Source organism: Vombatus ursinus, unplaced genomic scaffold (genome assembly GCF_900497805.2).
Source record: "Vombatus ursinus unplaced genomic scaffold, bare-nosed wombat genome assembly UNPS02010219.1, whole genome shotgun sequence".
In the NCBI taxonomy this organism is placed as follows: Eukaryota; Metazoa; Chordata; class Mammalia; order Diprotodontia; family Vombatidae; genus Vombatus; species Vombatus ursinus.
Window position 1 is genome coordinate 8,758,444 of NW_020949997.1, and position 101,582 is coordinate 8,860,025.

The window sequence follows — 101,582 nt, forward strand, 5'->3', positions numbered from 1 at the left end:
TATCTATCTATCTATCTATCTATCTATCTATCTATCTATCTATCTATCTATCTGTCTGTCTGTCTATCTGTCTTTCCTTTGTTCTCTATTTGTCCTGGGTACCTTCACTGCTTCCAATATTCCAAGGGATCTAGGATCTCATTAATGTGGGTTCTTCTTCCCTAGCATTGTGCTTATTTATTGTGTTATCTTCCCCAATAGAATGTAAGCTCTTTGAGATCAGGGTCTATTTGATTTTTGTATTTCTAACCCTAGTATTGATTTCTGCAGGTGCTGAATGCTTAACAAATTGAGTTGAAGTTTGATTATTCACCAGATCCTACTTACTAAAATGGGAAAATGGTTTTCTGGGTGACCCTCAACTGGGTAAGTCCCTGCTTATTCAAGGTTTTATTACACCTTTCTGATTTAAAAGGACACTGCTTTTAAAGCCATACATGCCCATTCCTAGTTATCATAACTTCTTGAGCACTGACAATATGCTCTATTAATCACTCTACAAAAAGGATCAGACTTGGATCCTAGTCAGATGCTTTTGGAAAACATTTGTCTAATTAAAGAATACTATATTTCCAAAAGAAAGACAGAGTGAAACAGGAGCTTTTTACATCCCTCACCACCCCAGAAAGAGCACTATTTGGGTTTTTTTTTTTCAAAATCAACAGAAAATTACATTCTTCTGCTTTCTTTATTAATGAATGCAATTGTGCCCTACAGTCCAGACTACCCTGTAAATCTGCAATAACTTATTCTTTCTTTAGAGAGGACAGGAGAACTTCTGATTGTCATTGTCTTTAGAATATCCCTTCAATTATTTTATTGCCCTAGAGTGGGGCAGCTAAGTGGCACAATGGATGGAGAACCAGACTTGGAGTCAAGAAGACTCATCTCCCTGAGTTCAAATCTGGTTTCAGAGACTTTCTAGCTGTGTAACCCTGGGCAAGTCACTTAACCCTCTTTGCCTCAGTTTCTTCATCTGTAAAATGAGCTGGAGAAGGAAATGGCAAACCACTCTAGTATCTTTGCCAAAAAAACCCAAAAAAACAAAAAAAACAAAAACAAAAACCCAAATGGGGTCACAATGAGTTGGACATGACTGAAATGACTGGAAAACAAAAAAAATAGAGTGGCTCCTGGGTGCTATACTCAATGAGTTGAGACCAACCCCATGCCTCTAAGAACTTGTTATTCAACGCAGGAAAAAAAAAAGATCATTTCAATAGATATTTTATTCAGCACCTACTAAGCGCAAGGTTGGGGGTGTGACAAATAAAGAGCCAATCTTGTTTTTCCAAAGATTTGGGTTCAAGTTCTGTCTGTGATATACTAATTGTGTAACCTTGGGCAAAGTACTTAACTTCTTTTGGATGTGACGACATCATAGTTCCTAAATGTTCAAGGCATTGTACTGTGTAGGGGATATAAATACAAATTAGTCCCTGCAAGGTCTAAAAGAGAATATAATCCAACTTCATTTAAAAGATTTGGAATTTTCATCTTTTATAGAATAATAAAAAAAAGAAGAGTAAGTCAATTGTAGCTTGGTGTAATCAAAAAAGCACAAGATTCGGTATCAAAGGTCCTGGGTTTGGATCCTGGTTCTGCCTTTTAATGCTGATGTGACCTAAGGCCAATTGATTCACCTCTGAGTCACAGTTCCCTCATCTATTAAAATAGAGGGGTTGGACTAATTCAGGGGTGGGGAACCTGTGGCCTCGAGGCCACAAAGTTTGGATTCAGTTAAAGGACCAAACTTGAGGACCTAGAGGGTCACAAGTGACCTTGAGACCAAATGTTCCCCACACTGGACTCATTGATCTCTAAGGCCACTGACAGCTCAAAAACCCCTATGAAATCAATCCTGGGGCTTGGAGCTCTGTAGAAGAACTACAGTTATTTAGCCTTTTTCTCTTGGGTGCTAATTTTCAACTCTAATCATCTTCATGGTTCTTTCTACATCCCCAAAGAAATCACCAACTGCCGTGGCTTTAACAGCCAAGAAGGACATGTGTCCCAGTCTCCCCTGAGAGATTTCTATCATCTCTTTTTTATCAGATGCCTAAAGAATGTGCTGGTTGCTCTCAGAGGCATTCTTTGCAGGAGCAGCCCTTCACTTTTGGAAGAGACAAAGACGGAAGGAGCTTTTCAGCTCCTTTTGAAGCCAGTGCAGGCTGCAATAAGGTCCCATTTGCACTTCCCCCCTCTCCCCTTCCCTCCCCTCCCCATCAAGGAAAGGGCCTGGGGACTCAGCCAGCAATTTGGCAGGCAGAGGCACATGCTGGTGCTGTCCTCTCCACCCCTTCTTCCTCACTGGATTACAACTAGAGGACTGGCATAGGCTTTGCTGGGTATTTGAGTGGGAGGGATGGAATCAGAGCCAAACCAAGCCACTTAGGTGTTAGCTCATAAGCCCTCAGAGCAGCAGCAGCAGCAGCAGCAGCAGCAGCAGCAGCAGCAGCAGCCTCTCTCTGCATCTGGGACAGAACAGCTGGAGCAGCAGCAGCAGCAGCAGCAGAAGCAGCGGTACCACAGCCACAACCACAACCACAGAGCTGGGTGGACAGAAGAGAACTTGCAAGAACAAGGGCAGCCTGATGACTCCTAGCCTTCAAAGTCATTAACAAGCAGTTTGACTTCTCAGAGGCACCCCAAGTTAGCACACCGCTGGATTCTAATCACTGTCAGGGCTTTTGACACTTTTAAGGCAATCCTGAGGGAGGGTAGGGAAAAAAGAAGCGGTTTTCTTCCCTGAAAAGAAACTCACAAATTAGCAAGATGATTTCAGGATCTCAGTGTGCCTTGTTCTTTTTCTTGTCCTTCGTTGCCTGTCAAGGATCCCCGGTGTCTCAGGTAAGGTAGTTTTCCACGGACTGTACCACTGGAGGATTTCATGGCCAGGAGTCTGGTGTCCACTTACCTTTCACAGGTGGAAGATGCTAGCTCCAGATGCATGATCCTTGGGCTTTTTTTTTTTTTTTCATGATTCCATGTTGGTGCTTTGGTGGGGGGCTAAGGGGATGGGGCAGGTTAGAAAAATAATTTAGACTTTGTGTCTTTAAAAAAAGCATATTTCATTAGCTTTTTTAAGTATATGTCTGATTCTCCTCATGTAACACAGAAGTCTTGCCTAAAGGTGGGTACAACTATTTGCCAACTAGTAATTGATCAAACCTATGAAGAAAGTGATTTGAAAAATGCTCTCACAAGAATAGAAAAGTGCCCGAAGATACGATAATTTCTGGGAGAGTTATAATTCTTTGTCCTTTGCAGTGTTTCATCAGGAATCCTGTCCTCTTCTTAAACTTGAAATATTCCCTACCCTGGACAGATGCTTGTTTCCTACTGAAAATATTATCATAAATACTTTTTCTCCCTCTTGTGAGAGGCAGTATGGTATAGTGGATAGAATTGGCCTTGAACAAGGTCATGAAGATCTGTGTTCAAATCCCACTTCTAATACTTACTGGCTATGTGACCCTGGGTAAGTCACTTAAATTCCCAGTGCTTCAGGAAAATTTCTAAGACTATAAACTTCGGAGAAAGTGCTGACTTGTGCTGATAGAAGGAATTTCCCTATGGAGGAGATCCCTGTACCAAGGAAAACACTGATCTAGTTCCTATTGCCTCCCCAAAGTAACATCTTGTCTCTGTGTTTGTATCACTTCCAGGAGAATCAGAGAGAGGTGACTAACATTTTCTATGGGGCCATTTGGAGTTTGGGTTTGTATTTTATTTCACATAGGGAAAAGGACAACTTGCCTTTTTGATTTTCCAATCTGGCTACTCTTGATCATTGAAAGAATTCCAAATGATTATGCCATATTTAAAAAGAAAAGTTTTCTTTTCTTTTCTTTCTTTTTTTTCTTTTTTACTGACTCTCGATCTGACAGTTGTGTTAGGGGGTTTCCCAGTTGGGATAAGATTGGAACTTCCTTGGATGCACCTGAGCTGTCAAATACAGGGACAGGAGGAAGAAAGGTTAGGACAATTCTGGGAAACTAAAGAACTTTGCATATAAGCTCTGTGAACATTAGTGAACTTGGCGGACTGGTAGCTATTGCTGAGCAAATGTGCTGGTTATAATACTAAGGATATCAGTGTCTCATCTGTCATTACTTCGGCAAAATTTTCTATATATTGGACTGAATCTCCCAAGTAAGTGATTTGCTGGCCAAGACTAAGCACATTGTTTTGAAAGATACATCAACATCTTTGAAACACTAAAGGATGATGAGTGCCTAAAAGAGGGGCAGGTTACTAAAATCCCTGTTTTTCCCAAGGAATTACTCAACAAGATCTTAGAATTTCAGAGTTGGAAAGGACCTCAGTGGTCTGACCTCATTTGTCTGTTTAATCTCTCTTTGAGCTCTTTCTCCCATTTTATAGGAAGTAAAAAAAGTTAAGTCAGCAAACATTTATTAAATGTCTACTATGTGCCATGCACTACAAAGAAAACTAGTATATGGGCAGCTAGGTGCCACAGTGGATGAAGCATTGGTCCTGGAGTCAGGAGAACCTGAGTTCAAATCCGGTCTCAGACACTTGACACTAGCTGTGTTACCCTAGGCAAGTCACTTAACCCCAATTACCTCACCAAAAACAAACAAACAAAGAAACAAAATTAGTATAATGGGGAAAAATGTCTTGGAGCAGCAGCTAGGACTTGGACCCAGGGTAATTGGTTGCCAATCCTGAATCTGTTACTTGCTAGCTGTATGACCCTGGATAAGTCGCTTCCTATCTATAAAAGGAGAATGATAGCATATGCACTACCTATCTCAAAGAATTGACATGTGGAAAGTACTTTGGAAATGCTAGAGAAATGTGAGTCATTATTAGATAAAAAAGGAGAGTTTAACCAGACTTTGCTGCTTGGCTCCAAATCCTAGGTATACTTTATCAGATCATACTGGCAAGATGATTTGAGAAATTCCCAGAGAATCCTGGTTTCTCACCCCAGATTACAAGAAGGTTGAGAAGAGCTCCAGAAAAGATCAGTCTTCAAGTGGCTGTTTATTTAACCCAATAGAATGTAAGCTCCTTGAAGGCAAAGGGTTGATTTGTTTTTGTCTTTGAGAAGGTATAGGAGTCTAGAGGCTAGAGAACCAGCCTTGCAGCTAAGAAGACCTGGGTTCAAGTCCTTCCTCTGACATGCACTGGTTATGTGATCCTGGGCTAAGACACAACCCCTCAATGCTCTAGGTGATTCTCAAAATTGCAGAAAAGGTACTGACCTGTATTGATAGAAGGAGTTCCATCCCCTGGGAATTTTCTAGATTAATTAAATCATAGTTTCAGGCTTTATCCCTTCTTCATGCCCAGTGTGTGGCTCATAGTAAGCACTTAATAAATGCTTATTGACTGAGTTCTTAGAATTAATGAGGCATATAGGGGGCATAAAAAGAGCAAAAGGTTGCTTCAGTGGTCCTAGACATTCTCCACAAAAGAAAATTAGGTAATTATAGTGAATGGATGAAGGAGGAGGAGGAGAAGGAAGACTGCCAACTTTGATGGCAGCAGTCTGGATAATTAATTTTATATTGCTTAATATTATATATCACCATCTATTGGCCATGAATTATAGACATGTGTCAATTAAGTCATCTCCTAGAATTAAATGCATCTAGTAAAAATGAAGAGGTTGAGTGATGGCTAGGAGGACCTTTTCTTTCTAACAGTAGAGTTTTGTTGGTTTGAATAGGATTTAGGGTAATATTAAGGAAAAGGAATGGTAATTGATTAAAAAAAATAAAAAGACTGGAAAATTTCACCCACCTCCTCCCATCCCCACCACCCTTTTCTAATTGTGTTTAGATTTGAAAATATTTCCAAGTTGGTCTGGGTCTGGGCAAAATTAAATAATTAAGTTGTACAGATGCTGTTTGCCTGAGAAGAGATAACGGTCTGGAGAAGTGACTTCAGAAAGGTTGAAGTGACTTGTCTGTGTTAGCAGTAGGATTTGAACTCAGTGCTTCCAAACTACGTAGCATTTCACCAGGCTATTCTCCATTGCCCTATGGGTAACCTACAATTTTTATTCTTATTCTTAAGAGATTGTAATACTTCATTTTTGTAGCCATATAGCATCACTGGGAAAATACTGATATTAGAAAATATGATTTTTGGAAAAGGTGGCAGCTTGGGATGGTAGAAAGCCCTGTGAAATTTCCTAAATGCAACTCAGCCTGCTCTCTTCCTCCAATTCCATTTTGGGATTAGGTCATTGTCCAACTACAGCACCCATTCAATATATATGCATTGATAGATTAACTTAATGAATTGGCAAATGATAATAACACTAATAGCTAGCATTTATATAGCACCTAGTATGTGTCTGATCCTGTGCTAAGCATTTTACAAATATCTCATTTGATCTTTACAACAACCTGGGAAGTAGGTGCTATTATTGTCCTCATTTTACAGATGAGGAAACTGAGGTAGAGGTTGAATGACTTGCCCAAGATCACACAGCTAGCAAATATTTGCAACTGGATTTGTACTCAGGTCTTCCTAAGTCCAGACTCAGTGCTCTATCCATTGTGTCACCTAGATGCCTAACATTTAGTTGCTCACATACGTGTTCATAGTCTGGACAACAGGTGCTGTTCATCCATTTGATTTTTCCTGTGTGAATGGTTAGGCTGTCTTTTTTTGAGTGACCATAGATTTAATTGAGGAGGCCTGGAGCTTGATGCACAGTGAACTTCCTCATCAATAAAGATACTTTGCCCATTTGTAGTCTACACAAAAAATGCTTCATGCCAGTGAAAAACACCTTTTGTGAGCATGTATCTCCCTGTCCTGTGCTGTGCTTGGTATTGACAATCAGAGGATCACAAAGTTATTATACCTACAGTTGCTTCTCTCAAAGACTTTGAAATTATCCTAATGGGCATGCATGGAATCAGGATGGCCTGCCTTATTTTGTCACATTTCAAGAGAGGCTGGCATCACTATAAATGCCTGTGACCAGACCAAATATTGCTCACATGAAGAAACTATAGGAAAATGTATTCTCATAGGAAAGAAAACTGTCTCTAAGCAGGGCAATGGGAAGCACCTACTCAATTTTCAATACTTGTTTCTAGAATGTTCTGATTATGCTTTGGTCAGTGTCCCTCTATACTTATTTTCCTCACCCCCATCCATCTTTCAATTATCAATCACTCTCTATCTATTTTTCATCTCTTTGGCCCAGATATAAAGCGATAAGTTAACCCGTTGTACCCAAGTTGATTGAAGCACATGGCTGTGAGATCTGCTTGTCTGTCCATGGTCCAATCCTCCTCATGAGTACACAAGTAATAACAATGCTTTAGTGAAATAAAAAAAATGCAGAGGACTGAATATTTTCTTTAACACATGGGAGACATCTTGTTGAAGGAGAACCCTCAAAGCCACATTTTGTGCTGTCAAGTTAAATGCTTTTTAATTTTTTTAAACAATCAAAGACTAAACAAGGTGGGAATCTTTTATTCTTTTCACTTTTCAATCAGTTGTTTGACTGTAAAAATGTGTGATGTCTATTAGAATTTCCTGTCTCTATGTTCCTTTCTCAAACTCTCATCAATGATTTGTTCAATATATGTGTAGATCATTCTTATATTTTGTCTAATGAGAAAGTAGGTCACTTGTGAACAGCTTTATGAACAGTTCTAAAGGTTATTGACACTGTCTATGATTTTTTTCAGTCATTTGGTAAGTCTCTTTCTTCAGAAATTTTGAGATCCATATTTCATTGGTACTTTAAAAATTGTATCAGTTCCTGGAGAATTTCTTCTGTTAGCATTTGATCTGGTCCAGCTGTTCATCTTTACTTCATCTTCGTTGTTATGGGTACAGAGACATCAGTGATGAAAACAGATTGTTATAGAAACATTACTCTTTTAAAAATGCATTTATTATTTTTCTTTTTCATCTCTGAGTGCTCTTGGGGTGATCTAGCTTAGTTGAATTTCATTCCAAACTTTATATAAACTCATTTCTAACCCTACTACCCCATTGATTCACTCGTTCGTGAGGTGATACTCCTCATAATTCTCTCTTGAAACAGTTCACAAATGAGTTTACCTTCTAAAGTTATTTGCTATCTTTTTTTTTTTTTTGCTTGGAAAGATCAAATGTTTGCTGGTTCAAGTATTTTCTGAGCTATTTTTGCCTCGTGGTGACAATTGCTTTACATTGGCTAAACTTCTGTAAGAAACACAATCAAAGACAACTGTCTTTTACTTTATTAATTTCTAATTAGTCAACATCAGTAACTTGCTTTCCTCATGCTATAGTAAAAACAGTTTGTGCCTTTGAGTTGACTTTGGGGCTGATGAGAAGAGGGATGTAGTAAAGGGGGAATGTAATGAATTTTGTGAATTTGATATTCTGAAGGAGGAATCCCCATTGGTTCTCAATTGGTAGTAGCAGCAAATTACCCAAGAGAGCAATTGTGAGAATTCCCTCAGAGGCTGTCTGTTTGGGAGCTGACTTCAGTTTGTTTCGTAACAATGGTGACAAGCGGAAATAATAATTAAGATCACTTTTCTTTTCGTCCAAATTGAGAAATTGCTTATATTAGGGAGCTGAGATTGATTATCTTTGCAGGACTTCATAAACTCTTCCATTGCTCACTCATCTACCTATGTATTCCTTATCTCAGAGCTGTAACTGGAAATTTTTGTGCTTGGGTCAAGAAGGAAGATGGTTCTTGAGTGGGAGTGTACGCTGGGGGCCAGGGTTTCTGGGAGGGTGAAGCAGATTAGGAAATGTGCCCCAAAAAGGTTTTGTCAGCCCTCTGTTATGGCTTTCTCATCTTTATCTCAATCCTCTTTTTTCATAATGCCAGCTGAAAGAAAAAGAAGCTGAGTGTAAAGAAGGGGGGAGAGATGAGTGTCCTTAAATGAGTAATCTCAGGGATCCTCTCTATTCTAGCCCTTCTGAGTCACTGCTTCCTAACCAATGGGGAAAGTCATGGATGAATCAGGGTGAGAGACTTGAGGCAGAGGCTGATTTAGAGTCAGGGATCTAGGTTGCTGTTGAGGACTTTTTTTTAAAGATATAATCAGGGTTCAGTGACTGGTCCAAGGTCACACAGCTAGTAAGTGTCTGAGCCCAGATTTGAACTCCAGGTCCTCCTGGCTCCAGAGCTGGTGCTCTATCCATTGCACCACCCAGCTGCCCTGCTGTTGAGGACTTTTAAAGTCTAGGGGGAAATATTCCAGTGGCTTTCAGTAACTTGGGCAAAGAACAAGTCCCAGAGGTCACTTACTGAGCTGCAAGAGAAAGTTTTAGATTCTAACTTATGATGTGAATAATCATAATTACAACTGACATTAGGTAGTGCTCTACAGTATACAAAGTGGATCTGGCATATCTTCTGATTATCAGTTTTTAAAAATAGATGTTATTGATATATTTTATTTTTACATCACCTATGTTTTTCCCATTTGTCTCCCTCTGCCTCCCAGAGGGCTATCTCTTATGACAAAAGACCAAAAAAAAAAAAGAAAGAAAGAAAGAAAAAAAAGAGGGAGAAGAGAAAACAGGAAGGAATCATTTTAAATTGATAACACTTTAGGATGAAGGAGTTTGTCAGATGACTTTCCTTTGTGACATAAGAGGAAGCCAGGTAATGTCAGAACACTGAAGATGTGTGTATGGAAGACTGACGTGGTGGTAGGGGGAGCAAAGATGGTAGAATTATAGGCTAAATTTTTGCCTGATTTACAATTGTGCATAGGTTCAACCTCTCACCTTTCTGGATCTCTTCTTTTCTAGCTCCCCAGCTCTCTGAATATTTTGAGGTTACATTCAAGGAGTTGTTCTTGCTGATCCACCCTGGCTTCTTTCTTTCTACCAGGTCGGATTAGCAAATTGGATGCTTTCCACTTTCATAAGAAAATGATCAATTAAAGTTCCCTGTGGTTGAACTTCCTCAGCCCTCTTTAGATCAGAGGGAAATTCTTAGTGATGGATAGAAAGAAACACAGAGAGGGACAGACACAGAGACAGAGAGAGAGACAGAGACACACACAGAAACAGGGAGGACAGAGACAGGGATGAGAGAGAGAGAGAGAGAAGGATAGCATTTATTAATCACCTACTCTGTGCTAGGCACTGTGCTAAGGACTAGGGATACAAATAACAAGCAAAAAAAGGTGGTCTGGGTTACTCACAAGCTAGAAGACGGGGCTGCAAGGTGGAGGTAAGAGGTGGAAAGGTCTGAAGAATGGGCGGAGCCAAAAAGATCAAGTGAAGTGAAATAATCTGCCCACAGTTGCCTTGGTGGTACAGAGCAGAGATGGGATGTGAACCAAATTCTGTATTCTTTCTACCACAGCACCAAGCCTGTCAAGGGGACACATACTTGGTCCTTACAGAGCCCCTTTCTAGAACTTGATCTAACCCTTAACCATAAAGATAAATCCTGACTTTTGCAGCAGCCTCTCATCCTAGTTGTTGTTAGTGGAGTCTCAGTGAAAGTTCTCTGAGCAAAACTTAGTCCTCTAACAAAGAGCTTACTATAGAAAAAACTACATTCCAGGAGTTAGAAATCTTTGCAATCCGGCAGAGACTGTACACCCCACCCCCCACCAGGTGCTGCATGCCATAAGAGGGGTTGTCTCTAATGAAAACTTATCAAACGGGCAGAGAAGCAATTAAAATCTAAAAAAAAAAAAAAATTAAAAGGTCAAATTGCAATGGAAGAGGATTTCTAAACTCAGGACCAGGATTCTGGAACCCATATAAGCAGCTCTTGAAAACCAGGTATTTGAAAATGAAAGGCTATTCTTGATAAACAAATACAAGTCCAGGAAGGGGGGATGATATTTGGGTTGATGTAGGTTGTTAGCAGTCAATAGCCACAAGTCAGGGAGAACTTGAGGAAGGAAGAAGTGGGGGTGCCTTGGGCATCTGTGCCTGAAATGGAGTGGGAGGTTCCCCCTTTACTAGGCAGGACACCCCTTCTCTAGGGGTCCAACTGCCATCTTGGCTTTTGCCCAGACTCACCCAGGGTTCCTGGGATCAGCAACAGCATCATTAAGGTGCTAGTAATGAACACTGGCCACAGGGTACTCTAGGATCTCTTCCTTCCACCAACCACCTGTGCCAGAATTTTCAGTTATGGCACTGATGCCCAGTGCCCTCATTATCTTGACCACCAGTATAAACTTATATGAATCATTACTACTAATATCTAGCATAGGTACAGTGCCACTTAGGCAGTTAAGTGTGGATGGAGTGCTGGTCCTGGAGTCAGGAAGACCTGAATTCAAATCTAGCCTCAGACACTTACTAGCCACGTGACCCTGGGCAAGTCACTTAACCTCTTTCTGCCTCATCTATAAAACAGGGATAATAATGGCACCCAACTCCTGGGTCTTTGTGAGGATAAAATGAGATAATATTCATAAAGCACTTTGCACAGTGTATGGAACATATGTAATAGGCACTTAACAAAATTTTCCTTCCTTCCTTCCTTCCTTCCTTCTTTCCTTCCTTCCTTCCTTCCTTCCTTTAAATAAGACATTGGATGTGAAGGTTCTTTGAGAAAATGGTACTTTTCACAACTCAGAGAGTGGCAGGACAGGGCAAGTAATATGATGCCCATTTTTCAACAAGGGAAGTAGTCTCAGAGAGGGGAAGTGACTTGGCCTAAGCCATTTGGTTAGTTTGTGACAGAACCTAACTCCTCTCTTTGGAGTCTCATCTATTACTCTTCCCTTTTCCTCCCTACCCCACCTTGGTGTTGTGGAAAGACTAAGACGTGTGGAGTCAGGATGGGCCTGGGTTTGGATTCCACCTCTGACATTTACTAGCTGTGTGACCATGGGCAAGTTACAGCCTTTCTGAGTCCCAGCACCCTGATCTATAAAAATAAGGGAGAATAACACCTGAAGTCCTTATCTCAGAGGCTTGTTAAGGGGAGCAAATGAGACAATCAATCCACAACACGTTTATTAATTGTCTACTCTAAGTCAGGCACAGTGTTAGGTTCTGGAGACACAGACAAGAATAAAACAGTCCCTGCCCTCAAGATGTTTTTCTCTCATGTAGGAGGTGCAGTTGGAATGGAGCTTTGAAGGAAGTCAAGGCTTGTAAGAGGAAAAGGTAAGTAGAGGCAGAAGTCCAGGCCCTAGGGGCAGGATGTACAAAGGCACAGTACATATGAGATGTTTACAAACCTGTAAGTGGGTATGTGCACATGTGTACATACACACATATGTATATACATATTAGCAGTTATTGTTTCTAGCTATTATTATACCACACCTCTGCTTTTATTAATCATTGTGCTAACTACCCTCAGAGACATTTGAATTATATCAAGAAAAGCTCAAGGTGGAGGAAATAACAATAGAAAGTTTACATTTATATAGCATTTTACAAAGCATTTGATGAGCTTCATGAGAGCTCAATGAGCAGAGAAAGAACTCTGGAGTCTGAATGCAGATGGAAACATACTATTTGCTCTCCTTTTCTCTTTCTTTTTTTTTCTTAAGGCAGTTGGGGTTAAATGACTTGCCCAGGGTCACACAGCTAGTAAGTGTCAAGTGTTTGGTCTGAGGTCGGATTTGAACTCAGGTCCTCTTGACTCCAGGGCCAGTGCTCTATCCACTGTGTTATCTAGTTGTCGCTTTGCTCTCCTTTTCTTTTGTTGTTTTATTTTATTTCTTCTTTCTCGTGGTTCCTCCTGTTAGTTGTAATTCTTCTATACATCATTAGAATGTGAAAATATGCTTAATATAAATGTATAAGTAGAGCTTGTATCAGATTGCACACCATCTTGGGGAGGGGGAGGAGAGGAAAGGGGAGAAAATTTAAAACTCAAAATCTTATGGAAGTGAATGTTGAAAACTAAAAATAAATAAATAAATTTTTTTTTAAAAAAAAGAGCTCAATGAGGTAGATAGTGTAAATGTTATTTCCATTTTATAGATGAGGAAACTGAGGCTCAGAGGGGTAAGTGACTTGCCCAGCATCAACCAAACAGTGCAGTGCATGCTAGAAACCAGGTTTCTGATTCCAAATCTAGTACTTTTTCCCTGAATGACATTTACCTCCCAGCATTGTGGGACTTCAGGTATCAGCTCCCTAGAGAAGACGGCATGTGTGTGTATGTGTGTGCAATGGGAGGCAGGAAGGGACTGGACTTCCACAATCCCCTGAAATGCCTGAAATTCCATGCTGGTAAACTCTGTGGATGAGGGTGAAGGAACTGGAAGTTCTGCAACTGGGAGAGGAAGACCCCAGATAAATGAAGAGGCAGCTAAATGTCATAGAGAGGGGGTGGTAAAGAACAGGGTTCATTGGCCTAATAACATGAAATGTCAGCATGGCTCTGGTCACTTGCCTTTCCATTGTATACATGGAAAAGCTAAAAACTTCCATAGCTGAATAAACTTATATATAGTGCTTAAAGGCACATGGCACACTTTCTATGTGTTATTTACATGCCTAAATTAATTAATGCTCATTATCTTTAATTCCAAACCTACATCTCTTCCCAGCTTCCTTATTTCTGTCCAGGGTACCCCACTCCCTCTATTTTGCCCATGTTGACAAGGTCACCCTACATATCCAATCAGTGGCCAAATCTTTTCATTCAGCCTCCCTGACATCTATCTCCTGTCCATGTCTCCTCTTCACGCCCACAGGCACCATGCTTCTTCATCACCTCTCACCTGGACTATTGCAGCAGCCTTTTAACTCATCTCCCAGACTCAAGTATCTACCCTTCTTTGGTCCAATCTCCACACAGCTGTTCAAGTGATTTTCTTAAACCTCAGCTTTTGGTCCCTTCCTCAATAAATTCCAGTGGCTCCTTAACTCTACAATTAAATAGAAACTCCTCTGATTGACATTTTAACCCTTCACACCCTGGCCCAATCTATCTCTCCAGCATTATTCCACATTACTCCCCTTAACTGAATCTATGGTCCAACGAAACTATCTTACTTTTCCTCATGCATGGCATTGCCCCTCTTGCCTCTCTTATACAGAATATCTGGGACATCATCATTTCAATATCTTTGTCTCCCTAGATTCCTTTAGGATTTAACTCAAGAGCCATGTGCTGCTAGGGCCTCCTCCAATCCTCACCTCCCTGAAATTACCATGTACTGGGGCAGCTAGGTGGCACAGTGGATAGAGCACCAGCCCTGGAGTCAGGAGAACCTGAGTTCAAATCTGGCCTCAGACACATATACTTAATAGCTGTGTGACTGGGCAAGTCACTTAACCCCAATTGCCTCGCAAGAAAAAAAAAATTACCGTGTACCTATTGACCTATGTTTTCTCCTTTGAGGGCAGGAACTGTCTCACTTTTTTTTTGTGTGTGTTCTCAGCAACTTCCTCATATATCTGTTTTTCATATTTAAATGTTTCCTTTGGTTTCCTGTGCCTGCCTGTGTCCTTGGCACACAGTAGGTACTTAATAAATTACTGTTGATTACCTCATTTGAGTCTCACAATAGTCCTTTGAGTTATACTAATATCCCCATTTTACATATAAGGAAACCAAGACGCAGAAAAGCTAAGTAAGCTTAATCTTAGTCAGAAATGAGATTTGAACCCAGGCCATCCTGACATCCGGGACTAGCACCCTGTCTTCCATGCTGCCTCTCCCAAAGTCACTCAGAAATTCAGCAAAGATGAAAAGTCAAAATTCCTGCTTGTTGCTAAGGCGTTTCATGATTACAGTTATTTCCAGTACTTAATCAGTCACAGATGATCCATAAGACCCCCCACCTACCCATTGAGGTCTGGAGAATGTGACTCCCTTTACTTGAGCCCCCATATCAATGTCTTAAGAAATTAATTATATCATGATAAGTTACTTACATAATATTCCATCAAAAGAAAAACCATAGCATCTTCAAGCTGGAAAGGGATGTTAGAAGTTATCTAGCCTGTCCTCCCACCCATCTAAAGCATCCCTGACAGAGTAATTTATTGGACTTCCAGGATCATTAAATCAATCTCCCAGAAGTGGAAAGCTTAATGAAAACCATATATCAGTTCCCCAAAACCCAGCCAACAAGAACTCTGAACCCCACTCCCATTTGATGCATTGCCAGTAGACAGCCCTATTTCCTTCCGTCCTTTGGCCTGACTCTTTTCTATGACTTCTTTCTAACCATCTTTTTTTCCAAGTACGACTTCATGAAGACACTGAATCATACATATTTGGATGCTAAAGAAGAGAAAGACTGCTTGTTTCTATTCTTTCCAACAAGGGAGAGATTTACCTTATATCAACTCTATTCTGAAAAATTGTATAATTCCTTTTCTGTTGTTCAAATATTTCTGGCAAAATCTGTTCTTTAGAAACAGCTGTTGTCATTCATATCCCCATTATGATCTGGTTCTTGTCTTTGTTTTTTCCAAATTCTTACCCAAATTCTGACCACATTCTGATCTTTGGTAGAGTTTTTCCCACTGGTGTTGAGTTGTGGCAAACAAATAATACTCTTTGCTAATGTGGAAAGACAAGATTAAAAAGCAGCTATTACAGCTGTTTGCATGGTGGAATGATCTTGCCCGGGTGCTAGTGAAGAGAACATCTTAGAGTAGTTTGAGGAAAAGCCAGACTTTAAACTTAATCCTTCTAACCTGCATTTGACATCAAGACACCACCATGATAAAAAATCATACATAACTCTCCATTACCTACAGAACAAAATCTTAAAAATCCTTAGCTCAGCCAGCAAATCTTTCCATGATCTAGCTTCAGTTTTATCTTTTGGTACTCCCTTTCATGCACCTTACAATCTGTATTTCTCCCAGTTCTTCCAGTACGTCCTGTGCTTTACCACCATGAGCTCCAGAGGGCTCAGTGAAAAGATTGGCAGGATCCCTTAGTGTAGAATTCTTCAAGAATTCTAGAGCCAGAACAGGAAGGTTGGGAAGCTGGAGGGAAGATCAAATTCAGAAGGCACAAAGAAGAATAATTCCATTGGGCAGGAAATGAGGGAGTTGTCTAAAGAGGCTAATGTGGATGCACAGGGAACCTATTGATCAGCTTAGATTTTTAAGGATGTGCTGGCGATAGAAGCAAAGATGGGTAATGGAAGAAGAGCACAAAGTATTCTTACCATCTTCTGAGAAGAGCGTCAGAAACACCAAAGTTCAGGATCAGCTGAGGTTATAAAGGAAAACTAAGGATAAAAAAAGGGGAAAGGAGGAGGAAGGATAAAGAAAAACACAGAACAAGGGGTAGATGGGGTAATAATGCCTAAAGATTGAGAGAAGACAGAGTTACTTAAAAAAAAATTTTTATATTCATCTTCTCTGCCAAGGAGAGAAATCTTAAAAGGTGGAGAGGACAGATAAAATATGGCTAATTGGGATTCAGTCAGCCAAGGAGCATCTATTAAGCTCTTACTGAGTGCCAGGTATTCTAAGTGCTGGAGATATGAAGAAAGGCAAAAACATGATCCCTGACCTCAGTGAATTTTACATATTGATGGAGTTGATACCAAAGATAAGTGGGATGGGGTTGGAAGAGATAAACAAGCTGCCCTTGGTGAATTTAATGCTTCTGAGTCAGATGAACTCCATCCCAAGGCACTAAAAGAAGCAACAGATGTGACTGCAGAGCCCTTTGAGGATCATGGCAAAATGGGGCAGCACCCCAGAATTAGAGGATGAATGATATTCCAATTTACTTTTTTATAATAACTGACATTTTTGTAGGCTCTAAAGTTTTCAAAGCACTGTACATGCGTAGCACATCTCACATGAGGTAGGTAAATACATGTACTGTTATTCCCATTTTACTGATGAGGAAATAGACTCAGAGGGGTTAAAAGACTGACTAAAATCATGCAGCTAGTAATCATCAGAGGCAGATTTTGAACCCAAGTCTTATCTTATTCTAAGTCCAGCACTCTACTCTATAGTGTATTGCCTCTCTGTTATCCTAATTTTCTCAAAGAGGAGAATATAGTTTGCAAGCTAGTGAATTTGACTTAGGGTTGTTGGAAACATTCTAGAATTAAAGGGATGATTCATGAACATCTAAAAAAAGGAGGTAATGTTTACAAGAATCCCGTATGGCTTCCTCAAGAATAGGAAGACCTATTCTTTTTGTTGTTGTTGAGGCAATTGGGGTTAAGTGACTTGCCCAGGGTCACACAGCTGGTACATGTCTGAGGCTGGATTTGAACTCAGGTCCTCCTGACTCCAGGGCCAGTGCTGTGAGGAAGACCTATTCCTGACAGACTACACCCATTGCCCTGTTGGACTGGGTTTCTAGAGTGGAAGACCAGGGGAAGACTGAAGATATAGTAAATTTAGATTTTAGCATAGTATTTGGCATAGTTTCTAATGCTATTGTTGTGGACAAGATTCAGAAATATGTGCTCAATGAATAGTTGGATTCAGAACTTACCAAAGGAGCAAAAATTAAATTTGACTTCATCATGGTCAGTGGAGTGCCTCAGGGTCTGTACTTGGCCTCATCTTTGTCAGTGAGTAGAACAAAGCCATTGATTGCTTATCACAATTTTGGACGTCATAGAGGGGTGTGTGTGTGTGTGTGTGTGTGTGTGTGTGTGTGTGTCTGTGTGTGTCTGTGTGTGTGTGTGTGTGATAACTAGGATACTAGGTGAAAAGTTTAAAAAAATATTGACAGACCAGAAAATTGGACCAAATCTAAGAGATTTAAAATTTAATAAAGATATTTATCAAGTCTTACACTTGAATTGAAAACATCAACTTTGCAAATATAATAGAAGGGGGAAATATACAGGTAGCAGTTTTTCTGAAAAAAAAAAAAAAACAAACTAGAGATTTTAATGAATTTCAATATGAGTCCATAGCAGGATGTGGCAGTTGGAAGAGTTAATGTGATCTTGGGCTGCAGTAAAAGTTACACAGAATGTCCAGGATTAGGGAGGTGAGCACTCTGTCTTATAGCATCCTGGTCAGACCTCAACTAGAGTGTTGTGCCCACTTCTAGGTTCATTTCTAGGAAGGACATTGATAGGCTGGAGAGAGCTCAGAAGAAGGCAGTCAGGGTACGGGTTGGAGACTTGAAAATAGCTATTATGTACCCTGCCCAAATCTTCTTCTCTCCAACTTAGATATCCCCAGGTCCTTCAAATGAACCCTATAAAACATGATTCCAAGGCTCTTCTGATATCATTCTCAGGTGTGATGGGCTTCCCCCCTTCAGCATTTCGTTAGAGAGCATAATCTACATTGTGGTGATCAGATCAAGAAGTCCCTCCTTGGATTTGTCAAGGTAGTCCTCTGATAACTTTAGAGACTTATTTTTCCCTTTGAGAACTTTTGTTTATTAAGAAGGATTAAAGGATAGTTATCTTGCCAGAGGAAACAGGGACCTAGTGACAGGTACACTAGATCTGGGCCTATGTTCAAAAGTGGATTTTGCTACTTGCTATCTGTGACTTAGAATCACAGAATTTAATAGCTGAGACTTAGGTGGTTGTCTTGTTCAACCCATACCACAGAAGCTTCCCCTGTACAATATACTCACCCTGTGGTCCTCCAGCTTCTGTTTGCAAACTTCGAAGGTCCCAGGCCAAGCCCTACTTGGTCATTGTTTGGGCCCTGATTGACTCAGAGTGAAAGTAAATAAGAATTGTTTCTGTTTTGGCAAGAAACCCTGAGGTTCTTTTTGTGACTCATTTTTTTTTACCAGCCTTAGTGGCTGAATGGGCATTGCCTCAGTCAAACTGAGACCTGCCAAAGACCTTAGCTTTAAAAGGCCAATGTCTTCCACAGCATCTGGGGCCATCTCCAGTCTTCCTGATGCGTATCTGGCCGCTGGATCCAGATGGCTGCAGAGGAGAAAGTGAGGCTGGTGACTTTGCACATCCCTCCCTCACTGAAATCTAATTCACTTGAAAGTCATGGTATCACCTCCATGATGTCAAGGTCCTCTTTCAGAACTAAGAGCAAACAATAACAGCAAACTTCCAAGAGGGAGGGTTCCACTCCCTCCCTGGGCCACTCATTCTACTTTGGGACATCTCTAATTATTAGGAAGGTTTTTCAGTTTATTTATTTTTGTTCATTTGTTTTTGTGTGTTTTTCTGACATGGAACCAAACTTTGTTCATTTGAAATTTCCACCTATTGCTTCTAGTTCTGTCTTCTGGGGCCAAACAGTACAATTCTAATCCCTCTTACACATGACAACCCTCCAAATACTTGAATATAGTTATCCTGTGCCTCCTCAATCTTCTTTTCTCTCATCTAAACATCCCAAGTTAGTTCCCACACTCCTCGTATGACATTGCCTCAAATCCTATCACTATCCTAGACATCTCTCCTCTAGACACTTCCCAGCTTATCACTTGAGTCTGACCATACAGACTACAGAGGGACTAATAATCAATCAACCAACAAGCATATCCTAAGTGCCTACTGTGTGCCGGGTGCTTGTGCTAAGTGCTGGTGGTACAAAGAAAAAGCAAAAGCAGTCCCTACAAAAGTGCTCTAATAGAGGACTTACATTTGATTCAACCAATCCATCGATCAAGCAACCAACAGCATTTACTGAGTGCACCTGTGCTAGGTAGTATGGCTTCAAATACAAAGAATGAAATAATCTCTCTATGCTCGAAGAGATCACATTCCAACAATCACCTTCTTATTCCTGAAAGCTCCGCCTTCCAATGCTGCCACAGTTTGCATTCCCTTTCTTAGCTGCCTCACCACTCTGCTGACTCATTACCTTTGACTTCACTTAACCCCCTAGATCTTTTTTCAGACTAAGTGCTGCCTAACCAAGCCTTCCCATCCTATACTTGTCAAGACACAGATAAATAAGACACATATTGTATACTTGAACCCAAGTGTAAGACTTTACATTTATCTCTATTGAATTTCATCTGATTGTGTTCTAACCAGAGCTGCAACCTGTTAAGATCATTTTGGAACTTGACTTTGTTATCTAATCTGTTAACTATCCTTCCCTGCTTTGTGTCACCTGCAAATTTTATAAACGTGTCGTCCATACCTCCATCCCAGGCATTGAAAAATATATTAAACGGCATAGGACGGAGTGCAGATTCCTGGGACCATAGTTCCACTAACTTCACCTCAAGTCACTTCAACCTCTCTCTCTGGGCTTCAGGCACTATACTTTCTTTTTAAAAAAAATTTTAAATTTCTATTTATTCCATTTTTAATTTATGAAATAAAACAAGCATTTCTATAACATAGCATAATAAAAAGATGATTACACATGAAACTGCAAATGTATTATGTACAACTTGCTATTCCTTTTAAATATATAATAAAGTTATCATGTAAATTTCTTTTTTTTCTCCCCCCCACCCCTGGCCCTAGAGATGGCTACCATTAGACCATTATACTTTCCAACTCTAAAGTCAATGGTCTCCTATGAACAGTGATACAGAGGAGAGTATAGTAAGCATAGAGGGGAAGGTCATACTAAAAAGGTTAAGTGTTTGTCTGCATCATGCCTCATGAGGTAATAGTTGCTCTGAGTTAGTAAAATTCACTCTCTGGATCTTTGACCCTCTTTACCAGCCCTGGTCTTTGCCTCAAGTCAGTGTTTCTTAAAGCTCACAGCACTCTACTTTTTTTTTTTAAACCCCAAACATAGCCTGTTGGTCAAGACACAAGAAGTCATTATGAGCATTGTAGCTGGATTTCAAACTTGAATCCCTGGCTTGTTTATTATAACCCAGTATGTGAAAAAAAATCACAGCACAGCCTAGGGAAGGAGGTTTGAATCTTAGCATTGAGCAGAGTGAAGTGTCCCCGGAGACTTAATGGCATTTCTCACATAGGAATTGCCTTAGAAGTAAGTTAAACTTTAGGAAAACTTGTCCTTTTCTTCCTCTTTACTTCCCCCAATGTCAGCACTGGAAATGACAATCAACGCCAGTTTTTACCCAACCAGAACCCTTAATAAATAGCAAATTAGGGGAAGCTCTTTGAAAGCCCTTCTGAATGTAATGGAAAATGTTAGAGCTAAGTTAGTGCCTGGCAATTTGGAGCAGTGGAAAGGACAATGCATTTGGAGACAGAGGAGGACCTAGGTTTAAATTCTGGCTCTGTTCCTGGTCACATTATTTAACTTCTATTATATCAGGTCTGGGTTTCCTCCTATGTAAAATTAAGGGGGTAGAATAAATAATCTCTTTGGTCCTAGAAGACCAAAGCTCTGGCTAATGTATCCATCACAGGGAAGACCCCAGTGCTAAGCCTGTCATGTTATCATTGGTTAAGCTTGCTGGCTCTATGGTTTAGGTAACTAAGGTGAGTGGTCTGCTGGTATTTACAGTTTTTTGACTGACTTTCTCCCCTACCCCTGCAAAAGTACTCTGGATAGTAAAATTTAATTATTAACATTGTCTTCATCACTTTCTTAAGTCTGGACAATCAACATCATAATAAATCTAGCTTGATCTGTAGCCGCTGAAAATTTAATAATCAGGTCTTTCTCTTGGAGCTGGCTCCACACATCCCTGGTTTTTCTTTGGAGACAACAAGGCTTGACCCAGGCAGAGTGAACATAAGTTGCTCCTCTAAATTTCTTCAAGGGTCGGTGGTGCCTCAGAGGGTCCTGAACATATTTCCTGTACTTCTAGCCTGAGTGATGCTCAAAAATGGTGTTCTTCTCGCTACCTTTTCTATAGTGAGGGATATTTAACCTGAAGATTATGGTCTTGGTTTAAAAATTTTTTCTAGGTGGGGCATCTATATTTCAATATAATTGATTTCCTTTGTAATTCTATGTATTTTATGCATTTGAACACATCATTCTGAGAAAGGGTTCATAGGCTTCGCCATATTGACATGACAAAGGGGTCCATGAGTCTTAGGTTAAAAACTCCTGTTCTAGTGTGGAAAGTATTGGACTCAGAGTCGGATCATTTGCCTTCAAGTTCTATCCCTAGACCTCATCAGCTGGGCAACCTTGGGCTATTCATTTGACCTCTTGGACATCTGGTCCTCACCTGAAAAAGTGAATAAACATTGGTGGACTCTCAAGGTTATGGTGAGAGTCACATGAGGCAGTATATGTATAGCTCTTTGTATGTAAATTGTAACACACCACATGGGAATTCCTTCCCAGTGCCTCATATAAGCTGAAATGGTATACACACTCTGCCCTATAGACTTGGAACAGAGAGTCTACTTGCTTCTTACTACTTGGCATGTCAAATACTTATTAGTTTTGGGGTAGCAGATCTATCTATTTTCTCTTCTACTCCCAGTTAATAATTAGGTTTGGATTAACAAAGGAGCATCCTCTGTTTTACATTGTCACTTTGTTTAACCAGGATTCAGAGGGTAGAGCTTGGAGTTTATAGGCTGCCTGAAAAATACCTTCCATTTCAACTTCCAAAAATCAGTACCTTCTTTGATGTAGGCTCTCCCTCCATCTGTGTAGAGCACAAGACACCTGAGGAGAGAGCTGCATGAATTTCTGTGGTTGAAAAAAAAATAAAGGTCATTACTTCTTTGTCAACCTTCTGCTGATGGCTCACCCTTCAACAATAAACACAAAAACTATTGCAGGCAGAGCTTTAACTAGGGTGGGATGGCTAGAGCTTTGACCATAGGTACTGAATTTAGAGCTTGCAAAAAGCATTTGCAGTATTTCAGCATCATAGAAGCAACAGCACTTAACATTCACTATCTAGGAAGAAAAATTAGTTAAAATGGGAAGTTACCAGATGGCAGCTGAGGTGATCTCCCCTGCTCTCTGCACTATGACCTTCCTACCAGCTGGTTGCAGTAGTCTGTGTCTTCCTTCTGCCAGAAGATAACATCTTGTCCCCACTAGTACCTTTGCTCCTGTCCTCCCACTCAGCAGAGTACTCATGTCCATACTTCTTGCCTTGGGGTCATCTGCGTTATTTGCTGAGTTGCAAGGACTCTGATTGCTGGACAGTGCTAAGAACCTTTCCAGATTTGTAGGATGGCCAAAACTTCTGTTCTGTTGTGTTCTGTTGGCACAGTCTTTAAAGGTCACCTCTGTGCCAATACTCCAAAAGAGTATTATTCTTTTTTGTTTCTTTTGTTTTTTGAAAATGAAATTCCCTATCTGACTCAGACTGGAAGTCCAGTAAGTGGTTAGTCCTTACTGAGCCTAATCCCACTGCCAGTTTGCACAGAAGCTTTGACTTGCTCCATTTTCGTTTTTTTTTAATCTTTTTTTCTAGTTCCCCTAATCTGCCCTCCCTTCTATCTCACCCCTCCCTTCTCTTATCCCCTTCCCCTTCAATTTTCCTGTAGGGCAGGATGGATTTCCATACCCCATTTCCTATATATCTTATTTCCCAGTTACATGTAAAAACAAAAGTTTTTTAAATTTTTGTTTTTAAAACTTTGGGCTCCAGATTTGCTCCATTTTCAACTTAGGCCAGTTCACCCCTCCTTAGACAGCCTGGTTCCCACTCCCTCCCTGCGTTGGTGCCTAGTGGACACCCTATAGGCTTTAGCCTCATTACAACTCAAAATTCCTGATCTCAAGTGATCCACTAGCTTCAGTCTTGCCATGAGCAGAGATCAAGGCATGCACCACTATGTCCAGCATATTTTATTGTACCTAATGTTAACACAGTGCTGGGCATACAGCAGGCACATTTTAAATGCTTGTTGAGGGACAGCTAGGTAGAGCATCACCCCCAGATTCAGGAGGACCTGAGTTCAAATCTGGCCTCAGACACATAACACTTACTAGCTGTGTGACCCTAGGGAAGTTGCTTAACTCCATTGCCTAGCAAAAAAAATGCTTGTTGACTAATTGATTAGGAGATGAGGGAGGAATATTTGTACTGCAAATCCAAACCAGGATCCCCACCTTTTAGTTCCAAACTGCTGAGTGAATCTCCCACTATATTTTAATACTTCTACTGACATAAAATCCTGTTTGGTATTGAAAGCTCTTCATAACCCAGCCCTTTTCTACCGTCCCAGCTTTCTTATGCCTTGATTTCTTTCATGATTGTATAATTCATTTACATTGGCTTCTTGGTGGTTTCTTGAGCATGATATTCCATTTTACCTCTTGTTGCCTTTACATTGACTTTCTCCCATGCCTCGGATGCTCTTTCTCCTATGCCTCTTTGCTTCCCGGGCTTCCTTTAAGGATCAGATCAATCCCACTCTCTGTAGACTTTTCCTGGTCTCCTTAACTGCTAATGCCTTCTCTTGTAAGGTCAGCTTCATCAATGTTGTCTCCCCCGTTAGAATGCACACTCCTTGAGAGCAAGACTTTTTCCCCCCTTACTTTGTATCCTTAGCACATGGTTAGTGCTTATTTACTGAATAACTAACTTACTTTGTCCCTTCTTTACTTCTCTTCAGGTGTCTCATGAGCCCTCATAATCTCCTGTGACATCCTGCTTTTCCCTACATCACCCGCTAGGCTTCAAAGTCATCCTTGCACTCTGACCTCTCCTCGCCAATCAACACTCCCATTCCTCATCCTCTGACTGATGTCAGATTTGAATAGTTCATAGGCTTAACCCTCAGAGGACTTTAAAAGGGGAGCTTGTTAATTGGTAGAATGCATAACGGAGATAGTTTTGAGCAGTGACTTCTTTCTGGTTCCCCTTATGAAGAAAAGGAGCCAGATACTAGGTTCTCACTTCTGAGAGCCAGCCCTGGCTTTATGGGTCAGGGAACTTTTCTAGAAAGCTTTGTGAACCTTAGTGTCCTTGTGTCCTTTTAAGTTTCTTCCTTTTCTTCTCGTGACTATTTCTGACTCAGACAGATGCTGGTGGGTAAAGGATGAAGGGATGAAACCCAGACAGACTGGTTAAGGGAAAGTAAAATATAGATCAGGCTGATTCTCATGCTAACCACAAAAAAAATTTTTTTTGGATTACCTCAAACCAGAAACCCAGTCCTGTCTTGAATATCCTCACCCCTAAAAAATCCTTATTGGGCATCAGCTTTGATTCATAAGCAAAAGCAACCCTTGGCAAAGTTGTAAAGTAGGAAGTATCCCTATTTTTAGAATGTTTTAAACTTTGTGAAGCACTTTCCACAAAACTACCCCATAAAAGAGATATTTGTGTCCATTTTGTAAATAAGCAAATTGAGGCTTAGAGAGGTCAGATGATTTGCCCAGGGTCACATTGAGACAGGATAATTTAGTAGATAGAAGGCTGGCCTTGGAACCAGGAGTATGAGCCTGGACCAATCACTTAGCCTCCTGGGAATCTGGTCTAGGCAACTTTCCATTAAGTAGAAGAGAAGGTGCTGATCTATATTGGTTAGGGAGCTTCCTCACCTACGAGTTCCCTAGGCCAATGAAATCACAAATCCAATTCTCATCCCTACATTATAGCTAGTACCACGGAAGGACTCTGAACTGGGATTTCCTGACTCCAAGTCCAGTAAATCTCATTGTCTCTTATAAATGGAATATATTCTCAACTTCTCCCTTAGGTATTGGTTAATGACAACATCCAATTTCCCATTTGGATCTGATCTCTCCACCTTCATGCTCCCACTCTTTCCTGCCTCATTTCCTCTTTCCCCACTCAAAACTTAATTGCCTTGTACCATATTCTTTCTGGGCTCTGCCCTCTGTAACACTGGCCTAACTAAATAAATTCATGATTGACTGTAATGTGTATATTATATTACTGTATAATATATGAAATAATCCTTAGGCTAGCATATGTTTCATTCAAGTACAGGTAGCTCTAGGGTAACCTTGGAGCATAGATTTAGAACTAGAAGGGATCTTGCTGGTTTTCTAGTCCAAATTACTCATTTTATTAGATGAAAAAACTGAGACCTAGGGAGGAACCTCTGAGATTCTATGATTCTATGATATTAATCAGACAGTTGGACATGACTGAAATGACTTGAGCAACAAAAAATCATATTGATGGTTGGCAGTAAATTAATATCCCCTCCCCAAATAACATCTTTTCATTTTATTCAAAAAAATTAATTGATAAATTTTGGTTTTATATAATCTTTATTTCCCACCCCTTCCCAGTGAGCCATCCTTTATGACAAAGAATAAAGAGAAGTAAAAAAAACAATTCAACAACACTGTTCAATATATCAACATAGTCCAACAAATTTTCATTTTAATAGGACTTTCTAGAGATAAGACTTTCCTAAAATTAATTTTAGGTACTACAAGAGAGATGGTCTTGAGTTGATAGGTCTTTCTGTACTCCTCTCATTACCTGAAACTGAATACTTATTCCTACCAAGGCCTACAGAGAGGGCCAAAACCATAAATAGAGATTCTTGTGCTTGGGGAAAATTCAGTTTTGTAGTGTTTTTTTTTGGGGGGGGGGTGAATGGCAGCAGTGAAGAAAGCTGTCCAACAATGGGTGTAATTGTGTTAGAAGAGGAAGCTGTCTGTCCCCCATCATCCTAACGACCCTTTGGGAATTGGACCAAAGGCAGGCCCTCTCTGCTTGAGACAGGGAGCCAGGGCCCCTAAGAGTGGTGGCCTAGGGGGAGGAGGGAAGAATGTCCTATTATAAGCTGTTGTTGGCTGGCTGAGGCCCATGAAGTCCTCATGTTGTAACAGTGGTTGCTACAGGACAGAAGTGCTGCTCCTTCCCCACTTGTATAACCTGGCAAAACTCCACTTGCCCTGTGTTAGTTATGGCTCTGGTTTGGACTCAGGATTCTTTTGCATGACCTGTCAAATAGATGGAAATACATCCTTTCATGATTAGGATTCACATTCCTCTTACAGATTCACAGATGTTTGGGGCAATAGATGTACACTGTTACGAGGACAGACTTGGGTATTAGGTTAATCAAAACCTTTTGATGATGCTCATTAAAAATGCCTGGAGGTAAGAGTATTCACTGACTACAAAGTGAAGAATAATGATGGTTATATATTTCATACTTAGTGCTGACAAAAGCGTGTTTTACAAAACATTTAAAAGAGGAAGCAGGTTAGGTGGAACATAAAATAGTCTTTCCCAACATAAGTCTTAGCGTCCTAGGCAGGAGCAGGATTAAGTAAATAGAGGAGCAAAAGAAAAATACCAAACTGGAAAACTGAGACAGTGCTTGCAAAGTGAGCAATGAAATCTCATTAGCTCATCATCAGTATCTGGGGAATTAGCCATTCTCCTGCCTCTGATATTCTTTTCTCCTTCTTTGAATAGTGAGTAACTACCCGACTCCATCTAAATAAACACATTTTTATTAAAAACAACCCATGGTTTGGCAGGAACCAAATGTATCCATTTCCAAGTAAGTAAAATCTGCATCCCAAGAAATTAATCTTTTTTTCCTTGAGTGCACTCAGCCTAGTGTGTGGGAAAATATGTACCCATCTGGTTGGATACAGATAGATCCGATTTTTCCATTCTTGAGATGAAGTCATCCTTAGATCCTTTACAGAGGGGTACTTGGTGAGCTGAGGTTTGGAAAGACTTTGGGGTTGAGTGACTTGGAAGAGAGGGATCCACTTTTTTGGGAAGCAATTTAGCACCTCATTTCTTGCTTTTCAGGGGAGTGGAAGCAAAGATGGGGGTCTGGGCCATATGAGATATCATGTGGTCAGGATATCAGACCTCTGAACTGGTAAAAAGAAATGAGATTCAAGGGTGTTCTGGCCTAGCATAAAGTGCTGTATGAAGGAAAAATGATGCTGTTGTCATAGTGGGCCCATGAAATTTTTGAAGACCCTGAAGTCTACTCCCTCTCCCCACCCCATACATACTCTTGCCCTTTTTCTCCCTTCAGGACTCCCCCCACAAAATATATCAAATATTAAAAACATTTTTAAGCATTTAAAACTATGGCAAACTATGCTAGCATACTGAGGGAGATAAAAGTTTAGTTAAGACCTAGTTCCTGTCAATTCCATTCAATTCACTAATTTATTAAGCACCTACTATATGTGAAGCACTGTGCTATGCACTGGGAATTTTTTTTTAAAAATCCCTATCCTCAAGGAATTTATATTTGACCTCAAGTAGCTTGTGTGTTTTTCTTTCTGTCTGTGCCTTCCTTTTTTGAAACACACTCTCTAGACAGCATGTAAAATGTCCTCCTTACCATGATTGGTTAACTATCTGATAATGAATCCTTCCCCAAGTACTGTATACAAAAAGAGTACTGGCTTCGGACTCATAAGGCCTGTTTTTGAATTCTAGTTTCTTACTGACTGTATGACCTTGGCCAAGTCACTTTCTGGGCTTTAGTTTTCTCAGAAGTAAGATGAAGGGGCTGGACACATGATATCAAAGATATTTTTCTAAATCCAGAATCTTCTGATCATATGAAATCAGACCAGGTTTACATTATGGCCTCCTGTCTCTTACAGCTGCAGATGAGGCCAACTCAGGTCATTCTGGGGATCATAGGATCCATTTAGATCTGGAAAGACCTGAAACATGGAGTAAAAGCCTTTTTTTTTTTTTTTTTTTTTTTTTTTTTACAAATAATGGGGGCCAAGAAAGATGAAGCAACTTGACTGACGTCACATACATAATAACCTGGATTGAAAACCAGGTACTTTGACTCAGAGTCTAACACCATTTATTCATTTTATTTATGTCCTTTCTTGCCCAGTCTGCCAGTCATCACTTAGTTCCTTTTCCTCTTCCTCCTCCTTGACCTTGTCCTTTTCCTCTTCTCCCTGCCCCTTATAAAAGAATAGCACACTTTTTCTCTCAAAGGTTCATTTACACTTATCACTTAGGAACATGGACTCATAGATTTAGAGCTGGAAGGGACCTCAGGGGTCACCTTTGTCTTCTTACAGGGGAAGAAGTTGAGGCCCAGAGAGAGTATGACTTGCCCAAGACCACACAGATAGCCTGTAGCCAAGCTGGAATTTGACCCCAGTTCCTCTCACTCCAAATCCAATGTTTTCCTTATTATGCCTTGCTGCCTCAGTTATCCTTCATGCAAATGAATTATTTGTATAACAAAAAAGTACTTGTGAAACCAAGGGAAGCAAGTTCTAGTCATTTAAAATGGTGATATTTATAAGTGCAAAAAAACACAAACTGCTGAAATGTCCCACAAATGGGGACTAGCTGAGCAAAACAGTACTGTTAATAGAATGTCATTAATAATGACAAATATGAGGCTTTTTTTTTAAAAAAGGAAGCGCAATACCAAACTGTGCAAAGTAAAGAAAGCTAAAGCTGAGGGTTAGCATATATGCTGCCTATATAACAGGCATATAGAGATGTAAATGCTCTACAAAGATGATGGAGAGGGCCACGACAACAACAAAGGTGTTGAATAAGCAAGGCCCTAAATATTGACAAATTCACTGTGTTCACTGTTGTTGTTGTTGTTTGGTCATTTCAGACTTGTCCCACTCTTCGTGAGGGGTTTTCTTGGCAAAGATACTGGAGTGGTTTGCCATTTCATTCTCCAGCTCATTTTACAGATGAGGAAACTGAGGCAAACAGGGTTAAGTGATTTGCCCAGGGTCACACAGCTAGTACATGTCTGAGGCCAGATTTGAACTCAAGTCTTCCTGACTCCAGGCCCTGGGTTCACTTGTCTCCAAAGGTAAGGTTTTTTACTGCTGTTGTTTTTTGGTTGTCCCTTTTAAATAAATGTAGAAGGAAGAGACCTAAGTCACCTGTGTTTAGGAAGCCTAGCAAAACAGATGAACATACCTCAAAGAGATTCTATGGGGTCTAAAATCCAAATTGACTTAGAAGGCTTAGTTTGGTTCGTTTATCTCTTTAGAAGTTCAAGAGAAAGGAAGGAGGTTCTTGGGATAAGATGAATTGAGAGGTTTTCATGTTTATAAAATCGTAGAATGTCGGGACCTAGAAGGATTCCTATTGATTATTTGAGGCAGCTAAGTGCTGTAGGCTGTGGATAGAATATTGGATATTGATTGAAGAAGGCCTCAGTTCAAATCCTTCCTCAGATATTTACTAGCTGTTTGACCCTGCACATGTACTTAATCTCTCTGTGCCTCGGTCTCCTCATCTGTAAAATGGGGGCAATACTAGTACCTACCTCCTAGGCTGTTGTAAGAAACAAATGTTAATAGAAGAGGAAACAGAGATCATACAATTGGTAAATATTGGAGCTTGAAATGGTCCCAGAGCTTCTCATTCCAGGTGCTTTTTATATTACACCGAAGCGCCAATTCTAATATCCAGGTGTCCCCAGCCTTTTAATAGAGGTAGGATTGTGCTGTGGACAGAATACTATGCTGGAACAAGGAGACCTGGGTTCCATACACACTGCTACATTGACTAGAGCTGTTAGATATTTAAATCACCTCCCCTCTGTGGGGCCTCAGTTTCCTCCCTCATAAAAGGAGGGATGGAGGGAGTTGAGGTTGCACTAAGTGATTCCTAATACCTCTTCTGGCTCTAGTATTTTGAGATTCAGCCCCTCCCCACCTTTTCTGACAATCTTAGGCACAAATAAATAAGACCTGAAGTGATCATCCTTAGGAAAAAGGATAAGTGATACTGATCAGAGTTGGGTTAGTTTAAGGAGATTGGAGAGTGCCCAGCTTTATATTGGCCATGGATAGGGAGAAAGGGATGAGGCTTCACAGGTTGGAGTAAAGTCTAGGTAGGAAAAAGTAGGGGCATGCTAATGGAGTTGCTTTGATTGGAGAGTGATGCAATGGAGAGCTGGATTTGATTAGCAAGTCCCAGGTTCAAATCTCATCCTTGACATTGTGTTACCTTGTCATAGAGGAGTGAGTCCCTTAAACTTTTCTGGCCCTCAGTTTCTTTATCTGTAAAATTAGGGGAGTTGATTAGATGCCCTCAAAGGTCCTTTCCAGCTCTAAATCTATGATCCAGTGTATAACTTCCAAGTTATTACAGAATTTAATTCAATTCAACAGGCATTTATTAAATGATTAGTACTAGTCAAGTATTGTGCTTAGCTTGGGAATACGGAGACAAAAATGAAAGAGTCTTCGCCCTCAGGGAGCTTCCATTCTATTGGAGAGAGATATGATACACAGATAAGTTAAAAACAACAGAAACAATAACAACCCCCAAAGTTATACAAAGTATTCTCAAGAGGAAAGAAGCCATAATGACTAGAAAGATCAGCTAAGACCTTTTGTGAGAGATACCAAGAGGTAGAGGTAAGGAGTGACTGCATACCAGAAATGGGGTGCTGCTCATGCAAAGAGCTAGGAGATAGATGTCACATACCAGGAACAGCTACCAGGCCAGTTTGGCTGGAATGAGTGAAGTCAGGTAGGTGTTACAGATCAGGGATTGTTTTCCTTGAGTTGTTCCTTTCCAGCCTAATTAAGTTTCTTGAGGGTAGGGACCACATTTTAATAATTGTAATTATCTCTCCCATTCTCAATCAATATTTGTAGTATTCTCAATCAACGTGTAACAGGGGCATTGAACAATCAGTTTTTTTTCCAATGAGGAGAGCCTTATGCAAATAAACTCAAGTCCTGGTTACATTTTGTCTGATGAATGTCAAAACTCCCTATCTCTACTTCCTCACCCACCTACTACTCAATCTCCTAAATTTGTTTTAAGTCCCCACTGGGCAGTTAATATTCTTTCTAAGGTCAGCAATGACTCTTTAATTAATCAATCCAATGGCCTTTTCTCAGCTCTTATTTTCTTTGGCTTTTGTGTAGTATTTGACCTTTTCTATTCACCTTACTCCTACACCCTTTCTTTCTTAGCTCCTATTTGCTCCCAAATGCCCCTTTCCAGTCTCACTAGGCCCTAAACATCTATCCTGAAGTCCTCTTCACTTTTCTCTCTTCAATCTCTTAGTTACCAAACTCATCCATTTTACTTCTTTGGGCCCAAATGCTAGTGGAATAGAGTTAGATTGAGTAAACCTCCATACTTTCATACCACTAACTGGTTCTGTTGTGAGAGAAAATGATACAAAACAGGCCTGGAGTAGACTGAGTTAACTTTGCCCCAAGGCAGACTGATCTGGGACCCTTCTGTGGGTCTTTTGGGGAAGGAGCATCTAATGATAGCTTCAGAATTTTGTTGGGAGCTCCTTGGACCCAAGGGAACTTCCTTGTGGACTGTGTTTTATTTCTTTGAAAAGTGACTTTTATTTCTTTGTGGATTGCTTTACCTGGAGGTTACTGAATTTGCTCTTATTAAAGGAATCACGTATTTGAACCCTTAGGCTTGAAGTGGTACATTGTACCAAATACGGAACCTTCATGTAAATCTATATTTTCAGCCCCCATTAAGCAACAGTCCTGTGTTTCCAACTACTACTATAATAATATTAGACACCTACTTGTGCTTCATGCACTTTATAAAACCAGTTGATCCTCATAACAACACTGTGAAGTAAGTACTACAATGGGCATTATCACCCCATCTTACAGATTTGGAAAATGAGGCATGGGAAGTTTAAACGATTTGTCTATAGTCACAGAACTAGTAAATGTCAAAGAAAGGATTCAAATTGTGGCTTTACACACATATACACACACATATACATATTTGTTCCTGATGATAGCCATCTCTAGTGTAGGAGGGAGAAAAAAGGAAAAAAATTACATGATAACTTTATTGTATATTTAAATGTAATAGCAAGTTGTACATAATAGATTTGCAGTTTCATGTACAGCCATCTTTTTTTTTCTATTCTACTATGTTGTGGAAAGACTTGTTTTATTTCTTAAGTTCCAAATAAAAGAGATAAAATTTAAAAACAAAGAAACAAACACATGCCTCCCCTGACTCCAAATCCACTACCCTGTGCTTCATCTATTCACTCCCATTTGGGTGTTACTTTAGCTCCTCAAGATCAACATGTCCAAAGTGGGACTTATTCTCACCATAAAACCTGGTGCTCCTCTTGAATTCACTGTTTCTGTGATACTGCCACCATTCTTCTAGTCACCTGGGCTCAGAACCTCCACCATATCTGACTGTTCTCCTCTCTGTCCACATCCATCAGTCACCAAGCCTATTCTGTTTCGCTCCACAGTTTCCCTCCTCTCTGTCCTCTCTACTCTCAACCTCCAGTCTCTTTCCCTTTCCAATCCATCATCCCAAAGCTACCAGATTAATCTTACTAATACAAAGGTCTAATCTTATATCTCTCCTTCCCTCCCCCCTCCCATTCCCATCCTTCAATATCATCCTATCAACCATAGAATCAAATACAAATTCCCTAGCCTAGTATTTAAGTTTCTCTATGACATGGGTCTTACCAACTTTTCTAACCTTCTTTCACTCCATCCTCCTCCACATAATCTCCATTCTAGTCAAACTGGACTATATAGTAATAAAAGCAGAATCATGTAATAGAAAGGACCCCAAATGTTGAATCCAAGCATTTTGGGTCTGAATTCTAGCTCTTCTACTTATTAGAGTGGTAGCATGGGATAGTTGGGAAGACTTGAATACAAATCCTGGTGGAAGGAGTGGTGGAAGGAGTTTCCTCATCATGGAGTTCTCTATACTCATGAAATCATTGGTCCAGTCTCCATATTTCTACTATTTACTACCGGCATCCTTGGTCAAGTCACTATACTCTTTGGATCTGTTTCCTCTGTTTCTGTAAAATAAAGGAGTTGGATTATGTGACTTTTAGTCTTCTGGTTGGTCTCTCTGACTTAAGTCTCTCCTGCCTTCAGTCTGTCTTCTACTCAGCTGCTACCTAAAACACACGTCTGATTGTATCACACCCTTACTCAATAAACTTCAGTGACTTCCTGTCCCCTCCAGGATCAAATATAAAAATCCTTTGTATGTCTTTAAAGTCTTTCACAATCTGGCCCTTTTTTCTACCTTTCTAATCTTCTTATACTTTACTCCCCTTCACATACTCTATGATCCAGCAATGCTGGCCATCTTGCTGTTGCTTATACGTGACACTCCATCTCCCAATTTTCACTGACTCCCCGAGACCTGGAATCCTCTCCCTTCCCACTTCCACCCATGCCTCTTGGTTTCCCTGGCTTCCTTCACTATTCAGTTCAAATCCTATGTTCTGGAAGAGGCCTTTCCTGATTATAACACTCCACTCCTTCCCATTCAGTGCCGATCTCCTCTCATTTACTCTCTCTCTCTCCTTCTCAGTATGTATCTATATATACGTATATGTATACATATATGTAGATATAGATGTTTGTATATGTATGTGTATAGATGTGTGTTTGTATATGTATATATACATAAATGTACAGATGTGTGTATATAAGTATGTATACACAAATAAAATATATACATACTATCTATGTGCATGTATGTACATATGTGGGTATGCGCTCCCTTTCTAATGGAGAGATAGCATGCAAGCAACTATGTACATACTATATATGTATACACATATACTACATATATGTACATACTATATATACACACATATAATACTTTACATATATACAGTATAAATGGAGGTGATCTATCTATCTATCTATCTGTCTGTCTCCAGTATAAATGAGAAGTAATCTATCTGATCATCTCTCTCTCCAAATATGGTATGTATATGGTTGCTTGTTTGCTATCTCTCCCATTAGAAAGGGAGTTTCTTGGGAGCAGAGACTGTGTTTTTCCTTTCTTAGTGTTCTCCAGTGCTTAGCATGATGCCTGGCATATAGTAAGTGATTAATTAATGCTTGTTAACTGATTGATTGACTGACTTTACAACTATAAATCTGTGATCCTAAATATTCTTGAATTGAACCTTTCCAGTGACACTACCCAACAAAAACAAAAACAAACTGATAGAAAACAAAAATAGCTCAGTGCCTTGTCTTTGCTATCCTAGGATTCCAGTTGCTCTTGGTTAAAGAGAAATGATAGCATGATTTTAAAAATGATTTACTCATTACTGAGCACACATTTACCAGCTTAACGTTAGCAGCTACATTTGAGGATCTGTACTCTATACATGTGGGGATTCCTTCTGCTGATGTGGACAACACTCCAGCTATAGCACTGCAGACAAGTCTTAGTGATGGCTTCTACCAAATAAACAGAGAAGGGTAAAAGACAAAAGGCACAGGAGTCCCAGCTCTCCAGGGGCTTGAAATGTAGAGAGGATAGAGAGTGGAAGAGAAGAAGGAGCATGGGTCTGGTCAGCTATGTTAGAGGGGCAGAGGTGGCTGGTTTGCAATGTATATATGCTGCCAAATACATTACTAATTGTTTAGAAGGAACTTAGATGCTGATGATAATGATGTTGCTGCTAATGGCATTCCTGAGGATCTGGCACAAGACTTGCAGCAACAAGAAATAAAAAAAAAAACCCCAACAAACTGAGTAAATACTAAGTTGAAAAGTAGATGCTGATGAACAGATAGATGAAAGAGATGTTCTAGGCTAACATTTACCTCCTTAATTCATTCAACAAATATTAACCAATTGTACATTACTCAAGATGTGCTCTGATTGGGGTAGAATACAGTGGGACTGTCATTTCCCTTATTCAGGACACTATAGCTTTTGGTTTTTTTTTTGCTTAGGCAATTGGGGTTAAGTGACTTGCCCAGGGTCACACAGTTAGTAAATGTCAAGTGTCTGAGGCCAGATTTGAACTCAGGTCGTTCTGACTCCACGGCCAGCGCTCTGTCCACTGTACCACCTAGCTGCCCCTATTATAGCTTTCTTGATCATGGGACTTGGGTCAGGAAGACTTGGGTTCAAATCCTGCCTCAGATACTAGCTGTGTCATTCTGGTCAAGTCACCTAACCTCTCTATATCTCAGTTCCCTCATCTGTGGGATGAGGGGGTACACTCAGTGGTCTCTCAGGTCCCTCCCAGTTCTAAATCTATGTTCCTATGAATGGAGTATAAGATTAACTCTCCCATTTCCATGACTTTGGTGGCACAGCAGATAAAGTGTTGGAGCTGGAGTCAGGAAAACCTGAATTAAAATCCTGCATCTCATTTCCTAGCTGTGTGACCTTGAGCAAGTCACTTAACCCCTGTCTGCTTCACTTTTCTCATCTGTAAAATGGGGATAACAATAGAATCTACCTCCCAGAGTTATTGTGAGGAGTATTTGTAAAGCATTTTGCAAACCTTTAAGTGCTATATAGATGCTATCTATGATGGCAGTGATAATGATGATGATAATAATGTTTTCCCTCTCCCACTCTTGGGGTGTCCTTTTCCTTCCTAAGTAGAGAATTGAAACAATCACCCACGGAATTCAGATCTATAGCATTCTGAAGATAACCAGAAGGGTGAGAGGAAAGTCCTTTCTTGGCTTGAATTAACCAAACAATTTTCTCAGTTCTCCACTTTAAGTTTATGGTGTAGAGAAACATCCTCACCTATCCTAGCCTATCCTAGCCTATCCTATCCTAGCCTGTTTTTGAAACCTAGACCTCTCAGACAATGAAGCCCAATTGTTTTCTATTGGTTGATATGAAGGGTTTGGAGAGCTGGGGAGCCCAGTTAATGGTGTCTATATGGTCTCTTAGTCATCGATAGGGAATTCTTTCCTTCTGTAAAAGATATAGAGGTATTTATTTTCAGGTCAGGATCATAGATTTAGAGCTGGAAGGGACCTTAGAGGTCATTTATTTCAGTCCCCTTTATTTGAAGATAAGGAAATTGAGGTCCAGAGAAGGATATGACTTGCTGAGGTCATACCAGTAATAAGTGACAAAGCTGAGATTTGAACTCAAACCCATATGATCTCCTTTAATAACCGTGTACATTGGGAAGAATTCCCTCATCAGGACTTTCTTATACTTGTGAAATCAGGTCCAGAATGAAAAATATAATAAAATAGAAACAAAACAAAACAACTACATGTGAGGCCTTAGGTTTGGGAGGTCCTCAGTGGTGGGAGGAAAAAAAAAGTTTAGATCCCCAATGTAGCCCATCTGTAAACCTCTGGTATTTTTCTTTTTTAAGGTAAGATGCCCAAAGTAACCAATCTCTAAATCTTTGGTATTTTTCTTCTTTTAAATATGAAATTGGATGTATGAAGTTTGTTTTATAACAGTTTGTTATTGTCTTGGAGATGAGCTTGAAATATAGCCCAGAAACTTTTTCATTCAATAAAAAAATGATACTTTTTATTTCATCACAGTCACTTCCAATGTAAGTCCCCAACCCCCTACAGAAATTTTCTTTGTAACAAGTAAGTACAGTAAAGCCAAACAAATCAACATATTGTCCATGTCTGAAAACGGATGGCTCATTCTGCATCTGTATTCTGCCCTCTCTTCTGAGACCCAGGCTTCATACTTCATTATCAATCTTCTGAAATCACATTTGGACAATATATTGACTAAAGTTCTGATGTATCCAGAAATATTTTCTGTGCCACCATCACACATTATTTTTAAATAGCATTTTATTTTTTCCCAATTACACATAGACATTAAAAAATTTTTTTAGTTCCAAATTTTCTCCCTCTCTCCACCTCCCCTCTCTCTGAGATGGTAAACAATTTTATATAGCTTATATATATATGCAATTATGCAAAACATATTTCCATATTAGTTCATGTCATCACATATTCTTGAGGATTTTCTTGTCTACCTTCTTCATCTTATAGATGAGGAAACAAGATGTGAACTGTTGTTTTCTGATTTCAAATCTAGTGCCCTTTCCACTTTACCTCATTTCCTCTCTATTTCTGGGCTTCAGAATCTTCATAGATTAAAAAAAAAAGGCGGAGGGATGGAAGTCATTCTCATGAAAGTATTGTAAGAAAGAGATAATAGAAATGAAGAGAAACTTGTGGAATAAACACACAAGTTTTGTCAGACAACGTATCAGTTGTATGCTTTTCACCAAGATTGAAACAGGAAATGGTGTCACCTAGGCAACAGTCTGCTATCCAGGACCAGTGGTAACCAGGACCCCCAGGCAAAGAGTGAACACTTCAGTCAACCCATTGAGAACAAGTCATTCTTTCCCTTTTCAGAGAATGGTCTGTTTTTCTGTTTCTTTTGGGTGGGGGATTGGGAAGGAGTTCTGTGGATTCTGGAAATCAAAAGGAAAAGGGAGATGTCTGTGTTATAACACTCCTCTGGTTTAGCAGTTCAAAATAGAAAGAAAGAAAGAAGAAGGGAAAAAAGGAAAGAAGAAAGAAAGAAAGAAAAAGAAAGGAAGGAAGGAAGAAAAGAAAAAGAAAGAACAAAAGAAAGAAAGAAAGGAAGGAAGGAAGGAAGGAAGAAAGAAAGAGAAAGGAAGGAAGGAAGGAAGAAAGGAAGAAAGAAACAGACTTCTGCTAGGGAAAAGATGTACAATTCCTACATGACTCAGACTCCAAAGTCTTTAAACTCTTAGCTTCAAGGTAGACATTTTGTAGTGTGTTTGGCACTTTAAAAGAATACCTAAGGTATCAAAACATCTGTTTTCCCATTTTTTTTTAAATGCTGAAATGAAATATAGTTCTGACTTGGAAAAAGGCTAGCATGAGTTGTGGGCTCTGATCTACAAACTCATGCTACAAAAGAGCTGCAAAGTGATTACAACTCTTGCCTATAGTCTCTGAGGTAGGATTACTCTTTCACAAAGAAATGAAAGAAATCTATGGGAAATCATTCTTGCATGAGGAGGTTCATTATTTTAGACCTGTTGGCTAGGTCATGTGAAAAACCCAATATGTACTAAAATCTTGGGAAGCTTCAGAAGCCTGGTGAATTAGTCCCTTGGTGACTTTATAAAAGCTTTGTACTGTTAGATGATCATCTCAGAGTTCACATTCTGGACAGTAAATGTGAGTCCTGTGATTTCCACAAAATAAGCTTTCTCTCCTTTATAAATTTTTTTTTTTTTTGAGACTGGGTCTTCCTAAATCTCCCCAGGCTGGAAGTTTAGCTGCCACTCATGGACCTGATCCCAATACTGATAAGCTGGGAAGATTTTTTCCTGAATGTTTGCCTAGTGGCCCCCTCCTGTATTTCCTTCCTCCCCAAGGGGATCATGTACTTAGTGCAGACACTCGTTCACTATCAGCCTGACAGCTGTTCAAAATGATTGAACTCAATAGATCCACCAGCCCCGGCACTCCCATAGGAGGGATTACAGGTGTGGGCTACCACGGTGCAAGCTTCCTTTCCTGAATCACGTTTGTCTATTTCTGCTGCAACAGGAAGTGTATATAGACAGTAAAGGAGGGGGATATTAAACAGCAAAGGTAATCTGGAAGGAAAGAAAAGCTGTTCCTGGGTCCCACTGGTCACTGAAATATTACTTCTTTCTCTGTGAAAGGTGTGTGTGTGTGTGTGTGTGTTAGTGTTATAAATAACTTTTAGCTCACAGAAAATCCTATTCAATGGAAACCACCTGGAACCCTCCCCAAAGCAAAGAGTATTTCCTGGCTTAGAAAAGGGAACACAAAATTCCAATGGAAGCCATTTAAGCATATTTGGATGGTAGGTGGATGAAATGGCCTCATACTTCTCCTACCTCTAACATTCTCCTCACACCAGCATTACCCAACATTCTTAAATTTATTATGAATGGAGGCTAAAGGCCTTGATAATGATCATGCCAGATCTTCCACTCCTGGATCGGGTAGCAGAGAAGAATATGAAGGGGCCAGCAGAAGCCATTTTCTATGGTGGTTGACCACCCTCAAATTAATGCTTGCTTGTTGAGAGAATCCTCATGCCTAGGGAACTCACTCCAGACTCTGATTTAGAGACAAGCTACAGAAACACCTTCGTGAGGTTAGTTTGTGAAGAGATCATATTTCTAAATCAGGTACTGTAATAGGAGTCAAGTCTGACTTCCCAACTAGGCTGATGTATGGTAAGGAGAAGCCTCTGGCCTTTTGATTTGGGTTCTCTTTCCACCCATGTAGACCATAAGATACTTGAAGATATAAACAGTAAAAGTAATCTGGAGTTAACATAATCAACAGCAACCAGGCTAGAAAGAGGGAAGGAAAAGCTGTTCCTGGGTCCCAGTGGTTACTGATAGAAATACCAACTAGCCAAGAACTGAACCAAATAGAAGTCCATGACTTTCCATACATTCTCCATAGAGAATTCATCCATTGTACTGGATATCTACTTCTGGTCATAATAATTTGTGTACACCAATGCAGTATTCATATTACATGCTATTCACCTGTTCTACTTCACTCTTGCTACGTAATTGGATTACCATTTCCATAGCTCTCCTCTACTTTTCCCGATAATACATGCCCTGATCATGTTTTTTTTTTTTAAAACCTTTTTGTGCCACAGTCTGGTAGCTGGGTGGCTCAATGGATAGAACACTAGACTTGGAGTCAGGAAGACATGAATTCAAATCCAGCCTCAGACACTTCTAAGCTGTGTGACCCTAGCTCAGTTTCCTCATTTATAATATCAAGACAATAATAGCACCTGCTTCACAGGGTTGTGAGAATAAAATATCTATTATTATAAAGCTCTTTGCAAACCTTAAAATGCTGTATAAATACTGGCTATCATGATTATTATCTACAATTCATCATGATCTCTGGAGGTTTCCCATTCTACTTTGGTACAGATTTAAATGGTCAGGGAGCTTTGTCCCATATTGATTCTAAATCAGCCTTTGTGCAAATTCCACAGATTGCTCCTAGTTAACCTCTATGGGGTTAGGCAAAAACAAATCCAACCCCTCATACACATTACAACTCTCTGTAATGAAAGATGGTTATAATGTCTTTTTCAGATGAACTGTTGTCTAGTCCCATCTTCCTTATACTATACTGGAACAATTGGTTTTCTGAACCCAGGTATAGGATTTTATATTTATCCCTATTAAATTTCTTCTTAGACTCGTCCTATTGATACAGCCTGTCAAAGCATTTACAAAATGAACCAAACTTACCCATTACACATATGCACTAAACTCAAAGCATGTTGGACATTGAATTTGTGAAAGACTCAATTAAAATGACTGTTCTTACTAAAGAGAAGCTGCCATAAGTGCACATCTCCTGACTTTCCTGTTGGGTTTCCATGTTAAATGTTTGGGGTGACGTGATTCTTCACAGCAAAGATTACTGTGCCATGAGAAAAGTACATTTAAAAACAACTGATCTAGTGTAATTCCATCATTTATAAATGAGGAAAACCAAGGCTCAGAGATATGAATTGTCTTATTAAGATGACACAGTGAATCAGTGGAAGAACTGGGATTTGCACTCAGGTCTTCAAAGGCCAACTCTCATGCTCTTTCCATTGTACCAATATGGTACAAGGCCCCATATCTCAGAAAGCATGTTGGTATCCAAACCTCACCACCTAGTTCTTGATAAAAGAATCAAGTCATTGTAATATAAGCTTGATTTTTTAGTTTCTTTCCAAAAGACTCTAGCTTCCAGATACATTGGTAGAGGTTTATGCCCATCAAATTATTTTCTTTCAAGTTATGTGGCAACTTGCCCAAGCCTTTTCTATTCTCACTAAGCTCTCTGGGCTCAAGGAGTAACAAGTCTCACAGCAGCTGCTGCCAATAATCATCCCACAAGAGAGCTGGAAATTCCTCATTGGAAACCCCCACATCCTTCTCATTTCCCTGGCAGCCTCACCCTGACAACTGGCACCCCCCCCACCCTGCTCAGGGCTCTGCAGAGCTGACTTGCACCCTTAGTTTATTCTGTAAACAACCATTCTGCATGGTTCATTCATGGAACCAGGGCTATCCTTGTTCAGAGAGATGGGAACAGAACTTTTGCACCCCCTGACCTTGTTAGCAACGTATTTCTCTAACCTTTCCCTGGCTATTATTGTGCCTCTCTTTCTCAATGGGAATCATAGGATTTGACTTGAATTCAAAATTCTTTCATTAACTCTCTGATGTATACTCTCAGGATCATGGCATCTCAAATATAATATATAAACCAAGAAACTACATAAAGAAATAGTCTCTAGCTCTGAAAATAGAAGTTAATAATTTCTTAACTTGTCTTAGTGATAATTTCATCCTTTATAGGTAAAGGAACCAGCAAGGATAACTTCTATTCTGGACCAGATTCTCCAGAGGCAGCATGGTTTAGTGGATAGAATATTGGCCTTGAATTCAGGAAGATCTGTGTTTGAATCCCACTGTAGATACTTACTAGCTTTGTGACCCTTGGCAAATCATTTGAGTTTTCTGTGCCTTAGTTTCCAGACTTTATGGCTTCTAAGACCTCTTCCATCTCTAAATCAATGATCAATTTAAACCAGGAAAAAAAAATGGTTACTATGATAGAAATGATGGGAATCTTCAGAGGAAGAGGACATTATCTCTTAAGAGTTTTTGATAACAAAGGAGAGGAAAGTTGGGCATGGTATGACATGCACCATAGATTTGGGGAGAGCAGAATTAAATAGTTCGAGGAAGACAACTCAAGAGGAATGGGAAGTTTTTAAGAATGAATTTATGTAGATATAAAAGAAGCAGTTTTCATGATGAAGGAAAAATGGAGATATCTAAAGAAAGGTGTAAATATAGAGAGAATGAATCAGCCAACTTTTATTTTTAAGAAATGTAAAAAAAATGGGTTTAACTTGAACTCATCAAGGGCAGCTAATATTATCTCCTTAATAATCTTCACTATCAACTCCTCATTCCCCATTTTAAACATTCCATATGTGTACATATGCACACACATATATAATTTCTTTTACTTTTATTCTGAATTTGCCAGATAGAATAAAATGAGCATTTTTCTATATAGTATAGAACAGAAGGATAGGATTGTATATGAAACTGTGGATTTCTTATGGAGAGTTTATTTTTCTTTTAAGCATGATAAATTCAACATGTAGATTTTCAAAGCTATCCTGCTTGTCTATAATTCCTTCTCCCAAGTTTTTGTATCATTCATACCTGCCCTTGATGAATTCAAGTCACCAGGCTCAGATAAGCTTCATCTCAGGGCGCTAAAAGAATTAGCAGTTGTGATAGCTGAGCTGTTTACAGCTAGCAAGGCAGCATAGTGTAGGGGAGAGGGCACTGGAGTGGGAGTCAGCAAAGCCTGAATTCTAATAGCACTTCAGATACTTACTAGCTGTCACTTAACTTATCTGTACCTCAGTTTCCTCATCTGTAAAATGAAAGGGATTGGACTTGATGGCCTTTAAGGTCCCCTCCAACTAAATCTGACCTTATGATCTTTGCAAGATTGTGGAGAGATGTGACAGGAGTGGAGAAAGGCAAATATTGTCCTGATTTTCATGAAAAGAAGTCTGAGCACTATAAGCCAGTGACTTTGTCAATATCTGGCAAAATTCTAGAATTATTATGTGAATAGTTAGTAAACATCTGGAAGGGGAAATGGTGATCACAAAGAGGTAGCCTGGCTTCATCAAGAGTTGGTCAAGCCAGACTCACTTCATTTCCTTTTTTTGACAGAATTACTAGTTCAGGGGAATGCTTACAGATGTGATTTACCTGGATTTTAGCAAAACACTTAAGAAAGTGTGTTATGCTGCTCTTTTAGGACAAGATAGAGAAATGGGGAATAGATGACATTAGTTAGGTGGTTCTGGAAACATGTTGAATGGTCAGATCCAAAGATTTGTTATTAATGGCTTCAATGCCAACTTAGAAGGAAGTCTAAAGCTGAGAATAGCAAAGATCTGTGATTATTGACCTGGTGCTGGTCAACATCCATATCAATTATTTGGATAGGGGTATAGGTAGTATCCTTATTAAACCTGCAGGTGACAATGAGCTAGGAAGGAGAGCCAACACACTGGGTAAGAGAATCAAGCTCCAAAAAAGATCATAGCAAACTAGAAACCATCTAATCCAATTCCTTTATTTCATGAATGATGTAACTGAGGCCTAGAGAGGTTAAATAATTTGCCAAGGTCAAATTTCTAGTGAAGTGGCAGACATGAGATTTGAATCCAGGTCTTCTGATTGTAAATTCAATATATCATGATGCCTCCTGTAAATCTAAAAGGATGAAATTGAATAGAAATAGATAGAAAATCAATTCAACAAGTACTTATTAAGTGCTTGTTATATACCTAGCACTAAGTGCTAGGGATACAAAAAGAAGACAAAATTAGTCCCTGCCCTCCTTCATTTACCTTTGGTCCCATCTTCTCCAGTCTTCTTCAGCAGATTGCCCCCTCTCTCATCCCCACTCTCTCTTATCTTCACTCTTTCCCTACTGCCGATAAGCTTGCCTATATCCCTTCCATCCTTAAAAAGCCTTTTCTCCCTGCAAGACATTGTCCTCTATCTCTCCTCTTTGTGACTAAACAACTTGAGAAATCCATCTACACTTGGTGCTTCCTCTTCCTCTCCTCTCACTCTTTTCTAAACCCTCTTTGACCTGGCTTCCAACCTCATCGGTCAATTGAAACTGCTCTCTCCGAAGTTACCAGTGGCTTCTTAGTAGCCAAATATAATGGCTTTTTTCTCAGTCCTCATTCTTCTTGACCTCTCTGCAGCCAATGACAGTACTGATCACCTGCTTCTCCTGGATACTCTCTCTTCTCTAGAGTTTTTGTGACACTTTCTCTTGGTTCTCCTATCTGTCTGACAGGTCTCTTTCAGTCTTCTTTGCTGGTTCCTTTTCCATGTTCTGCTCATTAACTATGGGTATCCCCCTATGCTCTGTCCTGAGTTTTCTTCCCCTTTCTCTATTATCTCACTTGGTAATTTCGTCAGTTCCCATTGGTTCAACTATCATTCCTCTAAATATGCCTCACAGATGTATGAATCCTGAGCTGTAGTCTTGCATAACACCTTTTCGGCACTTTGAACCAATGTTTTATAGGCATCTCAAATTTAACATATCTGAAACAGATCTTAATGGCTTTCCCTCCCAACCTGCTCCTAATTCTGAACTTCTCTATTATGATTGAGAGCACTGCTATACTCCCAAGTCACTCCAGCTCACAGTCTCTGGGTTATTCTCAATTCACAATGAAGTCACACCACATATCCAATCTCTGGCCAAATCTTGAAATTTCTACCTTAATAAAATCACTTCTTTATTCCTTTATTAATGTTCTTAAAGCTGTCACCCTAGTTCAGGCCCTTGCCTATACTACTGTAAGAGCATTCTAGCTCGTCTCCTGACTTCAAGTCTCTCCTCAGGCCAATCCATCCTTCACTCACCTGTCAAGGCGATTTTTCTTAAAGAAAAAAAAATAGATCTATCTATATCACTCCCTTGATCAATGAGCTCCAGGTGTTCCCTATTACTGGAAAGATCAAGTATAAAATCCTCTTAAGTCATTTAAAGTCTTTGTAACCTGACCCCTTCCTACTTTCTCAATCTTCTTACACTTTATTGCACTCTGTACTCCATGATTCTGCTGTGCTGGCCACTTGCTAATCCTCAAACATGATACTCTGCCTCGTGGCTGTTCCCCATTCCTAGAATTCATTCCCTCTTCACCTCTACCTTTTCATTTCCTTGGCTTCCCTCAACACTCAGCTACAATCCTACTTCTTCTAGCCCGCCTTGCTACTACTGCCTTCTCCCATATTATCATCCATCTCTGTACCTGATTACTTACCTATTGTATCTGCCTTTAGAATATGAACTCCTTGAGGGTAGGGGCTACTTTTTTTTACCTTTCTTTGTATCCCCAGCATTTAACACACTGCCTGGAAAATAAGAAGTGCTTAATAAATACTTGTTGACTGACTGAATAACTAATGGAGGAGACAACATGTAAATAACTAGGTGCATGTAAGATCTCACTTTTTTCCTCTCTCTCTCCTTCCCTCTCTATCCCTCTTCCTCCTTGTCTCTGTCTCTTTGTCCCTCTCCCTCTCTCTCTCTCTTTCCCTCTCTTCCGTCCCCCCACCTTAGCTCTCTCCCCTGCCATCGTTCTCCTTCCTCTTTCTTTCAGAGCTTGTCCCCTTAGTGATTTCAAAATTATGTTACCGCTAGTACAGAATTCTTCCATATTCCAATCTAGCTACTCTTCATCAAAGAGGCGTCATGCTATATAGGATAGTGTGCTCTTTAAAGTCAGGAGGACATAGACTTAAATCCCACACTAGACATTCTCTCTATATTGGACAGGTCATATGATCACACTGAGCCTCCATATTCTTATCCATTAAAATGGGGTCAATAATAACACCCACCTCCCAAGGCTGCTGTGAAGATCAAACGAGCTCATGTATATAAAGTGTTTTGCAGGCCTTAAAGCGTTATGTAAAATTGAGCTACTATTACAGTCTTCATCTTCTTAAGTGTTATTTCTACTTACTTTTATAGTCCTTCAAGCACAAATAATATCTTCAAAGATGAGAATAGTTTGCTGTGAACATATGGACAAATCGCTTACATTTTCTGTTCATTCGTGGACTTCCTTACAGTTTTTTAAATTGGTTTGAAATGGTTTAACTGAGCTTCATGTCAAGTTTGGGGTAGGCTCATCCTTTGTACCCCTAATGATTTTTATTGTTTTGTGAGGTGACACTGAGTGTTAAACATAAAGGATAATAGTAGGATGGTGACTTGTCCCTGGACCATTTCTATTTTTATTCCATTGAGTATAACTTGGAAAGAGAAAAGGATAATAATGATTATGATGATAAATAATAATAATAATAAATAATAGTAATTCAGCAAATTCAATCTGACCCCTTTAAATAAGCTATTGATAATGAATAATGGGAAAATCTATAAATGTAAAGATGTTTACTTTAACATAATTTTTTACAGATTAAGTAGCAGAAATAGTCACTGCCATGAGGAAGATATAAGAAACCATTTTAGTAAAGAAACATTTATGAAGTACCTACTGTTCCAGGCACTGTGCTAAGTGCTGGGTAAGGAAGTACTTATTCTATTTGCCCAGTGGAGAAATATGGCAGTCAAGGACAATGCTCACTTAGAATAAATTTGTAAAATATGATTGAGGATGGTCTAAAATTATGCTCGATATTAAGACTATTTTAAGGTGAGGATCCTGGACTAATGAGCCTACCAATATAATACAATATAACAAATAAGGTAAGTATAATACAACAAACATTTATTAAACAACTACTGTGTGTAGAGCATTGACCTTAGATCTGGGAAAGATCCAATATTTATTTATGTGGAATGGGACTGTGGAGCTTATAGTCTAGGAGACTGTCTTGATGCTAGGGCTTTGGCTTTGGGAAAATCACCAGCTAAATCAAGTTTGTGACAGGAATGTGCTGGAGCCAGTTCATTCTAACTCCCTAGAGCTGATTGTTAAATGTTCAGTGTAAGAATTTACACTTTGGAAATTGGATAAGACTTGATTTAATGTTTTGTTGATTGTTTAGACTTAAGAAAGTGACAGAGAAAATGCGATTATTGCAGATTAAACTTAGACATATGTCCTGCATACTTTACTCCCCCACCAGTCCATTGTTAATTATTTGCCAGTACATCAATACTTTTGGGTGATATGCTTTAAGGCAATGCCAAATTGCTACCTGGCAGGCTGGGTTGGCCATAAGCACCTCATCTTCTCTCCATCCCACTTTAGGGCAAACAGAAAAAAAAAATCTACCATTTTATATATCCAGAATGAAAAGAAAGAAAAAGCTCATCTGAAGTCCAGTTTTCAGAGTATTAGGGTAGGCTGAAAGAAAGAATGTGGTGTCATTGACATGTGAAAGTTTGATTACCTTTGATCCAAAAAGATTCCCAATTACCAAATAACATTGTATGACCAGCTTTGTTTATTTCCTTTCCCAAGATGGGTAATTTTTTTTTCTTGGAAAGATTAATTGGAGGTGAGACATTTACACAAAGTATGATGGTTTAGTGACCTGTTCTGACAGACACTGGAACCAGCAGAAGCAGTGTGAAGGGAAGACAGGTGCATGTAAGTATCATTAAACCTCCAGGAGCTATGGCCAATGGAGTTTGGGTTTATACTGGCTACAAATATGTATGTGTGTGTATATATGTATTGGCTGGATCATTGAGAGGATACTCACAAACAGAAACATATCATATGGCTATTGGACTGACCCAAATGCTTGGTTTTTTTTCTTCTGCAGAACTGTCTCAATAAACAGCAGCTCCTATCTGCTATCCGTCAAATGCAGCAGTTGTTAAAGGGCCAAGAGACTCGCTTTACAGAAGGGATTCGCAACATGAAGAACCGGCTGACCATGCTCCAGAATTCTGTGAACAAAGCTGTTCCAGATGTTCCAGCAGGTAAGATGGCAAACCAGCAACCAGGTGCTACAAAGCAGTGATGCTAGCATCTGTGGCTTTTTCTAAGTACTATGGTAACTTTAAATTTGTTTTTCTTTCCCAAGGCAACCTATGTGGTTCTTGATTACATTGACCCAATTTTTAAGATGTTGCCAAATAGCTCTGGTGTAGTAGAAAGATCGATGGATCTTAATATAGAAAGACCTGGGTTCAAATCCAGGCTTTACTCTTTTCTAGCTAGGTGATATTTATTGAAAGAAAAAAAAATCTGTGCCTCAGTTTCCCTATCTGTAAAATAGGCACAATATAAGATCCATTTTGCTTGTTTTTCAGGGATGTTATGAGAAAAAGTGCTTTGTAAACCTTAAATTACTATGCCAATATGTTACAATGATTATTGTTGTTATTATATTTTCATAGACTTTTAACTCTTTAAGAAGAAATAATATAATAAAGAAAACACTTGGGTTTAAATTTTGGCTCTCTTACTACTTGTGTTCCTTTCAGCATGTCACTTAACTTCTGTTGACCTCAGTTTTCTTATCTGTAAAATGAGACAAAATATGACACAATAAATACAATAAAAGTTTATTTTAAAAGGTAAAAACTATTCTTAGATCATGGACTGTACAAAAAGAGGTGGCAGGATAGATTTGGCCCTTGAATTTACCAACTTCTGATCTAGATTCTTGGCTGATATAGCAAATACAAGTGAATAAGATGTAGGAAATAGGAAAGGAAAAAACTCTGGCATCTGGAAGTGTCCTGTTTCTATTATCACAGATTCCATGCCATAGACAGCATGGTATAGCGGAAAAGTCAAAAGTCCTGGTTTTAAATTCTTGGTCTGCCAATTACTAACTTACCCTCTCTGGACCTTATTATCTCTATCCATATATGGCGGTTGGACTAGATGATCTCCAATCCTTTGACACTTACTGGCTATGTGACCATAGTCAAGTCATTTAACCTCTGTTTGTCTCAGTTTCCTTAACTGTAAAATGGGGATAATAATAGCAGCTATCTCCCAGAGTTGTGGTGAGGGTCAAGTGAAATAATATTTATAAAGAAATTAGCACAGTGCCTGGCACATAGTAGGTACTATATAAATGTTACCTGTTATTGTTAATGTTATATTATTATGTTATATTGTTAATGTTAGAATATTAATATTATATTATTATAGATTTTATATTAATATATTATATTATATTGGTATAATAATAATAATACCTTGGAACTGTGGAAGTCCCCTGCACATAATTATACTACAAAGGTCTTCACCTTGTTGTTGGAACTCCCTCCAACTCAGAGATCACAAGCTCTCCATGTTCATGAAATGACATGGCTGAAAAAAGATCATCTCCCTTAGGCTAGACTTCCCATGATCAGCCTCTGTGCACTTAACTAGAGCTGGTCCTTGTATAGCAGGCATGTAAGAGCAATGTACTTCACTTTATACATAGCAGGGTTAAATAGGATCTGGGGTATGACCATACTCAACCTCATCCTGCCACTTGACTCATAATTATATAGTTTAATTTATCTTCTCAAGTCCCCTAATTGGTGTCTGTTGTGAGAATTAATTTCTTCTTAGTAATCTTACAATTTTTTTTCTTTCATCAGTTAATCAGCTCAACTAATTAAATATTAGTTATTTAATAAAATGAAGAAAATTTCTTTCCCAATGCTTGTCTATAATTGAATAAATATTGCAATGACTGAATATAGAAAATTTATAAATGGGTAAAAGCAATAACAAGCATAAAGGAATATATAACTATTTGCAGTTTTTGGTGATGACCAATGTCACAGTCAGAGTCATGCCTTCAATATAACAGTAGTGGACGTATCTGGAAATTTAGTTTAATTTCATTCATTAACTGACGCTAATAAAAGTCTCTAAAGAATCTCAGTATTTCTATTAAAGATCAGTCTTTTTTTCCCTTCATCTTCTCTTCAGTAATCATAGAAAATAATCTTTTAAAATGTGTTGTATTTGTCACTTCCTCAGAGTCTTCATAGACTCCTCTTTATAATTTTTTAATAATACCAGTTAAAATAGTTTCAATAAGAAGGACATTTCTCCTCACCTCCTTCCTGTCTGTCTCCTTCACAGATACCTCACAGATCCTCATGCATCACAGATCAAACACAACTTTCTCCTTGATTCCATTGAGTTATCTACTCACCTGTCACTTTGAGACCATGAGCACAAACTACTTTTCTTGCAATGATTCACATGACTTCAATACTCCTAAAGAGACAGTAATTGAATCTCTAATCTCGGTGAGATAAGCATTCAAAACAGGAATTATACTTGTGTGACAATATAGTCTGTCCCCAGGGCTGAGTTTCCTAACAGAAGGCCTGTTTGGACCTTCTAGAGCTTGAGCTCTGTTGGTATAGCTGACAGAATCTTAGGGTCCCCACACCATGTTGAGACTCTAGAGGAGGATTTTAGTGTAGGCCTTGACATAGTGGGTGCTTTGAAAAATCATGATAATCTGTAAAATGGGAGGCATCTAGATGAAATGATCTTGAAGGTCTCTTGTAGTTCTAATTCCTATTATCTGATGATCCAATGGTCCTGTGACTAATGGACTAACTTCCCATTTTAGTAATTCCTTTGAACTCAATCACCTGTTGTCATGATGACAGCATCATGGGCTATGGCCAAGGATGGGAATAATCCTGGGAAGAGATGACCCTTTGGATATGAGGATGGCACCATTTTCCAAGTTCCTTTTTTCCCCAGTATTGTGGTTGAATTGTCACAGCTCCATTCCCACCCTTCCCCTTGGCCCTTTGTGAGCAGTGATACATTGTGGAGTCTGTGCCCATAGCATAGACAAGCCAACAGGACACTTTTTCCTTTGGCACAATTATGAGCAGGTGCTGGTACATTATGCTGCATTTTCCCCTCTGAGGAATTGACTCATCCCTGTGATGAGCTTTTAAAATCAATTAATTTTTTTTTTAAACAGGCTTTTTTCCCTAAACTGAAAAAAGTTATCTTACTGATGTCATAGTGACCGGAGAGAGGCAAGTGATCTGAGCTTTAGAGACCTTGACAAGACTAAGTTCTTTTCCTTTCAAAAACAGAAATGTTGGAGAATAGAGCTATTGTGTGCCCTCATAATTGTGTGATTGGCAAAGGTGAAATTGACTCTTGGCTCTAATTGTAAGCAAATATAAGCAAAGTCCCCTGAGCAGGTACTTTTGTCTTTGGGTATCATGAAAAATACAATGAAGCCCCCAAATGGCTACAAGTGTGAATGTTCAGAAGCTGTGGAACTGGTATCTGTTTGCTCTGGCATTCCAACATTGGAATCTCTAAAACATCATGGGAAAATGTGTTCATGTTGTCCAACCTCATGGAATCAAGGATTTTTTGTTGTTGTTGTTATTTTTCTGGATGTACACTGCACAGTTCAAACATGGCGGTCTTTACTGTCCATTCCAGTCATGGATTTTATGACTGAGATGGGGCTAGACTCAGAGCCAAAACTTTTGACAAGATAGAATGATGAGCTGGTGAACTGGAGCTATGCAGACCAGCCAATTGGATTGTCTAGGTCAAAAATACAACCATTTGAATGGGCTTAGTAATTCAGTCAATCAATAGACATATATTAAGTGCTTACTATGTAGCAGGAACTGTATTAAGAGCTGGGGACAAAAAGAAAGGCCAAAGGATGGTCCCTGGACTCAGGGAGTTCACATTCTAACAGGGGAGACAACATGCGAACTATATGCATATAAGGAATAGACAGAGCAGATGGAAAATAATCTCACAGAAGCTGACCGATATACTGACTGAATTCTTTGCCTCAGTCTTTACTGAAGAGATTAGAAATTCCCCATACCCAAATTATCTCTGGGATTGTCCAGATTACACGGATCAGCTTTCAGCTCTCTGCTTTGCTGTCGGCCACAGAATGCCAGAGGGGATCCACTCTCGATGATGCTATATTTTAAAATGTATGTCAATGTTTCATTTGCTGTTTTTCCCTTTGGGGAAAAGAAAGTAATTTCTAGTGTCCTAGTGGTTTTTCAACTTCTATCACTCAGATCACTCCTTCACTCCTCCAGAGTTCAATTATCAAATAACAGAGTATTAACTGTGCACTTATGAAGCTAGGAATCTTTCAGAAATAAGTGAAATTTGGGGCAGCTAGATGGTGCAGTGGCTAGAGCACTGGCCCTGGAATCAGGAGGACCTGAGTTCAAATCCAGCCTGTAGGTACTTACTAGCAGTGTGACCCTGGGCAAGTCACTTGACTCTGCTTCTACCTCCCGTCCAAACAAAAAAGGAAGAAGTGAAATTTTATTGAAAAAATCATCCTTGGGGCCTCTTTTCCAAGATAATGGCCAACTGAGAGGTAAAATGGAGACAATGTCTGATATAAATGTAGACGAAAGCAGAATTTCTCTAGAAGATGTTCCCAAAGATAACAGCAAGGGGCACTTATTACTTGTGTTATGACTTAGGCAGTACTATACAAATTAAGGATTTGAGAAGCCAAATAACTAGTAATAGGCAGGAAAGTCCAGTATAATAAAAATCTCCCTCATCCCAACTATACAAGCTTTGAAAGAGAGCATGCCATTGAAGGCCAGAGATTATGCTATATTTGTGCTTTTTCCAGTGCCAAATAACAAGTGCATCTGTAGAAAATCCACGTTAGCCTCCCTGTTAGAGCAACAGGGAAAAGTGCTAGAAGAAAGCCTTGCAAGCAGAGATAGCAAATACACGGCCTGAAGGCTACCTGTGGCCCACAGCACTTCCAAGTAAGGCCTGAGCCAGATTAAAATGTAATTGGGAAATATTTAACAATATGAATAAAAAATACAATCAAACAGAGATAATATTACATTTTAAAACTAAGTCAATATTTGGCCTGCAGGGATACTTATGCATGGTTTAGTGTCCCCCCATTTCTATTTGAGTTTGATACCACTGCTCTAAAGTATCCCACAGAGTACTACAGCTAATCAGGGAAAATGAAGTGTTCCTGAAAAGAATAGAAGTCACAGTACAGAAAGAGGAAAGCAAGAAGACTAAAGAATCCAAGGATCACAGGGTAATCTAGACCTACACGAGGAGGTCAGAAGGCAGAAAAATGGAACACAAGACTATGGTCATCCATTAGGGAATGGCTGAACAAGCTGTAGTATATGAATGTAATGGAATGCTATTGTTCCATAAGAAATGATGAGCAGGCTGACTTCAGAAAAGCCTGGACTTGAATCAACTGATACTGAGTGAAGTGAGCAGAACCAGGAGAACATTGTACATGGTAACAGCAACACTAAGTGACGACCAGCTCTGATAGACTTAGCTCTTCTTAGCATTGTCTTCTAAGACAATTCCAAATGACACATGATGGAAAAATCTATTCACATGCAGAGAAAGAACTATGGAGTCTGACTGTAGATTGAAGTATACTATTTTCTCTCTCTTCTTTTGTTTTTTCTTTCTTGTGGTTTTTCACTTTTGTTTTGATTCTGCTTTCACAACATGACTAATAAGGAAATATGTTTAATATGAATATACATGTACAGCCTATGTCAGATTGCATGCTGTCTTGAAGAGGGGAGAAGGGAGGGAGGTGGAAAATTTGGAACTCAAAATCTTATAAAAGTGAATGTTGAAAACTAAAAATTAATTAATTAATTAAAATTTAAAAAAAAAGAAAAATGGGACACAGAAAAAAAGGAAAGGCCACCAAACCATCAGAACTATAGAATTGTCTGGATCATCCCCAAAGAGAATGGATATAGATTTTCTAATAAGGAAGCATTTTCCCTTGCTCCACAAAATGATGAGGATTATGCACAGGTTCATCTTGGAGACAGTATCTTCCACTGGTCAAAGGAAAAAGAGATAAGTCATGATGGTTGGTAACTCCTTGCTAAGGGCTGTTGACATTGTCATATGACATGAGCAATGAGGAGAGGTACATTTCCTGGGATCTGTTTCTATGTTATAATGAAAACCTTCCCAAGACTTTGTATGTGACCTTGGGCAAGTCACTTAGCTGCCACAATCCTCAGTTTCTTCATTTATAGAATGAAGGGGTTTTTACCAACTGACTTCTGAAGTTTCTTTCATTTCTAGATATGTGATCTTGTGAGCCTACTGCATGATTGCCAAATTTGAGTATTAATACTCACTTTTGGGGATTTTCCCAGGGCAAGTGATACTAGCAGAAAGGAACCAGCTGATTGGCCCCAGTAGTCTTCTCTGTCAGCTCAACTAGGATCTCTAGAGAATATAAAATCCTGGGCAAAAAACTGAAGACCTTTGGAATGTAGGTGATGTTTACGATGGGGCTGCCAGTTTGAAGGTACTATAGGAGTCTCAAAAGATAAAGGGATGTGGGAAAGGAAGACAATTGTTAAAAAGATTGCATGTGAGAAAAGGGTTTAGATTCCTGGGCCAGATACAGTAGTGATGGACTCTTGGCTAGGGATAAGGTAAAGGCTAGGAAGAATATATTTACCCAGTGACATGATTCTGATCAAAAAGGCTTTAAATTAAAAATAGAAGGGGAAGGAGAAAACTATTCACATAAATCTGCAATGCCAGATATCAGAGAGTGTAGGAAATAAGATAGGAAAAATATCAGTGGAGAAGACCCAATAATTCACAGGAGACACCTGTTCACCAATGTACAGCATATAAGTAATTAACAAACTGAACTAGATGTCTCCACTCAAGAAAACAAATTCCACCTCTGAAGTATTACTGAGACTCAGTGAGATGTGATTCACCAACGAGGATACATTTTATTTAAAAGGAACTGATTAGACAAAGGAGAAGGCAGAATAACATTTACTGTAGAAGGCGAAAGAGAAATTTCAATCACCCAGGTGCACCTCTATGCTAATCTGTGGAAAAGGAGACAGCATGCTCCAGTGGGAAGAATTCTGGTTCCAGAGTCAGAAATCTCAAGTTTAATCTTCCTTCTGACGCTTAATTCCTGGGTGGTCTTTGACAAGTCACTTACCCTTTGTGAGCCTCAGCTGAGGTTGCTGGCCTCGGTGGCCTCTTTGTCCACTTGGCTGTCAAAGAGCACTTCCTAAGGGCAGGTCTGACCATGTGACCCCTCCTTCCTACTCCCTACTCAATAAACTCCAATGATTCTCTATCACCTCCGGGATCAAATGTAAAGTCCTCCACTTGGTGTTCAAAGTCTAACCTGCTACTCTTCTTATACCTTACGTGCTCCCCACCCCCATGTACTCTGTGATCCAGTGACATTGGTCCCCTGGCTGTTTCTTGAATGAGATACTTTTACTGGCTTCCTACCATGCTTAAAATCCTCTCTGTCCTCATCTCAGACTGTGGGCTTCCCTGGCTCCCTTCAGGTCTCACCTAAAATCTCACCTTTCTCCAGTGAGAGGTGGGAAAGGTGAGATTTTTAGCTGGGACTTCTTAATTTAGAAAGGCCATAAAAGCATTTTGCCTGATTAACTTGGAAATCAATTTCCCCAGATTTGCAGAGAGGACTCCACCTTCCCATTCCTTCTTTGAATCTATAGAACTAATTTCAGGTCTGCTCTTATCTCACGTTCTCTTGAGGCATAGATCATCACTGAAGTAATTTCATTTCTGTTCCTTTTGTAGTCTCCTGCCCTGCGTTGGAAGCTCCACCCAACGGGAGGAAGTTTGGCAGCAAGTACTTAGTGGAACACGAGGTCCATTTCACCTGTAATCCTGGCTTCCAGCTGATTGGCCCCAGTAGTCTTCTCTGTCAGCCCAATGGCAATTGGACAGGAGACAAACCGGAGTGCAAAGGTATTTATTGCTCTCTATCTTCTCATGGGTAGGGTGTTTCTGTGGGCCTGGATTACCTTCTCCCAAGCTCATACATGACTTTAGAAAAGGAAGTTGTGTAGTGACTATCCTACTATTATAAGGTAGTAATCAATAGTAATTGGGGTGCTAGTAATAGACTTCCTTGCTTTATTTGATTTTCCAACCTCCCACTGAAAAACTGCAGCACTTTATATAGGTTGCAGACAGAATGAGAAAAAGGCATATGCTTCTTTGCTCTTTTTTTCTTTCCTTACCTTCCTTTCCATCCTACCCCTCAAGGAGAATCTATAAGAGACTTTCCACATGGCTAATGTGCTCTTGTGAGTTCCAGTTTGTGAAAGAAAGAATGAATAATAAATTTGTTAAGCACCTACTATGTGCTATGCACTGTCCCAAGTTCTGGGGATATAAATTTAAAAAAAAAATACAGTCATGCTCTAAAGGAGGTCATACTAAAAAGAAAAAACATAAAAGAAAGTTTAGCTGTCTGTGGTCATTATCCCTGGGATTGGAGGGATGGTTCCTGAGGCCCTGTGATGCCAATTTGCTACATGTCTTTTAGGTAGGCAAATCCCGGCAGAGAACCTAGGACTCCAGCAGAGTATATGAAAGCTGGCATGGAAAAAGTTTCTTCCTTCTTTTCCCTCTGCTCAAAGGAAACAGAACACTCTTTTCTGAGTGTGCTAGGGAGAATCTGCCTTCAGAATGGGAGTGTCCATTTTGGATGGACCTTCTGTTTAGTTTTCAAAGGACCAGCAATTAGGTCTGCCAATATTATCACCAAGAAAAATTTACAGAGAATTTTCTTCCATGGGGACTGTTTGGTATGACAAACATAGTTTTACATAGTTCTGGTTTGTTTGATATGATCTCAGCAGAGAAAGAACTGATAAATAGAAGTATGTATAGAATAATTTTACACACACATACCTTTTTGTGTCTAATGATAGCCGTCTGGGGGGGAGAAAAAAAAAGAAATTTGCAAGATAATTTTGTTGTATATTTGAAAGGAATAGCAAGTTGTACATAGTAGATTTACAGTTTCATACACAATCATCTTTTTATTGTACTGTATTATGGAAATGCTTGTTTTATTCCATAAATTAAAAATAATTTTTTTAAAAAGCAGCTGACAAATGTAGTAGAGTGAGATGATAGGTACATAGGTGTTATAAATAACTGTTGATTACATTAAATAATTCATAAATAACTTAGAATATGTAAATAAATTGAATACATATTGATATATTTAAACTTAAGGCAGGAGTTGGATTAGATATCCTACAAGTTCCCTTCCAAATTTTAAATTCTTAGGTCATACCTGTATGTATGGCACAGCTAAAGACAAGAGCTAACCAGTTAATACCAGCTACAAGGAATAACAATGAGTAAATTTGTGAATTAAGGTTCTATTTATCCTTCTTTTGGGAAGGATAATAATTTGTCAGTTGAGTACAGGTACCATCTACAAACATGTTAGCTGAGTTGAGTTAGTCTTTTCAAAAGTCAAATAGTTGTAATTCAATTGTGTGGAAATTTAAACAAATTTTAATTTATTCATGGTCGCAATCAAAGCTAAATATCTACTTAAAATGAAGGATTTACATTTAAATATAGGAATAATCAGAAGCCCCTAATTTAGAAATTATATGTATATGTATAATATGTACATATACATATTTTATATATATATATATATATATATATGTACACACACACACACACACACACACACACACACACACACACACATATATTTGTCCTGTCCAGACTTTAGTTTTTGTTGCATCTAAATCAATGGTTCTTAAGCTGGAGTCCGAAGACCCTCTGAAGGGATTTTTAAACTTGAGGAAAAAATGTATCTTTATTTTTTCTAACTTCTAACTTAAATTTAGCATTTCTTTCAATTCTTTAAAAACATGATTCTGAAAAGTGATCCATACTGCCAAGGGAGTACAGGACAAACATACAATGATTATAGATCATTACATATAGGTCATATAGATGATACACAGAAGTTAGCATCACATGGTTGCAATGGAATGGTGTGGGTTAGTAGGTGGGTTTGTATTAAGGAAATGCCTTCTTCCCTGAATGTGATTAAGAGCAGAGACAAGAAGCCTCAGAACTGCACTCTTAGATATTATTTGAAATCTTCTAGTCTAAGGTCAATACTCATCAGCAGTTACTAAGTTAGCAAGCTCTTAGGACTCTTCCTTCCTGCTCACTCACAGATCATCAGGACTCCCACCTAGGATCTATTTCTCACCTGGGAACAAGTGGGCAGAATGTGATGGCTTGGGCCAGTTCCAAATGCAGCACACAAATTGATGTCCAAGATCAGAAAGGGGTGGTATCCCATAACACAGAAAGCAGAAGATTCCTGAATGTCATAGCCCTGCTTAAGCTTCCCACATGTGAAAACACTCAGGGTTTTTGTTATAATAACTTGTCTCTTTGTAGTTGTGGGGAGTTTTTGTTTGATTCCTTCTTCTGTCTTTGAAGAAAGCAGCAATATTTGACTACCTATCATTCTCCTGATAGTGTTTATGTTTATAATTTAATTCTTAAGGCTTAAGGTTGGGGGTAGAAGGATGAGGGGAAAGGTTTCACTGCTAAGCAGCCTCTAGGAAAGGGGCCCTAGAATCCAAAAAACAACTATTGCATTAATTTCATTATCTATATTGAATTAATCCTAAATACTGTGCTCCGAAACTTCAGGAGGCAAGCAAAGCGATTTTGAATCAATTAATTTTGAAATTAATCAAAATTAATTCCATAACCTGTAATGTCAACATAATTGAAGAAACTGACAAGACACACAAACACTAACCTGTCATCCTCTCACCCTGCCCTCAGATACCTATTTGGAAAGATGCCTCTCTGTCAGCATATGACTGATCCAACTTGGCAGGGAAGAAAATTACATATAATTACACCCTGTTAAAAATAATTTAGTGGGCAGAAGTTGGCTCCATGATGGAGAACAGCCATTTGGCATCTTAAATGTCCAACAGATTTTTCCCTCTTGTTCTTCTGAAAGCGATGTTTGTAAAATTTAGGGCCTGCCTAAAACTGGTATATGATAGCCCTAGCTCTTGTCCCCCTGAAAACATGACAAACCAAGATACCCAAAAGAAATACAGGTTGACCCTCATAACACTGCTTCATTCCATTTAAAAATTCAGCACTGGTCCCAGACCCAACCCAAGCTTCTTTTGTTTTCTCTTTCCCAGGATGCCTTTCCTTCTTTGAACATTAACTCAGCAAATGTTTATTATGTAGCTACTTTATTATTGTTATGAGAAAGGATATGTATTAAAAACCTACTGTGTGCCAGGTACTCTACTGGGTTCTGGAGAAACAAATACAAAAGTGAGATAATCCCTGCTTTCAGTGAACACATATTCTAATAGAGGAGAATGACATAAATATAAAGCTGTCGGGTGGCCAAGGAAGGAAGTTTTTGACTGAGAAGTCACAGGGACAATGAGTGGAGCCATGGCACAATCCATAGTCATTCCCTTTCCAGAGGCAATGGTAGGCGGGATGGTTTGATAACTGTTCTCAAAACAAGAGATAGAAAATGGGAGAGGGAAAGGGGTACACAGAGGCATATCCTGCAGAGGCAGGACATCTGGGTTAGACTGTTAAATGGATCACTAGCTAGCTAGCTAGACAGATAAAGTATTTAAGTGCTTATTGCCAGGCACTATTCTAAGTGCTGGGAGTAGGAATACAAGCAAAAGAAAGGCAGTTCCTTCCCTCAGGGAGCGTACACTCTAATGGAGGAAGTCAGTACATAAAAGGGAGCCGAAAAGGGAGGTATAAAGATCCTGGGGAGAGGAAATGTACCCACATTTGCATGTTAGTGTGAATTTAAGTAAATATGTTTCTCCCTTGGATATTTCTTTTTTAAGCACAGCTGCAAAAAAAGCAGCAATATGGAAAGCAGTTCCTGAAATTTTCTGTTAGAGGAATTTCAGACCTCAAGGAGAAGATGGAGAAAGTGAGCGTTTTGTTTTTTTTTTGCTGGGGGAGGAGTGGGTTCAATGGTACCTCTGAACTTGCAGTATATATAGGTTGTCTCCTTCTCTACTTATGAATGAAGGTGGGCCTGCTAAGGATGCTTCAATCAATCAATCAATCAACAAACATTTATTAAGCATTTACTATGTTCCCAGTACTAAGCACTGGGTTCATGTAAAATTGTAAGGGAGATCTTATTCTGGAGGAATGGATCAGAAAGTCTCAGCTCTTTACAGAAGGCTGATTTGGGACCCTTGGCTTGGCAGGGAAAAAGGAAGATAGGAAGAGAATGAGGGCAGGGAATAGGAACATGAAAGCAGTTGAAAGCAATGTGTGTGGACTAGTAATTTCAACTTCTAAGGAGATTTAAGTTCATCTTGTTATGTCTCAAATCCAAACCCAGTTAACTCTAACGGTAGCTGAATGTTTTATCAGTTGGCACAAGGAAGTGAATCTTTGCCTATTACTACTGGGACCAAGAGGTTCTTGGAATTGGACTGGTAGCATTTTTCTGGGTATCAGAATAAAAAAGCAGGAACACCAGTAACGTCTGTTTATTACTGATAGATGATTTCCTAGACTTTTCGCTGACTTGGAAAGTCTCCCCTCCATTATCTCTTCTTACTTTCTCCTTTCCCCAATTATCAATGATGGACAGGAAAATTCTTTTTTTCTAGGTAGATAACTAGGTGGCCCAGTGGATAGAAAGCTAGGGAGCCAGAAGGCTTGAATTCAAATCTGGCCTCAGGCTCTTGTGACCCTGGGCAAATCACTTTTCTAGGGTAACACTAAGGCATGACTGAGGCAGAAACTCAGTTTCCTCATCGATAAAATAGAGACAATAATAGCACTTACTTCCCAGGGTTATTGTGAGGATCAAATAAGATAACATTTGTAAAGCTCTTTGAATCCCTTAAAGCACTATTTAAATGTTAGTTACAGTCAACCCTCAACTTTCACGGGAATGATGTTCCTAGAAAAAGGAGCAAAAGTCAAAAATACAAATGTTGATACATTGAAATTATGGAAAATAGGGAGTTAGATTCCTGTAACCACCAAAAACTGTAATCTTTCATTAGAGATTGCTGAAAATATACTTTTCTGCATATAATTCTTTATAACAAAACATTAATTCTGATAATATGCACTTTTCTTAACAGTAACTGTGAAATAACCAATAAAATGCAATACACAAGATAAAATTGGTAACATGCAAAACATTTTTTCTTACTAGTAATTCTCTAGAATTCTATGACCTCTTGTAGTAACATTCTCAATTTAAAAAAAAAACATTGATTTCAGACAATATTCACTTTTTATAACACATGAAATCTACAGTACCATAACTGCTGTATAGCAAATAAAGTTCTTAAAACAAAAATATTTTTAACCTGAATCTTACCTTCCACTGTGTCAGATGGCAGGGTGAGGGTATTGTTACTATGCTGCTGTAAACCTCTCTACAATGGCAACTCTCTGAAGACCAAGGGAGAGGTGTCTGGGACTCTAGTCTCTACTGTCAGAAGCTGGCAAGACTGGTGAGGTCTTGACATCATCTCTAAGATCTTCTAGGCTGGTGGATGGCACTGGAGACTGTAAGGGACTCATCAACTTGAAATAATCCATCAGTGAATTTAGGGTTGAACCCTGATTTTAAATCCAACATTGTTTCCCTTATAAACCCCAGGACTTTTCATTTCCAAATAGGTTGTCTGCTTTGTGCCCCATTTGAGATCCTTAAGGGTCTCCTGGCTCACAGTGGTTGCAGACATTTCTACACAAAGTTTATCTTATATCTTGATTTTCTCACTAAGTCACATTACTGACTTTGCACACATGGGCTTAGAGCCCAAAGGACTTACACTATGCTTTGGGGCCATAATTGCACACAAAACTTGAGTTTCAAAGGCAAACAAAGAAGCAAATGCATAACTGCTCCTCAGACTTGCTCTCTTCTTTCCTTTCATTTTTTTCTCTGTCGGGCATAGCTGCAAACCCATATAGTTGCCCACACAAAAATGAGGTTACTAATAAAATCACGTGGATGCTTGAAGTCACGAAAGTTAAACATGTCAATGTTGAGAACCAACTATTTTATTAAATGTGATAACTGATGCCTCATACCCAATATTAACTTTGCTCTTGTAGAGGTAGCCAGGTGCCACAGTGAATAGAGCCCTGGGCCTAGAATTAGGAAGACCTGAGTTCAAATCCAATCTTCAATGCTAACTGTATGACTCTGGGCAAGTCACTTAACTGCTGTATGCCTCAGTTTCCTCAACTGTAAAATGAGGATAATAATAGCACTTAACTCACAGTATTGTTGTGAGGATCAAATGAGATAAGATTTATAAAATTTATAAATTTTAGCATGGTACCTGGCATATCATAGGCACTTAATAAATGCTTATTCCCTCCTTCCCTCCTGTCTTTCTTTTTTTGATCCTCCTTAATTTTAGTTCCTTCCCTCTGAGATTATTCCCAATTTATCCTGTATATGTCTTGTTTGTATATAGTTATTTGCGTGTTGTCTCCCCCAGTGGGTTAAATACTTCTTGAGAGAAGTGACTTTGTTTCTTCACCTTTCTTTCTATCCCTAGCACTTAAATAGTGCTCAGCACATAGTAGTTGCTTAATAAATGCTTATTGACTTGTGGACTTTGTTTATCCTCTCCCTTCATCTCTTCTCTTCTCTTGGCTCACCTTTGAGATGGAATAGTTACTATTTGACAAGAGCATGATAGGTCATTGCCTGGAGACAATATACTTGAATTGGTGAAAAGAGAGTTACAGTAAGAGGTAGGGGGATGAGGAGCTCTGGGGCTATATTAGCAGGTGCTTAATAAGTGGTTGTTCGAACAAATGAATGAAACAATGTTGGTAAAACTATAGACATCCTTGGCTAAGTCAACCATTTAAATTCCTGTAAGATAATGTTGACAGGATGAGAGAATCAGAGATTTAGAACTAGAATGGACCTTAGAGGTCACATAGACCAACTTTCTCATTTTACAAATGAGGAAATTGAGGCTCAAAAGAAGTTAAATGACCTTCTCAAGGTCACATAAGTAGTACGTGGCAGTCAAGATTTGAACCCTGGTCCTTGTGATTCTAAATCCAGCACTGTTTCCCTTACATGGTGTCAATATGGTATAAAGCCCCAGGACTCCTCATTCCCAAACTTATTCTGACTTCTTTGTGACTCTCTTTCCATTCATTCAAGTATATTCCTTCCAGTTGATGATACATCATGCTCCCTCCAATAATTACTATTTTAACTTTATAGTGAACAAAGAGTGGAGGAAGGATGGAATCAGGAAGGATTTGTGTTTAAATCCTGCAAGTCACATAATAACTAATTTACAGAAAGATTCTTGATCTGCCTTGGTGAATGGATTTTCCTTACTCTAATAAAATCATGGAGCTAGAACTGCTGCCCTCCCCCAAAGTGAGAATTTTTAAAAATAATATTTTTTTCTAATTACACATAAAAACAAATTTTAACATTCATTTAAAAAAAATCTTTGAGTTCCAAATTTTCTCCCTCCCTCCCTTCTCTTTCTTCTCCCTCCCTTCCCTTTCCCTTTTCTCCCTCCCTTTTCTTCTCCCTAATATGATATGTGTTATATATGTGCAATCATGTAAAACAGATTTTTGTATTAGTTATATTGTGAAAGAAACAGATAAAAAACATAAAAAATAAGGAAAATGAAAATAATATACTTTGATCTGCATTGACTCCATAGTTCCTTCTCTGGAGGTGGATAGCACTTTCCATTTTGAGTCCTTTGGAATTATCTTAGATCATTGTATTACTGAGAAGAGCTAAGTTATTTATAGTCAATCATCACATAATGTTGCTGCTACTGTGTAGAATGTTTTCCTGGTTCTGCTCACTTCCTTCAGTATTAGTTCATGTGAGTCAAAGTGAAAATGTTAAGAAAACTTTCTAATGTATCTCAAAGTCCTTTGATTGAAGATACTTCAGTCACTAATGTAGCTATGTGTGTATTAGGTATTTAAGTACCTACTATTTACTAGGCACTGTAATAAAAGATGGGTCATACAAAGAAAAGACAAAAACACAACCGCACAGTCCCTGCTTTCAAGGAGCTCACAGTCTAGCAGGGAAGGCAATATGAAAAGAGCTATGTCCAAACAGGATATGGGCGGTGGGGGCGGGGGTGGAGAGCAAAAGGAGCAATCTGCTTAAAATATGAGAAAAACATTAGCAGCAGGGAAACATCACTGTGTCTCCTTCAATATTTCAAGGAGCTGTGATTTCACCGGTGTGAATACTCCCTCTATAGCTGCAGATTGCAACCCCTTCATACCTTTATACATAATTTAATATTGAATTTCTGTTCCTCTGTCTCACCTCAAAAAAAAATCATAGTCTGATGGCCAGTCTTCCGGTGCCAAGCCTTTCCAAACTCAGCTAGACTGGTCTTCTGACAGAAGACAGTCTATTCTCAAGCCTGTGTTTGACGCCCTCTCAGCTATGTAAGACCTGCCACAGCTTGTATTCCGTGGGCATAGCCTTAACAAAAAAAAAAAAAAAAAAACAAATCTAGGGCAACCCAGCATTGGAGAACCTGGGCAATGGAATGCAAAAGATGCAATAAACAAAATAATTCAATAAAGTCAAACATGCCACCAGACCACCTGCTGCTTTGCCCTTCTACCTCCTAAGCTTAGTACTTAGTAACCTGTCAAATGCCTGTGCTGTTAACATTCATCTGTCCATCCAGAGAATAAGGAGTTCCTTGGGATCTCTGAAACTGCTCAGCATTTTGCCACATTCCACAGTCTTGTCTTGTCTGACACAGTAATGAGATAGTTTAGCCTAGCTGCAGGGACCTGGGACTTCCTAGAGCTGCTAGAGGGGAGTAGGGAGTGGGGAGGGTAAGAAACACAAAAGGATTATATCACATCTACTAGAAAAGCCAGAAGCTAAGAGGGACTTATGGGCTGAGGTCATCGGGCCATTAAATCCTCCCTGACTCCTCAGCAAGATAAGGAATAGAGGGGGTACTTATGATACCTTTCACAAAATGAAAATTCTTGGCAACCGACTCCAGACAGGGAAATTTTACATTCTATCCCCAAACACCTGTGCAGAGGCTGAACCTTGCATTCCAATGAGAAGCTGGCAATTATCTGGCCCTAAGCCCCTCTTTCAGGTGCAGTCATAGCTCCCGGCTTCCACCTTAACTAAAGCAAGAAAAAGACAGTGGAGCGGAGTCCCTGTTGGGGGTCAAGTTGAAGGACATTGGGGTTAATACTCTTTGGCTTTCTGTCAATATCTTCACGGTCTAGCAGGCAGCCAGTATTTAGGCTATGCTATTGGGAAGTATGAGGCTAGGAAATGAGGAATTCCTAGCTCTGTGGTATTTGCTGACTGTCTCCGTTGACATTCCTTGGAGGTGGTGATTTGGTAACATAAAGCATGGGGAATCGATTAAACTAGGGCTTAGGTTAATAGGATGTTGAAAACATTCTTTCCAAAAAAGATAGATATCAAAGCTAAAAACAAGTTTTGAAATTTTTTCTTTCATTATTAAAAAACATTAACATAATTTTCTTCAAAATTTAGATGAAGCTTACTTCACTCTTTTAGATTTTTCCCAGTGTGTCTTCTATGTGAAACCTTTCTTATGTCACCTTAATACCAGTGCTTTCCCTCTATTATCTCCAAACTTATTTTTTATATATTTTGTTCATACACAGTTGTTTTCATGTCGTCCTCCTCATGCTGTGAGATCCTTGAGAGCAGAACCTGTCTTCTTTCCTCTTTTTGAATTTCTAGTGCTTAGTACAGAGCCTGGTGCATAATAGGTATTTAATAAATGCTTATTGACTAACTGAGTGAATCCAGACAGATATCAAGGCTTTCTTAGCAACTAGCTAGCAGTGGGTGATCCTTTCAAGACAAGTGCATTGGGGGAGCACAAACTTTCAGTCAATGTGCTCAGTGCTGCTAAACTTCATAGCATCATCTTTTGGTTTAAAAAGGAAAAGAGAATGAAGGGACACAATCTGGCAACCCGAGGTTGGGTAGTACAATGGAAAGAACTTTGATTTGGCGTCACAGGACCTGAGTTTGATTTCTGGCATGAACTTGGTGAGCTACTTAGACTCTCTGGGACTCAGTTTCCTTATTTAAAAAATGAGAGCATTGAACTCTTAGACCATCCTGTGGTTTGAGGAAATCACAGAATTTTAGAGTTGAAGAGGGCTTCAGAAGCCATCCAGGTCAAATCATGCCTGAATAATTATCCCCTCCACAAATAACCTGGTGAAAGGGAACCCGCTACCTCCTGAGGTAGCACATTCCCAGTTTTGATAGCTCTAACCTGGATATTTTTCTTTAAAACCTAAATTTGCCTGTTGTTGCCATTTCTGCTCATTTCTCCTAGCTCTATTCTCTGGGGCCAAACAAATTTCCTTTCTACCTGATAGTCCTTCAAAGACTTATAGACTTTCCCTTTCCCCCATCAATTATTCCCTCTCCCTGGCCATATATCCCCAGTTCCTTTAAACATTCCTGGCTAGATATCCTGGGAAACTGGAAGACCAGTGGGGATAAAGACTTCCCCATCTGCAAAATGAAAAAGTCTAACCTTGAAGTTCCCTTTTGTGATCCCATGAGATCTAGCCATATGAGGAATGGTTAAAGGATCAGGGCTATACAGGTAGTCAAAGTTTTACAGGCAATGAACAGCAGAGCCAGGGTTTAAACCCAGATTCTCTAACTCCAAGTCTAGTGCTTTTCCCATTATACTGTGTGATCTCCAAGTTTGGATTCAGCCAAAGGGCCACACTTGAGGACCTAGAGGGCCACATGTGGCCTCGAAGCTGCAAGTTCCTCATGCCTGTTCGAGGCCCTTAACTGTCCTAGTTCCCTTCCTTCAGCTCCGCAGTGTCCTCCTTGACAGTAGGGATGCTTTATTCTTGGCGTTTCTGTTGTCATTGCTTAGCACAGTGCCTGGCACTACATTCTTGATTTACTAAAATGTTTTACAGGACTCAGTTTTAAAATCACTGAGTTCTCTGACTACCTTCTAAATTTGATTTAACAAACTTAGCAAGCGTAAATTAAGTACCTACTATGTGCCAGGAACTGTGCTTAAAAAAAAAAAACCAAAAACCACAATAAACAAAACCAACAACACCAACAACCAAAAACCCCCAAACAAAAACAGTCCCTGCCCTGAAGGAGCTTACAATCTATCTATTTGATGGGAATCACCTGGTTTTAAGAAGCAGGCTAGGAGGATTTATCAGAGTCTAATATGGACTGTGTTTCAAGGTTTTAAACTCTAACCCAAAATGGATATGTTAACATCTTCCAACGTGTGAAGTCCTGCTCCCCTAACCAACAGGTTGGTACATACTTCAGCAGTCTGTGGATCTGTGAATATTCTGGCAAATATATGTGGTTGTGAAAAATGGGGCCAAAATAAAGTTCATTGGAATCAGGATGCATGCTCTCTGCACCTGGGGAAGCCTTGGGGAAAGTGGGTTGGCAAGGGTGTGCTGAAACCAGCTTGTACAGGCTCAAGAGGGCCAATTGTTAAACATTTAGTGTGATCATTTACACCTCAGAAACTGGAAACTGCTACAAAGCAGGACTTGATTTATTGGTTTGTTGACTGTCTAGGCTTAAGGTGATGGTAAAAATTTTAATAATACAGATTAAACTTAAAAGTCTCTCATGTATGTATTCCCCTTCTACCCATAGCTGGTTAGTAAACATTTACCAGAATATCCCTGGTTGTGGGTGTTATTGGCACTGTGAGTTACAGACCAGTGGTCAGGTTGGGCAGATCTCCATTAATGCTAATGCCTTCCCTCTGTTATCCCCAATTTATTCTTTATATATTTTGTTTGTACATCGTTGTTTTCAGGTTGCCTCCCCCATTAGACAGTGAGCTACTTGACAGCAGGGACTGTCTTTTGCCTTTCTTTGTATCCTCAGCACTTACCACAGTGCCTGACTTGTAAGAGGCACTCAATAGATGTGGACTGACTGACCAACTGAAAAGAATGTACAATTACCCTTTAAGCAGGAGCCATTGAGTTTTGGTGTTATAAAATTGACAGTGAGATGCAGCTACACAGTTGTTAATACTTCCTGATTCAACAGGAAGTGTCAAATCCAGCGATTATACAGTTAGGGAAGTCGCTCATAAACCATCCACTGTAGTACCTTCTCCTTCTCAACACCAACCATTTTATCTTTGATCTAATATCTTTTTAGCCAGATACTGAATAATACTGCTTAAGGTAGGACTATCGCAGAAGGCTATTGGAAAGCTGACTTCATCAAGACTTTATAAAACAATATGGTTAACTTTTAGATGAGAGATGTCAAAGTCCTAGCCCTTTCCTTTGGATCTTGGGAGGAGCAGTTGGGGGAGGGAAAAGGGAATTCACTCAGGAGGCAATGGAAGGTGAGCTCCCCCTTCTTGGTCACTCATTGGAAAGCAGTTCAGGTTATGTTTGCTAGAAGCTAATTCTCACAGCCTGGTGAAGTTCGTGTTATTGTTGGGGAGGGGAATGTGGCAGCAGCGGCTGGCGTTTGTGTCAACGAAAACTGATCCATGCATTAACATGTGCTAGGGGTTTCTGACACCTGTCCTGTGTTAATCTAGTCATTTTCAGGGCCAAAATCCACATCATTATACTTGAAAATAATTTCTTTTCTTAGACATCAGTGAATGTGCTAGCCATCCTTGTCAAAATGGCGGAACATGTATGGAAGGAGTCAATCAATATAAATGCACTTGTCCACATGGATGGACTGGAAACAACTGTCAGCACCAGGCTCAGACAGGTAGGTAATAGTTTTGTGAGTGGGTAAAAAGAGCAAGAAATTGGAAGAGAAGGCATAAGTCCTAGTGTTCCAAATGATTTGCCTGTATACTTCGCCCATGCTTGGAGTCATAGAATTCTCCCACTGTGCTTCCTGATGATTTCCCTCTGTGTTTCCCAGAAGTCTATCTTCTGTGTAATGGCACTTTAGCTATTCTTTTGGCTAGCACCAAAGCCGCAATTTCTGTTTCTATTAGAACAAAAAGTGGGAAGTCCATGCAATCATCTGAATAATAAATGAAATATGAGGCCTAACACTCAGAGGTAGCTATAGAAATATTACTAATGTTCCCTTGCCATAAAAAAGGAAGAGGATTAATAGATATTCTTAGAGCACTCAATAGCTTAATGACAGGTACAAATCATTGCATTTGTTGAATGTAACCAAAAAGGATTTATTTCTGGAAGAGGCCTATGAAACCACTAAGGTCCAAAAATGGAATAAAAAAGGACTTTTGTGAGTGACAGCCTCATGAACTCAGTCAACAATATGTTGATGTGCTGACAAGCATCCAACAAATGGCTAGGTCATGTGGATTTATTTATGGAATTAGAAGGATATATCATGATGGCAATTCAGGACTAGATCATCACCACCAGAAACCAAGGGGCCCAGAATTAGTGATCAAGGCAGATTATATAAGGAGATGGTAGAAACCATGCAACACATCACTGTAGGTTGTAAATATTCAGTACTTACCATGTAGCTAGTTATACATGATCTGGTACCTATAATTATATTTCAGAAGAGCACTGTGTTTTATGGACTAACAGATAACAAATTCCTATACTACAAAGATAGACCTCAAAGTATATTGGGAACTCATCCATTAAATTACCCTGAATCTGGTTTATTATCACACTATGAACTATTCTCTGTAATTGCTCAGATATAACATGGATCTATAAAAGCTGAAGAACATTTTAATAAGATGGCACCATACCAAAAACTCATAATCCCCAAATTACATACAATGAAAAACTTTCAAAATATATATATACATGTATGCATCATCCTTATTGCCCTATTTGCTAATGGTTTTGTACTGAGGATGACTTCAGTAAGCCTATAGGCAGATAGGTGGCTCAGTAGATGGAGTACTAAACCTGGAGTCAGGAAGACCTGAGTTCAAGTCCAGCCTCAGATACTTCCTAGCTGTGTGGCCTTGGGTAAGTTGTTTAACCTCTTTCTGCCTCAGTTTCCTCAACTTTAAAATGGGGATGATGGTAGCAACTATATCACATATGTTGTGAGGATCAAATGGGATAATATTTGTAAAGGGCTTAGTATGTACCTCACACATAGTAGATGCTTAATAAATGTTTGTTCTCTCCTCTAAAGAGGACAAGCTTACATCCTAATACCCCTTTTGATTCAACCACAAACCAGTTATTTTATCTACCTATGAAATAGTCCATGGATCATTAAATATAGAATAATAATAGCAGGATAATGGCTTGTTCCAGAACTAATTTTATATGAATTCTATTAAAAATATGAGAAAGAAATAATAATAAAGTAATATAATCTCCATTATCCTGTCTTGGAGTTGTCCTAGGGTGTTTTCAGTGAGCTTACAAAAGATAAACTTACACTTTACACTTTTATTCAATTATGAAAAGCAGTTATTTTATCCATCATATAATAGTCTTCAGAGTATTAAGTATAAAGAAATAGTAGCATGTTAATGATTTGTCCAAGGACCATTGTTTATCTGAATTCCCTTGAAAAAGGTGAGAATAACAACAACAAAGATCCAAGTGTGGAATCAAACACCTTTCATGGGTGATATCCACATGAACTCAACCCACAAACATTGAAGAAATAGTGAAGTGAAGCAGATCTGTTTAGAGACATGGAAAAGTTTATGATAATGCTATAGGGTCAGGTCATTCCCATGAGACATTACATAAAAGTTATTCTTAGAGTCTAGACTTATTAGTTGATAGAGATTATGCAAAGAAATGTTAGAAATTGTGCACCATGTCACTGCAAGTTATAAAAATTTAATACCTCAAGAAGCTTTACATCAGAATTTTACATGAGAAGTTTACTATTCTTCAAAAATTGAAAACAAATTCCTATATTACAAATACAGTCCTCAAAATATTCTAAAAAATTCAAGAAATAGGCTGTCCTGAAACTAAACTATTATTAGAAGCAAAACTGTTGCTCACAATCATGTGGACATAACATTGATCTATAAAAAATTAATGACGTTATTTTAAATAGATGTCACCATAATAAATATTCATCCTTTCCAACTACGAAAAGTGAAACGCCTTCAAAACATAGTGACCTAGTGGGATGAATAAAAACAATGTGGAACCAAAGCAAAATACATATCTTTCCAACCATTATGCCTACTTATTGGAGTTGGCCAGAAGATGTTTTTAGTAAACCTACGGGGCACTTACATTCTAATGCCTTTGTTCAGTTACAAAAAGTAGTCATTTTATCTACCTGACCATAGAATGTTTAGCATAAAAAAGCAGAATAATAACTCGTTCCAGGATTGTTTCTTGAAACCCCATAAACAAAGACGAGAACAAGATTAAAAACAATAATCCCTGTCATCCTGCCCAAACAGAATGAGAAGAATGAGATAACAACATCAGCAACAATAATAATGATAGCAGCGGCTGACAATTATGTAACAGTGTTGGATTTGCAAAATGCTTTACATACATCATTTCATATTATCCTCACACTAATCCTGTTGTTTGGTATTATAGGTGTTATTATCTCTATCTTAACAGAAACTGAGTCTCAGAGAGGTTAAGTGACAACTAGGCACAAATGAGTGTCAGAGGCAGGATTCAAACCTAGGTTTTTCCTAAGCCCAAGTTCCTTGTTCTTTGCCCCATGGCACGCTCCCTCTTAGTATACTTCCTTGCTGACTCCCAGACTCAGTTCCTTAGCTGTACTTAGCTATACTCTCCCTGGCTATACTAAGTTGAGAATAGGGCACTTCCCCACAGACCCAACGTGAAATGCTCCAAGAGTAATTTAAAATTGATTTTTTTTTTCTCTTCAGTGGCACCTGAGTGGAGTGTGACCAATGACCCTGCCTTTAGTCGCAAGCCACGTTGTGCCAAGGTGGATAGGACTCAACACTGTAGCTGTGAGGCGGGCTTCCACATGAAGGGCACAGCGGATAACAGCATATGTCAGGGTAAGTGCTCAGGGCACCCATTAGGGCCAGGATTAGGAGGCTGAACCCCTTTGCCTTTAGGCAGTCATTCCTCCTTTAAGATCCTAGGTCTTTGTGGATTGAAAGAACATACAAGCTTCCCCGTGGTCATAGCTACCACCAGCGAGTGACTCAGACAGAAGGGGAAATAAATCAGTTAAATGAGTTCTGTTGTTATCTTTGTGTCTGGAACATGCTTTTTTTGGCGACGCTGTCTTAATGAAGCAAGGAGCTGAGTCACATGCATCAGCAATTGCCTCCTTTTGAACGTCTTGAACAGTACCTCCTGCAGACATCTCAAAATCAACATGCCCAAAACAGAGCTCATTATCTCCTCTTTCCCCCCAGTCCTTCTCCCTTTTCATTATTACTCTTTAGGGCACCACTATTCTGACAGTCGTCTGCACGGTGATTTTCTCTAGTCAGCACCATAGCTAGGGCTATAATGTAGAATTTGAGAGAGACTGAATTATTCATACGATGTTCATTGATTTAAATAATGAGATATCTATCAAATCTCCATTGTATTTTCTGTGTGTGATGTAGTCCCAGTCTCTGTTGATGTGGACAGTGGTAGCAGGATGATTCCATTGCTGTTCTCTGATATTGGGTTCTATTCACTGCCTCCTCATGTATCCCACTGACACCTGATCTCCCTTTTCACCCTGTTGAATCAAGGGATTTGTTCTAAAGAGGAAAAGGGCTGCTACTTTAAGATTTTGCCTGGATTTAAGACCTTAAAAATCACCCATTTTTGCAACTGTTGAAATCGATTCTCTCTCCTATCATAACGGATGGGAGGAATTGCTTAAGTCTTTTAATGGAAACAGCTAAGGGTCCCAAAGTCCTTTATTCCCAGGCCACCTTGCTTTGCTCCAGACTAGACTGTATTAACTAAAGATAATATGCCCTCTGAAACTTCCAAACTTGTCAGCTACGAAGCAGGGACACACCCAGACAGTGGCATGCAGGCTGAGAAATGCATGTACTTTCATTGCCTGTCAACACCAGCCTGCCTGGGAGGACGTTGAGTCAGCTCTACCTCCCAATAGATGAATGGAAAGAATTGGCCTCTTCTCCAGCCCCACTGGCTCCTTCCCCTCTTGTTCTCTTTACCCCACACCCTTATTTCTACTGTCCCTTGAGCTTCTGAGAAAAAAGCAACTCATTGGAACCTCCCAAACATCTCTTTGTGGAAAGTTAGTTCAGCCTCCAGTGAAGTATTCCTATGCTTCAAGGGTTGCTACATCTCAGCCTGGGAGTTCCCTGAGGGCTCAAAGACATTCCCAAGGTCAAGGGTTCTTTATCCTTTTTGTGTCATGGCCCCTTTAGCAGTCTGGTGACATCTGGAGATCTTTTCTCAGAATAACATTTTTTAAATGCGTAGGATTACCAAAAAAAATTATATTGAAGTATAGTTATCAAAATAAATTAAAAAAAAAAAAACAAGTTCACAGCCCCCAGGTGAAGAACCTCTACCGGGGGCAGAAGTGTGTGGATGTCACACTAGTGGCCTAGGCCATTACAACTTGCATTGTCCCCAGACTCATGGATGTCGATTGTGGGAGATGGGGGGAATAATTTTTTTTTCTCCACAGATGTGAATGAGTGTGAGGTTTATAAGTTGGAGGGGGCCAACCAGCTCTGTATGCACAACTGCATTAATACCCCTGGATCCTTCCGCTGCTCTTGCCCAAGCGGATATCGCATTCTTGAGGATGGAAAAAGCTGCGAAGGTGAGTTACGTCCTGCTGATTGAAAAAAGTCATTGGTTGGGAGTGGGGGGGAGAGACTACAGAGCAGACAGGAAGACCCCCACTTCTAACTCATTCTGCTGTTTCAACTTTCTAGGTCCTGAGTTAAGGGGTAGAGGCAGGGAGGGGGTGAGGGAAAGGAATGGAAATGATTAGTCTTACAGACATACCTTCCAAATATTCCAGCCTACATGCATGAAAGTTTTTTTCAAAATCAGGTAGAAAAGATTCTCAAGGATGTAACCATTTTCAAGGTTGTAACTGCTCTACAGAGCTAATCCCTGCCTCAGACGGGAGAGGTTTGAAGCCTGCACGGCAGAGGGAGGGGGTAAAGTGGGGAATACGAGTAGATATCATTGCGTTGGAGGAAAAAATCCCATAATTAATAATAATAATAATAATATTGTACCTCACAGTTGGCTATTTCAGGGAAGGTGAGATGTGATCCCTCTTTCCACTGTGATTGGTTGATCACAAACCTCCCTAAAGAGTCCTGGCCCCTGCTTTGGAAACCATTATCCCTGAGGACAGTGAAGATCGTATAGTAATCTGAAGGGGAAAATGGGGAACGGAATGGGGCTATTGCTTTGATGATATCAGTTAGCCTCCTTGGTCCTCAGTGTCCTGATTCCTGTGAAATGAGATGATTGACTAGATGTCCTCAGATGTCCCTTCCAGAATGAGAAATGGGAGGGGACTGATGACAAACTCTGTATACCTCACCACATAAGATAGTCCTCTGGGCATTGCAGAACTATTCAGTGAAATGGGTTTACTGTCTTTTTAAACAGACTGGACACTGGGAATAGGAAAAAAGTTTGTGCCAAGTAGAAACAAAAGGACCAAAGTTATGACTTCAACAATACCTATTTGACACTTGCCATCTTCACCACTAGAGGAATTTGGGGTCTAAAATGTCAGGGTTTTCCCCCTAAACTTCAAAATTTATTTTTAAAAATTTTTAAGTGGTAGCTGGGAAGAAGAGAATTAATATTGCCCATTTATTAGTGATATATGGTGCTTTGGGGAAAGGAAAAAATGTTTCTTCATTATTCCGATGAGGGTACAATGCTAGTAACACTAAATGGTAATGATGATATAAATCACATTTCTATTTTGAAGTTAATTGGTACGGGCCTCACAGTCTGTCTTCTGAGCGCCAGCCTTGCCAGCAAAAGCAATGTGGTACAATGGAAAGAGAAGTGGTTCATCAGATTTTCAGATGACACAAACCTGAGAAGGAGAGCTAATACACCAGATGACAGAGTCAGGATCCAGTCTTGACAAGCCAGAGTACCAAGCTGATTCTAGTAAGATTAAATTCAAGAGAGATAAATATAAAGTCTTGTGCTTGGGTGCAAAATATCAGCTTCACAAGCACAAGATGGGGAAGATAAGAATAGACAATAGTTCTACCTGAGTATTTTAATGGACTACAAAACCTATATGAATCAGGGGTGTGATGTGGCAGCCCCTAACCCCCAAAATTCAAAGCCAGTGTGATCTTGGGCTGCATTAAGAAGGACACAGCTTCCAGAAATATTGAGGAGATACTCCTGCTACACTCCACCTTGGTCAGACCTAATCTGGAGTACTTTGTTCAGACCTGGGAACCATGATTTAAGAAGGATAGTGATAAACTAGAGAGTGTCCAAAAGAGGGAAACCAGGATGGTGAAGGGTCTTGAGTCCATTTCATGAGAATTGGTTAAGAAAAGTGAGAATGTTTTACTTGGGGAAAAGAAAACTCAGGAGAGACATGATAGCTGTGTTCAAGTGTTTGAAGGGTCATCACATGGACAAGGGATTAGATTTTCTGTTTGGCCCCAGAGGCAAGAAGCAGGAATGATAATAGACGGAAGTTAAACAAATAGGCAGATTTTAACTTGAAGTCAGGAAAAGTTTCCTAATAATGTGGGCTGTCCAAAATGGACACCCCCCTTTTCAGGGGACTGAAAGTAGTGGTTTTATACTATGTGAGCACTTGTTGCATGAAGGGATTCCTTTTGTGTCAATTGGACTAGACGATGGCTACTGAGGTCCCTTCCAACTCTCAAATTCTGTGGTTCTGTGCTTTGAATAAACTCAGTCTCTGTCATTTAAATACCTGTGTTACCTTGGGCAAGTCACTTTGCTTGCTGGTTCTCAGTTTCCTTACCTGTAAAATGAAGGTGTTGGACTAGTTCTAAAGTGTCTAAGTCTACATCCTTCAACTTGGAAAAGTTTATTAAAAGTTTGGCACATAAGTATACCATCAATATTATGCACCCAAAAGTATTGTAATCACCAACAGGGATATCTAAAAAGTTGAAAACATATTCTCTGTATCCTCAGGGAATTTACAATCTAAACTTGTGAGATAAAATTTACATACATAAAATGATTATCTGCTATAGCATGTAATGAAGGCACAGATATTAAGAGCAAAATTCCCAGCAATGTTGTGGAATATGCCATAGCTAGGTGGCGCAGTAGAGAGAGCTCTGGCCTTGGAGTCAGGAGGACCTGAGTTCAAATCCAGCTTCAGACATTTGACACTTACTAGCTGTGTGACCCTGGGCAAGTCACTTAACCCCAATTGCCTCACCAAAAAAAAAAGCAAAAAAAAAAAAGGCACTAGATTAGGGCCAAGGATGTGTGGATTTCAGTACCAGACCTGCTCATTAGTTTACTCTGTGCCCTCAGGAGAGTCAATTCAATTGCTTAGGTCTGTTTCCTCAAGTATAAAATGAAGGGGTTAAAGAGATGGCAGGATAAAATATGAAGTATATTGCACTTTCTATCATGAGACTTGTTCTACTCCCTGCTCTGCCACCAAATAATTGTGTGATTTTGGGCAAATGACTTCCTCTGGAGAACATGTATTGTTGGAGAGAAGATCAAAGAGTATCCCAGGCAGTATTTGGCGCAAAATGATAAAGGTCTCCTGTAAGATCTATGGATAAAGGAGGAATTTATGAACAAATAAGATACAGAGAGATCTTGGGAAGTAAAATGAATAATTTTGATTATTTTGATTATATTTTGCTCAAACAAAACCAATGCAACCAAAAAAAAAAAAAGGAAAAAAACTTTTATAGTAAGTTTCTCTGAGGGAGGCCTCATTTCTCAACTGTATCAGGAACTGAGCCAAATTTATAACAAAAAAAAAAAGAGCCATTCCTCAATTGATAAATGACCAAAGGATATGAACAGGCAGTTTTTAGAAAAAGAAATCAGTTATCAACAGTCAAATGGAAAAATGCTCTAAATCACTATTGATTAGAGAAATGCAAATTAAAACAATTCTGAAATACCATCTCACACTTATCAGATTGGCTAACATAACAGAAAAGGAAAATGATAATTACTTAAGGGGAAGTGGAAGAATAGATACACTAATAAACTGTTGTTGGAGTGGTGAACCAGTCCAGCCATTTTGAAGAACAATTTTGAACTATGCCCAAAGGGCTATAAAACTGTGCATACCCTTTGATCCAGCAATGCCACTACCAGGTCTATATCCCAGAGAGATCAAAGAAAACAGAAAAAGATCTATTTGTACAAAATATTCATAGCAGCTCTTTTTGTGGTGGCAAAAAAAATTGGAAATGAAGGGGACGCCCATCAATTGGGAATGGCTCAATAAGTTATGGTATATAATTGTGATGGAATACTACTGTGCTATAAAAAATAACAAAGGGGATGGTTTCAGAAAAATCTGGGTAGACTTAAATGAACTGTTGCAAAGTGAAGTGAGTCAAATCAGGAGAATATTGTACACAATAACAGCAATATTTTATGATCAACTGTGAAAGACTTACTTATTCTCAACAATGCAATGATCCAAGACAATTCCAAAGAACTCATGATGAAAAATGCTATCCACCTCCAGAGAGAGAACTGATGGAGTCTGAGTGCAGATTGAAACATCTTTATTTTTCTTGCCTTTTTTTTTTACACCATGACTAATATGGAAATGTTTTACATGACTTCACATGTGTAATTCATATCATATTGCTTGTCTTCTCAATGGGTGGGGAAGGGACTGAAGGGAGAAAGTGAATTTGGAATTCAGAATTTAAAAAAATTAATGTTAAACTAAATAAGGTATAATTATAAAAGAAAAGATATAGGTCTGGGAGAACTGGCAGCAAGTATAATCTTTTATTTCCTCTCTACCACCCATTTAATCCCTTACAACCTGAGGGGGAAAAGAAACTCTCACGGATTTTGGAGGGAAAGCTTGATTCTTCTTCTTCTTCTTCTCCTTCTTCTTCTTTTTTTTTTTTGCTATTTTTTCCCTACATGTTACAGATATTGATGAGTGTGCAGAATCCCAGCATACGTGTACCTGGGGGACCACATGTATTAACACAGGTGGCAGTTTTCAGTGTGTCAATCCAGAGTGTCCAAAGAGCAGTGGTAATGTGAGCTATGTGAAAACATCCTCATTGTAAGTAAAGTCCAAAATGTCTCCATAATAGGATCGTTTTAGCCCATAGGGCTCTTTTTTAGTGACTTTCAGCTCTTCAGTGGGAGGGGGCAGCTAGGTGGCTCAGTGGATAGAGCACTGGCCCTAGAGTCAGGAGGACCTAAGTTCAAATCTGGCCTCAGACACATAACACTCACTAGCTGTGTGACCCTGGGCAAGTCACTTAACCCCTTTGCCTAGCAAAAAGGAAAAAAAAAACTCTTCAGTGGGGTTCAGGGGAGGTAGTGTTTTCTAATGGGGTAAAAAAAACACTGTGGGGCTGGGAGTGAAGACAACTGGGTCTTTGTTCTACTTCCATTACTGGCAAAAAAAAAAAGATGAACTGGAGCAAGGCACTTATCTTTCCTGAGTGTCAATGTTCCCAAATATAAAATGAGATTAATAGCTCTTGGCCAATAGATTTTTGTGATAACATTTTGGATATCATTGTTGTAGTATAATGAGGATTTAGTGGTGTACCAAAGAATGCCTTAGTGTCATCTCCCAAAGCTTCCTTTCCAGGGAGGAAATGTACATATATTGTACATATATGTATATGTAGGGTCATAAATTTTATAGTTATTTATTTTATATATATATATATTATAGCTACATTATTTAACGTTCAAAAGAATAGACATTAGTATTAACATCTAAGAGGTCATCCTTCTAGCAGTCACAAGTATCCAGAACATAGTCATTGTATTAGACATCTAGATAATCTCTAAAGTCTTAAATTCTTGAATATTTAAACCAGACAAAGGGTAAAAAGGTCTCATAATCCACAAAACCTATGCCCTTCACCTTAGAGAAAAGCCAGAACCCCTCTCAGGATGAGAGGATTTATAATTGTGTATAAAACTCAGCTCACTGATCTAACAAACAGTTTTCTGGCCTCCTCCTGAATTAGATAGATATTAAAAGCTGCAAAGAAAGGAATGATGTTGATCAAAGCTGAGTCACTAGAAATGGTAGATATCAGCAGGTTTAGGGATTGGAGTGGGGAGATAACAGAGCCAGCTAAAAGTCTGGGACCATTTAATATCTGGGTAAATAGTTGTATATACCCAAAAAGCCCCCTAAAGCATCCTTAAATCACAGTATAGTATAGCAATTGTTGTTCACAGTAATAACCCTGAGTCATCATGTGAATGAGATTTAGTAGTCAATTCAACCAAACTAACATTTCCTAGGCACCTATTATGTGACAAGTGCTGGGGAATACAAATATCAGACAATCAAACAGAATTTATTAACTGCTTACTATCTGTCAGACACTGGGAATACAAAGGTGAATTAGGGTGTACATCCTGACCTCAAGGAGCTCAATTTAGTAAGAGATAAGACATGAACACAAACAAACATGCTACAAATGCAAGTATTAGAAGTCCAAAGTGATGTGAAGAAGTTAAAGGGAGGAGAGATCATTTCTATCTGGTAGAATTTGTGAAGGGTCCTTTGAGAAGAGAGAATCTGAGCTAAGTCTTGATGGAGGGAAAGGATTTTAATGGGTTGAGATGGGAAGAGGTGGGGCAAAGAAAAGTATGCTCCAGGCAAGAGGGATTCTGTGAGCAAAAAACAAAGACAGGGGAGAATAGAGTTGGGTGAGGGATGGAGTAAGTAATATGGTTTGGCTGGGACATGGGGTGGGCAAAGGAGAATAGTACCAGGTAAGCTTGGAAAGGTTGATTATATTTGTATCTCCCTCAAAGCCTAGCACAGTGCATTGTACACAGTGGGAATTTAATAGATGAATGAGTGAAAGATGGAATTAGGTTATGGGGGTTCTGGCTGAGTTTCTATTTTATTTATTAGACAATAGGAGCCAATGAAAATTTTGGAATAGGAAACCAACAGAACCTGAGTGATATAATTAGATTTGGAGAAGGGCTTAGACTGGGGAAAGACTAGAAGCTAGAAGACAGCAAGAAGATTATTATTAAAAATATCTTCTGTTAAATAAAGGAAACAAAACTAACAAATTTAAGTCAGATTTTAATCCAAAAATGATTGAAATAAAAAAGTATTGGTGTAAATACTTTTTATTTAAAGGAGTAAAATTCAGTTTTCTGAAAAATACTCTGACTCTAGAGGTCCAAATATAGACCACTATAGAATATAGATTTTGCTCATAAAATGGAGGCCCTTTGAAAGGAAGATATATACATATACAAACATATTATATCAGTGTGTTGAGGACCTATGGTTTTATTGAAGTAGGAATCCTCTTCGCTGAAGCATATTGCAACCTATCTAAACAAAGTCTCAGAAAGTAGCCTTGGAGGATAGGAAGAACTGGGTTAAAGACCTGTTTCTGACACATATTTGTTATGTGTCCCTGGACAAATTCCCTAACCTTTTAATGATTTAGATATTTCTCTAAGACTGTAACTTTCAGATAAGGTGCCAACTTGCACCTCATCTGAGAATTCCCTATTATACCAATGAAATCACAGGTCCATTTCCTATCCCTAGAGGCAACTAGGTGCCTCAGGAGATAGAGTGCTGGACTTGAAGTTAGGAAGACCTGAGTTCAAATCCTGATTCAAACACTTAATAATAGCACCTACCTTTTAGGGTTGTTGTGAGAATAAAATGACCTAATATTTTAAAGATACTTTGCCAACTTTAGAGCTCTCTATAAATACAGCTATAAATTCTAGCTCCTCTTAGTTACATGAGTTTCAAAAAGGTTTAGTGACTTGTCTATGGCCACATACTTAGTATCAGAGGCAAAATTTCAACCTAGGTCTTTTTGACTTTAAGTCCAGTGCTCTATGACACTATGCCATGTTGCCAGTGTATGTATGCATGTATATATGTGTATATGTATGTACACACTGAAAAATAACACAGTGTAGGTTACATTCATATTTTTATATAAGCTATATTTTGTGGGAAAGTGTGGCACATATAAAAGTGGAACACCATCATTCCTGGTGATATCTGATAAATTTTTTATTTGATGAGACAGTGGTAGAACAGGGAATCAAAGGGACACCTTCACCCCACTACTCCTTTAAGTGAATTGAATATGCTTGTGTCCAATTCATATTTATACAGATGTGGTAGAAGCATGGATAATCATTCTCTGGAATAAGGGGGTAGGAAACTGATGGGTTGGGACAACATGTGTGTGTGCATGTGTGTGTGTGTGTGTGTGTGTGTGTGTGTGTGTGTGTGTGTGTGGGTTGGGATGAAGTAATCATACTTTGGGAATCTATCCCAGTGTATATATGTATAAAAAACCCCCACCTGCCCTGGATCTTAAAACTTCACTGTTCCTTTGTTTTACAGCCAATGTGAACGTAACCCCTGCCCCATGGACAGTAAATCTTGTCACCATGCTCCCAAGACCATCTCTTTTCACTATCTTGCACTACCTTCCAGCCTAAAGACACCAATCACACTCTTCCGCATGGCTACAGCTTCAGCTCCTGGAAGGCCAGGGCCTGACAGCTTGCGCTTTGGGATTGTAGGAGGCAACAGCCGGGGGCATTTTGTGATGCAGCGCTCTGATCGACAGACTGGGGAGCTGATCCTCGTGCAGAGCCTGAAAGGGCCACAGACATTAGAGGTGGACGTTGATATGTCAGAGTATCTGGATCGCACCTTCCAGGCTAATCATGTGTCTAAGATCACTGTTTTTGTGTCACCCTATGACTTCTAAGAGGGCTATATGGGATGGTCACAAGCACCAATCGCTCGGGATTGTTTCTCTTCACCAAAGACTCAGCTCTGGGCACTGGTTCTAAAGACCTCTTTCCTCTTCTTAACCAAACTCATACCTTAGCAGTGGAGACTTTTTGGTCACTGTAATGTCACTGTTCCACATGATGGTGCTGAAGTGTCATCGAGACACTGACACCCCTGAATGATTTCTGCCTTAACGTTCTTCTAGTAGATCATGCGCTAACCTTCTTAAGTCTGCCTCAGGAGATGGAGAGCTTCTTTAAAGACTGTGGGAATAGTAATGCAATTAGGAGTCAGTTGGGGGTAGGAAAGGGCAAAATAAACTTTTCCGATGACTTTCAAATATTTCCTATGCTAGAATAAAACCCTACAATAGAGTGCTTGCCAGCTTGTGACTTTAGTAATGTTACAAACTAGATCACATTTCCTCTATAAGTAGTGGAATATAATGTCTCTCCTCCCCATAATTCAAAGAACCTTTAATATGGGTTCTATCTTTGTCCCCCAACACCACTTATGATGGAGTTCCACTGTAGATATGTCAGCACACTAATCAAAGAAGCTGAGGATGATCTGGAATCTTCCTTATACTTCTTTGAACCAAGAAGACTAAATAATGTATCTATAACAACTATAAGAGATTTTGATATTGCCAGATGAAAACACTTCCTGGGAAGCAGACCTGTATATTAATAACCCCACTTTATAGCTGAAGAAACTGTTTCTGCTTTTCTGGCCTTTGCTCTTGACTTTGACCCATAAAACAACATAGTGCCATTTAGATGCATTAATAAGGCCCTCGTTTTATTGGATTAGCGCAAAGAAACTCGTGGTAATGGGAAAGAATGCAAGCAAGCAGGATAATATGTTGATGAATACTGGATTTTCATACAATAATCCCACTACCAAGGTCTACCAATATGATAGATCAAGAAGCCCACCATCTTGCCATTGATTTTTAAGGAAAAAATGCTCCGGGTGTTATTTTTTCCTTATATGGTTGCCTCCCAACCATGAGTAAGTCAAAAGATGACGCTTTCCAGGTGACTATTGAAACAAAATGCTAGAAAGGGAAAATTGAGAATATTTGTGTATCCAAGAGATTTGTTTAACCTCATTATTGAAATGTCATAGCATATCTTTTTTTAAGCTTTACAAGTTTGTCTTCATTGTATTTTGTTTAAGTTTTATCTGGCATTGAGAGGCAATGTGGCATAGTGTGATAAAGAATCAAAATCAGAAAGACCTAGATTCACATACTGCCTTTAACACTTACTGGATGAATGGCTCAGGCTCCTAGGCACCTTTCTAAAAATTGCAGAGAAGGTGCTGACTTACATTGGTAGAGGCAGTGTCCTAACTTAGGAGATCCTCATAATGATAAAATCACAACTCTAATTGCTGTCCCTGTGTATCTGGACCTGGAGACAATTCTACTATTGCCAATGGAAGAATATCGATAGTACTGTGAGTCCTGGAGATAAGATGGTACTAATGAATACAAACATCTTCATTTGTTACGATATGTTGGACTATAAATGTGATTGTCCCACTCATGAATTGATTTTAAAATGCACATTTTCCTCCCACAAGATTTTTGCTTGGAAAATGAGGCTCCTAGATATCATTGACTCATAGGTAAAACTTGCTTCTCAGAATTCCCCATTTTCTCATACTTGATTGGTGCCTCAATAAATTGTTTTGTGTTTTGCCAAATCAAATAAGTTGGGAATTACAGATAAAATATGAAAAGGTTGCTTCCAATAAAGCACTTCTGCTTTTGCAGGTATTAAAGGCAATATTATTATCTAGAAATGAAAAAATAATCCCAATGATACATGAGGCAGCTGAAATAATGAATAACCATTCATATAACAGAATTCCTCCCCCCCCCCATTTAGGTCTATCGAGGCCTTTAGTGGAAGGAAGGAGAGCTCATGTAGTCAATGAGGACTGTGTAAGATGAACTATCCTAGTACAATATCCAAGTCAAATAAGAATTTTTGAATGCTTTTCTCTTTCAGGAAATACCATCCGTTTTGGAGGTTTCTAGTATTGCTCCTTGTAGCAGGACTGTACTGTTTTTATATTCATGTCACTGATGGTTCCCTCTAGTCCCCTTTTCTACCATTAATGTAGAGATTTTGATAACACTGGGCAGGTCTGAGGTGAAATTTTGAGTTAGATATTGTTTTAACTTTGCCAATTCTGCCTTCCCAGTTTTGACAACTTTGCCATTCATTCATTCAACAAACTTGTTGAATTGCCATTTACCTGGGCTCTCCCGCAGATCCTTGCCTGCTGGGGTCTCAGTTGTAGTACGGCACTTGGGTCTCGTCCCCTCAGAAGCATCCCAACCTGATAAATCTTCTCCCGATTAATACCTCTCTGATGTCCCATTGGTCTGTGCTAGGTGAATACTAGATAGTCTGATAATCTAGATGCTGATATTATCTTTCTTGAGGAATATATTTGAATTTTATTAGGCTTTTCTATACATAATGCTTTAACTCAGGAGTGAATTAAGTGATGGGCATTTCAGACATTATAGGAGGCTGATAGAGGAGATACTTAGGAGTCAGGCCATTTTAACTCACCATAAATAATTCCACATGGACAATGACCAATTTTGCATAGATGGAAGCCTATTTTTCTTGATCCTCACATTCTTGGAGCTGCCCACTAGTCTCCAGATTTTACCATACACTCTTCTTTTTCTCCCAGAGTGATAGCAGCTATATTGAGGGAGTAATGGGCATTCTGGTACCTGGGGCAATCTATGTCTCTCTTCAATATCTTTCAGTATACAATGCTCAGAAGGGGTTTGGGGTGGGATGTCACTACTACATCCTGTGGCTAGAAGGACTTCAGTGTTGTTCCACTTTTAGATGGTGCTGACAGTTCAATGCTATTGAACTGGTAAAGCCCATATATCCCATGAACTCAGTTCTTTGAAAGTCAAATCACTCATCTATAAGCCATAAGAAAGAGCTGTACAAGTGTCCCAGAGGGAAACTAGAGAGCTTCATGGGGAAAAAATTTGTATAGATCATGGTAGGAATGGTCAGGGAGGCTTTTCTACCCAAATAAAATCCAAAGTTACTCCCTCTTGTTAGGATAGTAGATGTGATCAGACAAACTTAGGAATTCAGATGTATCCTCACCCAGTTGATGAGGCTGACACACATCTAGCTAGAAGAAGCAGTTCTGTAATCAGAAAGTTCCAATGAATATGATGGCCAAAAAGTAACAGGTCATAAGACAACAGATTTTGAGCTGGATGGTTTGAATATAATGTCTCCTCTTACCAATTGCCTCTTTCAACCTTAATTTTTATTCCTTCCTAGTATTCAACAATATAATACTAGTCATTAAAGAAAACTTTAAAAGGCAGTATTTCTTGAGATCATTTAAAAATTCGCCACAAAGTTGGGTTATTTAATTCAGATGAAAAGATAAAAGTTTCATCATCTGTATTCATTCCACACAAGCACAGGAATAAATATTGTCTATTTTTATTGATGAGAGTAGTAGGCTTTTTATGAGGGACACATTGAACAATTTAATTTTTTAAAGAAAGTTGGCCTAACAGTTCATTAAATCTGGCATACTTAGGTCTGTAGACAGATTTCAGAGGATCTATGAACTTGGATAAGAAAAAATAATAATAATTTTCACTAACCTCTAAATGAAAGTTAGCATTTCCTTTGATTATTAAAAAAGGCGTCCATAGGCTTCAGTAGACTGCCAAAGCACTCCATGACACAAAAAAGACTAAGAACCTCTGTCTTAATGACTGAATTATCCTGTTACATACAACTGTCAATAAGAGAGCAGGAGGGCCTCCACAAATTAATACTACATGCGATCTCAATATTTCAACCTTCTCCCCTTACCCAAGAAACCACCTAGAATATTTTAATAGAATAGTAAAAAGGTCTGAGTTGATTTTTGTCTCTTCTGCTTATTTTTGGCCTCTCTCTCTGGAAGATGTAAAATAATACTGAATGGATAAGGGACAGGAAGCATGAGGGATCTGCACAATGTACAAACTGGAAAATTGGCTCTTGAGTAATGGAAAGTAGGCCGAGCTCTTGAAAGCCTTTTCTTTTTCTTTTGAAATAAAAGCAACTTAAAAAAAAAGAACCTCACAACCAAATCATTTTCTTTGTAAAAATTAAGGGGTTATAGTAAATGAGCTGCAAGATCTCTTCCAACTCCAAATCCTGTGATCTAAGGACAAAATAATATTAAATCATTGTAATAAACTTGTTGGGTTCAGGGAAGGAACTTGAGGAAGGGCTACAAAGAATATTACTTTGGTAGGCTTTAAGGGAGTTGCGATCAGCTATGAAAAGGTTGTTGCTGACAAACTGTTGCCTCTACTTCTTTTAAGTGTGGAAGGCAATATCATTATTTAGAAATGGCTATATTATGGGCATGTATTATAGAATCTTTTACTGTGTTCATGTTTACTCACTTCGAGAGATGAATCAGTCTAGTCATGCTACTGATTTGCCTCCCTGCTTTTAGTTGTTTGCCCCAAGTAGGACACAGTCTAGGAATGAAGATTGGGGAAAAAGGAAGAATGCATTCAGTACTGTCAGCTCCTCAACCACCAGCAGAATTGTACCCAAAATTTAAGTGTTTGAGGCAATTCAGTTGAACTGAAACTGAGACACCATTCCATGGTAGGAAAACTGACCCCAGAAAACTATGAGACTAATTTTGGGAAGATTTCCATAGGAGGGGGAGGAAGCAGAGTGGAATATGCCAAGAAGGAACTTACCTTAGGTGTGTCCATGGCGGGGGAAGAAATGTCACCTGGGAGCTTCCTGTTTTAATTAATTATTCTTGCTAAGTAGGCATTAAATTCCATTATTTTCTGCACTTCAAGAAAGTGTAAGTGCTATCGGTGATCTCGAAGTTTTAGTACCCTGTAACTAAATTTCCATTGTCCCCCCCCCCGCCATTGTTATAGTTCTTACCACCATCACCACCTTCAGCAATTAGATACCTTCTGCTTGATTTTGAGAGGGTGCTCATTCATCTGTGTTTTTGTATGTTAACTGCCAAACACTCCATTATGCATGTATATTTTTCACAAGTTATTTGACTAAATGAGAGGATTTTGATGCAATGAAATAAAAAAAATTTACATTTGATCTCCTTTTGAGGTTTATTCACAAAGCATTACTTGTCTATAAAGGATGAACAGTTCAATCCAACAAACATTTATTAAGCAACTAATACATGTATACCAGGATTCTAGTCATAGGAAATACAAAGATAGAAAAAAAAAGTCCCTGGCCTTGAGGAGTTTACATTCTACTTGAAAACAGAGGTAATAACATGTATATAGATAAGCATGGGAGTGATGAGGACAAAGGACAAATCCAGACAAGGTGCTCTAGGAATATTTGAGGAAAAAGCATAACTAGGAGGGGAGGTATCCATGCAGTGGCATCTGAAAGATAAGAACTGTGACAAGTGGAGATGAGAAAAGAATGTATTCTGGGCAAGGTGGGGCTGGTCTGGGCAAATTCACTGATGTAGGAAATAGAATGTGAAGTGTGAAGAATGGCTAGCAGTCTAGTTTGACTGGAATGTAGATGGCTTGAAAAAGGAGTAATGTAAGCAAAGACTATTAAAATAGGTTGGCCCAAATTATGTAAGGTCTTAAATGGCAGGAAGGATTTTGTAGTTTGTATTATAGGCAATTAAGAGCCACTGAAAGTTTGCGTTAAGACTTTTGCCTCAGCAACATTATTTTAGAATCTGTATGAAGGATGACTCAAAAGAAGAGAGACGGGGCAGCTAGGTGGCTCACTGGATAGAGCACCGGCCCTGAAGTCAGGAGGACCTGAGTTCAAATCCAGCCTCAGACACATAACACTCACTAGCTGTGTAACTCTGGGCAAGTCACTTAACTCCAATTGCCTCACAAAAAAAGAACCCCAAAGAAGACAGATGAAGTAAGGAGAAAAAATGGGAATCTATGAAAAATATGGCAGGCCAACCAAGAAGTAACAAAACCCTAAACTAGTGTGGCATCCATGCGAATGGATATAGGCAAGAGACATTGTAAATGCAGAATTGATACAACTCAGTAAATGATTGACTCTTCCCTCTTCCCTGTACCACCCCCATCCAAAGATGATTCTGTGGTTTGGAACTTGGGTTACTGGGAGGATGGTAGTGCCATAAGCAGAGATAGGGAAGCTTGTGGGATGCTGGAAAAATATGGTAGGGAATTAAGTTTTGGGCAGACTAAGTTTGATGGTGTAATATCCAGATGGGGACGGCCAACAGACAACTGCAGATTCAGGCCTGGCATTTAGGAGAGATATTAAGGCTTGATATGCATATTTTGGAGTCTTCTGTGTAAAGAGGTTAATTAAAAGCATGTGAACGTATGAGATCACTAAGGGAGAGAACATAAAGAGAAGAAAATATAGGATATTGTCTTGGGGGACACAATACTTAGGTCATGGGAAATGGGACACAGAAGACTAAGAAGTAGCAGTTAGCTAGGAAGAGTACTAGGAGAAGGCATTGATATAGAAAACAAGTGAGGAGAAAGTATCTAGGTAGTTGTTGTTCAGTCATTTTTCAGTCACGTCTGACTCTTCATGACCCCATTTGGGGTTTTCTTGGCAAAGATACTGGAGTGGTTTGCCATTTCCCTCTTCAACTCATTTTACAAGTGAGGAACTGAGGCAAGCAAGGCAAAGTGACTTGCCCAGGGTCCCATAGCCAGTAAGTATTTGAGGCCAGATTTGAACTCAGGGAGATGAATCTTCCTGACTCCAGTTCTGGCATTCTATCCACTGTGCCACCTAGCTGTCCCCAGTCTAGGTAGAGGAGGTGACTGACAGTGTCAAAAGCATCAGAATGGCCAAAGAAGATGAGTTGAGATTAGATAACATGAAATTTTAGTGGAACTTGTTGGCATAGTCTCTTGACTTCCTCCAGGCATGATCAGTAGTTTAAGAGGAGGAGAAGAGAAGGATGATATGGTTGATGGGAGTGATTCAGAGTTAAGGAAGTTAGAACAAGAGATCAAGGAATATGGGGTAAAGGGAGGTCACTCCCTTTTTGAACAAATTAACTATAGACTCAAAACTAAGAAGATAAGTAAAGAGAAGATAGGGATGATGGGATGGAAAAACTAGAGAGAATAGAAAAGCAAATTTCAGAATTAAAAATATTGAAACTGAAGAGTTTTGGGTGGTGATGAGGTCTAAGGTGTGATGACACTTGTGGGTACATAGAGGACATTGTAGTTGAGATGGTTGATAGTATCATTATGCCAGAGTAGCCTCATTTCTTTCTTTCTTTTTTTTTATGGTAGACTACTGCAAGGGAAAACGTCTTCGTAGATACAGTTGGCCTCAGAGTCAGAAAGATGTAGCTTCAAGTTCTGCCTTGGACACATGCTAGTAGCTTTTCAGCACAGTCCCAGCATAAAGCATGGGTTTGGGGATAGGAAGGATTTTTTTAAAATATATTTTTTGATGATGATAATGATGAATAAGAAGATGATAATAGGTAAAAGAGTAATGATGACTGCATTACTAATGGCCATCATAGAAGTAAAGAAGTATCAGAATCCAGCCATACTGAATTTGTCTAGTGAAATACAATTTATGGGGAACTATCCATTAAAACATCTGAATTCCTATTCTCTGATGATGTCTTTCCAAATGGACAGCTTGAGCAAATTAGCATATCTATTTATGAGCACTATTCCATAATCCAGAGAGAATTAAAATGGTGTCTTCATAAACACATCCATGAATTGTCTTAAGGAACATGTGAAAAGTTCCAACAGGAAGGAACACTCTCACAGGAACACAGACACTTGCAGGGTTGGAGCAGACCCCACAACTCTCAGATGCATGGGAAGCCCAATGGTATCTGTATCTGGTTGCCTGTATGTTGGATTCTGATATCCATACAATGTAAATTGTCAGTTCACCAAGATTCTTCCACTGAAGGTACTTCTGCTCCTCTTTCCTTGGGGATTGGTAATTAATACCAAGAAAGCTCACCTTATCCCTTTCAAAGAATGGTGTCTTGTCTATTAGGCAGAGGCAAACACTGAATTCCATGATTTCAAGAAAGCCTTTTTTCTCCAACATTTTTATTTTCTGCAAATGTCCTCTACAGAGCTCTTTCTACCTTGAAAATGCCACAGATGTAGGCCTAGCAGTTGTTCCCTGGCCTCCTTGTTCTTGTATTCCTTTCTGTTTGCAGAATGAATCTACAATCCTGTCTTCTAGAAAGGTGCAGATATCAACAGATGCGACAGCGCTCCTCTCTATTGTTAGGCCAATGAATACATTCATGCTGTAATAGAAACATCTGACTGGTCTTCTCAGGCCCTCTTCTCTAGGACCTGGCCTCCTTAAGGAGGTATAACATTTCACCATAAGGCATGTGAAGAATTAAATTAAATTTTTCATCAGTAGGTTGGAGGATATGGAACAGTTTATGGGAGGTCTTTGCAAAGATGGAGTTGGGCAAACATCCTTAAAGTACCTTAGCCTGCATCAGAAATGCAAGCAGCAAGATCTTATCAGAATTCATGTGGGCTTTTAAATAGAGGTAATCCATTCAACTCAATTCAATTCAGTCAATCGAATCAGTGAAATATTAGCTATCTATAAGGGCAGGGACTACTTTTTGTTTGTTTTATTTCATCTTTGTTGTATCCCCAGCAACTAGCACAATGCCTTCCTTGCAAGCAGTTGTGGTGGTGGTGGTTGAGGACCATGACATCAGGGTGGTGATGACATGTCATGCAGGATTTAACTGGATTTAAGGGAGGGAGGGCTGTGCAAAGTCAGCAGCCTCATTTTTTCCTCCTGAGCCATCTGGGTCCAGTGGGGAGATACAGATCAGAAGAACTGGAGATGGCCCTAGAAGCAATAGGAGACCTTGGTCTTTTTAAGCTAAGGTCTTTAACAGGTCTCAGTTTGACTGAGGCAATACCCATTCAGTGATTAAGACTAGGTAAGAAATAAGGCATAGAATGGCCTCTTTACCTAGTCAAAAAAAATCAGTCTGGGAGGGGAATACTCTTGGGATTTCTGGCCAGAACAGAAACATTTGCTATTTACATTCACTCAGAGCCAATCAGAGCCCAAACAATGACCAGATGGAGCTTGGCTTGAGACCTATGGTTGGTCAATCAATGACAGCCAGAGTGATTTGGGCTGAAGGTGTGGTCCTTAAGAAAAAAAGGTTTCAGTGATCAAAATTTATATTCCTTTTGGTAGGGCATGGGCAGGAAGGATACGTGGATAGAGGGAAGGAAGGAAGAAAGGAAGAAAGGAAGGAAGAAAGGAAGGAAGGAAGAAAGAAAGAAAGAAAGAAAGAAAGAAAGAAAGAAAGAAAGAAAGAAAAAGAAAGTCCAAGGGTAACATGATGTCACTCTCAATCCCTCATAATATAGTCCACCTCCCATTGTGTTAACCAATCAGAGCTGATTGCCACTCTTCTTCCAAAAGAACGTATAAGTCCTGGGTCAGCCTCCATGATTGTCTGTGGTCTAAGAGACAGCCAAATGACCATCCTTTTATTAATAATGTGCTATCCCTATTAATAAAATGATTAAATTACCCAGAAACTGTCTCTCAAAATTATTTTAATCACTACACTATCCTTTCTTTCTAATTCTCTTGCCCTCACTTCAAGTGAAACTGCTTTTTGCCCTTATAATAACTTTACTAGATCAAAAGTAACAATCTCTTCCTATTCTCTCCACTTGTTAGCTCTTTTCTGGCTGTATTTCATACCTTGATACTACTCAGGCTGTCCTGGTCAGTCATTTCACCAAAGAGCTTGGTAGCAGCCTAAAATTGTTTATTCCTTGTCCTTCCAATATACTCATCTTGCCACACCCTCATCCTGGCCAACATTCTCCATCAGCTTTTCCTGTTCTTGGGCTGTTGGAAAAGTGGGGGGATGGGGCAGAAGAAGGGGAGAATCATAATACTGTGCTGATGAGGTCCAAACTCATGTTACTTTATTTCTAATTCTTTGCTACCATGAAAAGTGTTGCTATAAGTATTTTGATGTATGTGGGGATCTTCTTCTTGTCAATGACCTCCTTGGGTTATAATCCTAGTAGCAGAATCTATGGATCAAAGGATATGGACATTTTAGTCACTTTATCTACATAATTCCAAATTGTTTTCCAAAATGGTTTTATTGATTCACAGCTCCACCAACAATGCACCAGTGTGCCTATCTTCCCATAACCCTTTAAAGATCAAATATTCCCATCTCTTGCCATATTTGACAATTTGCTAGGTGTGTTGAAACTTCAGAGTTGTTTTGATTTGCAATTATATTACTATCAGTGATTTGGAGCATGCTTTCATATAGTTGTTAATAGTTTGCAATTCTTTTGAGAATTGGTAGTCCATATCCTTTGACCATTTATCTATGGGAAAATGGCTTCTGGTACTATTATACATGAATATGTATATGAACTTACACTTTACCTGAGGGGCAACATGTAAACAACTAAGTTTATATAATATACATACACAGAATAGTTAGAAGGCACTCTGAGAGGGGTAGGTATTAGCTGCTAGGGCAGGGAATAAGAAAAGTTCTTCTGGAATAGATGAGAAGCAGAGGAGAGGAGGCAGAGAATTGCATTGTGAGAGACAATGAGTTCAAAGACAAGGAGACAGACCATAGAGTGTTATGTTTCAGAACTTGCAAGCTGGCCAGTGTTGTGGAACATAGAGTTCAGGGAGGAGAGAAAAGTGTAAGAAAATTGGAAATGTAGGAAATGGCCATATTTTGAAGCAATTTTGAAACAATTCATTGCATGGGGGTGACATGATCAGACCTGTGCTTTGGAAAAATCACCTTGGCATTTGAGTGGAGGATGGATTGGAATGGAGAGAAACTTGAGGAAGGGAGACCAGTTAGAAAGCTATTATAATAGTCCAGGAAAGAGGTAATAAGGGCTTGTATTAGGGTGATGACTGTGTAAGGGGAGGTGAGGACATATACAAGAGAAGCTGTAAAAGTAAAAATTATAAGATTTGTCAGTAGTTTGGCTAATTTATTGAATCAGCACACTAACTGTAGATCTAGGACAAGTTCTGCATATGGCCTAGCTAGGTCCAGAATTGAATAGGAAGAAGACGGTAGGCCAGATTAAATTTGGTAAGTTGTTTGGTACTTTTAGGAATTCCAGGCTGCTTCCTAACACAAAAACTTCTATTTTTAATATCAGTGTTTATTTCCCTGGGACACTTTTGCTTATGTTATTAATTCTAAGGAAGCAGTATCAAACATTGACTCTGGAGTTAGAGGATCTATGATTCTATGGCACATAAGACCTTCCTTTTCCATTTCCATCCGTTAAAATTTTCTCTGTTCTTTAAGGCTCAGCTCTTCCATCGATCCTACTCTAAGCCCTGAGCTGACTAAAAGCAAACATAAATGAGAGAATGGATATAGATTATATAGAGCATTGTATCGATCACAGTTCTTACAGTTTTCAAAGTTGTTTGTTTTTATAGTGTTATTATATAAATTATTCTCCTGATTCTGTTAATTTCATTCTTCGTTAGTTGATAAAAGTCCTCAAAATTATTTGTTATAATATTGATGGTATAGTTTAAACTGTTCTGGGTTCTGCTCACTTTGCATCAGTTTATATTTCTTTCCATGTTTTTGGGACCTTAGAAGTCATGTAGGACAACTCCCTCTCATCTCACAATAAGGAAACTGAGGATCAGAGAGGGTAAGTGACTTATCCAGTTTAAGGTCACTCGTGAGGAAGAGATGGGGTTTGGAAACTCATCTTCTGACTGCACATCCTTCACTCTGTCCACTGTATCATGCTGTCCTCTTTGCTTCAGACCTGTTCTGTTTGTGAGAATAGCATCCACAAATGACTAGGAAAAGCTGGCAATGCAATATCTCAGTCATGGGAAAAAGTATCCTGAACACTTTTTTTTAATAAAGGGGGTTCAGATGCAGAAGGTTTTTTATTGTCCTATGTCTTTTGAATCTTATTTTATTTTAATCATCCTTTTTCTGCTTTGTCTTTTCTAAATGCAAAGAGGAAAAGTGGAAATAAGAGATGTTTAGGAGGGGGTCCCTATGAAAGTCTGAATATATTTTAAAAGTTAATTAACATATGCAGTAACTCAGCTTTTTTATTTTTCTTGATCAGATGAAGACCAAGGGTACGATTCTTGACCCCTTCCATTTGAATCCATTTTTGTTTTAGTAAAGGTGAAGAATGTAACTGATCTGATTCTCTTCCTGGTAGGTCAGAGACCCAGCTAAATTAGCATCATAGGATTTAGAGATATAAAGGGTCTTTATGCTTATCTCATTCAACATCCTCATTTTACAGATCAGGAAATTGAGACCTAGAGGGATTAAGTGATTTACCCAAAGTCACACAGGTATTAAGTAATTGACAAAGGATTAAAATCTTCAACAAGTCCAAAACAGAACTTGTCTTTCCCCAAATCCCTCTCCTTTTCCCAACTTTCCTATTATTGTTGAGGGCCCACCATCCTCCTAGTAACCCAGGCCTGCAACTTCATTGTCATCCTTGGCTCTCATTCCACACTCTCCTGACATATCTAATCTGTTGTCAAATCTTATTTTTCTACCTTTTCAATGTCTCTTGTATATGTCCCCTTCTTTTGACTCACAGAGATACTACCTTAGTTTGTACAAGCCCTCATCATAGATGCCTAACTAACCTCTCCTCCTCAAGTCTCTCCTCACTCCAATCCATCCTCCTCTCAGCTACCAGTGATTTTTGCAAAGGGTAGGTCTGACCATGCCAATCTCCTACTCGATAAACTTCAGTGGCTCCCTATTCAAAACCTCCAGGATTCAATATAAATTCCTGTTTGGCCTTTAAAGCTCTTTGCAAGTTGATCCTTTCTACTTTCTAACCTTTCTATACTTTAGCTCCCTCCACACACTCTGGTCTGCTTCCTGTTCTTCAAAAACTACATACATTCCATCTCTATATTTGATACTTTTGAACTGGCTGTCCCTCATGCCTAGAATTTGCTCCCTCCTCACTTCTGTCTCTGAGTTTCCCTGGCTTACCTCAATACTTGGTTCAAATCCTACCTTCTTCAGGAGACCTTTCTGGCCCTCTCCTCTGTACCTCCCAGCCCATGTCTTCCCTACGGTATTACCTTCCATTTATACGTACATAGGTATTTGCATGTTGTCTCCCGTATGTGTGATCCTTGATCCAGTACTCACTCTCAGGAATGAAAATCCTCAGAGGATTGACTTGAGCGGGAGAGAACGTTTCCATCATTTCAGGGGCTTCAAAAGAGTGGACTTTCTTTTCTCTGTGGCTTCAGTGTATATTACTGTTTTTTATAGAATAAGAAAGGGATAATTTGTCTGATTAAGTTTACAGGCTTCAAGGTTAATCCAGGGCTGGGAAAAGAGTCTAAATTCTTTTCTTATCCCTGGAGAAATATGAAATTATAGCCTGAACTATGCTGGTTGATCCCTCTTATTTCATTTTGCATAGCCTAATATATCATTAGTAGTTGTAAAATTAACCATCTACACTGAAAAAAAAAAATTCAGGTATAGTGTCTGATTCCATGGCTTCCTGCTACTGTGAATGAAGGCAAATTGACTATGCAGTCTGTGAGGCATTTCCCTCTGACTCTGAATTCAATTGCCCTTGAGGTAATCAAGTGACTTTCTTGTTTTCAGATTATGGGACAGAAGGAAAAGGCGGTATTGAGCTGGGAAGTGGCATATTAGAGGGAAAGGATTTGACTTTGGATTGACAGCCCATGTTTCTCTTGATTGTCCAGTGTAAATGTGACTCCTTATGCTCCAAATTGGTGGACCCAGAAAGTCCACTCCTATGACCCCAGAAAAAGCTGTAGAATATGTTTAGAAAAATAGTTTCCTCATCCAAAAAAAAAAAGAGGAATTAGACAAGATGTTCTCTGTGTTCTGGCTGTTAATAGACATTAAGAAACTTTATTTTATGGAATATTTACTCATCATGTATTGCAATGCTAATGATAAATATTTGCATGATGACCATCATGAAAATAATTGCCCCTTAAGCAACTCCATCAGTTGCTGAGGATGGAATGGTAGGAAAATTCTTGGAAAAGCTTGATAAGATACTCTAAATTAAATGAACTTCTAATAGCTAGTTAAATGCAAAGGTGAAAAGGTGAGGTGTGAGAGAAAAAAATGGTTAAGTATGCTTCAAAAAGAAGGAATAAGAAAGACTTGCAGATCACATAAACCTCATGACTCTATATTATGATTACTTTCTTTGAGAAATAATTGGTATACACTAAGTATATTGAGCAGCAAATAACACCATAAAATTAGATTACAATTTAATAGATTGGAAAAGATTTGTTATTGATGGAGAGTTATACTGGTCTGTATAGTCATACCATCAGACATACCTGAGATACAAGATGAAAATTAATTAAAAAAAGAAATAATAATGATGAGAAAAGAATATGACACACAGTTAAGAAGATTTAACTCTGAATTCTTTAAACAAGCAATTGAAAATAAAAAATGGGAAATGTACAACAGAAATGATATTAGTACTGAATGTAACAACTTTATCCAGATGTATAATCAATGGAAATAAATTACCACAACAAAGAGACCAAAAGAGCCCAGAAAGTTCTTTAGTTAGCAAACTTTGATTTAGTTGTCAGATTAAAAGAGGTAGTTGGAATATAAATGTGTTTGTAAAAATGTACAAAGGAAGATGATAGGAAATTATGAATAGCATGGTTTTATAAAAAAGAGAAGAATATTAGATAGGAAAAAACAGTTTAAAGAAAAGTTGGAAAGAAATCCAACTAAGCAAATAACTACCAATGGCATTTGAGGATGAAAGTGGAAGGAGAATTACAGAAAGAAGAAAGATGGAAAAGATCTACAAGAGTTATTATGGGAACCTTATCTACATGAAGGACAGAGGAATTACAGCATTTGGACCCTAAAAATCACAATGTTGCATATATTGGTAGAAATGGCACTAAAGAGAAAACAAAATACTAAAAACAGCCAGATTTAACCAAGCACATGTGGAAAAGATCTATTTTGGAGATGATACAATTGTGAGCATGTCAAGGGACTAATGTTGAAGGGGAAAAAACCAAAGGTGTAAAAACCTCAGATCTTAATACTGGAAATACTTAATACTGAAAAAGCCATCCCAAAAGAATATTTACAACAACAATAATAATGCTAGCTAACATTTATCTAGTGCTTTAAGGTTTACAAAACTCTTTCCATATATTTTCCCAACTGATCTTCACAATGACCCTCTGAAGCAGGTATTATCATCAGCCCCATTATAAAGATGAGAAAACAGGCTAAAAGATTTGCACAGAGTTATACAGCTAGTAAGTATCTCAGCCTTTTGAATTATGGACCTATGTATATATATATATATATATATATGTATATATCTAGAGAGAGAGAGAGAGAGATCTACATCTCCCATCTACATGAAATCTTTATGAAAGTCATCTCTACACAAATTAGGGCTATTTTTAATGATATTAGTAACGAACAATAAGGCTTTATTAAATTATATTCAATAATGGACTATATCTTTACCAAAATTCAATGCCATGTAATTATAATAATCAAATTTGGTCCTGAAGAAGAGATAAAAAGATGTATCTCTCTTTCTTCTTTGCAGGGGTGAGGGACAATAGGTATGGAATAGTTAATATTCTGTCAGACTTGTGTAACAATGGTACTACAGAAGGTACTAGATTCTTTCTTTTCCTCCTTCTTTCTGGCAGAGGTGGAGCTTAATCTCATGCAGGCTTTAGCTTTCAGAACCTGCTGGTCTCTTCCTTCTCCTCCCCCTTCTCTTCTGGCTTAAGGTACTAAATATTTAATTAGCCACACTCCTTTACAATAATTCACTTCTGTTCAAGCATTGTTTGGTGGAATCACTGTATTTGGAGTTATCTAAGAGCAACATAATTGCCCTCGGTTCCATGTGGTCTCTTTTTCTTCTCTCTTAGGGAGTTTATAGCAGACAAAAAATTATTAATACAATTATAATAGCTTAGAGCCCCTAGTTAGGAAAATTCCTAATATTCAGATGGAAGTTTGGCTTTTTGCCCTAATTTAAATTTTGTTTATTTCCAGCTAGTTTCTTTACATTTGGGGGGAAACTGGGATACAGAAAATGCTTAGGTGGGGAAAAAAAATGAGCAGAATATATGATTGTACCTGGTACTGGACTCACATAGGTAGGGGAAATTGGGGAAAGAATAGAGCTTTTGGAACTTCTCTTCAGTACTTGAAGCTGCCAGCAGTATATCTGGCAGCTTCTGTCTTGGTCCTCTGTATTAAGATGGCTATTGGGGCCTGATGACCCACCTCAATTTTTCCTTTCTCTACTATAACTCAGTTCTCCTTTTACCTGTTGCCTCTGCATCACTGATTCTTTCCAACTCAGTCAGTCAGGTTCTGGGTAGAACTGGGGATATCATTTCTCTTTCCTTTCTACTTCAGCTTTTCTCTTTCAAGCTGAGTCCCTGAGAGGGATTAAGTAATTTATCCAAGGTCACATAGGTAGTCATTGGCATAGGCAGAACTTGAACTTAGGTCTCGCAACTCCAAATTCAATGTTCTTATACCACATTGTGGCTTGAAATGACCTGTTACACTTCTAATCTTTTCTTTTACAATGTCAAATCTGTAGTTATATTTGAAGGAAATTCTTCTCAGTGAGATGTCTCTGATCCTTCTCTGTTGGAACACAGCCTTTTCTTTTGTTTTAACAATTTCCGATCCAGGAAAGACTTGGCCACAAGAAAAAGGTTTAAGTAAATTCTCTGTGACAAAAAAGGATGAAAATTTTTAATCTACATGCTTAACTTCAGGAAGTCTACAAAGCCTAGAACCACTCCAGCATACAAAGGGATGAAACCAAGAAATGGTAGAATGGATAAAATAAGGAACTCACTAGGGGATTGTATCTTGAGGGATTTCATTCATGCCATCTCCACTCACACGGAAATGGAAAAGGGAACTTTTTTTGTGGCACAAGGACAGACATTCAGTCTCCAACATCATCAAGAATTCACAGGGACAACAATTTCTTCTTACATGTTCTGAAATGACTATTTTATGGGCATTTGGCTGAAAGAAGGAGCATTACTGTTGACTTAAGGTTTACCTAACTGAGTTTAACTACATAAGGAAGTTTCAATTGGCTGGAGCTCCCCAGACATATGGAAGATAGAGAATGGCTGGTTTGTCAGCCATGGTAGGAGCTGAATCACCAATTTGTTCAGGGAGCCCATGATTAAAGTTTAGTTTATACTATTATGTAACAAAAATACCTGCCAAAAAACACAGCCAGGAAAATAAATCTGAAATATTTGTATGTAGGATACAGCTGGGATACAAAACTTGTATTTATTGAAGACTTATGGGACAGTAAACAAGGCTGCATCTCTGGAATTCTTAAAAAAAAAAAAAGGTATTCTCTAAATCCCCACCATTTTTGTGGGGGAAGGGAGGATTTGAGGTGTTTATGAAATTTAATTCAACTCAACAAGCATTTCTTAAGTGCTTACTGTGTAACTCTCTGAGCTAGGTGCTAAGGATTTGAAAGCAAAATGAAAAACAGGCTCTTCTCTCAGGGAGTTTACATTATACAGGAAACAAGTAGGGGCATTCTTGGTACTGGTTTATGTTATCTTTCCCAGAATTGAGTCCATCTCCCCACTCCTATGGCTGTCACTCAAACTCTGGGTAGGATTTTCTAGGTGAAGAAAGAAGCTTTTAACAGAGGAAAGGCTTGGATACTGTTCTGTATTAATACTTAGGTAACTGTGAGTTGAACCAGGCCTGTCCGAAGCTGCCCTTCCTGTTCCTTGCCATATGTGACTTAGCTCTAGGGCACACTGAAGATTCGGGAATCCTTGGTTACTTCCACTGACCATGAATGTGACTTCAAAGCTAAAGGATTTTTACTTTCTGAGATGACAAAGCAATCCTCTCATTGATCACTGAACTGGAAGAAGCCAAGGAGTCCTTCTTCCCAACATACCCGAATGCTGGGTCACACTTGTCCAGACGCAGCTCTGTGCATACCTTGTTTAATTGCTGTTCACATCTGTCATAAAACAATTTTTCTAGTGTGATTCTAAAACAATATTAATATCTTAATTTTTTGCAGTGTTTTCTGGTTACAAAGCACTTTGCATATTGTATCTCTTTTTTGTCACTTTAACTTTTATTGATGTGTTTTTTTATAGTACATACATTAACAGATTACTCCCACTTTGTAAGTTTTTTCGTAAAAAGGTAAAATAGTTAAGTAAAACTAATAATATGATTTCATCTGAAAGAGTATGCAACATTTCACATCTGTACCAACCTCCCATATTTCTATTTTTAAACATGAAAAGAAATCTACTTTTGCTCCCTCCCACCCTTCCACTTCATTTAAAAACAAGAAATTTCTTGCAACAAGTATGCATAGTCCACCAAAAAAATTCCCCTAATGGTTTTATACATGCATATTTGTGTATGTGCATGTGTGCATGTGTGTGTGTGAGTGGGTGTGGGTGTGTGTGTGTAAATAAAGGTCTCATTCTGTATCCTAAATTCATCACCTCTCTGTAACGGATAGCATATTTCATCATCAACCCTCTGGAATCATGAATGGTCATTGGGCTAATTACATCTCTTACAGCTTCCAAAGTTTCTCATCTTTACAGTGTTGTCATTGTATAAATTGTTCTGGTTTTGCTTATTTTATTCTTTATCAGTTTATAAATGTCTCAAAATTGTTCATTTGCTTTTTTGGATTTCTTTTTTTATGGTAATTTTATTTATTTTTTTGTTTTCAACATTTACTTTCACAAGATTTTGAGTTCCAAATTTTCACCCCATTTCACCCCTCCCCCCACCCCAAGATGGAATGCATTCTGAATATGCCTTCCCCTAGTCTGCCCTCCCTTCTATCTCTCCCCCCATTCTTTTATCCCCTTCCCCTTCTATTTTCCTGTAGGGCAGGATGGATTTCTGTTTCCCATTTCCTGTATTTTTTATTTCCCAGTTGCATGTGAAAACTTTTTTTTAAACATGTGTTTTTAAAATTTTGAGTTCCAAATTTTCTCCCTTCCTCCCTCCCCACCCACCCTCATTGTTAAGGCAAGCAACTAAATATAGGTTATATATATGCAGTTATGCAAAACACTTCCATAGTAGACATGCTGCGAAAAACTAACTCTATTTCCCTTAATCCTATCCCAACCCCCCATTTATTCTATTCTTTCTTTTGAGTCTGACCCTCCTCAGAAGTACTTGCTTCTGATTACCCCCTTTCCCAGTCTGCCCTCCTCTCTATCATCCCCCTACTCTCCTGTCCCCTTCCCCCCCCCATTTTCCTGTAGGGTAAGACAGATTTCCATAAGCAATTGAGTGTGCCTGTTATTCCCTCCTTAAGTAAAATTCTATGAGAATAAGATTCACTCATTCCCTCTCACCTTCCCCCCATTTCCCTTCCACTGTAAGAGCCTTTTCTTTTCTGTTTTTTTTGGTAAGATAATTTACCCTGTTCTACCTCTCCCTTTCTCCTTCTCCTAGTATAATCCTCTCTCACCTCTTAATTTTATTCTCCAGATATGACCCCTTCATCTTCAACTTACCCTGTGCCCTCTATCTATCTATCTATCTATCTATCTATCTATCTATCTATCTATCTATCTATCTATCTAT

The 101,582-nt window shown here is 39.0% G+C and overlaps 1 protein-coding gene across 1 annotated transcript; it reads left to right on the plus strand.

The window, feature by feature from the left end:
- Positions 1-2,492: 2,492 nt before the first annotated feature.
- FBLN7 (fibulin 7) lies at positions 2,493-86,920 on the plus strand. Its single transcript, XM_027853928.1, has 8 exons — positions 2,493-2,850; positions 47,814-47,973; positions 55,610-55,780; positions 68,544-68,669; positions 71,746-71,883; positions 73,500-73,637; positions 77,951-78,089; positions 81,405-86,920. The coding sequence occupies exons 1-8, from the start codon at positions 2,776-2,778 to the stop codon at positions 81,775-81,777; spliced, it is 1,320 nt and encodes a 439-aa protein (XP_027709729.1). The 5' UTR covers positions 2,493-2,775; the 3' UTR covers positions 81,778-86,920.
- The last annotated feature ends 14,662 nt before the right edge of the window (positions 86,921-101,582 follow it).

Excerpts from the sequence above, each read along its gene's own strand:
- FBLN7 (XM_027853928.1), top strand. The coding sequence starts at position 2,776 with ATGATTTCAGGATCTCAGTGTGCCTTGTTCTTTTTCTTGTCCTTCGTT. Across the intron at positions 68,670-71,745 it reads TCAGCACCAGGCTCAGACAG|TGGCACCTGAGTGGAGTGTG; the intron begins GTAGGTAATAGT and ends TTTTCTCTTCAG. Across the intron at positions 73,638-77,950 it reads GGATGGAAAAAGCTGCGAAG|ATATTGATGAGTGTGCAGAA; the intron begins GTGAGTTACGTC and ends TACATGTTACAG.